The 121,896-nt window shown below is 58.4% G+C and overlaps 5 protein-coding genes across 15 annotated transcripts; 3 read left to right on the top strand and 2 right to left on the bottom strand.

Annotated features, from left to right (window-relative positions):
* Window positions 1–10,710: 10,710 nt before the first annotated feature.
* RNH1 (ribonuclease/angiogenin inhibitor 1) lies at window positions 10,711–24,437 on the top strand. 9 transcript variants are annotated; one of them, XM_008014306.3, is made up of 10 exons: window positions 10,711–10,888; window positions 16,328–16,499; window positions 18,143–18,313; window positions 18,789–18,959; window positions 19,563–19,733; window positions 19,813–19,983; window positions 20,120–20,290; window positions 20,604–20,774; window positions 23,900–24,070; window positions 24,173–24,437. In XM_008014306.3, exons 2-10 carry the CDS (start codon window positions 16,414–16,416, stop codon window positions 24,258–24,260), a joined length of 1,371 nt encoding a protein of 456 aa, XP_008012497.3. In that variant the 5' UTR covers window positions 10,711–10,888; window positions 16,328–16,413; the 3' UTR covers window positions 24,261–24,437. The 9 variants fall into 9 exon arrangements, with proteins under 9 accessions (XP_008012497.3, XP_037854665.2, XP_008014729.3 ...); XM_037998737.2 differs by having other exon boundaries at window positions 10,726–10,888; window positions 16,396–16,499; XM_008016538.3 differs by lacking the exon at window positions 10,711–10,888 and adding an exon at window positions 11,176–11,397.
* A 3,014-nt stretch (window positions 24,438–27,451) lies between these two features.
* On the bottom strand, window positions 27,452–67,458 carry PTDSS2 (phosphatidylserine synthase 2). Of its 2 annotated transcripts, XM_008011468.3 has the most exons (12): window positions 67,100–67,458; window positions 56,561–56,662; window positions 42,355–42,437; window positions 38,117–38,184; window positions 31,775–31,909; window positions 31,372–31,422; window positions 30,512–30,625; window positions 30,256–30,374; window positions 29,348–29,462; window positions 29,129–29,274; window positions 28,771–28,956; window positions 27,452–28,381 (listed from the first exon to the last, which is right to left on the bottom strand). In XM_008011468.3, exons 1-12 carry the CDS (start codon window positions 67,279–67,281, stop codon window positions 28,219–28,221), a joined length of 1,464 nt encoding a protein of 487 aa, XP_008009659.1. In that variant the 5' UTR covers window positions 67,282–67,458; the 3' UTR covers window positions 27,452–28,218. The 2 variants fall into 2 exon arrangements, with proteins under 2 accessions (XP_008009659.1, XP_072877634.1); XM_073021533.1 differs by lacking the exons at window positions 42,355–42,437; window positions 67,100–67,458 and having other exon boundaries at window positions 56,561–56,581.
* Window positions 67,459–81,923: 14,465 nt separating this feature from the next.
* Window positions 81,924–98,408, top strand: ANO9 (anoctamin 9). The gene is made up of 22 exons (XM_073021464.1): window positions 81,924–82,179; window positions 82,266–82,379; window positions 82,587–82,732; window positions 83,998–84,047; window positions 84,141–84,199; window positions 84,279–84,352; window positions 84,909–85,043; window positions 85,133–85,229; window positions 85,577–85,637; window positions 85,743–85,825; window positions 86,208–86,312; window positions 86,395–86,559; window positions 86,640–86,676; window positions 86,834–86,945; window positions 94,707–94,764; window positions 94,933–95,030; window positions 95,113–95,255; window positions 95,357–95,509; window positions 96,224–96,371; window positions 96,962–97,063; window positions 97,138–97,231; window positions 97,362–98,408. Exons 1-22 carry the CDS (start codon window positions 82,027–82,029, stop codon window positions 97,578–97,580), a joined length of 2,406 nt encoding a protein of 801 aa, XP_072877565.1. The 5' UTR covers window positions 81,924–82,026; the 3' UTR covers window positions 97,581–98,408.
* A 253-nt stretch (window positions 98,409–98,661) lies between these two features.
* SIGIRR (single Ig and TIR domain containing) lies at window positions 98,662–108,869 on the top strand. Of its 2 annotated transcripts, XM_008008893.3 has the most exons (10): window positions 98,668–99,935; window positions 104,620–104,751; window positions 105,732–105,930; window positions 106,419–106,552; window positions 106,667–106,807; window positions 107,056–107,199; window positions 107,423–107,525; window positions 107,594–107,744; window positions 108,048–108,237; window positions 108,530–108,869. In XM_008008893.3, exons 1-10 carry the CDS (start codon window positions 99,605–99,607, stop codon window positions 108,691–108,693), a joined length of 1,689 nt encoding a protein of 562 aa, XP_008007084.3. In that variant the 5' UTR covers window positions 98,668–99,604; the 3' UTR covers window positions 108,694–108,869. The 2 variants fall into 2 exon arrangements, with proteins under 2 accessions (XP_072877542.1, XP_008007084.3); XM_073021441.1 differs by lacking the exon at window positions 106,419–106,552 and having other exon boundaries at window positions 98,662–99,935; window positions 106,667–106,833.
* A 679-nt stretch (window positions 108,870–109,548) lies between these two features.
* Window positions 109,549–117,620, bottom strand: PKP3 (plakophilin 3). The gene is made up of 13 exons (XM_008007880.3): window positions 117,291–117,620; window positions 115,160–115,239; window positions 114,408–115,033; window positions 114,191–114,314; window positions 113,393–113,597; window positions 112,345–112,519; window positions 112,022–112,139; window positions 111,777–111,947; window positions 111,304–111,489; window positions 110,799–110,952; window positions 110,435–110,627; window positions 110,247–110,334; window positions 109,549–110,013 (listed from the first exon to the last, which is right to left on the bottom strand). Exons 1-13 carry the CDS (start codon window positions 117,520–117,522, stop codon window positions 109,978–109,980), a joined length of 2,388 nt encoding a protein of 795 aa, XP_008006071.1. The 5' UTR covers window positions 117,523–117,620; the 3' UTR covers window positions 109,549–109,977.
* Between the last annotated feature and the right edge of the window lie 4,276 nt (window positions 117,621–121,896).

Genomic DNA, 121,896 nt, shown 5'->3' with positions numbered 1-121,896 from the left:
ACGTGGTGGCGGGCGCCTGTCGTCCCAGCTACTCGGGAGGCTGAGGCACGAGAATGGCGGGAACCCGGGAGGCGGAGCTTGCAGTGAGCAGAGAATGTGCCACTGTACTCCAGCCTGGGCAACAGAGCGAGACTCTGTCTCAAAAGAAAAAAAAAAAGTAAAATTTAAAAAGCTTCATAAGGCTGCTGGATTCTGTCAAATGCCTTTTCTAAGTCTACTGAAATGATGATGTATTTTTGTCTTATTTAGAGACCAGGTCTCACCATGTTGCTCAGGCTGGCCTTGACCCTGAGAATCCTCCTGCTTCAGACTCCCAAAGTGCTGGGATCACAAACGTGAGCCACCATGTCCGGCCGTGTTTTTGTCTTTTAATCTGTTTATATGGTGAATTCCATTGGCTCATATTTCATGTTGAACCAGTCTTGCATTCCTGGGATAAATTTCACTGGGTCATGGTGTGCAGTTACTTATATTTGTATTGTACATGTATGTGGGCTCATGGGCCTGTGTTTCAGTGTGTGGCAATGCAGTGCACCTACAATCATCAGAATAGCTCTGGAAAAGAATAGTCAAGTGAGAGGGCGTTCTATGCCTGACTTTAAGATGTGGGTTTTTTTTTTTTTTTTTTGAGTTGGAGTCTCGTTCTGTCACTCAGGCTGGAGTGCAGTGGTGCGATCTCAGCTCACTGCAACCTCTGCCTCTGGGAATCAAGTGATTCTTGTACCTCAGCCTCCCGAGTAGCTGGGATTACAGGCGTGTACCACCATCCCCGGCTAGTTTTTGTAGTTTTGGTAGAGACGGGTTTCACCATGTTCGCCAGGCTGGTCTTGAACTCCTGGCCTCAAGTGATCCATCCGCCTCGGCCTCCCAAAGTGCTAGGATTACAGGCGTGAACCTTTGCACCTGGCCCAAGATGTGTCATAAAGGTTCAGAAATCCAGACAGTGTGGCATCGGTAATAGGATAGACAAATAGATCAGTGGAACAGAACAGAGGATCCAGAGTAGACCCTCACATATATGCTCAACTGATTTTGAAATAAGCGTAAGCAAATTCAGCAGAGAAAGGAGAATCTTAGCAACAAATGGTACTAGAACGACGGGGCTACACATATGAACGGAAGCTTCAAGCTATACATGACAGTACATATAAAAATCCATTCAAAACTTACTATTAATTTTTTTGAGATGGAGTCTCACTTTGTCGCCCAGGTTGGAGTGCAGTGGCACGATCTCGGCTCACTGCAACCTCCGTCTCCCAGGTTCAAGTGATTCTCCTGCCTCAGCCTCCTGAGTAGCTGGGATTACAGGTGCCTGCCACCACGCCTGGCTACTTTCTGTATTTTTAATAGAGACGGCGTTTCACCATGTTGGTCAGGCTTGTGTCAAACTCCTGACCTCAGGTGATCCACCCGCCTCGGCCTCCCAAAGCGCCAGGATTACAGGTGTGAGCCACTGTGCCCAGCCTCAGAACTTGTTATAAGCCAAAATGTAAGGCCTACAACTGTAACATGTGTGTAAGAATGAAAAGGAGGATGTCAGTGTGACTTAGGTTAGGGAAATGATTCTTAGGTAAACACTAAAAGCATGATGCATAAAGGAAAACCTGATCCACTGGACTTCATGGGAATGGAGGGTGTGTGCATTTTGAAAGGCTCTGAAAAGACAAGCCCGGGCTGGCGGAGGCATTAGCAAATATCCCGTCTGAGGAAGGACTCATCTCAGCATCTACGACGAGCTCCCAGGAGTCATGGGGTGCTGTGCTCTCAGCAGATGTGGGAGAGCCTCCCATCCCGTAATTCGTGTCCCCGGAGCAGCACTGCTCAAAGTCCCCTACCGATGCCCTCCTCAGCCCAGAGACCCGACCCTCCGCACATGTGCACCCACAGGCCAGGCCTTGCGGGTCTTCTTAGGACATGACCCCAACTTCAGGAGGAGGAAAAGAAGAGGAAAATCAATGAAAAGAAAAAAGAATTTACTGATGGCCCTTTCAAGTCTGTCTAATGACCCAATTTCAGGTTAAGCCAGGCAGCGGTGACGAGGCAGCCCTGTGTTCTGCCTGGTCCCGAGGGCTCCACCTCCTCCGTGGGTGAGAAGCAGCAACGAGCCGGGGAGAAAACCACCTAGCTGCATCAAACTCTGTAGTGCTGGAAGTTAGCACAGGCGGATCGGAGATATCACGGTTCAGTTCTAGACACAGCAATAACGCAAATGTCGCAATAAAGCCAGTCAGAGGGATTTTTCGGTTTTCCACTGCATATAAAAGTTATGTTGATACCACAGTGCAGTCAGGCGTGCAAACATTATGTTTACAAAACAAGGTACATGCCTCAATTTAAAATACTTTACTGACCACTCCTCACTCCCCCGCCGCAACCAGGCTCCCACCACCCTACCCTCCCTCAACACCAATAATAATAATAATAATAATAATAATAGGCTGGGCACAGTGGCTCACACCTGTAATCCCAGTGCTTTGGGAGGTCAAGTGGGCAGACTGCATGAGCTCAGGAGACCAGCCTGGGCAACATGGTGAAACCCTGTCTCTACCAAAAATACAAAAAATTAGCCGGGTGTGGGGGTGCGCACCTGTCCCAGCTACTAGGGAGGCAGAGGTGGGAGGATTGCTTCAGCCTGGGAGGCAGAGGTTGCTGTGAGCCGAGATCATGTTACTGCACTCTAGACTGGGCAACAAAGCAAGACCTCATCTCAAAAATAAAATAAAATGGCTGGGGGCGGTGGTTCACACCTGTAATCCCAGCACTTTGGGAAGCCAAGGTGGACAGATCACCCAAGGCCAGGAGTTCGAGACCAGCCTGGCCAACATGGTGAAACCCCATCTCTACTAAAAATGCAAAAAAATCAGCCGGGTGTGGTGGTACGTGCTTGTAGCCCCAGCTACTTGGGAGGCTGAGATAGGAGAATCGCTTGAACCTGGGGGGTGGAGGTTGCAGTGAGTCGAGATGGCGCCACTGCACTCCAGCCTGGGCAAGAGAGTGAGACTGTGTCTCAAAAATAAATAAATAAATACAAATTTAAAAATAAAATAAAAACTAAGATACTGATAAAAAGTGCCAACAATCATCTGAGGCTTGAGGAAGGTGGGATCTCTTTGCTGGTGAAAGGTCTTGTTCGTGGCTGTTGACTGATCAGGGTGGTGGTGGCTGAAGGCTGGGGTGGCTGTGGCAATTTCTTTCTCTTTTTTTTTTGAGATGGAGTTTCGCTCTTATGCCCAGGCTGGAATTCAATGGCATGATCTTGGCTCACTGCAACCTCCGCCTCCTGGGTTTAAGTGATTCTCCACCACGGCCAGCCGGCAATTTCTTAAAATAAGACAACAATAAAGCTGGCCACATTGAGCCTGTTCCTCTCACAAAAGATTTCTCTGTAGCACGTGATGCTGTTTGGAAGCATTTTGTCCACAGCAGACCTTCTTTCACAAGTGGAAAATCCTCTCGAACCCTATCACTGCTGTACCAGCGAAGTTTATGGAATATTGTAAATCCTTTGTTATCTCAGCAGTGTTTAGAGCATCTTCACCAGGAGCAGATTCCATCTTAAGAAAGCACTTTTCCAGGGCGCAGTGGCTCACATCTGTAATCCCAGCACCTTGGGACACCGAGGCGGGTGGTGGGCAGATCACTTGAGGCCAGGAGTTCGAGACCAGCCTTACCAACATGGTGAAACCCTGTCTCTACTACAAATACAAAAATTAGCCGGGCATGGTGACGGGTGCCTGTAGTCCCAGCTACTCGGGTGGCTGAGGCAGAATTGTTTGAACCCGGAAGGCAGAGGTTGCAGTGAGCTGAGATTGCACCACTGCACTCCAGTCTGCGTGATATTCAAACTGGAAGGGCAGAGTGAGACTGTCTCAAAAGAAAAACAAAACAGCTTGAAGCGGCAGGGTTACAGCTCCATGACGGCCCCTGCAGGCCCATAGGCAGAGTGAGCTGAGAGCAGCAGCTCAGGGCAGTTCTGCAGCCACATTTATACCCACTTTTAATTTCATGCAGATTAAGGGGCGGCTCAGGCAAAAGTTTCTAGGGAAGGGGTAGTAACTCCCACCACGCCTGGCCTGTTTTCTTTCACTTCCAGCTTGCCCTTGAATTGTTTCCTGGGCAAAGCCAGGAGCCCTCGAGAGGCTCGGCCTCACTGTGGGTCTTGCCTGGCCTCCATCAACTAGAAGGCCACGTAGCATTGAGTTAATCGACCATTACTTTAAATGGCATGGATACCACTCACATAGTGTTGAGAAAAGGAAGTCAGATACAAAAGAGAACATGCAATATAATTCCATTTATATAAAGTTCAAAATAGGCAAAGTTAGTATGAGGAATATAGAGGCTAGAAGAGTAGTGATTTTAAAGTTCTGGGCCTTTGCACACGCTGTTCTAGCTACCTAGGGTGCTGTTTCCTCGCACCATGTAAATGCAAACATACAGATCAAGTTACCTCCTGGCTGGGCGTGGTGGCTCAGTGTCATCCCAGCACTGCGGGAGGTCGAGGCAGGCAGATCACTTGAGGTCAGGAGTTTGAGACCAGCCTGGCCAACATGGTGAAACCCCATCTCTACTAAAAATACAAAAAATTAGCCAAGTGTGGTAGTGGGCACCTGTAATCCCAGCTACTCAGGAGGCTGAGGCAGGAGAATTGCTTGAACTGGGATGCAGAGGTTGCAGTGAGCTGAGATCATGCCACTGCACTTCAGCTTGGGTGACAGAGTGAGACTTCGTCTAAAAAAAAAAAAAAAGGCCGGGCGCAGTGGCTCACACCTGTACACCTGTAATCCCAGCACTTTGGGAGGCCAAGGCGGGTGGATCACAAGGTCAGGAGGTCAAGACCATCCTGGCTAACACAGTGAAACCCCGTCTCTACTAAAAACACAGAAACAAAATTAGCTGGGCCTATAGGTGGGCGCCTGCAGCCTCGGGAGGCTAAGAAGGGAGAATGGTGTGAACTGGGGAGGCGGAGCTTGCAGTGAGCTGAGATTGTACCACTGCACCCCAGCCTGGGCAACAGAGCGAGACAAACAACAAAGCACCCCAGCCTGGGCAACAAAGCAAAAACAAACAAAAAGGCTGGGCTTGGTGGCTCACGCCTATAATCCCAGTACTTTGGGAGGCCAGGGTGGGCAGATCATGAGGTCAAGAGATTGAGACCAGCCTGACCAACATGGTGAAACCCTGTCTCTACTAAAAATACAAAAATTAGCTGGGTGTGGTGGCACGCACCTGTAGTCTCAGCTACTTGGGAGGCTGAGGTGGGAGAATTGCTTGAGCCCGGGAGGCGGAGGTTTCAGTGAGCAGAGATGGCACCACTGCACTCCTGACTGGGTGACAGAGTAAGACTCCATCTCAAAAAAAAAAAAAAAGGTCACCTCCTAATTAACTGATCAAGACCTCCCACGTTCTGCCGCTGCACAGCTGTCCCCTCCAGCACCTTGTGTATGTGTGTGTGGGGGATTGGCTGGTGTTTTGAATATCTTCGGGTTCCCAGAGGTTAGCTCAGTGTTTGACAGGGCCCTGTAGGAGTGTCTAATTCTCACAGCATCTCCACGCAGGAGGGAAGGAGAGGGTCATGCCCGGGCCCTGAGAGGCGTCGTGTATCTGAGGCCCCCACATCAGCACGGATCTCTTGAAGCATACACCGTCCTGCTCACTGGTCTGCTTTCTGTCTGATTGAAATTGGTGGCTTAAGCCAAGACCTTCTCACTTGCAGTGAGGAGCCCTTATGGGGCAAAGATTTCCCCTCAGCCTGCTCTTTATGAGCTCCTTCTGCTAAACGGCAGAACTTAGCTCATGAATCAGAGGTACCCTACACTCCAAACCTTAGGAGCAGTCCGGTCACCAAAATTCAGCTGTCATTCATTGCCAGTGTAAGTTAAAGAAAAACTACCCACTACGTAACCACTCAGATATGAACCTGTAACAGCCACCAATCAAGTTGAATTCTCAAATATTTGCTACTTCATCCTCAATGTTTTCCCTTTTTTTTTTTTTTTTTTTTTGAGGCAGAGGCTCGCTCTGTTGTCCAGGCTGGAGTGCAGTGGCGCTATCTCGGCTCACTGCAAGCCCTGCCTCCTAGGCATGCCCTTCTCCTGCCTCAGCCTCCCGAGTAGCTGGGACTACAGGCGCCCGCCACCATGCCCGGCTAATTTTTTGGATTTTCAGTAGAGACGGGGTTTCACCATGTTAGCCAGGATGGTCTCGATCTCCTGACCTCGTGATCCACCCGCCTCGGCCTCCCAAAGTGCTGGGATTACAGGCGTGAGCCACCGCACCCGGCCTTTTTTTTTTTTTTGAGATGGAGTCTCACTTTGTCGCCCAGGCCGGAGTGCAGTGGCATGATCTCAGCTCACTGCAAGCTCTGCCTTCTGGGTTCATGCCATTCTCCTGCCTCAGCCTCCCTAGTAGCTGGGATTACATGCATGTGCCACCACGCCCAACTAATTTTTGTATTTTAATAGAGATGGGGTTTTACCGTGTTAGCCAGAATGGTCTCGATCTCCTGACCTCATGATCCGCCTGCCTCGGCCTCCCAGTGCTGGGATTACAGGCATGAACCACCATGCCCGGCCAATGTTTTCCCATTTCACGTGTCACTTGTGAAAGTCCAGTGTGTGCTACACTTACACTATGTGCGCTTTCTGTACATATCTCATAATTAAAAAGGCATTTTTAGACAAACATATTATTTATTTATTTATTTATTTAGAGACACTGTCTCATTCTGTCATCCAGGCTGGAGTGCAGTGGTACAGTCTCGGCTCACTGCAGCCTCCACCTTCTGGGTTCAAGTGATTCTCCTGCCTCAGCCTCCCGAGTAGCTGGGATTACAGGTGCAGGTCACCATGCCCGGCTCATTTTTTTATATTATTACTACTACTTTTTGAGACGGAGTTTTGCTCTTTGTTGCCCAGGCTGGAGTGCAATGGCGCGATCTCGGCTCACCAGAACCTCCACCTCCTGGGTTCAAGCGATTCTCGTGCCTCAGTCTCCCGAGTAGCTGGGATTACAGGCAAGTGCTACCACACCCAGCTAATTTTTGTATTATTAGTAGAGACGGGGTTTCTTCATGTTGGTCAGGCTGGTCTTGAACTCCCGACCGCAAATGATCTGCCGGCCTCAGCCTCCTAATGTGCGGGGATTACAGGTGTGAGCCACAGCGCCCAGTCATTTTTTTGTATTTTTAGTAGAGATGGGGTTTCACCATGTTGGCCAGGCTGGTCTTGAACTCCTGACCTTAAATGATCCCCCTGCCTCGGCCTCCCTGTGTGCTGGGATTACAGGCGTGAGCCACCATGCCTGGTCTGGATATTTTTATAGAAGTAGAACAGGCACAGGACTCTCCACCCAAAGTCACCCTTGGGCATCTCTCCCCGGGGTCTAACTGAGGCCTTCAGCACCATGGTGCTTTCTCTAGAATGGCATCTCATGAACACTGGGGGTCTCCTGCCTCAGCCTGCCCCTGGATTCCCTTTCATGGGGAATGTGAAAGCTCCCTCTTTAAGCTAACGTGTAGCCTGGTGGGGCTGGATGTGTGAGGGAGGGGCAGGTGAAGAAGGAAAGGGTAGCATCCCTCAGCCCTGTGTCGGGCAGGATCAGGAGGAAAGGCACATTCGAGTCGGCCAGGACCTAGGAAGCGACCAAGAGTGGTCAGCTCTGGGGCGGTATATAGAACTGGGGGCGGGAATATGTCCGTATACTCCTAATTCCACACTGGGTGAACTGGGTAAGTTAAAAAACAAGATAAAGACATAACTAGGTGAGCCAAGTAAGTTCAAAAATAAAAATGAAGTCCGGGCACGGTGGCTCACGCCTGTAATCCTAGCACTTTGGGAGGCAGAGGTGAGCGAATCACAAGGTCAGGAGATTGAGACCATTCTGGCTAACACGGTGAAACCCTGTCTCGGCCGGGCGCGGTGGCTCACGCCTGTAATCCCAGCACTTTGGGGGGCCGAGGCGGGCGGATCACAAGGTCAGGAGATCGAGACCATGGTGAAACCCCGTCTCTACTAAAAAATAGAAAAAAATTAGCCGGGCGCAGTGGCGGGCGCCTGTAGTCCCAGCTACTCGGGAGGCTGAGGCAGGAGAATGGCGTGAACCCGGTAGGCGGAGCTTGCAGTGAGCTGAGATTGCGCCACTGCACTCCAGCCTGGGCCACAGAGAGACTCCGTCTCAAAAAAAAAAAAAAAAAAAAAAAAAAGAAACCCTGTCTCTACTAAAAATACAAAAAGTTAGCCGGGCATGGTGGCGGGCACCTGTAGTACCAGCTGCTCGGTAGGCTGAGGCAGGACAATGGCATGAACCCGGGAGGCGGAGCTTGCAGTGAGCCGAGACGGTGCTACTGTACTCTAGCCTGGGAAACAGAGCAAGACTCCGTCTCAAAAAATAAATAAATAAAATAAAATAAAAATAAATAAAAATGAAGACATACCTTTCAGGGGCTGTGGCCGCACTATCCAGGAGGGAGGCCCAGCTACAGACACCGTGCTGGCTACACACTCAGCACCTATACATACCTGGGCACCTTCCCCACAGGGTGTCACAAAAGGAAGCCCAAACAGCCACTTTAAACATTTCCTTCACTCTTATGAGAATTGCCAGGAACAAATCTAAGAGGTCATGGCATACAAAAGAATGAAATGAAACCAGAACATTTTAGCAGCTTTCACAAAGATGTCATTCTTGAAGTGGTCAAGAGAACCAGTCCAGGAGTCAGGCTGGAGGCATCCTTCCAGCTTCTTGTCATGAATTTTAAACCTCACATCCAGACTCCAAAGCTTAAGAGGGTTAAAGAATCAGCTACTGGTCACCAAGCTCACGTGTGCAGGATGAGGGTCACGGCCAGGTTGGCTGCCTTCTGGCCCTGAGCTTTCTTGGGGGGGTGTGTGTGTGTGAACCACCTTCTTTTTTTGTGAGACAGTTTCTTTTTTTTTTTTTTTTCTTTTTTGAGACGGAGTTTCGCTCTTGTTGCCCAGGCTGGAGTGCAGTGGCATGATCTTGGCTCACTGCAACCTCTGCCTCCTGGGTTCAAGTGATTCTCCTGCCTCAGCCTCCGGAGTAGCTGGGATTACAGGCAAGCACCACCATGCCTGGCTAATTTTTTGTATTTTTAATAGAGATGGGGTTTTGTCATGCTAGCCAGGCTGGTCTCGAACTCCTGACCTCAGGTGATCTCCCTGCCTTGGCCTCCCAAAGCGCTGGGATTACAGGTATGAGCCACTGTGTCCGGCCAGAGTTTCATCTTGTTGCCCAGGCTGGAGTACAATGGTGTGGTCTAGCCTCAGTGCAACTCTGCCTCTCGTGTTCAAGCGATTCTCCTGCCTCAGCCTCCCGAATAGCTAGGATTACAGGTGCCCGCCACCACGCCTGGCTAATTTTTGTATTTTTAGTAAAGACAGGTTTTTACCATGTTGGCCAGGTTGGTCTTGAACTCCTGACCTCAGGTGATCCACCCTCCTCAGCCTCCCAAAGCATTGGGATTACAGATGTGAGCCACTGCGCCCGGCCAGAACCACCTTCTTTAAAGATGATCAGGCCAGTTACAGTGGCTCCTGCCAGTAATTCCAGCGCTATGGGAGGCTGAAGCAGGAGGATCACTTGAGCCCAATTCAAGACCAGCCTGGGCAACACAGGGAGACCTCTTCTCTACATAAAATAAAACAATTAGCCAGGCGTGCTGGCGCCTGTGGGCCCAGCTACTTGGGAGGCTGAGGCGGGAGGATCACTGGAGTCCAAGAGGTGGAGGCTGCAGGGAGCTGGGATCGCGCCACTGCAGTGCAACCTAAGCAGCGGAGTAAGACCTTGTCTCGAAAAAAAATACATAAAAAGGGCAGTCTGAGAAGAGGTTTAGCAAATTGCTAAAGAACAAATCTGACGTACCGTCAGTTTCCTTGCAATCTTCATCTGCCAAAATGTCAATTTTGTGAACTGGGGACTAGTCAAAAACTTAAAGTAAACCCACTTTTGTGGAGGTGCGGTCGCTTTGCGTTTCCCAGGCTACTCTGGAACTCGGCCTGCGCCCCTCAGTGCCGGGGCTCCGGGCGGCGCTCGGGTGTCAGCCGCAGAATGGACGCGGGAGCAGCTGGGTCCGCGATGAGAACACTCGGGAAGAGGCCGCAGCTCTGAAGGCCTTGCGGGCTGGGGTCCCACGAAACAAAGGTGCAGCCAATGGCCGGGACGGGCAGCGTGGATCACCGGGCCGTGGCTCCCTCGAGGGTCGCAATCTCGGCGCAAACGAGCCCCTCTGCCAAGGTCGCCTAGAGGCGCGACCCCGACATGCGGAGCCGCCCCAAGGGAGCTTCTCCCGGGTCCCTCCTGTGCCGAGGCGGCCGCTTTTTCCGGGGGCCGCGCTCCGCGCCCCAGCCAGGCCCGACTCGCGCCTGCGACTCCGCCTCCACGGCGCTGCCGCTCCGGGTCCGGCCGCCTCCTCCGAGGATTCCGAGGAATCGCCGAGAAGTGTCCGCCAGTGCGAGGCCACAGCACGCGCCCGCCAGGCACCGCCCCCAGCACCAAGCCCCGCCTACTAGGGAGACCCCGTCCTCACACGAGACCCTCTCGCCACCGCATCGAGCCTCGCCCCACCAGCCCCGCCCCTGCGCCAGGACTACACTTCGCCGAGCCCCGCCCCCGAGCCGAGCCTTGCCCACTAGGCCCCGCCCCGGCATCAAGACTGAGCCCATCAGGCCCCGCCCCTGCGCCGAGCCCCGCCCAGTAGTCCCCGCCCCGGCACCTGACCGCGCCCACCAGCCGGCTCCAACACGCCGGCGCCGCTGACTCTGGTGACTGGAGGTGTCGACACATTCAACCCGTTCTGGTGGCTCGAGAAGGAAGTCGGCTGTCTCGCTCTGGGTCTCCAGGCCCGCGACCGTCCGCCAGTCGTCCCGAGGTCAGTAGCTCCAGCGGTGCGTCAGCGTGTAGCCAGGCCTCGCCCACACCGGCCTCAGTCGGACTTTCGGAAGACGCGCGCCTAGCGCTACTGAGGCCCCTGCTGCGCGGGCGAGTGGCGCGCTCCCGCGGCGGGGCGGGGTCGGGCGGGGCAGGGGTCTGGGGCCGGCAAGGCGGGGCCGAGGTTGCGCTGGGCAGAAGCGCCGCCCGGCGGACGTGGCGCTCCCTGAAGACGTCATCGCGCCGCGAGTTCCCCTTTGGGGCGCGCCGGAAGTCCCTGCGCGGGGCGGGGGACAGTGCTGCGCTTACTTGGGTTGTTGTGGCGTGGCCGTCTTACCCCCTAGTGCCTTAGATTCCAGCGAGCTACGCATGCAATCTTGGTCCAGCCGAGCTTTCTTCCCCAAATCACGTAACCCTTGACCTTATTCCCCCAAAGAACCGGCCTCCCGGGAAGGACCGCCCTGGCGGAGAAGACTCGAACGGCTCCCACCGCCAGGCGTTGGGGGAAAGGTGGGCGGTCTCGGTCGTGTGAGGTCGGGGAGGGAGGGTCCTTCGCCCTCCATTGCGGAGCCTCGCTCTGGGGCCACCGGGAGACTGGACGCCAGGCCGCGAAGCTACCGCCTGGGGCTGCGGGGAGGAGAGCAACACAACTGGAACGGCTCTTAGGGGCCGGCGTCAGGGCTGTCCCCAGGGTTGGCGGAAATGATGAAGGGGCCCCAGGCACATCGTGTTATTGGGCGAGGTTCCAGCCACGGTGCTCACGCGCCTCGGGGGAAACCAGAGGACTTCTGCACCGTTTCCCGAGGACAGTTGGGTAGTGTTTCAGAACGGCCTTAGAACCAGGCAGGCCCCCTTCTAGGATGGTGGAAAACCTAAAGATCTGAAAACAGTCTCAAGTGTCGTCTTAGCGATTGGTCGAGTAAACCGAATACAAGCGGGAGACTGCACACGATATTGCCATTAAGAGTTACATTGGGGCCGGGCGTAGTGGCTCACCCCTGTAATCCCAGGATTTTGGGAGTGCGAGGCGGGCGGATCACCTGAGGTCAGGAGTTCAGGAACAGCCTGGCCAACGTGGTGAAACCCCGTCTCTACTAAAAATACAAAATTAGCCGGGCGTGGTGGCAGGCGCCTGTAATCCCAGCTACTTGGGAGGTTGAGGTAGGAGAATCGCTTGAACTCAGGAGGCGGAGGTTGCAGTGAGCCGAGATGATGCCACTGCACTCCAGCCTGGGTGACAAGAGTGAAACTCCGTCTCAGAAAAAAAAAAAAAAGGTTACATTTGGCTGGATGCGCTGGTGCAGCCTGTAATCCCAGCACTTAGGGAGGCCAAGGCGAGCGGATTTCTTGAGCCCGGGAGTTTGCGACCAGCCTGGCCAACATAGTGAGACCCCCGTCTCTACAAAAAAATATAAAAAATTAGCCAGTTGCGGTAGTGAACGCCTGTAGTCCCAGCTACTTGGGACGCTGAGGCAGGAGGATGGCTTGAGCCCTGGAGGAGGAGGCTGCAGTGAGCTATTTTCTCATCCCTGCTATAATGAATTTGCCATAGATAGGTTGTTTTATAGGCCTGAAGCTCAGAAGCCCAAAGTGAGTTTTAGGAGGTTAAAATCAAGGTGTTGGCAAGGGTAGTTGCTTCTGGAGGTTCCCAAGGAGAATCTGCTTTTCCAACTTCTAGAGGCCATCTTCTTCCATCTTCAAAACCTGCTGTCTCTGCATAAGAACCCTCACGATAATATGCCGGCCGCCCAGATACCCCAGGATAGCCCTCGCATCTCAATATTCCTAATATTTGCAAAGTCCCTTTTGCCACGTAAGGTAACACCACAGGTTTGAAGATTCGGATGTTGACATCTTTCAGGACCATTCTTATTTTTAAAAAGGTACTGTTGATAATAATAGTTAAAATGTAAAATATTTGAAGGGATTTATTCGGAACCAAAAATGAGTGACCGCGGCCGGTGGAGATCCTGGGAACATGTGTCCAAGGTGGTTGGGGCAGCTTGGTTTTATACGTTTTAGAGAGATGAGGCATCAGTGAAATACATTTAAGATATACATTGGTGGGCCGGGCGCAGTGGCTCAAGCCTGTAATCCCAGCACTTTGGGAGGCTGAGACGGGTGGATCACGAGGTCAGGAGATCGAGACCATCTTGGCTAACACGGTGAAACCCCGTCTCTACTAAAAAATACAAAAAACTACCCGGGCGAGGTGGCGGGCGCCTGTAGTCCCAGCTACTCGGGAGGCTGAGGCAGGAGAATGGCGTAAACCCGGGAGGCAGAGCTTGCAGTCAGCTGAGATCCGGCCACTGCACTCCAGCCTGGGTGACAGAGTGAGACTCCATCTCAAAAAAAAAAAAAAAAGATATACATTGGTTTGGTCCAGAAAGGCAGGACCAAACAAAATATTTTTGAACGTGTTTCCCGAGCTCAGGCATGAAGAACTCTTTTTTTTTTTTTTGAGACGGAGTCTTGCTCTGTCGCCCGGGCTGGAGTGCAGTGACCGGATCTCAGCTCACTGCAAGCTCTGCCTCCCGGGTTCCCGCCATTCTCCTGGCTTAGCCTCCCGAGTAGCTGGGACTACAGGCGCCCACCACCTCGCCCGGCTAGTTTTTTTTTTGTATTTTTTAGTAGAGACGGGGTTTCACCGTGTTAGCCAGGATGGTCTCGATCTCCTGACCTCGTGATCCGCCCGCCTCAGCCTCCCAAAGTGCTGGGATTACAGGCTTGAGCCACCGCGCCCGGCCAGAACTCTTGACTGATAGAAACGGAGGGTGTGTCCAAAGTTTTCAGGAGGGCCCAGCGGCTCTCCAAAACCTCTCCTCACTGCCTCGCCCATTTCGCGTCAGCCACATCAAATCATCGTCAATCTGTTCCGTCTTCTCCAGTCTGGCAGCAAAAAGGGGTGTCTCAGGTTTGCTTTATTTTAGTGTTTGGGGAATTCTTGTAATCCGGCCTGGTTGTGGGAGGAGGCAGGGGCTGCCAGAGCTGGAGGGATGGTCTGGGGGAAGGCGGGTGCAGGCGCCGGTTCCGGGAGATTAAGTGGAAAGGCTGGTTGGGGCCAGACGGTGGGAAACGGGATGCGGACGTCAGGCTTCGCCCCCGACCGAGGGGGGAGTGGGGAAGCTGGGGTAGTAACTGGAACGAGGCCCGGGGACTGAGCTGGGCACGGCTGGAGGCTCCGCCCGCCCCCGCCTGGGCGGAAGGAGCGCGAAGCGGCTCGGGCCTTGGGTCTGCGGCGGCGGCGGCGGCGGGTGAGCGTCCCGGCTGAGCGGGCGCGGGCGGGGGCAGAGAAGCAGGGGAGCCCCCCTCCGTGTTTTTCTGAGGTTCCCTCCCAGCCCTTTAGTATGCGGCAGGGTGTCCAGAACTAGCGGGTTCGAGGGACTCGACGCGGGCGGGGTCCCAGGGACCGGGAACCTTTGCGCGTCGCCTGAGCGTGGCCCGTGTCTCCCTAGAGGGTGGCCCTGCGCCCCTCGGAGGTCGTCCTGTCCACGTCCCCGTCACGTCGGAACCGAAGGACCTGAATTGGCCTCCGAACGGCCCCTCCCGTGTGGCTCCCCGGGGCGGGGGGCTCAGGCCTTGGGCGCTGCGGCGACGTCCTGCCCTAAGGTTGGGAAGGTCTGGTCTCCGGATAAGGGACCGTTAGGGCCGCTGTTCAGACCCCTGCCTTGACCAAAGCAGGCTGCCGGCTGGTGGTGGCGGGTTCCTGAATGTGCTTTAGCCCTGGCTGTGTAGGGAGCCAGGGCCTCCTCCAGTCACAGAGAAGGGCGTTTACACCCGCATTTTCATGGGGTTCTCAGTGGGATCTGTGACCCCCAGAGGTTCAGAAGGGCCTTCCTGGGATACAGCAGGGTCTGGCCAAGCCTGAGGGGTAGGGACGGGGCCACTCCCACAGCCCTAGTTCCAGATGGTCACAGGAGCGCTGGCCTCCCTGAGCCCCCACCAAGCTTTCTCAGGAGGAGGACACCCTGGGGCCACCTTTCATCTGGCTACAGAGGACACAGGAGTGTCGGGCTGGATGTGCGGAGCATGTGCAGCCTGGGCAGCCGCCTGAGGCTCTCCTTCCACCCGCCCTGCCGCCCACAGCACCTCCCGATGACTAGATTCTGGAGTCAGAGTTTGGGTGACCACACCCTGGTCGGTTTTGCTCACGTGCTTCGGGTCGGGTGGATTCAGTTCCTCCGCGTGGGGCCATGGGGTGTCACCGCCCTTTACCACTGTCCTTGCAGGCCTGGTGCCCAGGCGTGTGGACCTGAGCCCAGCCTTGCCTCTTTCCTCCTGGTTGGTACCAGGGGCCTCTTCCCTCCACTCATCCGGAGTGGACCAGCCGCCTCTGAACCAGCCCCGGGAAGAGGAGTGCCTGGCACACAGACTCAGGCAGCTGGGGGTGTCGGGGCACCAGGAGCCTCTTGAGTGGTCCGGTTGGCCGTCTTTCTGAAGGGCAGCTGGGGTTGCGTCATTTCCTGCAGTGGATCCTGCCAGCTTCCTGGGGCTTTTGGATGAGAGCCCTCTCCCCAGCCCTGCCTGCCCTTCCCCTCAGTGTGGCATCAGGGCTGCTGCTTCCAGGGAGCCCTCCTGGCCATCGAGCCTCCTCTCCAGGTTCCTGCCCTGCTGTAGTCCGCAGGCCAGTGGTTGGCAGGTGCTCAGGGAATGTATCCACCTACCGAGGTTCGGGGTGGCTGTCTCTGCCTGACCACTTCCCTTCCCCAGGCCCGGGCAGGTACCTGAGCTGTGCTCGCAGGGCTTCAGGAACCTCCTTCCATATTCAGGGCATGTGCCTGGGGAGGTTTCAGGATGTGGCAGCCGTGCCCGTCCCAGGCTGACTCTCCCAGCTTGCCTGGCAGTTTGGCCTCTGGGCTGGTGTGCCGTGGGACAGGGGATGTGCCCAGAAGGGGGCCTTGGAAGCTGGCACCCCAAGTGACTGCACCACCTGCTCTGTCTTGCTTGGGACACTGGCTGGGTCCAGGATCCTGGCATCCTGGGCGGTCTCTGGCTTTGTGGGCAGCCTGCCTGGCCTGCCCAGTCTGCCTGTCCTCAGAGTGAGACACAGGCCAAGTGCACAGACTCCCTTGCTCCCCTGCTGGGGCCTCCAGGCTCACAGACCACCCCACCCTACCCTGTCCTTGCCCAGGCAAATGAGAGGCATGGGCTTCCTGGACTGCTGCTGTCCTGCCCTCTATAAGGCAGGAGGAGGTGCCCACAGAGGCTGGGTGGCGACAGCCAGGTGGTGGGCTGGCATCTGTGTTCCCAAGCTCCACTGCCCATGGTGGCCTTTCTGGGGGTGGGTGCTGGTCCCTGCCCCCCTGCCCCACTCCCGACGTCTGCTCCAGAGACAAAGGTGGGGAAGGTGCTGAAGAGGAAGTGTTTGCTCGGGGAGAGGCTGCGGCTCCTCCTGAAACATCAGCCCTGTGGGTCCTGTTTGGACTTTTCTCGTTTGCAGAATCTCCGGCCTGTGAAACCGTGAGGGGATTTGGCCAAGACGTTCTCTTCCTTCTGCCTCCCACCCAGCCACTCTTCACCTCCGCCATGAGCCTGGACATCCAGTGTGAGCAGCTGAGTGATGCTAGGTGGGCCGAGCTCCTCCCCCTGCTCCAGCAGTGCCAAGTGGTCAGGTACGCTTGCCCTCGGGGTGGCCTTGGGGTGCTGGCAGGGGCAGGCTCGCGGGTGGCGGCTTCCTCTGAAGGGTGCACTGCTCTGGAATGCCTTGTTTATGGATGTGAAGTATGAATTCCGTGCAGCTTCCACATGCATGACATGTGATTCTTGTGCTTCTCGTCGACCGTTTAGAAATGTAAAGCCCATTCCAGGCTCATGCAGTGTGGGCCGGCACTGGCCAGTGGGTCTCTGGCTCTGGTGTCTCCGCTCGTCTCCCTCCCTTGCAGACACGAGGGCAGGACACAGCTTGGGTCCCCTCCGTGAGCCTCCGTGGGGCGCTGCCTGTCCCTGCCAAGCTGGGGGCTGGGAGTCCTTGGCCCTTGAGGTCCTCATAACCCCAGTGGCTTCACAAGCAGGACATGAGTGCCAGGGTGGGTCTCATCTTGTCTCTTTCTAGCTGGTTATTTGAAGTAGTGTCAGGTTTGCCGGGGGGTTATGAGGACTGTACGGGGCTCCCTGGTGAGGTGATCCTGTGTACCTGCGGACGCTAGCTCTGGCCCAGCACCTCCAGGCAGAGTCTGCTTTTCCGCCCTGCCCTTTTCTTCTTCCTAACTGGTCCAGGATTGCATGGCCCTCAGTCCTCTGTCTCCTTAGCCCTCTCCACGTCTGTGACTGTCCCCTCATCCCTCTGGTTCTGGTGGTCTGAGAGTCTGGCCGTGCTCCTGTAGGACGTCTTCTCTTGGGGCTTGTCTGATGGTTTCTCATGGTTGAAGTCCTGCATTTTTGGCAATAATCCTCTTCTCTGTGACGCCACTACCTTTCCTCCTGTGACCTATGAGTGCCTTCGAGAGATACTTTAAATTCCTTTTGTTTTTAGAGACAGGGCCTCGCTCTGTCACCCGAGCTGGAGTGGCTCCATCATGGCTCCATCATGGCTCATGAAGCCTTGACCTCCTGGGCTCAAGCAATCCTCCTGCCTCAGCCTCCCGAGTAGCTGGGATTACAGGCACCTGTCACCATGCCCGGCTACTTTTTGTATTTTTAGTAGAGACGGATTTCACCATGTTGGCCAGGCTGGTCTCGAACTCCTGACCTCAGGTGACGCCCGCCTCGGCCTCCCAAAGTGCTGGGATTACAGGTGTGAGCCACCACACCCGGTCTGAATTTTGCAATTTCTTTCTTTCCTCCACATTAATCAATTGTCATTCTTTTGTGAGCAAGACCTGGTTTTTTCTCTAGCTGTATTTATTCAGTTATTCATTTAATCAGGAAGGACTTGAGTGTTTATTTGTCATGTTAGAAGCTGGTGTCACTGTGTATTTGCTCCTGTGTCTGAACTACCTGCTGCGTCCTGTTCCAGGCAGTTCCCGTAGGTGTTACCTCAGACAGGTTTGATTTTTTTTCCCTAGAGACAGACCAGGAGCTTTTGTGCTTCGTGCCTCAGGGTTGGAGGTGAGGAGCACGTGAGGCCTCAGGCACATGTCTGCATACGTGCAGGCATCTTAAAACTTTCACAGAACAGTTCCCCTCTTTTTTGTTTCGTTCCTGCGATGTCCTGTGTGCCTTGCTGTCTTCTGGGCCCACTGATGGGTTGTAATCTGCGCGTGGGGTAGTGGTGGAGCCTGAGCGTGGCCCGCGTGACCCTGAGGTCTGGTTGCAGGCTGGATGACTGTGGCCTCACAGAGGCACGGTGCAGCGACATCAGCTCGGCACTGCGAGTCAACCCTGCACTGACAGAACTCAGCCTGTGCGGCAATGAGCTGGGTGATGCCGGCATGCACTGCGTGGTCCAGGGCCTGCAGAGCCCCTCCTGCAAGATCCAGAAGCTGAGGTGAGGTGGGGCCTGGCACTGCCTCTGGCCTAGTGCGGCCTGCTTTGGTAGCCCGGCAGCAGGGGACAAAGCTGCCAGGGGCCCGTGGGCAGCTGTGGGTGGGCAGGCGGTAGCAGCAGGCATTTCCAGCATCAGCCAGAGGCACACAGGCCTGGTGGCCTCACGGCGGGGGGACAGGGCCCCCCCTGCCTTGTCCCAGCCCCTGCGCCCAAGGTCTGGGCCCGCCCGCCATCCCCAGCCTTCCAGCATCACCACAGGACCCTGCTGAAGGGTGTGTCTGCAGACAAGGTTTCCCTGAGCTGAGCCACACGTGTGCCCTCCTTCACTCGGCCTGGAGACCCCAGAGCCCTGTCCAGGGAAGGAGCAGTACAGACCTACTGTCTGCGGAGCGCCGCTCCGGGTTCCAGGCTCTGGCAGGCGAAGGGTGTGGCAGTTTGGCTCAGGGGAGCCCTGCTGACGGCCAGGTATGCTCCAGCCTCCAGAACTGCTGCCTGACGGGGGCTGGCTGCGGGGTCCTGTCCAGCACGCTACGCTACCTGCCCACCCTGCAGGAGCTGCACCTCAGCGACAACCTCTTGGGGGATGCGGGCCTGCAGCTGCTCTGTGAGGGACTCCTGGACCCCCAGTGCCGCCTGGAAAAGCTGCAGTGAGTGTGTCCCCTGCCCCGGGACCCATGCTCTCCACTCCTGTCCCCCAGCCAGCCCCCTGTATAGCACATCGCCTGCCAGGAGCCGTGAGGAGGGGACTCAGGTCACAGGGTCCTTGTGGTGCTCTCCCCTCTCCATGATGCTGGGACTGGGGGGATCTGTCGTCGCCCTCCCTCCCCCTCCAGTTTCCGTTTGCAAGGCACAGCTGCCCCAGGACCTGACACTGGGAACAGACCTGGCCGTGAGTCTGGCTCCACTCACCACCTCAGTGTGTGTGGGGAGCCCGGCCACTGTGAGTTGACCACGGCCTGGCACGTGCAGGCGGCCCTGCCCTCCAGAGGCTGGTTTCTTTCTCCTGGGCCTGGTTGGGCCCCGAGGTCCGAGGTTGGGGAGGGGGTGAGGGGTTTCTGGAAGGAATGCCGGTGTCCACAGAGGCCTGGGCCTCTGGATGAGTCTGGGGGGGCCGTCAGCACTGCCACCTGATGCCTAGGCAGGAGAAGGCTGAGGGGGAGATGAGACACCAGCACCCCCCTGCACTCCCTGGCATCACACCCTTGGCTGGTGCACATTCCTGTGTGGTGCTAAGCTCGGCTACCCCCCAGGCTTGAGTATTGCAACCTCTCGGCTGCCAGCTGCGAGTCCCTGGCCTCCGTGCTCAGGGCCAAGCCGGACTTCAAGGAGCTCACGGTTAGCAACAACGACATCAATGAGGCCGGCGTCCGTGTGCTGTGCCAGGGCCTGAAGGATTCCCCCTGCCAGCTGGAGGCGCTCAAGTAGGCCCTGGGCCTTGGGGAGGTGCGGGGTGTGGGCTGGGGGGTCCCATGCTGCTTCATGCGTGACCTGCGTCCCCAGGCTGGAGAGCTGTGGTATCACGTCAAACAACTGCCGGGACCTGTGCAGCATCGTGGCCTCCAAGGCCTCGCTGCGGGAGCTGGCCCTGGGCAGCAACAAGCTGGGTGATGTGGGCATTGCAGAGCTGTGCCCAGGGCTGCTCCACCCCAGCTCCAGCCTCAGGACCCTGTGGTGAGTCACCTCCCCGAGGCCTCCTTCCTGGAGGGTAAGGGGCGGCGGGCCGTCCTCAGAGCCCTCCCCCACCCCCGGCTCACCTCAGGCCATGAGATGGCGCTGAGGAAGGTCTGGGGGGGTCCATGTCCTGCAGGATCTGGGAGTGTGGCATCACCGCCAAGGGCTGCGCGGATCTGTGCGGTGTCCTCAGGACCAAGGAGAGCCTGAAGGAGCTCAGCCTGGCCGGCAACGAGCTGGGGGACGAGGGTGCCCGGCTGCTGTGTGAGACGCTGCTGGAGCCCGGCTGCCAGCTGGAGTCACTGTGGTGAGTGCGGCTGTCGGGGCAGGGCCCTGTTGCCCAAGAGAGGGCCAGGGTGACCAAGGAGACCAGGGGAGGAGTGAGCGACTCCAGGGGAGGTGCTGGGCTCAGCTCTGACGTTCAGAATGCATGGGCCAGGGAGCAGCCTGTGGTTTGATAGTAACGGTGCTTGGGGCTGAAGACCAGGTGCCGGTGCCCACACCTTGGGAGGCTCTCAGATGTTTTTGCTCAGGTCCATGTGGGGCCTTCAGGAGAAGGGCCAGTTGCAATTGTAGGCCAGCCTGGTCCCCTGCCAGGCCTCAGTCCTGTCTGTCCACAGGGTGAAGTCCTGCAGCTTCACAGCCGCCTGCTGCTCCCACTTCAGCTCGGTGCTGACCCAGAATAAGTTTCTCCTGGAGCTGCAGATAAGCAACAACAGGCTGGGGGATGCAGGCGTGCAGGAACTCTGCAAGGGCTTGGGCCAGCCCGGCTCCGTGCTGCGGGTGCTCTGGTGAGTGTGAGAGGGACACGGGTACGCATATTTGGGAGGTCGTGCACGTGTGTGAGCACATGGGCGAGTGAGCACAAGTGTCTCTGTGAGCACGAGTGTCCGTGTGTGTGAGCACATGTGGGTGTGAGCACGTGTGTGAGCATGAGTATGAGTGTGCACATCAGTGAGGCGTATGTGAGCATGTGTGTGTGAGCATATGAGTGTGAGCATGGGTGTCTGTGAGCACATGGGCAAGAGAGCACGAGTGTCCATGAATGTGAGCATGTGTGAGCCCGAGTGTCCGTATGTGTGAACACATGGGCGAGAATGAGCAGTGTCCGTGAGTGTGAGCACGAGTGTGAGCATGAGTCCGTGAAAGCACATGGGTGAGAGTGAGCCCGAGTGTGAGCACGTGTGAGCACAAATGTCCGTTTGTGTGAGCACATGGGCGTGCGCACGAGTGTTCATGTGACCACATGGGCGAGAGTGAGCACGAGTGTCCGTGTGTGAGCACATGGGTGAGTGAGCACTAGTGTGTATGAGCATGTCAGCACATGGGCGAGAGTGAGCGAGTGTCCGTGTGTGTGAGCACGAGTGTGTGTGAGCACATGGGTGAGAGCACAAGTGAGCACGTGTGAGCATGAGTGTGTGAGCACAAGCAGGTGTGAGCACGAGTGTCCATGCGATCACGTGTGAGCATGATTGAGCACATGGGTGAGAGCGTTGTGTGAGAACATGAGTGAGCACGACTCCGTGTGTGTGAGCACGAGTGTCCGTGTATGAGCACAGGGGTGAGAGCACGTGTGTGAACACGTGTGAGCACGAGCACATGAGCGAGAGTGAGCATACGTCTGGGAGCATGTGTGAGCATGATTGAGCACATGGGCGAAGAGTGAGCAAGAGTGAGCACGAGTGTCCATGTGAGGACGTGTAAGCATGATTGTGTCAGCACATGGGCGAGAGTGAGCATGAGTGTCCGGACGTGTGTGAGAACATGAGTGTGAGCACGACTGTCCGTGTGGGAGCACATGGGCGAGAGTGACATTAGTGTGTGTGTGAGAGCACATGTCAGCACGTGTGCGTGTGCATGACTACATGGGTGAGAGCGAGCATGCATGTTCATGTGCTGGGCAAGGCAGGGTGGCGGCACCACATTTGAGTTCTCATTTTAGCTTTGGAAGAGGTCATAGTTCATGAAAGCTGAGAGCTTTATGCGGCTCTAGCCCACCTGGCCACCCTGTGGTCCATCTTCCTGGAAGCCCCGCCCACCTTCCTCCCACGGGAACCCCGCCCGGGTCAGCATGTCTTTCCGGGTCAGCATGTCTTTCCGGATTTCCTCCCGTTGTTGAAGCACGTTTTCTTGCAGCTTCCTGAGAAATGTTTCTGCAGAAGGTAATTTTTGGAGGCCTTGTGCCCCTGCTCTGCCCTTGGATCATTTAGCTGGGTATAGCGTGTGCCATCGTGCCCAGCTTTTTTTTTTTGAAACAGTCTTGCTTTGTCGCCCAGGCTGGAGTGCAGTGGCACGATCTGGGCTCACTGCAAGCTCCGCCTCCCGGGTTCATGCCATTCTCGTCTCAGTCTCCCGAGTAGCTGGGACTAGAGGCGCCCATCACCACGCCTGGCTAATTTTTTGCATTTTTAGTAGAGACAGGGTGTCACCATGGTAGCCAGGATGGTCTCAATCTCCTGCCCCGTGATCCACCTGCCTCGGCCTCCCAAAGAGCTGGGATTACAGGCGTGAGCCACCGCGCCCGGCCTAATTTTTTTATTTTTAGTAGACACAGGGTCTTACCATGTTGGGCAGGCTGGTCTTGAACTCCTGACCTCAAATGTGAGCCTGCCTCAGCCTCCCAGAGTGCTGGGATTACAGGCATGAGCCACTGTGATCTTGTGTGCATGATCTGCCTTTTCTCAGCAGTCTTTCCAGATCTTTGTCCATTCTGTTCGGGGTTCCATGTGCTTGGCCTTGATGTAGGTCTTGTTCTTTGTGCTGGATACTTGGTTCTAAGAAAATATGCCTTTGCTGATTTTTCTCTCTCTCTTTTCTTACCTTTCTTTTTGGTGTGCCCATGAGCCTGTCCTGATGTCTTGTGGACTGGCCCTCTAATTGTGCTCTCCAAATTTTCTTTCTCTTCGATGTTTTATTTTTGGGAGATGTTCTCATTTACCAGCCAGTCTACTGAATTTCCACACTCAGTGTTTTGTCTTTTGTATGCTATTTCCCGTGTGCCTCTTGCCAGGGGCTTTCCATGGGTGGCTGGTCATCCTGGGCTAGGCACCAGGTTCTGAGTGAGGCCTCGGAGCCCTGGACAGTGGGCCCTGCAGGCTGAGTCATGCTGGACAGGGGGTCCTGCAGACCGAGTCATGGCTGTGTTTCCCGAGGGCTTCCTCCTGCTGGGGATTTCCAGTTCCCTGCCAGGGGACACCATCCTGGCTGCCAGGACCTTGTGGGTGTTCCAGGTGTGGAGAGGAACCTTGGGTCCTGGTCACTGCAGACTTGTTCCCCCTGAGCCACCGCATAGGGTGGGTGTCCTGCAGCTTCCCTGGCCCCCACTTTGGAGAGGCCCAGCGCAACTCCTTGGCCTTGCTGTCCAGCCTGTGGCAGCTCCACCCCGGGAAGTGGGTGTCGGGTCTTGTTTTCTCCACCCTCTTGTCTGGCCTGTACCCTCGTTTCTCTCTGGAACCTCAAGTCTGTTGTCCACTCTGTGCCTTTCTTGGTGGTCTCCATACCCTCGTTTCCCCACAGCTGCCCCTTGGCCTCTGGCTGGCTTCTCCTCTGAAGCCCACCCAGAGGAGAGGCAAGGGGGTGGGTGTGGCTCTCTGGGTGGACGGCATCTCCCTCCTGTCCTTTCTCCTCCCTGCGGAAGGTCTCAGGTGTCAGGCTGCCATGCCCCACTTGTCTGTGTGGCCTTTATCTGTGGTGGGGAACCTGCCCAGGGCCATAGAGGGACAGTGAGACAAGCTGCCAAGGCTGAGCCTTGGGGACGGCCCCACCTGAGGGTCCTGAGTTGCTGAGCACAGGTGTCCGTCGGTCCTTGGGCTTCACGGTGTGGGCCTCCATCGCGCCCCCCCAGGCCCAGGCTGCTCGGCCGGTCATGTGGTGCCAGGCACGCCCCGTGCCCTGACCCCCACCCTGCTCCACCCAGGCTTGGCGACTGTGATATGAGTGACAGAAGCTGCAGCAGCCTTGCCGCGACCCTGTTGGCCAACCAGAGCCTGCGCGAGCTGGACCTCAGCAACAACTGCCTGGGGGACGCGGGCGTCCTGCAGCTGGTGGAGAGTGTCCGGCAGCCGAGCTGCCTCCTGGAGCAGCTAGTGTATGTGGGCGTTGGGCGGGTGGTGTGGCCAGGGCTGCCCAGGGAGGAAGGTGGGGGTTGGGGAGGACACAGGCCCATGCCTCCCTTCTGGCCTCTGTGCAGCCTGTACGACATTTACTGGTCTGAGGCGACGGAGGACCGGCTGCAGGCCCTGGAGGAGGAGAAGCCATCCCTGAGGGTCATCTCCTGAGGCGCTTCCTGCCGCTGCTCTCCCTGGACGACTGGCTTCGAGGCACCCCTGGGGCTGACCAGCCCCTGCCATGTCCTTGCCCTGCATATCCTAGGTTTGAAGAGAAACGCTCAGATCCGCTTATTTTTGCCAGTATATTTTGGACACTTTATAAACCATTAAAGCACTTTCTTGGCAGGAAAGGCTCTTGTCCTTCCTGGGGTCCCTGCGAGGTGTGCTGGCATCGGAGACGACACCACCCCACGTGGCATGGGCTTCTCTCACTGCCTAAGGGGCCTGCACCAGGGAAGCAGCCCAAGGCCCTGGCTGTGCTCAGCTGGGTCCTGTGAGCTGCACCCCCCCCACACTGGGCAGCACAGGGCAGGCCCTGCCTGGGGTGGGGATGCCCCTTGGTTCTGCCTGTGCAGGGTGACGCCTGCTGAGAGCTGCCCGTAGGCCCAGCCACTGCCACAGCTTCCACCCTGGAGCCTCAGGAGCTCCCAGCACTGCCCAGCGCAGCCTGACCTGGGGTCCTGCCTGGAGCCCAGTTCTTGCCCCAGCTTTGTCTGCAGCTCTGTGTGGGACGGTGGGGCCCACCCTCAGGGGCAGCCCATCTTGCCCACGGGTGGGCAGCTGATCAAGGTGGGCCAGCCCGGGGTGCCCTGCCCTGCCAAGCCAAGAGGGGGGATGCTTGTCAGCTTTCAAAGGTCCGATGCTGAGTCAGCAACTACAAATTCATTGCAAAGAAGCTCCCCGGCAACCCCCCTTTTTTGGACAAGGTCTCTCACTCATCCAGGTGGGAGTGCAGTGGCGCGATCTCGACTCACTGCAGCCTCGACCTCCGGGACTCAAACCGTCCTCCCACCTCAGCCTCCCAGGTAGCTGGGACTACAGGCGTGCACCCCCACACCTGGCTAATTTTTGTATTTTTTGTAGAGACAGGGTCTTGCCATGTTGCCCAGGCTGGTGTTTGGTCTTGGGTATTACTGGTGTGAGCCATCGCACCTGGCCCAATAAAGCCCTTCAAAGCGACCCAGGGGCTGGGTGCAGAGGCCGGGCACAGTGGCTCACGCCTGCCTGTAATCCCAGCACTTTGGGAGGCTGAGGTGGGTGGATCAGGTGGGGAACTCCTGAGGTTGGGAGTTCGAGACCAGCCTGGCCAACATGATGAAACCCCGTCTGTACTAGAAATACAAAATTTAGCTGGGTGTGGTGGCCATGCCTGTAATCCCAGCTACTCGGGAGGCTGAGGCACGAGAATGGCTTGAACCTGGGAGGTGGAGGTTGCAGTGAACTAAGATCACGCCAGTGCACTCCAGCAACAGAGCAAGACTCCGTCTCAAAAATACATACATACATACATATATACATACATACCTACATTAAAAAATGACCCAGGGGCCGGGCGCGGTGGCTCAAGCCTGTAATCCCAGCACTTTGGGAGGCCGAGACGGGCGGATCACGAGGTCAGAAGATCGAGACTATCCTGGCCAACACGGTGAAACCCCGTCTCTACTAAAAATACAAAAAAAAACTAGCCGGGCGAGGTGGCGGGCGCCTGTAGTCCCAGCTACTCGGGAGGCTGAGGCAGGAGAATGGCGTGAACCCGGGAGGCGGAACTTGCAGTGAGCCGAGATCCGGCCACTGCACTCCAGCCCGGGCGACAGAGCGAGACTCCGTCTCAAAAAAAAAAAAGACCCAGGATCTTAGTTTCTTAACTATGACCCCCCAGTCAGGGGAACAGGGCTCCTTGGGGACATGGGTGATGCCAGGCCTGGGGCAAGAGATGCCCAAGGTGAGTTCGGAGCATCTTGGTGTGTGGGGAACCAGAGCCCTTGGGCGCTGTCTAGGGTTGAGTTGCTGCCGGAAAGGCTCCCAGGGGCCGCCTTTGGGACACGGAGGGCGCCGGAACACAGGATTCATCGCAAGCCCCGCCTCGCCCTGCTCCTTGGGAAGAGCAGACGGTGACCACGAGCAGACCGCCACCCCCACCTGCTGTCACCCCACCGGCCGCCACCCCCACCTGCCACCACGGGCCTCAGAGCATCAGGGGGATGCAGAGCACGGGTGGAGTGACAGTGGGGTCCCACAGGAGTGAGGGAGGGGAGGGGGCCCCCACAGTGGGGAGTTCCTCCTGAGGGGTCAAAGCTGCCACCTGCAAAGAGCAGAATGCTGAGGCCCCGTGTGTCCTGCAGGACAGGGCAGGGCCGCCGGCAGAACCCTGTCGGTGCAGGGCCGCAGAGGCCAAAGCTGTGAGTGGCTGTGACTGGAAAAGGGATTTGCTGGGCACCAGGTGTGGTGGCCACACAGGACATCTTCCTGCTGAGCCCGGGAGGCTGCTCTCATGTGTGCTCCACATTACAGCCCTTGACATACAGGGGTTGAAAATTTCCCCAAAAGTAGTCAAACAAAAACACAAAGTAAAGCTGTTTAAAGCCTGGGGCCCCGAGGCAGAGCAGGGAGTGTGGGTGCATCTGGCTCCTGGAGTCCCCTCAGGCTGTGTCCAACCAGCCACCGACACCCCTTACCTCCCCCCAGCTAGGAACAGGGCTCGGGGAACCCCTTTTCTCTCCATTTGTGTTTGAAAATTTTCATGGTAAAGTTTTAAAAATAGTGGCCTGGCTGGGCACGGTGCCTCACGCCTGTAATCCCAGCACTGTGGGAGGCCGAGGCAAGTGGATCACCTGAGGTTGGGAGTTCAAGACCAGCCTAGCCAATGTGGTAAAACCCCATCTCTACTAAAAATACTAAAATTAGTCCGGAATGGTGGCAGGTACCTGTAATTCCAGCTACTTGGAGGACTGAGGCAGAATTGCTTGAACCTGGGAGGCAGAGGTTGCAGTGAACCAAAATGGTGCTACCGCACTCCAGCCTGGGTGACAGAGTAAGACTCCATCTCAAAAAAAAAGTGGCCCGAGAAGGCAGCTGCCCCTCCCCAGGAATCCTGTGTCCACTGCCCAGTGGTCGCCAGCCCTGGGACAAACGAAGTAGAGGGTGGGTGCTGGACCCTCCTGGAGCCTGGGGGAGGGGCTGCATCCGGCACCTGCTCTCTCTGGGAGGCAGGGCGGGGCGGGCGCCAAGTCTTTGCTCAGGCACAGAGGCTGAGGCTGACCCCAGTGCCTCCCGTCCTCTGTGTGGTTTTCCCCAACTGGGGACGGGCGTGAGGGCAGGCTGGGGGGCTGCACTGGACCCCAAAGCAGGACACGGGGAGCTAGGGGGAGGGCTGGAAGCCTCAGACGTTCGTTGTCACTTTATTGGTTCTCTTTGCTCGTGAAGACGACCCTCAACTTGGAGCCACAGAGGCGTCATGGCCCCAGCATCCGGGTTCCAGGCCCCCTGGAGGGGCCAGCTCAGTGATCTCTGACCCCATCCGTGTGTCCTCCGGGGTGGTCTCTGTGAAAGGAAGGCTCTGAGAAAATGGCTCAGCGTCACCGCCTGGATCCGCTGCCTCTCAGCTATGGAGTGTTTGTGGACGAACGCCCACGCGAGCTGCGGAGGTGGATGTGGAGCCAGGGTGGACTCCTCCAGGCCTCAGCGCACCCGGGGCCCACGGAGTGCAGAAAGGGTACTGTGATGTCCCTGCCCGGGCCATGCCGTGGCTGAGTGACAGGGAGCTTGGTGGGCCAGAGGCCACGGGGCTGACCAGGCAGAAAGGGGAGGGAGGACCTGGTTCCTGAGGGCCACGCTGCCCCAGAGCACACCCTTGCCACGCCAGCCAGCTCCTGGCACTGGAGAAGAGCACATGTGCACACCACAGGTGGCCATGCATGTGTACACACACATACACGTGTACACACGGAGATGAGGCTGTGCTGGGGCCTCCTCCACCCCTTGCCTTCAGCCTCGCCAGATGCACAGGAGAAAAGGAAAAGAAAACCTTGAGGGCAAGGCTGGGCACGTGGCTCCTGGTGGGACTCACACAGGAGGAGGCCACGGAGGCCTGGGCTCTGGGAGGCTCACGAGGCAGCCACGGCCCAGGTCAGTTTGGAGTTGGTGGCCCCTCGCCCTCGGCCACCCCAGGCTCCAGCAGGTCTTCGTCCAGCCCCAGCGGGTGCTGGTCCCCGTTGCCGACGGCGCTGCCCTGGTCATCCTTGCTCTGCTGCTTCTGCCGTCGGGTCTCCTTGTACCTCAAAGTGATGTCCCTGGGGGCAGGGGGCAGTGTCATCACCTGCTTCCACACCAGCCCCCACTGCAGGCCCCATGGACAGCTGGCACCTCGTCCCTGTGGAGGTCCAGGATGGGCTGGGTGGGGGCTGGGTACCCTGGCCCTGCGACAGCAGCCGTGGCTGACTGGAGCCCTGAGGAGCCTGGATCCATCAGTGCAGAGTGAAGGACCCGAGGGCTGGGTCAGGAAAGGTCCCTCCTACAGAAGCAGCCAGAGGGCTGGAGCAGGGACAGGAGCCGCCACCACCACCAAACTCCCACAGCGCCTGTGCCAAAAGACCCGGACAGCAGCCCGAAGCACAGCGCCTGCGCCAAGAGACCCGGACAGCGGCCCTCCTTCGGAACACACCCGCCCGCCCCCACTCACCGCAGGAAGAAGCGCCAGACGGTCCAGGTGAGCACCAGGACGGAGCCGAGGGTCCAGCACTGGGAGATGTAGAAGGGCAGGGACAGGGTGAGTGTGTGGGGGTCGTACTTCACCACGATGAGCAGCTCCGTGGCCGTGATGGCCGCCACCAGCCACGCCTGCGGGCCCAGCTTCTTGTGGGGCTTCCTGCAGGGGTAGCAGGCGGCTCAGCGTTCCGGGCCCCCCAGGGTCCTCCAGGAGGCCTTGCCCAGGCCCCAGCCTCCCAGGCTCTGCTCCCTGGCCCCCTGCCCCCCAGGGGTGTCTCCACCCGGCCCCCCGCCCCGGGGGTGTCTCCGCCCGGCCCCCCCGCAGCCCTCACGGGTCATCCATGAAGTCGTAGATCTCGCGCATGGCCACGCCACCCACGTTCACGAAGAAGACGAGCCGCAGGAGGACCAGGTAGTGCTCCGGGGGCATCCACAGCACAAACTTCAGGTAGAACGTGTTCAGTTCTGCCAACAGGAACTAGGGGAGGAGAAGGTGAGCACCAGCTCTGGCCCCCAGCCCGCCACGCCGTCGCCAGGCAGCCCGGCCTTACCACCAGGATGATGCCACACACGGCCAGCCAGCGACGCAGGCTGGAGGCCGGCTTCCACTCGAAGCGAACCCAGCTGTAGGGCGTGAACTGGAAGGCGATCCTCTTCATCTTGCCCCTGGGAACCACAGAGCTGGCAGCCTGAGGACGGCAGCCCACCGAACCCCACCCTGCGCCATCGGGCCACAGACTGTTCCTGGTAACCCGGCCCCACCCTGCGCCAACGGGCTAGCTCTGCTCCTGGTCACCAGCCTCGCCCTGCGCCATTGGGCTGGCTCGGCTCTCGGTCACCCGGCCCCACCCTGCGGCATTAGGTCACGGACTCTATTCCTGGTTACCCAGCTGCTGCCTGGCCGCTCTCCGAGGTCTGGCCACGCAGCCACAAGCCCTGCCTCCCCACAGCCCTCTGCTGTTCAGTCTCTTCCAGTCTGAGCAGCGGCTGCAGCGCCTCAGAGGGCGCTCCACGGCGCCATGAGCTGGCCACGTGTGCAGAGGTGTCTAGGCAGAGCCGGGGCACCCACAGGCAGGAGGGGAGACCCCCGCCCCCCATGCCTTTCCTTAGACTTTTGTATCTTTTTAAAATTCTAAAGTCATAATGACAAAGTACCAGCAACTATTTCGTAACCAAAGCAACCAGGGGAGGGAGAAGCATGGAAGGATCCCAGAGCCCCTGAGCCAGGCCGGCCGGAGACTGAGGAGCGAGGTGAGTGGGTCAGACGCCGTGGCCATGAGGGGCGGCCAGGCTCGAGTGACAACAGGTCAGAGGGGAGGTCCCGGGAGGCAAAGCCCCGCAGTCACCCCCGAGCCGCCGCTGGACAGGCCTGGTGCTCGGGGTCCGCCGGGGCACAGACGCTGAGGCTGCCTCTGGGTAACCCGCACCCAGCCCTGCCCTTGCAGCCCCCACGACGTACTTGTAGGTCGGAATGTTCCAGAGGCCCTGCCACTTGTACGTCTTCAGGGACAGCCACTCGAGGGTCTTCATGCCGCAGTAGATGCCCAGCCCGTTGCAGACAAGCACATCCATGATCCACTGCGGGGAGGGGCCAGCACTCGTCGCAGGGGTTGGGGGGTAACGGGGCCCCTGAGGAAGACCCCAGCAGGGCACAGGGGAACCGAGAATGCCCCTCAGCCTGCACCCACTGCCCCGGGGGCTCTGCCGGCACCTACGTGGTCCCACCAGCACTCGCTGAAGTTGGGCAGCTGGTGCTCCAGGCTGTACTCCAGGAACTCGAACATCACGCTGATGATCATACACATCCACCAGTCTCGGATCATCAGGGTCTGCGGGTGCCAGGGTCAACCAGAGTGTGGGGTGTGCTGCCACGCTCGGCCTTGCCCACGGGTGCACACGGCCCCCACCCCGGCTGGCAGCATTCTTGGAGTTGAGAGCACTGGCAGGACCCCCAGCGAGGTCTCAGGGTGAGTGGGGGTGGGCGGCCCCCCAGCGAGGTCTCAGGGTGAGTGTGGGGTGGGCGGCCCCCCAGCGAGGTCTCAGGGTGAGTGGGGGTGGGCGGCTCCCCAGCGAGGTCTCAGGGTGAGTGGGGGTGGGCGGCCCCCCAACGAGGTCTCAGGGTGAGTGTGGGGTGGGCGGCTGCCCCTCCAGCAGCCTCGATGCTATGACTGTCAGCAAACGAGGCAGCATGCCCACGCCCAGGGCCTGATACCAGCCTGCCGGGGTACTGGTCCCTCTGCCAAGCCAGCCGAGGCTGCCGGGTGCGCTGCAGGGTCCAGCGGGTACTGCTCTTGGCCCCCCAGGTAGCACAGGGCCCCTCAGAAGTGGGACGGGGCAGTGCCTGAGCCCAGGTGGGGCCGGGACTTCCTCCCTGCTGCCTCTCTCCACTGCCCCCACCCTGAGGACGGAGTGAGGACCCGGCCAGGGTCAGGGCTCGGCTCCAGGGCTCCAGGGAGGGTGCAGTGCGACACCCTCCCACCACACTCGGAACACCCTGAGCTCAACCCCATGGGCCCAGAGGACAGGGCAGGCCTGAGAACTGGGGCAGGGTGGCCGCGAAGAGGAGGTGCCGTACCTTCAGGTACCAGCCAAGAAAGTGCGCAGGAACGAAGCCATCCAGCTTGTCCTGTGGGCAACAGGGTGTGACCCTTGACCCTGGGGCACAGCCACCCCCACCCCCCACACTGACAGGTCAAACCCACAACTGAGCAGCACCTGCCAGACCCCGGGAAGAAGGCCAGGGACTCACGGGTGCTGCTGTGGCCTGTGGAGAGCACGTCCCTGACAGCCTAGAGAGCGGGGCCCGGTCATCGTGAGCACCACCCAAACGGACAGGGCCTCAGCACATCTCTGGGCCAGGAGGAGACCCCACACATGGGCCAAGGGGCACGGGGGGCAAGGCAGGAGCATGGCTGGTGCCTGGTCCGGCACAGGCCACACCTGGGGAGGGATCCACCTCAGGGCTCCCGGCATCTTACCCAGACGTTGTGGAAGGGGTCAGTCTTGTTGTCTGGGTCATAGATGAGGCAGTTTCCCCCATAGTCTCTCTCTGGCAGTGGGACTCCCAGCTTGGGGTCAACATACTTCAGGAACTGCCGGCCGTCCTGGACAGTCTGCAAGGCCAGTGCCCCGTCAGTGGGGCTAGAGTTAGTGGTGGCAACTTGAAATGGGAGATCATGGTTGTTTATTTTTTTATTTTTTGAGACGGAGCCTCGCTCTGTCGCCCAGGCTGGAGTGCAGTGGCGCGATCTGAGCTTGCTGCAGCCTCTACCTCCCGGGTTCCCGCCATTCTCCTGCCTCAGCCTCCCGAGTAGCTGGGACTACAGGCACCCGCCACCACACCCGGCTAATTTTTTTATTTTTGTATTTTTAGTAGAGACGGGATTTCACCGTGTTGGCCAGAATGGTCTCGATCTCCTGACCTCATGATCCGCCCGCCTCGGCCTCCCAAAGAGCTGGGATTACAGGCGTGAGCCACCGCGCCCGGCCGGGAGATCATGGTTGTAAACTGCATCTCAGTCACCCTGGAGGAGGGCAGCGCCCTGTCTCAGCAGCCCTCCCACCCCAGGGAAATCCTGGTGAGACAGCACGTGTGGAAGGAACCCCCGGCACGGCAACCCAAGTCTCCACACTGTGCTCCCCGGGGCCGGCTGGGCACAGGTGCGCTTCAGGACACGGGGGACTAGGACCACTGGACAGACAGCAGCGGGACGGGGCCCCGAGTTCCTGCTGTGTGCCCACCCCCGACCCGTCCCTACACTTGTGCTCAGGCCAACACCTTCACAGAAGTCACCCTTGTGGGACATCACTGTTTCCTCACCCAGACGCTGGCATCAGCCAGAGGCACCTCTTGGCCTTGGGGCAAGGCAGGCTCTTGGGCCTGCCCTCAGGGGAGTTTACATCATTTACAGACGTCTGAGCACACAGTGAGCTGTGGCACCCAGGACCACGCAGCCCACCCAGCACCCGGGTCTCAGTCCCTAATATTCAGGAAGGACCCGGGGCTCTTAGAGAAGGGGTTGATTCCAGGACCGGGGTAGGGAGTGGACAGGAGGAGCCTGGAGCATCCCGCAGTGCTAGGAAGTCAGGATGTGCTCAGAAAAACAAAACAAAACTCAGTGATGGCGTGTGAAAGCAATACAGAAACCAAGTGGAAACTCCCAAAGGCAAAAGAATTTGGGCACCATGATAAATACAGCAGCGCTGAAATAAATATCCACGTGTAAGACACGTATCTGTAATTCCGCACTGATATAAACAAACACGTGATGGAATACCTAACGGTAGAGAAGCAGGATCTCTCCCGCGCACAAGAGTTCCAGGTAGCGCACAGACGCACACTCCAAGGAGGGCAACGAAACTCCCCTCCCTCTGTGCAGGCTGCACCAGTGACCCCCTTGTGGAGAATGCACTACGGATTGACCGTGGAAAGCCTGACAGACACACCTCACCCGGTGGTCAAGGTCCACAGCACCACGGGTGCGTCATGGTGATGGTGCCAGTGTGTGCCTTCACCCCAGACGAATCATGAGAAAACATCAGACACATCCTCACAAACCCTGGTGCCAAAGCCAGAACAAGACATTCCAGGAAAATTAAAGGACAGTATCTCTTACAAATATGGATGCAAAAATCTCAGATAAAATGCTAGGAAAGCAAGTCCGGCAATATGTAAAAAGGCACACCCTGCGATCAAGCAGGATTTATCCCAGGAATGCAAGGTTGGTTCAGGCTAAGAAAATAAATGTAATTCATCATATTAATGAAGGGGGAAAAACAGCTATATGATCATCTCACTTGATGCAGAAAAAACACGTAATAAAACTCTTACAACCTTTCATGATAAAAACAACCAACTAGGAATATACTAGAATGTTCTCTACTTGGTAAGGGAGATCTATGAAAAACTCAGAACTCAGCCGGGCACGGTGGCTCAAGCCTGTAATCCCAGCACTTTGGGAGGCCGAGGTGGGTGGATCACGAGGTCAGGAGATCGAGACCATCCTGGCTAACACGGTGAAACCCCATCTCTACTAAAAATACAAAAAAATTAGCCGGGCGTGGTGGCAGACGCCTGTAGTCCCAGCTACTCGGGAGGCTGAGGCAGGAGAATGGCGTGAACCCAGGAGGCAGAGCTTGCAGTGAGCCGAGATAGTGCCACTGCACTCCAGCCTGGGCGACAGAGCAAGACTCCGCCTCAAAAAAAAAAAAAAAAAAAAACTCAGAACTTTCTCCACTCGGTAGGGGAGATCCAGGAAAAACTCACAGAACGTTCTCCACTCGGTAAGGGAGATCTATGAAAACTCACAGAACGTTCTCTACTTGGTAAGGGAGATCTATGAAAACTCACAGAACGTTCTCTACTTGGTAAGGGAGATCTATGAAAACTCACAGAACGTTCTCTACTCGGTAAGGGAGATCTATGAAAAACTCACAGAACGTTCTCCACTCGGTAGGGGAGATCTATGAAAACTCACAGAACGTTCTCCACTCGGTAGGGGAGATCCAGGAAAAACTCACAGAACGTTCTCCACTCGGTAGGGGAGATCCAGGAAAAACTCACAGAACGTTCTCCACTCGGTAAGGGAGATCTATGAAAACTCACAGAACGTTCTCCACTCGGTAAGGGAGATCCAGGAAAAACTCACAGAACGTTCTCCACTCGGTAGGGGAGATCCAGGAAAAACTCACAGAACGTTCTCCACTCGGTAGGGGAGATCTATGAAAACTCACAGAACGTTCTCTACTTGGTAAGGGAGATCTATGAAAAACTCACAGAACGTTCTCTACTTGGTAAGGGAGATCCAGGAAAAACTCACAGAACGTTCTCCACTCGGTAGGGGAGATCTATGAAAACTCACAGAATGTTCTCCACTCGGTAGGGGAGATCCAAGAAAAACTCACAGAACGTTCTCCACTCAGTAAGGGAGATCTATGAAAACTCATAGAACGTTCTCCACTCGGTAGGGGAGATCCAGGAAAAACTCACAGAACGTTCTCCACTCGGTAGGGGAGATCCAGGAAAAACACAGAACGTTCTCCACTCGGTAGGGGAGATCCAGGAAAAACTCACAGAACGTTCTCCACTCGGTAGGGAGATCTATGAAAACTCACAGAACGTTCTCCACTCGGTAGGGGAGATCCAGGAAAAACTCACAGAACGTTCTCCACTCGGTAGGGAGATCTATGAAAACTCACAGAACGTTCTCCACTCGGTAGGGGAGATCCAGGAAAAACACAGAACGTTCTCCACTCGGTAGGGGAGATCCAAGAAAAACTCACAGAACGTTCTCCACTCGGTAGGGGAGATCCAAGAAAAACTCACAGAACGTTCTCCACTCGGTAGGGGAGATCTAAGAAAAACTCACAGAACGTTCTCCACTCGGTAGGGGAGATCCAAGAAAAACTCACAGAATGTTCTCCACTCGGTAGGGGAGATCTATGAAAACTCACAGAACGTTCTCCACTCGGTAGGGGAGATCCAAGAAAAACTCACAGAATGTTCTCCACTCGGTAGGGGAGATCCAAGAAAAACTCACAGAACGTTCTCCACTCGGTAAGGGAGATCCAGGAAAAACTCACAGAACGTTCTCCACTCGGTAGGGGAGATCCAAGAAAAACTCACAGAACGTTTTCCACTCGGTAAGGGAGATCCAGGAAAAACTCACAGAACGTTCTCCACTCGGTAGGGGAGATCCAGGAAAAACTCACAGCTAACACACTCAGTGGGGAAAGACCGGATGCTTTTCCCCTGACATCAGGAATCAGGTAAGAATGTCCATCTGGCCAGGCACAGTGGCTCACATTTATACTCCCAGCACTTTAGGAGGCCAAGGGGGATGCATAGCTTGGGCCTAGGAGTTTGACATCAGCCTGGCCAACATGGCGAAACCTCACCTCCACAGAAAATTTAAAAATTAGTCAGGTGCGGTGGCTCACTTGAGGCCAGGAATTCTGAGACCAGCCTGGCCAACATGGTGAAACCCTGTCTCTACTAAAAATACAAAAGTTGGGTGTGGTGGCACGTGCCTGTAATCCCAGCTACTTCGGACACTGAGGCACGAGAATAGCTTGAACCTGGGAGGTGGAGGTTGCAGTGAGCCAAGATCATGCCACTGTACTCCAGGCTGGGTGATAAAGCAAGACCATGTCTCAAAAAAACAAAGCCAGGCGTGGTGGCACATGGCTGTAGTCCCAGCTACTCAGGAGGCTGAGGCAGGAAAATCACCTGAGCCTGGGAAGTTAGAGGCTGTGGAGGCCTATGATCACACAACTGTACTCTAGCCTGGGCAACAGAGCAAGACCCTGTCTCCAAAAAAAAAGAAAAAAAAAAGCCCATCCTTGCCTGTTCTAGGAAACACTGAGCTGCAGGTTCTGGCCAGCGCAGCTACACAGGAAAATAAAAGACATCTAGACTGGAAAGGAAGAAGTAAAACTCTATTTGTAGAAGACATAATCTTGAATATAGCATATTCTTAAGAATCTACCCCAAAACCCTACAACTCTTAGAGCTAATAAGTTCAGCAAGGTTGCAGGATGCAAGACCAGTCACAAAAATAAGCTACATTTCCATACACTAGTAATGAGCAATGCAAAAGTAAAATTAAAACAGTTCCACTTACAAGGGCATAAAATGAATAAGATAATTGGACGTAAATGTAATAAAGGAAGTGCAAAACTTAAACCCTGAAAACTCTAACACATTGTTGGAAGAAATTACAGACCTAAATAAACAGAAAGCCATCCCATTTTCAAGGACTGAGTTAATATTGTTAGAATGACACTACTCCCAAAAAAGATTTGCAGATTCGATGCAATCCCTATAAAAAATTCCACCTGTTCTTTCCACAGAACTGGAAAGGGTGATCCAAAAAATTCGTTTGGAAATGGAAGAGACCCAGATGATTCAAAACCATCTTGAAAAAGAACAACCTGGGTGAACTCACACTGTCCAATTTCAAATGTCACTTGAGGGATATTCCACTACATTCCTGACCAATCCACAAAACTGTCCAGGTCACCAGACACAAGGAGCCTGAGAAACTCACTGCCAAGAAAGAGGAGCCCAGGGCGGCGGGGCGGTTCACACCTGGAATCCCAGCACTTCGGGAGGCCGAGGCCGGCAGATCATTTGAGGTCAGGAGGTCAAGACCAGCCTGGCCAACACGATGAAACTAAAAATACAATAAATTAGTGGGGGGTGGTGGCAGGTGCCTGTAATTCCAGCTACTTGGGAGGCTGAGGCAGGAGGATCACTTGAACCCGGGAGGTGGAGGCTACAGTGAGCTGAGATCACACCACTGCACTCCAGCCTGGGTGACAGAGTGAGACTCTGTCTCAAAAACAGATAAATACTAAAAGAAAGAGGAGCATGGGAAGACACATGCAACCTGGATGAACCTCAGAGGCACCGTGCAGGGCGGGAAGAGGCTGCCCACTGCATGATTCCGTGTATAGGACATTCTCGGAGGCAGAAGCGATCCCTCACCAGCAGTCAGGGGTCAGGGGTCAGGGGTACGACTACCAAGGGGTAACACAAATGAATTTTGGGGCCAGTGGAATTGTTGTGTGTCCTAACTGTGTTTCTATAAGTCTACACAAATGCTAAAATTCATAGAACGTACACTACCCCAGAAAAGCCAATTCTGCCATGATGATAAAAAATCTGGTCACGCACTGATGGAGTTTTAAGACTGGGAATAGCAAAGTCCTTTGTAACCTGAAGACAGCCCCAAAATGTGTGTTTAAACTGCGTTAAACGGAACAAAGAGTATTAATAAAGTAAGCATTTGCGGCAGCAACACAGCCTGACCCAGGAATTACAAAGGAGCTGCACCTCCCACCCGCACCCTGCCCGTCTTGCGGAAGGTGGTCAGGATGGGGAAGCAGCACACACAGCCACACTGGTCAACCACAAAACAGACACAAAGACCCTGTCCCTCTGGGCGCTGGGGTCCCCTCTGAAGCCCAGATGTGCCCTGGCCACACACACGCTGGCCTGCATCGCAGGTCCCTTGCTGCTCCCTTCATGCCCAGTCCCTACCCGCACTCAGCTGTGGGCAAAGCCAGCCCGGCAGCTGCACCACTGGCCCTGCCCTCGTCTGTGCCCACACTTAGGTGTGGCCCTGCTACACGGCCACAGTCAGCCCCCCACCAGCAGATGCTCCTGGAGGCCCCCGTGGCTCGGCCTACGTTCTGAGGTCCAGCCCTGCTTCCTCCCATCACTCAAGGGCCGGATGGGCAAGGCCTCCTTTGTCACCCTGCCTGGGGCCAGACCGTCACCTAAGTTCCCAGGTATCCAACCCAGAAAAACGGCTTACCTGGAAGAGTATAAAGATGAGAAACAGCTCGTAGACCACACTCACGCAGAGCCAAAACCTCCAGTAAGCTACAAAGACAGATGACAGAAGGTGAGTGCGCCCAGCCCAGGCCTCCGAGGGCCCGCTCAGCCCCAGGCTGGCTCCTGGCTCCTTCACACCCGGTGTCTCTTCTGGGCCCCTCACAGGTCCCTGGAGAGCCTTTATAAAGCTGTAACTGAGAATTAGGCACAATTTCCCTCTAAAAAGTGAATTTTTTTCTTCATTTTTTCCATTCCAGCCCTTAAATCTTCAGCCTGTGAACTGCTGCACAGAATCAGTCAGCAAACATCCCTGTCCTGTTTACCAGTGATGCTTCTAACCTTGCACCATTAAGTCTGGAGTAGGATTCTGGTGGATATTTCTTTTTGAGATGGAGTCTCTGTCGCCCAGGCTGGAGCTCAATCTTGGTGCAACCTCTGCCTCCTGAGTGACCTCCTACCTGAGCCTCCTGAGTAGCTGGGACCACAGGTGCCTGCCACCACATCCAGCTAATTTTTTTTTTTTTTTGTAGAGATGGAGTTTTGACATGTTGCCCAGACTAGGATACTTTTTTATCATGTTAAAAAAATTTTTTAATTCCAGTATGTTAAGTTTTTGTCATGGATGAATATGAATTTTTGTTTTTCTGCATTTAAGGGGATTAATTTTTTCATGTTGATGTGATGAGTACGTTAATAGACTTCTAATGTGAAACCATCCCTCAATTCCTGACTTCCCACGGCTCCGAGCAGCTCATGGCAAGACACGCAGACGTGAGGTTTTAGGACCAAACGCAGGAGGACCCGATGTACTCAGGGGAAGACGGCTACCATGGCTCACAAAAAGCCGCCCTCCATCGGCAGGAAATACAAACGCCCTGGTGTTCTTAGGAAAAGCTGCTTAGGGAGGTCTGGGACCCAAGACAGACAGCTGAGATCACAAACTGATTCCTCATGCGCGGGCTGAGAACCTGAACACTTCCCAGTGGCCCAAGAGCTAAAGGTCGTGGTGAGACTAATTTGGGGCAGCCCTCGCCCGACACTGACTGAAGGGGACACCTTCGGAGCAGGTGCCCGGCCTGCCGGTGTTCTCTGACGCTGACTGAAGGGGACGCCTTCGGAGCAGGTGCCCAGCCTGCAGGTGCTCTCTGAGGGGACAGCTATACCCATGAAACCACAATGTTCTGAGTGGGCCACAGGTCACCACGTCCGGGGCTAACTTCCCTCCCCGCCACTGCCGAGTCAAATCTTTCTCACATTTCTCCTGTTGGGGAAGGCCCCAGATCAGAAAGGTGATCTCGGACTCCTCTCCCCACTCAGGCTTCACATGTGACCAGCACCAGGCTGCCGCCCCCGAATACCCAGCAGGTCCTTGGTCTGCATTCCTGCCTCGCTCCCCGGAGCAACTCCAGACCTCCCTGACCCCAGGGCCACCTCCAGCCCCCAGCGCTCGTTTGTCTTTCTAAACATCACACCAGAGGGGAAAGACAGACAGGCAGCCTCAGCAGCCCTGGCAACACTGTGGCTGACTCAGCCTTCGGAGGGAGCCAGGAAGAAAATACAGTTTACACAGAAGGGGTGCCCATCTCAGTGGCCCAGGACCTTCCGCCTCCCTCCGAGCTGCAGCCAACTCAAGTTTCCAAAGAAAGTGGCTCCCTCCACGGCCGGGCTGGGCTCATTTCCACTCTTCCTCATGAGGCCCAGTTGCTAATGGCTACGGCTACAGCCGCCGGACTGGGCATTCCTGGGCCAGACCCAGGGGAGTGGGAAGAAGGTGGGCAGAGCCCACAGGGACCACCTTTCTGGAGAAAGCTCTTCTCCCTGCCCCTCCCAGAGCCTCCGGTGTACAGGGACCACCTTTCTGGAGAATCCTTCTCCCTGCCCCTCCCAGAACCTCCGCTGCACAGGATTCACTTGTCCACTTCAATGTGTTGTGACTGCAGAGGGTTGAGGGCTCCCTGCCGGCCCCCAAGTTAACAAGACACGTGGAAGAAGGTGGCTCCAGGACAGGCTTCCCTGTCAGTAAATTGAAGACTGGCAAAGTAACGTGGAATTTATGCCAAGCAAACTAAACTAACAGAAGAAAGGTAGAGCAGAGCTCAAACCAAAACTGAACACCCTGGGAACTCCCAGCCCTGCCCAGCAGGAGGGGACAAGCCACAGCTCAGAGAAGCCATGGCTGGAGCTTTCAGAAGCGTCAAGACCTTCAGGCCCAGAGGCTCCACATCCCACCAGGGGACCTGCAGCCGGAGCTCCTAGACTGCACAGAGCTGAGGACCTCCCGGGAGTCTCTCCCTGTGCCGGGGCCACATGCCAGGACAAGCTGCTGCCTGCTGACCAGTCAGCCCCACTCACAGCTGCGTCCCAGCACCCAGTGATGCCGGCACCCAGGAGGGATTTGGTGCATCTCCAAGCAAGGACGGCCACTGGCTGAGCTTCCGGCAGCTCTTCTTCCCTCCAAATCCACCCAACAAACACGTAACTGCACCAGGCTTTTCACTGTGTGACAGGCAGTTTTTAGACTATCGCTGCACCTTCCACTGCTCTGCTGAGCAATCCAAACCCGTCTGAGGCAAGGCCGTCTGTGCTCAGCCGACTGGGCAGACAAGAGCCCTGGGCCCTTCCCACACAGCTGTCAGTCAGCAGAGCGGCCCACCAGGCACTCAAGGAGCCCTTTCTCAAGGCCCTGGGCAAGGAAGCGGCCAGCGAGACCAGCCTGCTTGGGTCACCGGACGGCTCCCCGCTCAGGGCCTCTGGGGATGGGGAAGCTTCACTCACCACCATGGCGCTGACCCTGGGGCAGACGCCGCTCTCCCGGGGCAGACGCCGCTCTCCTGGAGGCCAATTTTATAACACGTATCACGGGCTTAAACTGTGTGTGTCCTATAATTCGATACTTACTTCTGGGACATTTTATTAAATGAATAATCAGATATTTACACAGAGCATAGGGAAAAAATTCACCACAGCCTAGTTCATTAAAATAAAACTGGAAACTTTCTAAATATACAGTATTATGGCTTAAATAAATTGGTTAAATGTAGTACATTCAAATGACAGCTAAACAAGCAGTCATTAAAATTTCAGCTGTCAAAAAATTAGTAAGGAAATGACTAAAGTCATTTAAACCTAAATGACTAAAGTCATTTAAAAAATCAGTAAGGAAGGGCTGGGTGCAGTGGCTTACCCTGTAACCCCAGCACTTTGGGAGGTCGAGGTGGGTGGATCATGAGGTCAGGAGATTGAGACCATCCTGGCTAACACGATTGAGACCATCCTGGCTAACACGGTGAAACCCCGTCTCTACTAAAAATACAAAAAATTAGCCGGGCGAGGTGGCCGGACGCCTGTAGTCCCAGCTACTTGGGAGGCTGAGGCAGAAGAGTGATGTGAACCCGGGAGGTGGAGCTTGCAGTGAGCTGAGATCGCACCCCTGTACTCCAGCCTGGGTGACAGAGCAAGACTCTGTCTCAAAAAAAATAATAATAATAATAAGAAAATGACTGAAGTTATTGAACCTGAAGTGGGGAACGCACAAAGCCACACGTTCAGGATTCCAGTCTTTCAAGGTCCTGAATATGTCCATATACACAAACGTGAAAATTTAACAGTGGTTATTATTTGTGGGTAGTTTTATTTTTAAGTATTTTTTGTATTTTTGAAATTTCCTATAATACCTACTCCTGCTGAACCAGAAACTATGTTTCTAATTACTTCGTATGGCCACTCTGGGGAAACCACCAACCCTACAGAGGCCTGAGCCCCTCCCTGGGGTGGGACGTGGGGACAGAGCGCACTGAGACTGGGGGAAGCTCTGGCCCACGAGGGTTTGTTAGAAGTCAGGGCCATAAGGTGGGGTGGAGGCCGAGGCAGAGTGTGCTGGGCAGGGAGTGGGCAGCGCCTCACAGCCCCACCTGGAGCCCTCTGCCACCGGGTCTGTGGAAAGAGGAGGCAGAAGCAGGAAGAGAAGGGCCAGAGAGCCCTGGACAGGGAAGAGTGAAAGGGCCGGAGAAGGCCTGGAGGGACCCTTGGTGGCTGGAGGAGGAGCACACGGCCAGCTGAGAATGCCACGTCCTCGTCCACATGGGAAGTGGCCTCGGAGGCCTTGGGGAGGGCCGGGCGGAGGGGAGGACGGGACACTCACACCCAGCAGCACAGACACAGACGGCTGCTCAGAACAGAACTGCCACGGGGCACACGGAGAAGGAAATGGCAAGTTACCTGGATGAGGTCTGGAAAATGGCCCGTCTTTAGCTTGTGTGACTCCAAAACATAAGAAAACCAAAATACTGGCCACAATACCTCTGCAAATAAAGAACAAACAGCCCCTCAGTGTGTGCAGGCTTCTCCCAGGAGGGAGGTGGGAGGCTGCAGGGACCCCCAGACACCCATTGCGGAAGAGCCCCCGATGCTGGGGCGGGAGGAAGGGCCTCGGGCAGAGCTGGGCAACTCCGGGGCGGGCAAGGCCCGGACACCTCCACTACCCTGGGCCCAACATTCGCCCTCACATTTGCCGCCCGCCCAGTGGCCGGGAGCCCTTGTGCTCGGGCTGCTGGTGGTTCCCAGTGTCACATTAGGAAGACACTCGCTCTACACAGAGGCCACCAAACGCCCCCTATGTGACCATCAGCGATCACAAAGCCCACGTAGGAGGAAGGCGTCAGGAGTTATTGCCTCCCTGATCCAGCGCGCAGGACCCCCAGGAAGTGTCTCTAGAGAGTTCTTGTGTCTTTTTGGGGTCAACTCATCCAACACCAACAGGACTCCTGTGATTCAGAAGATGGAAGCATGACAGCTGTAGCTGCAACTAAAGACGCTCACGGGAAGGAGGGCGCGAGGGGCTCCTCCTCGGCAAAGCTCCTTGGGGCAGGCCTCAGCCAGAGTCTCAGTGGGTTTCACTGAGAAGCAGCTTAGGCTGGTGGATGTGCAGACACACAGCCCTGGTCACAGGCACACTGCTCACATCCGCCCCCGCATCCGACGTGTGCACCTGTTCTGTGGATGTGCTCTGTGGACCTGCTCTGTGGACCCGCTCTGTGGATGTGCTCTGCGGACCTGCTCCATGGATGTGCTCTGTGCACCCGCTCTGCGGACCTGCTCCATGGATGTGCTCTGTGCACCCGCTCTGTGGACCTGCTCCATGGATGTGCTCTGTGGACCTGCTCCGTGGACCCGCTCTGTGGATGTGCTCTGTGGACCTGCTCCATGGATGTGCTCTGTGCACCCGCTCTGTGGACCTGCTCCATGGATGTGCTCTGTGGACCTGCTCCGTGGACCCGCTCTGTGGATGTGCTCTGTGGACCTGCTCCGTGGACCCACTCTGTGCTCTGCAGGTGTTCGGATGCACCCATCCTCTCCGCTCGTGCTCAGCTCGGGGTCTGAGACCCCCTGGCCGCTGCACCACCCAGTCCCTCCCACGGCTCAGTGGTGCTGACAGTCACACCTCGGTGTGTTCGCACGCTGGGCTGCTTCTGGGTTTGGCTGCCGTGAAGGAAGCTGCTGCGCGGGGACCACAGAGACAAGCTATCTATTTTTAAGACAGCACTCTTAAAAAATACTTAATAATAGGCCGGGCGCGGTGGCTGAAGCCTGTAATCCCAGTACTTTGGGAGGCCGAGGTGGGTGGATCACAAGGTCAGGAGGTCGAGACCATCCTGGCTATCACGGTGAAACCCCGTCTCTATTAAAAAAATACAAAAAAATTAGCCGGGCATGGTGGCAGGCGCCTGTAGTCCCAGCTACTCAGGAGGCTGAGGCAGGAGAATGTCATGAACCCGGGAGGTGGAGCTTGCAGTGAGCCGAGATCGTGCCACTGCACTCCAACCTGGGCGATGAGCGAGACTCTGTTTCAAAACAAACAAACAAACAAACAAACAAAGAAACCTAATAACAACTTCAGTCCGAGAAATTCCCCTCTCCGCCTGCAGGAGTGCCTGGTCCTGAAAGTCCTGAGTGGACAGAGGCAGGTGAGGCCAAGCCCCGCCGGAGGCTTGCAGGATGGAGGAGGGAGGAGGGCACAAGGCCAGTGGCCCCTGGTGCAGCCGGGACAAGGGTCCGGTGGTTCTGGGCAGGTGCTGCTCTCCACCCAGAGCCCCAAGGGTCTCACCCTTGGCAGGACATTCATGGCCCCCCAGGTGAAACCAGAGTTTCTGACGCAGTCTCCACCCAGGCCCCAGCTCCCACACTACTGCTGTCAACCTCCAGGGACAGAAGCAGAGATGCCCTCGCTGCTGGGTTCAGCAAGGTGGGACCCGCGTCCCTGTCACAGGTGCCCCTCCCAAAGTCTCTCAGTGCTGAGGGTTGGGAGGTGTGAAAAGTACCTTCCAGGGCCCCTCGAAGCCAGACAGGCCCCACCTCAGCTATGCCTCCATGGTGCATGGAGCAGGTCGTAACATTCAGTGGAAAGACACTGAAATGATCTCCTGTCCTCCCCAGAAAAGATAAAAATGAAAACAGGAACATGGGCACTGGCCAAGGAAAGCTGCTCCTGGTGCAGGCGCATGTCATCCCAGGCCGCCATCCGCCCGACAGGCATACATCACCCCAGGCCGCCATCGGCCCAACAGGTGCGTCACCCCAGGCCGCCATCTGCCGGACAGGCGCATGTCACCCCAGGCTGGTGCTCCCCGAAACAGCCCATGGCACCCCCAACAAGGCACGCCGCCCAGAGGCCAGCTCAGACCAGATCACACAGGACTCTAACCTGGCCACACATCACATGTTTATGACAACTTTATAAGGCTAATTTGTTCATAAGAATTACTTGCTGGGTGCAGTGGTTCACACCTGTAATCCCAGCACTTTGGGAGGCTGAGGTAAGTGGATCACTAAAGGTCAGGAGTTCGAGACCAGTCTGGCCAACATGAAACTCTCGTCTCCACTAAAAATACAAGAAATTAGCTGGGTGTGGTAGCAGGCGCCTGTAATCCCAGCTACTCGGGAGGCTGAAGCAGGAGAATCACTTGAATCTGGGAGGCAGAGGTTACGGTGAGCTGAGATCAAGCCACTGCACTCCAGCCTGGGTGACAGCAAGACTCAGTTTCAAAAAAAAAAAAAAAAGAATTACTTAGGTATTTGAGAAGGTGTGTCCATTGGGTAAGAATGAGGGAAGTGCTTTAAAAGGAAAGCAAATATATTGCATTTCAAAAATAAGTTTTTAATTTTAGAATGGTTTTAAATTTACAGCATTATTGTAAAAATAGTAAAAGTTCCCATATCTCACATGCCTAGTTTTCCCATTAACATCTCACCATTAATAAGCCAGTGCTGGCTGGGCGCAGTGGCTCATGCCTGTAATCCCAGCACTTTGGGAGGCCGAGGTAGGTGGATCGCAAGGTCAGGAGTTCGAGACCAGCCTGACCAACATGGTGAAAACCCGTCTCTACTAAAAATACAAAAAATGAGCCAGGCGTGCTGGTGGGCACCTGTAATCCCAGCTACTCAGGAGGCTGAGGCAGGAGAATCACTTGAACCCGGGAGGCGGAGCTTGCAGTGAGCCAAGATCACACCACTGCGCTCCAGGCTGGGCAACAGAGCGAGACTCAGTCTCAAAAATAAATAAATAAATAAACATTAAAAAAAAAAAAAAAAAAAAAAAAGCCAGAGCTGCCACACGACTGCCGAGGCCTACGCCTCCTTTGTTCTACCTTCCCCCTCCATCCACCCCCACCAACAATCCCTTCCTCGACATCTGCTCATCCTGTCTCTTCAGGCTCCCTTAGGTAGGGACGGTTTCTCAGACTCTCCTTGTCTCTGATGACCTGGACGGTTTGGAGGAGGCCTGGTCAGGAATTCTGTGGAACGTTCCTTAGTGAGACGGTGGGCTGTGCCTCCCTGTGGCCGGGCTGGGGTCGTCAGGATTGCGAGGATCCGGCAGCAGCCTCACCATCGGCCACACTGTGAACATGACCAGTGGATGCTGACCTGACCACCGGGCCCAGGGGTGTCTGCGGGCGTCTCCACTGCAGCGTCCCTATCCCACCGCCCTCTCCGTACTGCACGCCCAGGAAGGAGGTCGCCATGCGCAGCCCGCGGCGGGGCAGGGAGGAGGAGGTCGCCATGCGCAGCCCGCGGCGGGGCAGGGAGGAGGGAGGTCGCCACGCGCCATGCACTGTGGGGCAGGGAGCTCGCCACCTCCTGGAACGGGGGCTCTACCTCATTTACTGAAAACCTTCTGCAGGGACGGTTGGTCTCTTTCCCTCTATTTATTCAATCAGTTATATCAGTATGGGCTCGTGCATGTTTATTTTATACTTTGGGTTATATTCTAATACTACTTGATTGATTTGTTGCTCTTTGGCCACTGGGAGGCTCTTTCGCTGGGACATAATCCTGTGACTGTGGGGTTTTGTTCACCGAGCTCCTCACTGTTTTTTTTTATTTGAGACGGAGTCTCGCTCAGTCGCCCAGGCTGGAGTGCAGTGGCGCGATCGGCTCACTGCAAGCTCCGCCTCCTGGGTTCCCGCCATTCTCCTGCCTCAGCCTCCCGAGTAGCTGGGACTACAGGCGCCCGCCACCACGCCCGGCTAATTTTTTGCTTTTTTTTTTTTTTTTTTTTTTAAGTAGAGACGGGGTTTCACCATGTTAGCTAGGATGGTCTCGATCTCCTGACCTCGTGATCCACCCGCCTCGGCCTCCCAAAGTCCTGTGATTACAGGCGTGAGCCACCACACCCGCCCGAGCTCCTCACTTCCTGGCACTGCCAGGATCAGCTGATCCTGAGCATTTCTTGTTCTGGTGCTGGAATCAGCCATTTCTTGTCAGTCCTGGCCCCATGGACTGGAGGGCACTAGGAACCAGGATCTGGGCCTGGGTGTGCTCACTGCTGCAAGCATAACTGGTTCTAGTCCCCCTCAGCTTGCAGAGCAACAAGATACGTGTGTATCCATTAACCATTGCACACACACTGTTTAACCATCTGTGTCTCTTCTGGGCTAAATGTGCAATAGTAATCCACCATCACAGGGGTCACTCCAGCCTCCTCCCTCTGATTAGCCAGAGACTCCCCTCCTCCTCCCTCTGATTACCCAGAGACTCCCCTCCTCCTCCCTCTGATTACCCAGAGACTCCCCTCCTCCTCCCTCTGATTACCCAGAGACTCCCCTCCTCCTCCCTCTGATTACCCAGAGACTCCCCTCCTCCTCCCTCTGATTACCCAGAGACTCCCCTCCTCCTCCCTCTGATTACCCAGAGACTCTCCTCCTCCTCCCTCTGATTACGCAGACTCCCCTCCTCCTCCCTCTGATTACCCAGAGACTCCCCTCCTCCTCCCTGATTGCCCAGAGACTCCCCTCCTCCTCCGTCTGATTACTCAGTCTCCCCTCCCACAGCCATCACACACACCACAGTGACAAGAGCTGCCACCCAGCACCTCTGTGGAGAAAAACTTTATCGACTAGAGCAGCGTCTGTGTCATTCCTTTTGCCTCTGGCCTTACAGACGCTGCTCATTTCCAAAGTTACTCAGCACCTTCCTCTGAACACCCTCCAGGAAGGTCACAGAATGCATTTGCAGTAGTTAAGATTCTCGTCCGTCGGCCTCCCCCGCTGGGACCCCCATGTCCTCAATGAATGTTTAAAATGTGCACAAGGTCGGCTCTTGTGTTGTCCAGTTCTACAGGTTCGGACAAACGCACAGTCTCGTGTACCAACCAGGACGGTGCAGCACAGAGCGGCCTCACTGCCACACGCATGCTGCGTTCTATCCACTCTCCCCTTTCCCCAGGAAACAACTGATGTTTTCACTACCACGTCACTTCACCTCTTCCAGGTCATCGAGCTGAAATCGCGGTGCGTGGCCTTCTCTCTTAGGAACGTGGATTTCAGGTTCCTCCCTGTCATCGTGGCTTGATGCTCATTTATCGTTACTATCTGTCTCTACGTCTGTCTTTCATAAATTACCCAGTCTTGGGTATTTCTTTATAGCAGTATGAAAACAGACTAATGGACCATGTTACCCAGGCTGGTCTGGAATTCCTGGCCTCAAGCAACCGTCCTGCCTCAGCCTCCCAAAATGCTGGGATTACAGGTGTGAGCCACCCTGCCCAGCCTGTTTTTCTTCTTCTTAACCTTTAAGAGTTCTTTGCGTATTTTGAATACAAGTCCTTTGTCAGATAGACGTTTTGTAAACATTTTTAACAGCTTGTGGTTCACCTTTTCATTCTCTCAACAGTGTCTTTTACGAAGCAGTTTTAATTTTTTCAAGGTCTCACTCTGGGGTCCAGGCTGGAGTGCAGTGGTGCTATCGTAGCTCACCGCAGCCTCGACCTCCTGGGTTCAAGCAATCCTCTCGCCTCAGCCTCCTGAGTACCTGGAACCACAGGCTTGTACTACCACAATTAGCCAACTTATCTCTTCCTAATTTTTAGTAGAGATGGGGGGGAGGGGTCTCATTATGTTGCCCAGGCTGGTCTTGAACTTGTGACCTCCAGCAATCCTCCTAGATTGGCCTTCCAAAGTGCTAGGATTAGGGGCATGAGCCACACACCCGGAGACAGTTTTAATAATAATGAAGTCCAGTTGATCAAGTTTTTATTTTCATGGATTGTGCTGCTGGTATTTTATTATCACCAAACCCAAGGTCACTATACTTTCTCCTGTGGTTTCTCCAAGATGTTTTATAATTAAGGCTGAGCATGAGAGCTCACATCTGTAATCCTGGCAGTTTGGGAGGCCAAAGCAGGGGTTTGAGACCAGCCTGGGCAACATAGTGAGACCTTATCTCTACAAAAAATTTTAAAAAGTAGCTGGGTGTGGTGGTGCACACCGGTAGTCTTAGCTCCTTGGGAGGCTGAGGCAGGAGGACTGCTGGAGGCCAGGAGTTGGAGGCTACAGTGAGCTATGACTGCACCACTGCACTCCAGTGTGGGTGACAGAGCAAGACCCTGTCTCAAAAACGAACAAAAAGAGAAGTTTTATAGCTTTTCATTTTACATTGAGGCTTATCTAAAATCCATTTAGAATTAATTGTCGTGAGAAGTGCAAGGCCTGTGTCCAGATCTGCACGTGGATGTCCTGTTGCTCTGGCCAGTGTTGAAAAGGCCGTCCCCTCTCCACGGAATCGCCTTTGTTCCTCTGTTAAGGATCAGTTGCCTGTAGTTGTGCGCGCCTGTTTCTGGGCTCGGTATTTTGGTGCATTTTTGACAGGAAGTCTTGAAATTGTGTAGTGTCTGTGTCCAACTTTGTTATTCTTCAGCTCTAAGAGTATATTTATATGCATTGTTTCATATGTATTACAAGTAAGGATATTTATATTTTAAGTGTATTATATTTATATATGTTATGTGTATTTTATTGAGTAAAATGTGTGAAGAGGTTTAATTTACTAAGTTTAAAATGGGATAAAAATGTAATGGGCTGGTGAGGAAAGCTGGACACTCCCCCAAGGTCACCCTGATACAGGCAGATCAGTGAACGGTACCGTGTCCACGCAGTGGAAACTCCCCAGCGAGCCACTGGTGGGCACAGCAAGGACGCCCTCCAGCGGGTAAGTCCGGGCCGGAGGAGAAACTGCGTTCACAAGGAGCAGGGGCCGGCGGCGCAGACCCCGCCCTCGCCCAGGCAGACGCACAGGCACTGCCCGAGCCGGGGTGACCCGAGCGCCGGGGAGGCACTCTGAGCACAGGGTCAGAGGAAACTTGAACAATGAACATTTTCCACACCTCCATGCAGTGGTGGGCACACAGGGGTACGAATCCGTTAAAAGTCATCAGCCGTATGCGCGAATCAGACATAGATTATAGGTCAATAAAGTTGACTCAAGAAGAACAAAACAGGGCCGGGCGCATGGCTCACGCCTGTAATTCTAGCACTTTGGGAAGCTGAGGCGGGTGGATTGTCTGAGCTAAGGAGTTCAAAACCAGCCTAGGCAACATGGTGAAACCTGTCTCTACCAAAATATAAAAAAGTTAGTGGGGCGTGGCGGTGCACGGCTATAATCCCAGCTACTCAGGAGGATGAGGCACGAGAATTGCTTGAACCTGGGAGGTGAAGGTTGCAGTGAGCCGAGATCATACCACTGCACTCCAGCCTGGGCAACAGAGCACGACTCTATCTCCCAAAAAAAAAAAAAAAAAAAAAAAAACAGGGAAAAAAGAAAACTATCCCCCAAGGTGGGGAACCTGTTAGGTGCATAAAAACAACAATGACAGCAAGCTGAAGCAAGACACACTAGCTAGTTTTATAACTTTTTACCTTTAATAACATAAATATTAACTTTAGAAAATAAGGCTGGGAGCTGCGGTGGCTCAGGCTGGTGGTTCTGGCACTCGGGGAGGCGAGGCTACACGTTCGAGGCCAACCTGGTCAATGTTGACAGAAAAAAATAATTTTTTTTCCATCCTGGCTAACACGGTGAAACCCTGTCTCCACTAAAAATACAAAAAATTATCTGGGCGTGATGGCGGGCGCCTGTAGTCCCAGCTACTCAGGAGGCTGAGGGAGGACAATCGTGTAAACCGGGAGGCGGGGCTTGCAGTGAGCCGAGATTGCACCACTGCACTCCAGCCTGGGGGACAGAGTGAGACTCCATCTCCAAAAAAATAAACAAATTAAAAAAAAAAAATAATAAGCCTAACTTCTAGAAAGTCTTTTCTTTTTCTTTTTCTTTTTTTTTTTTGAGATGGAGTCTCACTGTCAGCAGGTGCAGTGCACTGGCGCGATCTCGGCTCACTGCAAGCTTCACCTCCCGGGTCATGCGATTGTCCCGCCTCAGCCTCCCGAATAGCTGGGACTACAGGCATGAGCCACCATGCCCGGCTAATTTTTGTATTTTGAGTAGAGACAGGGTTTCACCATGTTGGTCAGGCTGGTCTCGATGTCTTGACCTCGTGATCTGCCCACCTCAGCCTCCCAAAGTGCCGGGATGACAGGCATGAGCCACTGCGCCCGGCCTAGAAGGTAGTTTCTACATAAGAAATCTACCCTTGAGGACATCAGATAATTCTCGTATTAAAAGTAAACCAGCACCCCCAGCCTCCTGGATACTCAGTGTGTGGGCACCCTGCGTGTGGGCGCCCTGTGTGTGTGGCCACCCTGTGTGTGGGCGCCCTGCGTGTGGGCGCCCTGTGCGTGTGGCCGCCCTGCGTGTGGGCGCCCTGTGTGCGTGTGGCCGCCCTGCGTGTAGGCGCCCTGTGTGCGTGTGGCCGCCCTGCGTGTGACCGCCCTGTGTGTGTGTGAGCGCCCTGTGTGTGGGCGCCCTGCGTGTGGCCGCCCTGCGTGTGGGCGCCCTGTGTGTGTGTGGGCACCCTGTGTGTGGGCGCCCTGTGTGTGTGGGCACCCTGTGTGTGGGCACCCTGTGTGTGTGTGGGCACCCTGTGTGTGGCCGCCCTGCGTGTGGCCGCCCTGTGTGTGGGCGCCCTGTGTGTGTGTGGGCACCCTGTGTGTGGGCGCCCTGTGTGTGTGTGGGCACCCTGTGTGTGGGCGCCCTGTGTGTGTGTGGGCGCCCTGTGTGTGTGTGGGCACCCTATGTGTGGGCGCCCTGTGTGTGTGTGGGCACCCTGTGTGTGGCCGCCCTGCGTGTGAGCGCCCTGCGTGTGGGCGCCCTGTGTGTGTGTGGGCGCCCTGTGTGTGTGTGGGCACCCTGTGTGTGTGTGGGCACCCTGTGTGTGGGCGCCCTGTGTGTGTGTGGGCACCCTGTGTGTGTGTGGGCACCCTGTGTGTGGGCGCCCTGTGTGTGTGTGGGCACCCTGTGTGTGGGCGCCCTGTGTGTGTGTGGGCACCCTGTGTGTGTGTGGGCACCCTGTGTGTGGGCGCCCTGTGTGTGTGTGGGCACCCTGTGTGTGTGTGGGCACCCTGTGTGTGGGCGCCCTGTGTGTGTGTGGGCACCCTGTGTGTGTGTGGGCACCCTGTGTGTGGGCACCCTGTGTGTGTGTGGGCACCCTGTGTGTGGGCACCCTGTGTGTGGGCGCCCTGTGTGTGTGTGGGCACCCTGTGTGTGGCCGCCCTGCGTGTGGCCGCCCTGCGTGTGAGCGCCCTGCGTGTGGGCGCCCTGTGTGTGTGTGGGCGCCCTGTGTGTGTGTGGGCACCCTGTGTGTGGGCGCCCTGTGTGTGTGTGGGCACCCTGTGTGTGGGCGCCCTGTGTGTGTGTGGGCACCGTGTGTGTGTGGGCGCCCTGTGTGTGGGCGCCCTGTGTGTGTGTGGGCACCCTGTGTGTGGGCGCCCTGTGTGTGTGTGGGCACCCTGTGTGTGGGCGCCCTGTGTGTGTGTGGGCACCCTGTGTGTGTGTGGGCACCCTGTGTGTGGGCGCCCTGTGTGTGTGTGGGCACCCTGTGTGTGGGCGCCCTGTGTGTGTGTGGGCACCCTGTGTGTGTGTGGGCACCCTGTGTGTGTGTGGGCACCCTGTGTGTGGGCACCCTGTGTGTGGGCGCCCTGTGTGTGTGTGGGCGCCCTGTGTGTGTGTGGGCACCCTGTGTGTGGGCACCCTGTGTGTGTGTGGGCACCCTGTGTGTGTGTGGGCACCCTGTGTGTGGGCGCCCTGTGTGTGTGTGGGCACCCTGTGTGTGGGCGCCCTGTGTGTGGGCGCCCTGTGTGTGTGTGGGCGCCCTGTGTGTGTGTGGGCACCCTGTGTGTGGGCACCCTGTGTGTGGGCGCCCTGTGTGTGTGTGGGCGCCCTGTGTGTGTGTGGGCGCCCTGTGTGTGTGTGGGCACCCTGTGTGTGGGCGCCCTGTGTGTGTGTGGGCGCCCTGTGTGTGTGTGGGCACCCTGTGTGTGGGCACCCTGTGTGTGGGCGCCCTGTGTGTGTGTGGGCACCCTGTGTGTGGCCGCCCTGCGTGTGGCCGCCCTGCGTGTGAGCGCCCTGCGTGTGGGCGCCCTGTGTGTGGCCGCCCTGTGTGTGGGCGCCCTGTGTGTGTGTGGGCACCCTGTGTGTGGGCGCCCTGTGTGTGTGGGCACCCTGTGTGTGTGTGGGCACCCTATGTGTGGGCGCCCTGTGTGTGTGTGGGCGCCCTGTGTGTGTGTGGGCACCCTGTGTGTGGGCGCCCTGTGTGTGTGTGGGCGCCCTGTGTGTGGCCGCCCTGCGTGTGTGTGGGCGCCCTGTGTGTGTGTGGGCACCCTGTGTGTGGGCGCCCTGTGTGTGTGTGGGCGCCCTGTGTGTGTGTGGGCACCCTGTGTGTGGGCGCCCTGTGTGTGTGGGCACCCTGTGTGTGGGCGCCCTGTGTGTGTGGGCACCCTGTGTGTGGGCGGGCACCCTGTGTGTGTGTGGGCACCCTATGTGTGGGCGCCCTGTGTGTGTGTGGGCACCCTGTGTGTGGCCGCCCTGCGTGTGAGCGCCCTGCGTGTGGGCGCCCCGTGTGTGGCCGCCCTGTGTGTGGGCGCCCTGTGTGTGTGTGGGCACCCTGTGTGTGGGCGCCCTGTGTGTGTGTGGGCACCCTGTGTGTGGGCGCCCTGTGTGTGTGTGGGCACCCTGTGTGTGTGTGGGCACCCTATGTGTGGGCGCCCTGTGTGTGTGTGGGCACCCTATGTGTGGGCGCCCTGTGTGTGTGTGGGCACCCTGTGTGTGGCCGCCCTGCGTGTGTCCGCCCTGCGTGTGAGCGCCCTGCGTGTGGGCACCCCGTGTGTGGCCGCCCTGTGTGTGGGCGCCCTGTGTGTGTGTGGGCACCCTGTGTGTGGGCGCCCTGTGTGTGTGTGGGCACCCTGTGTGTGGGCGCCCTGTGTGTGTGTGGGCACCCTGTGTGTGGCCGCCCTGCATGTGGTGTGTGGCTGCCCTGCGTGTGGGCGCCCTGCGTGTGTGGACTGGGTTCCTGGTGTGCAGCAGTGCGGGTCCAGGCCATGAGAATGGACTCGGGACAGGTGCACCACGGCAATTTCACTGGAAGGAGCCGCAGAGCCACGCTCAGTGCCAGGGTGACCTACAGCAGCCGAGCCTTGCAGGAAGGAGCCCGGGGCAGGTTCCAGGTGCCAGCAGCAGAGGACGGGTGGCTTCTTTTGTGCCCTCAAAGAGGGTGAGGGGGGCAGAGAATGTGAGCTGGGAGCACACACAGTGTCCCCAAAACAGAACCTCAGAGAAAAGTGCCCAGGGCCCTGTGAATTCCCGTCTCCTGGCCCCTCTCAGTGAACACACACAGGGGCTCCCTGCTGTGGAGCACAGGATGGCAGAACCCAGCCTCTCACGTCGGGGGCCACTCAGGAGAGGCCAGCGCTGGGTGAAGTGGGGGACATGCCCTCCGCTGCTGCCCCCTCAGGGGTCTAAGCTCCTGGCCCCTCTGGGTCTGGGTCACCCAGTGCTTCCCACAGGACCCAGGCCTGGGAGGGCAGGGCCTGACTTGGGGTGCTGAGGCTTTGTGATGCGCCTGGTGGGGGCCTGGTGAATGCTTTCGGGGAGCGCTCCCAAGACACCCCCTGTACTCCTGCTCTTGACAGTTCCTGCCATGTGGGACACTTGAGGTGAGACCCAGTCCTGCTTCCCAATCCACCTGCCCTGTTGTGCCCGGCAGATGCCACAGACCCTCCTAGCCAGGTGCTGATGGATGAATTCAAGAAAGACCAAGTCCTACTTGAAAGCTCCCTCTAGGCACACACGGGGCTCCTGCCCACTGCCTCGCTGCCTCCAGAGCCACAGGTCCAGGGGCCCCAGGCACGGCACATGCTGCCTCATCTATTTCTGGAGCCTAGTTACCCAGTGCACACCAGGCCTGCAGGTTCTGCACGTGACCCCTGCTGGGATTGCCTGAGAAAGGGAGGAGGAGTGAGCTGGGCCTGCAGGACGGGAGGCGCTGGCCAGGCCAGGCCCGGGAGCAAGCTGGCAGGAAAGCGGAAGGGCCGGCAAAGCTGACTGGGAGAGGGATGGCAGCGAGGTGGGAGAGAACCCACAGAGCAGGCAGCCAGGAGCTGGGCAGGGAGACCAGGACAGGAGAGGCCACCTGCGCCTCCCAGGTGAGGATGGAGGGTGAGCTCCTCTGGGGAGCAGGCCGCACAGCCCTGGGTCCAGGCACCCCAACGGCAATTTCTAACCAGAAATGCCCCACTGCCCCCAGGGAGAGGGGCTCGGTTATGAGGTCTGCTGTGCATGATTCTAAAGCATCCCGGTCGCCTACAGACAGGGCACTGGGCGTGCTTGTGTTCCAGAGCCCACAGGGCTGGTGGCAAGTCAATGGGCAAACAGGGCTACCAACGCCCGTGCAAGCGTGGCGACGTTCGTACCATGCCTACCCATCACGCCACCCGACACTCACGAAGACATCGAGACTCCTGCTTTACAAAATGAAGTGCTGGCCCGAGAGCTGTAGAGCCCACAAACCCCCGGGCTCCCGCCAACCAGAGCCGACTTGCGGCCCCAGCACCAACAGGCCTCCAATGCCTCCTTCCACCTCTGTGCCCACCCTGGTGCTGGTCTCCGGACCCTGCTCCAGCCTCCTCCCGCCATCCCACTGGAGCAAACGGGGCCCAAGCCCTGATGGTGACAGCGGCCTTGCTGGGCAGGAGGCAGCCCTGGGCAGACACACCCTGTGTGTGCGTCGGAAGAGCAATGCAAGAGGAGAGTGTCGCGGTGCAGAAAACTCAAGACTGATTTATAGGCTTGAAAACCAGCTTCTCGGCCGGGTGCGGTGGCTCAAGCCTGTAATCCCAGCACTTTGGGAGGCCGAGACGGGTGGATCACGAGGTCAGGAGATCGAGACCATCCTGGCTAACACGGTGAAACCCCGTCTCTACTAAAAAATACAAAAAACTAGCCGGGCGAGGTGGCGGCGCCTGTAGTCCCAGCTACTCGGGAGGCTGAGGCAGGAGAATGGCGTGAACCTGGGAGGCGGAGCTTGCTGTGAGCTGAGATCCAGCCACTGCACTCCAGCCTGGGCGACAGAGCAAGACTCCGTCTCAAAAAAAAAAAAAAAGGAAAACCAGCTTCTCTTCCACACACACTTCTGAGACTGGCATCAGATTCCACGGAATTCAGGCAGAGGACACACCCAACGTCTAGCCTGCCTGTGGAGATACACCTGAGAAGATGAGTTTACTCACTTCCTGACCACATAAGCAAGGTTGCAGGCTGCCGACCAGATGGTCAGCGGTCCGTGTCAGCCCCCGTCCGTGGAAGAGCCCCGCGGGCCGACGGAACCAGCATGCGGCCACCACAGGAACCTCACCCCCGGACACGTCCAAACTCAAGGGCTCAGCCCTGTAGCTGCTGCAGCTCGTTCCAGCCTCTCAACATGCAAAACTCAGGGGAAATGTGGCACAGGCTGCCGGCCACATGGAGATGACACAGACTCCTGGCTCCCAGTGACAGGCGAGGGGGCTGACCAGGAACGCCGTGCAGCACCAAGGGCAGTCCCGGGAGTCCGCGCGTCAGACACACTCAAGGGAGAGGTTGGCGGCCCCACGCAGCCCTCTGGTGAAGGCCTTCTGAGCCCCTGGCAGCCCGAGCAGCAAGGACGTACACCCACCACACAGGGGCACAGGGCAGGTTCAGAAGGCAGGACGAGATGACAGGTTACCTCTTGGTGTTGTAGGCCGTGTCCTGAGGTGTTTCCTCCAGCAGCGTCACATAGCCAAGCGTACAGGTGAGGATGAAGAGCACGGTTAAGGTGTGGGCTCGCCTGAAATCCAAAAACGCATAAGCGTGGTGTCAGAGCCTGGGCAACGTTGCTAAATACTCACGTAACAGGCCCCAAATCCTCTCTACATCAAGGAGAGGGCTTAAACTTCACGCTCCAACTCCCAGCCAGCAACTGGCTGCAAGTCCCTGGCTGGGTAACTCCGAGATGACCCAGCGTCTGCTGGCCAGTCACAGCTGAGACCAACCCCCAGGAGGCTGGACAGGAAGAGCCCCGCGTTCCCAGGGAGCTGAAGGCTGCTGCTCACAGGGCATGTGCCACACATGGCGTCCAGGGCAGGTGTCTGCTAGTAAGAGCAACTGGACACATAAACATGGTGCTCTTCACTGCGCAAGACAAGCTGAGACAACCAGTCTTTCAGTCCATGAAATAACATCTGACATTCAGTGCAGCAGCCCAAGAAACCAAGAGCTGAGAAGGGCCTGAGCAGAGGCCTGCAGAGTGACCACTGCCAGGTGGGGGAAGACGCGAGCCGTGGGTCTGCCGTCCTCTGGCCTGTCAGAGCCCAGTCGTGGGAGGAGGAGGCAGGGCACTCCCTTTGCAGTCTTGTCTTGTCCCATCGCTGGTGGAAAAGCCCACAACCAGCCCAGTACCAGAACCGGGGGCCACCGGACCCCAGCCACTGCCTGTGCCAGACACTCGCCTGAGACCCCCTCTGCACAACCACCTGCAAATGGAGGCAGAGACCCAGTTCCTCAGTTCCTACATCCACCAGAGTGTGTCCTCAGAGGATGTACCCTCCGTGCCTCAGTTTCCTCATGTCTAACCCTGTTCCTACATCCACCGGAGTGTGTCCTCAGAGGATGTACCCTCCGTGCCTCAGTTTCCTCATGTCTAACCCTGTTCCTACATCCACCGGAGTGTGTCCTCAGAGGATGTACCCTCCGTGCCTCAGTTTCCTCATGTCTAACCCTGTTCCTACATCCACCAGAGTGTGTCCTCGTGTCTAACCCAGGTCCTACATCCACCAGAGTGTGTCCTCAGAGAGATGATGCACCCCCTCCCTGCCTCAGTTTCCTCATGTCTAAATGGGGGAGCTTCTGACCTCCAAGGACATCATGAAAATTAAGTGAACAACGCACTTAAAGCATGTTGCCCAGGACTTGCCTCCATGAAACATAAACTATTTGTGCCCTAAAGAAATGAAAAGGCAAGTCACAAACTGGAAGAAGATATTCACAATACACATATCTGATAAAACTTTGTAGGTCACACATGTCTGCAGTCCCCACACTTTGGGAGGCTGAGACAGGAGGATTGCTTGAGCCCAGGCGTTCAGGACCAGACTGGGTAACACAGTGAGACCCCATCTCTATAAAAAATTAGCCGGGCATGATGAGGGCACCTGCAGTCCCAGCTACTCGCTACTCGGGAGGCGGTAGATTCGCTTGAGCCCAGGTCGAGGCTGCAGTGAACTAGGATGATCGTGCCGCTGCACTCCAGCCTGGGAGACAGAGCAAGAGCTCTCTCAAAAAAACAAAACAAAACAAAAGACTTTTTATCCAGAATTTATAAAGAACTCATACAGCTCAATAAAAAATTTAATGAAAAAATACGCAAATAATTGAACAGACACTTCACAAGGAAAACATTCAAATGGCCAATAAGCACATGACAAATGAGAAGCGTCACTGGTCACCGTGAAAGCAAATCCAAGCTACAACACAACATAAGTACACATCTGCTAGAACAGCTGAAGTTAAAAGCAGCACAACGCCAAGGGCTGGTGAGGTCTCAGAGCAAGATGCTCACGCACTGCAGGTGGGACTGCAAAAAGGCACAGAAAAGTGAGACTTACGTCCACCATCCAGCCAGCCACACACTCCCAAATGTGGACCAGAGATAGATGAAAACACAGGTCCAGTCAGACTTACATGCAGATGTTTCAGGTATAATAACCTAAAACGGGAAACAAACCAAAACTCTATCAGTGGACGAAAGGCTGTGGTCCCTCCGTACTACGGAGCACGGCTCAGCACTCAGGGGAACGTGCTGCTGGCAACGGCCTCAACGTGGACGGATCTCAAAGACACGCCACTTGGGAGGCCCAGGCCGGAGGACTGTTTTCGGCCAAGACCAGCCAGGGCAACATCGTGAACATCGTGAGCTCCCATCTCAAAAGATAAAAAAAGAGAAAGAAAAAGAGGCTACAGAAGCCAGGCACAAAAGAAACCTCCCATCTGCTGCCACCCACACACAACTCAAGGAACAGAGTTTACATCCACGAAAAGCAGACTGGAGAGAGACACGGGCCTTCTGGGTGATGGAATGTTCCCGTGAGCGTGGTTGTGGCGGCGCATGGACGTGTCACCTGAAAATGGGTGCTCCACGGAGCGCACCCGCGCCTGGATTCAGCCGGTTTCATGAAGAGCCAGGGTAGCGCTGCAGGAGTGCAGGTGGGGGCTCCAGGCTAGACCCTGGCCAGAGTCCACCTGTGTTCGGAATGCTGCCCTTTTTATCATTTTTAATCCTAATTAATCTTGCACATTCACTCCACATTAATTTTAATCCATATTAGTTGAAACAGCAGTTTGGCAAGTTGACACAAATGATTCCATTAGGATTTCGACTGGAGTGGAATTGAATTTACAAAGTAGTGTGAGGAGAACTGCTGGGTGACTAACATTTAGGATTCCCATTCATGAGACACGGACTATTTCTCCATTTATTTAGGAGTTGTTTTATGCCCACCCGGTTATGTTAAGCAGACTAGCCCTGCGGGGGAAAGAGAGATCAGACTGTTACTGTGTCTATGCAGAAAGAAGTAGACATGAGAGACTGCATTTTGTTCCGTACTAAGAACAATTCTGTAACCCGAGCCCCAGCCCTGTGCTCGCAGAGCATGTGCTGTGTTGATTCAAGGTTTAATGGATTTAGGGCTATGCAGGATGTGCTTTGTTAAAAAAGTGCTTGAAGGCAGTATGCTTGTTAAAAGTCATCACCATTCTCTAATCTCAAGTACCCAGGGACACAATGCACTGCGGAAGGAAGGCCGCAGGGACCTCTGCCCAGGAAAGCCAGGTATTGTCCGAGGTGTCTCCCCATGTGATAGCCTGAGATATGGCCTCGTGGGCAGGGAAAGACCTGACTGTCCCCCAGCCCAACACCGTAAAGGGTCTGTGCTGAGGAGGATTCGTGAGAGAGGAAGGCCTCTTTGCAATTGAGATACAGGAAGGCATCTGTCTCCTGTTGGTCCCTGGGCAATAGAATGTCTGGGTGTAAAACCTGATTGTGTGTTCTATTTACTGAGATAGGAGAAAACTGCCTTAGGGCTGGAGGTGAGTGTGCCTTAGGGCTGGAGATGAGTGTGCTAGCGGCAATGCTGCTCTTTATGCCCCAGATGTTTGTGTGTGTGCACATCAAAGCACAGCCCCTTTTCTTAACCTTGTCTATGACACAGAGACATTTGTTCACGTTTTCCTGCTGACCCTCTCCCCACTGTACCCTACTGTCCTGCCACGTCCCCCTTCCCTTCTCCGACATGGTAAAGATAATGATCAATAAATACTGAGGGAACTCAGAGACCGGTGCCTGGCGTGGGTCCTCGGGTCCTCTGTATGCTGAGCACTGGTCCCCTGGGTCCACTTTTCTTTCTCTATACTTTGTCTCTGTCTCTTTCTTTTCTCAAGTTTCTCGTTCCACCTGACGAGAAACGCCCACAGGTGTGTGTGTGGCGGGGCTGGGGGGGTGCTGGTCCCCTTCAAGCCCCAAGTGAAGAAAACAGAGAATGAATTATTCTTCTTTTTTGAGACAGGGTCTGTCTCCATCGCCTAGGCTGGAGTGAGGTGGTGTGATCTTGGCTCACTGCAACCTCCCGCTCCTGGGCTTAAGCTATCCTCCTACCTCAGCCTTCTGAGTAGCGGGGACTACAGGCGCACACCACCACACCTAGCTAATATTTTTTTTGAGACCGAATCTTGATCTGTCACCCAGGCTGGAGTGCAGTGGTACTGATCTCAGCTCACTGCAGCCTCCGCCTCCTGGGTTCAAGCAATTCTCCTGCCTCAGCCTCCTGAGTAGCTGGGACTACAGGCACGCACCACCATGCCCAGCTAATTTTTGTATTTTTAGTGGACATGGGGTTTCACCATGTTGGCCAGGCTGGAATTTTTTGTATTTTTGTACAGATGGGGTCTTGCCATGTTGGCCAGGTTGGATTTTTTTGTATTTTTCGTAGAGACGGCATCTTGCCATGTTTTCCAGGCTGGTCTCAAACTCATGAACTCAAGTGATCCACCTGCCTTGGCCTCCTAAAGTGCTAGGATTACAGGCATAAAAGTGAATTCTTCTGCCATATTTTACAATACTAGGCATTTAAGACAACCAGAGGTAAATAAAAGTTTCATTGTAACTATCAACCACCTTTTTTAAAAAATACATTTGCATTTGAGTCCTAAGCCACGAGGAGACGCAGGGCACCTCAGCCTTCCCGCGGAGCTCAGTACCGTGAGGTCCTTCAGAGACCTGCCACAATCACAGCAGAGGACCCATTTCAGAAGGCGCCGTAGACCTCCACTCCTAAGGGTGCCTGGATTTGGCGACCCAGAAACTCACTCTCCGCTCAACACTACACTTACAGAACGCGTCTTCCTGGAGACAGCCCTTTAGGGGAAACGGGCTGGGGCTCAGCTGGGGCCCAGGAGTCCCCTGTGTCCCCCGGCCTGCCCCTCCATGAGGCCCACCCTTTCCTCCACACAGGTGACATCAGATTTCGGTGCGGAGAGTAAGATGAGCCCAGTTAGGATAAGAAGAGTCAGGAGCGTTTGGGGGCAGGTGCCGTGACTCACACCTGTAATTCCAGAGTTTTGGGGGGCTGAGGCAGGGAGATCAACTGAGCCCAGGAGTTGGAGACCAGCTCGGGCAACATAGTGAGACCCTGTTTCTACCAAAAAAAAAAAAAAAAAATACCTGGGCGTGGTGGCATGTGTCTGGCCCCAGCTACTTGGGAGGAGGCAGGGTGAGGGGAGATTACTTCGGCTCAGGAGTTGGGGGCCACAGTGAGCTGAGATCACATCCCTGCACTCCAGCCTGGGTGACAGAGTGAGATCCTGTCTCAAAAAAAAAAAAAAAAAAAAAAGAATGAAAGAATAAAAGAAAGAAAGAAAAACAAACCAAAAACAACAAGCAGCGTTTAGATCACAAAGCCACTGATGTGATGACGAGCAGGAGCGCGGTGGCTCCGGCTGTGTACGTGCCCGGGCCAGGGCACCTTCACGCAGTGTGCGTGGTGCCTGCAGGCAAGTCAGGGCTGTAAGTGACACTGTGCAGGTCATACAGCAAGGCGAGCGGCAGGGCCTGGAGCCTCCTGGACACTCGGCCATCACAGCCATTCCCTGAGCCTCCATCCCAGCCGCACCCCGGAGAAGGCACAGCCTGCCTTCCTGAGCCTTCCTTCCAGTGGAGTGAGACCAATACAGGTGGGCTAAGAAACCCTACACGTTACAGAGAAAAACAAAAGAGGGATGGGAGTGATTAGGGAAGTTAAAACAACTATTTTTGTTGCAAAGCCAGGTCCCAGTAAAACCATGCCAGGAGGGCTCGTGGCCTGGGAGGCATCTCCGGAGACCACAGCAAGGAAGAAGCATGAGGAGCAAGCAGTCTCAAGCTCAGCCTCCATCCCCAGCAGTTCTGAGAAACAGGAGGGACCTCTCCAAAGGGTGCACACGGCTGAAGTGACCTTCGGAGGAGCCAGGGACAGCCTCATCCTGGGGCTTCCTGACGAGGCCCATCTTGTAAGAGGAACAAGGTCAAAGGGCTCCAGACACCCAGAACGCTGCCGAGGGCCCACAGCACAGACAGACAGGGTGTGATGTGCACGGGAGCGGGACTCTGCCTGGCTGGAGAGCAGGTGCCGGGACAGGAGCCTGCTGTGAGGGAGGCCTCCAGTGGGGAAGCTAACAGGGCCTCCACAGGACCCTGCCTTGGAACCACACGGCCGCCCCACGTGAGGGGTTCTCACTCTGGGCATAACGTCTACAAGAAAACGGGTGGAGAAGCCCCAGCCTAAGGGAGGTTAACCATGGAAGAGACGACAGCCCTGAAATCAACCTGCTCAGATGCAGAATGGGAGACCCAGAAGCTAGTTCAACCTGAGGACACTGCTCACCCCTGTTCTGCAAGAGACCAGCAGGACCCAGAGGAAACCCCTCGTCCTCTCCACGTGGGCTCAGGAAGAAGATGGGAACAACCAGGCCTCAGGGACACCCAGAATGCCACCACTCCACACACAGACCCACCGGAGGAGGCGGCTGCTGCGCTTGGCCCCACCCTGACCCTCAGACGTGCCCACACCCCAGTCAGTGTCTGCCAGACACAGCACAGGCTCCAATTCACATGCAGGATCCCAGGAATAAACGCAAAGCTTGAGGGGTGGGGCGAGCAGCCTGTGTCCCTATAGCACACAAAGACAGGATCACACGCTAACACAAGTTAAAATTAAAACTTGACTTTGGTTTTTCTTTGTGAGATGGAATCTTGCTTGCTCTGTCACCCAGGCTGGAGGGCAGTGGCGCGATCTCCGCCTCCCAGGTTCAAGCAATTCTCCTGCCTCAGCCTCATCATGCCCGGCTAATTTTTGTATTTTTAGTAGAGACTGGGTTTCACCATATTGGCCAGGCTGGTCTCAAACTCCTGACCTCCTGATCCACCCACCTCGGCCTCCCAAAGTGCTGGGATTACAGGTGGGACACTTGACTTCTGTAATATGACTTTCCATGACAGAGACCTTCCTGCGGTTTCTAAAGTGACCACCAACCCAACACTCGCTCCTTGGGTAGCCCAGGGAAACTCTGCTATTCATCAACCCTAACCCAACACCATCTTTCCATTTCCCCAAAACACAGAGATTACCTGAAATATAAAGATAACCCTCTGTCCCTTCAGGTAAATGTGCACAGTCATTGAGGGGGCCACTACGTGCCCAGCACCCTCCTGGCCCTCGGGAAGCAGAAATGGGAAGACAGAGGACCCAGCAGGAAGGGAGGCAGAGGGCAAGGGACCCAGAGAAAGGGCACAGCAGCCCTGCAGGAGGACAAGTCTCAAAGCTGCTCAAATCCAATGCTCCTGGAAAGTACGATCCGTATTAGTGAGTTCCGGTCCTTGTGCTACACACAGCATGACCTCCACACATCTTGGAAGTGACAGAGTGCTGCTCAAGATAGCACAAGACTCTAAAGGCAGACTTCTGTGTCCCTCCCAGGATGCCAGTTCTGTTCAATGGCTCCTCCCACCCCCCTGCTGTCTGGGCAGACTCCCCGGGAAGATGTGGGTCCTGTGATCAGACACAACAGAACAGAGCTGTGATAAATCCTGGGAATTCAGCCACTTCACTAGGGTGAGGGCATGGGGACAGCTGGCTCCCTGCCACGGGGAGTGGAAAAGACCCAGCTGCCTCCTTGGAGATGGCCACTCTCATGCCCACTCTCATGGTGGGCAGGAAGGCCAAGACCAAGAGGAAAACGCCAAGGAAAGGCCACGCCCAGATGGGCTGCTCAAGGCCTGTGAGAGGCTCCTGGACCGGGCACTGGCCCTCCTGGCTCTGACCAGCAAGACCAGAAAGACTTCATCTGGCTACTCGTGCTTCCACGTACAGGCAAAGCTGTGAAAGCCCCAATCCAGGACGACGGAGAAAGGCATCTTCCAGAAACCTGGGGTATCTGAAGGTCAGAGGTCACCCCACACACAAAGTCCGGGGGTCACTGAGAAGGCTCATTCGAGGCGCCCATTCCGAGACATAAACATAAAAACTCTCAGAACATCGCAGTGGTCCCCTGCGGGAGCTGATCAGCAAGTGTGGTCATCCGAAGCTGCTTCAGCGTCTTCCACGGACAGGCGACAACGTTCACAGGTACCTCGCCAGGTAAGTGTTCTCCCAAACAATTTCCAGACCACACGAGCTGCCACGTCTTCGCAAAGCGCTTCTCGGAGTCTGTGGAGCTAAACGTTTTCCTCTGGACATTCCCCACAATTGTCCTTGCTACCCTGAATGAATCTAGAGAAGAAGAGCTCAGCCTCGTGCTCTCAGCGCCAGGCGAGCCCTGAATCTAACTGCAAGCCCTACCCCTATGGCTGACAAGCAATCACAGAGAAACAAAATTCACACATGGCAGCCATCACTGGCCAGAGGAAGTGCACCCATCCTGGAAAATGAACACCCTGGCTGGGTGTGGTGGCTCACGCCTGTAATCCCAGCATTCTGGGAGGCTGAGGCGGGAGGATCACTTGAGGCCAGGAGTTCAAGACCAGCCTGGGCAACACAGGGGGACCCTGTTTCTATCGAAAATAAATACATAAAAATGAATAAAAAATAAAAAGTAAAATTATCTAAAACACAAAATTAGAGTTAGAAAAATGCCAGCACAGCACATCAGTGCAGGTGGACTCAGGAGGTCAGTGCAAGGCTCTGCAGGTAAACAGAATTCTCACCAGACAGGCATTGAGTTACCTGCCACGCGGAAGCATGAAGCTCCTGCCTCTGCACAGGGAAGGGACGAGGTGCAGGAAGAATCTGCCCCATGCGTCTCTACAGGGACAGGGTCGAGGGGAAAGCCAGAGCCAGAGCCACCCACCCAGAAGACGCAGGAAGGAGGTACCCGGACCAGCCAGCCCCATTGCACCCGCTCCTGGAGAGGCCCCCGGCCCCCTTGGCCTCCTGACAGGCAAGCCCTGCTATGCCCAGGCGTCTGTGTCCCAAATACCCCTTGTGGGCAGGGACCACTGGTCTATGCTTCTAAAGAGACTGGCACCTCCTACCTTTGAGCTGCTGCTGCTGCTTCCCTGGTACTGGGTGGGCTTGTGTGTGCCCCCTGGCTTCCGCCACACTCAGCACCCCTCCAGCCAGCACATTTTGTGCCTTCTGAAGTTCCACGCCTGTGCCAGAATCTAAGCTTCTTGTTTAGTTCCCTGCTGTGTCCCGTAGAAAGGTAACTGACACAGTAGGGGTCCCCAAAATGTGCTGAACAGCCAGATGAGAAACAAGGAGAGCCAGTCCAGTCTTGCTACAGGACCTCAGAGACTCCGGTGGTCCCCAGCTGTGCTGTGGGAGGACGGCCTGAAGGGGTGTGGCAGGGCACCTGACGGAGAGGCCTGATATCCACAGGGCCGGGAGGCCAGAGGGTCCACTGGCAGGCACCCCATCTCCTCTCCCTCCCGAGGGCCCCACAGCCACCTGGTGCATTCATCTCCCCAAAGGAGAGCTCGGATACCCTCCCTGCAACAGCAGCTGCCCACACCTCATGGAAGACCCTGCGTGGGGCCTCCTCCACCCTAACCCACTTTCCCACCACTTGGACAGTCTCTCTCCAGAGCTTCGGCTGCCAGTGACAGGCCAGGGCCGGTTCAGTCTCTGTCTGTGGTGGTGCCTTCCCCTGACATGTCCCTTACTCCTCCATCAGGCTCTCTCACCCCTCAGATTTGCCCTCCGGCCATCCCAACGCACGGTTCTCTTGGAAGCGTCCATAAACCCTTCCTTCCACTGCCGGCCGCAGGCGCCCGTCTCCCACACGCTTTCCGGGGGCTGACGCCACCTCTACTGCCCCTGTGCCCCCGGGCCTTCCACTGGATGGGAACTGGGCACCTTGCAGTCAAGAAAAGCCAAACCCTCCTCTCGCGAAGCCTGCTTTCAGGTCGACGGCTTGATCCTTCTCACAGAAGAGCATCGGCAAAGGGCCAGCCCAGGGTCGCAGCCATCAGGAGGAGGACCGGCGCCTGGAGCCTGTCTGGACACAGAGTGCCACACTCCAGCTGCTCCCGGGGGCCTCTTCCTTCTCCACCCCCATTAAAGGCAGAGTGGCGGACAGGGGGACCCCAAGGTTTAGCTGGGGCTGAGCTGTGCAGGGAGGAGGCGCTGGCCCCGCTAGGGCAACTGAGGAGAGAAACAGAGCCTTGATTCGACGAACACCGACTGCATTCCTGAAGCACGCACAACACTGCTAATCAACACGATCGCCACGTGGGGTCGGGGGCGACACACAAGATGACTTCGTGCAGCCGCAAGCACTGAGGAGCAACCACAGGCAGAATGACGGGGGGCACAGGCGAAGCTTGGGCCGCAGGACAGAGAAAGCGTTTCTGGGGAGACACTGGAGGCGAGTGGCGGGGAGGGGGTCAGGGTCAGAGGCAAGGCGGGCAGCGGTGGGGAGGGCGGCGAGAGAGACGCAAAGCGGCCGCAGGGAGGGTCTGCCCAGGGTCTCCCCCGCCTACAGCGCCGCCCTCCGCCCTCCGTCAGACCCGGCGTCGGGAGCTCGGTCCGGCCGCTCCCCGGGACCCGGGGGGCGGTGCTGCCACACCCTCGAATCCCCAGCCGCAGCCCCGGACTCCAAGACGGCGGGAGGGCGCCACCGGGGACCCCCAGGCCAGCGGTGCCGGGACCCCCAGGCCGAGGACACCCTCGCCGCCCCGCAGCCGCCCCCCGCCCCTCACCAGAAGAAGGTGTTGGTGCCGTCGTCGTAGACCTCGGATTCGGTGCTGCGGCGGCCCGCGCCCGGCCCGGTGGCTCGGCCGGCAGACGGCACGTCAGGCGGCTCCTCCAGCGAGGCCTTGCCCGCGGGCACCGGGGACTCGGGCCGCGGACCCCCGGCGTCCCTGCGCTCGCCCCTCCGCATGGCGTTTCGGCCCGGAGCCGCTCCGCCCGGCCCCTCGACCCCACGCACACCGGGTCACCGGCTAGAGGACGCACCGCCCACAGCGCGAGGAGCGCCGGGAAGGGGTCGCGGCGCTGGCCCGCGGGGTCTCAGGAGAGCGGCGCGGGGCCGGCCAGGAAAGGGTGTGCGGTGCATTGTGGGGCTTGTAGTCCGCGCAGGGCATACTGGGCCTCGTGATCCGTCGTCGCCAGTTGGACGCAGTGCTTGCTGGGAAGGATGCCGCCTGGTTGCCAGGAAACCAGAGCCTGACTGCCCTGCGGCTGAGGTCGCGGGAACCAAGCTGCGGGTGGCGCGGGTCTCGCCAAGGCCGCCAGAGCTTGGAGGTAACCACAGACATCCCCGGCGGCCTGGCCCCAGTCCCTCCACCCCGTCGCCCCTTCCTCGCGGACGGATCCCGGAGCCCAGCCCCGTACTCCTTTTGGGGCGCTTCTCGATCCTTCACCCCAAGCGATCTGGGTCATTCTTTTCCGCCGCCCGGACTGGAGTGCAATGGCGAGATCTCCGCTCACTGCAACCTCCCCTTCCCGGGTTCAAGCGATTCTCTTGTCTCAGCTTCCCGAGTAGCTGGGATTACAGGTGCCCGCCACCAGGCCCTGCTAATTTTTGTATTTTTAGTAGAGACTGGGTTTCACTATGTTGGCCAGGCTGGTCTCGAATTCCTGACCTTGTGATCTGCCACCTCGGCCTCCCAAAGTGCTGGGATTACAGGCGTGAACCACCGCGCCCAATCTGGGTCATTCTTTCGCTGGATCGCGCGAAATTGGGCAGCGAGAATGGCGCTGACACGCTGGTTTTGGTTGACCCAAATTGTTGACGTGGTACCCCGCAAAAATATTAGCTCCTGAGCCACTTTGAAAAGCAATGTGGGCCGGGCGCGGTGGCTCAAGCCTGTAATCCCAGCACTTTGGGAGGCCGAGACGGGCGGATCACGAGGTCAAGAGATCGAGACCATCCTGGCTAACACGGTGAAACCCCATCTCTACTAAAAAATACAAAAAAACTAGCCAGGCGAGGTGGCGGGCGCCTGTAGTCCCAGCTACTCGGGAGGCTGAGGCAGGAGAATGGCGTAAATCCGGGAGGCGGAGCTTGCAGTGAGCCGAGATCCGGCCACTGCACTCCAGCCTGGGCGACAGAACGAGACAAAAAAAAAAAAAAGAAAGAAAAGAAAAGAAAAGCAATGTAGCAGCTCCTCAAACATGGAAACACGTGTCCACGCCAAATTTACACACAGCGCTCACGGCTGCAGCATTTTGATAACAGCCGGCATGTTATTAGCGGTAGAGGAGCGAAGCATGCGCTTCTACAGCACGGCTGGACCTTGAAAACATTACGCTAGGCAGGCCGGGCGCGGCGGCGCACCCCTGTCATCCCAGCATTTTGGGAGGCCGAGGCGGGCAGATCACTTGAGGTGAGGAGTTCGAGACCAGCCTAGGCAAAGTGGTCTGCCTAGTGAAACCCCATCTTTACTAAAAATACAAAAATTAGCCGGGCGTTGTGGCGCAAAAATACAAAAATTAGCCGGGCGTTGTGGCGGGCGCTTGTAATCCCAGCTACTCGGGAGGCTGCGGTGGGAGAATCCCTTGAACCCGGGGGGCAGAGCTTGCAGTGAGCCGAGATTGTGCCACTGCACTCCAGCCTGGGCGACAGAGGGAGATTCCGTCTCAAAAAGAAAAGAAAAGATTAGGCTAGGTGAAAGAAGCCTGTCATAGGCGACAACGCCTTTTGTGATCTATTTGTATGAAATGTCCAGGAAATGCAAATCCAAGAAGACAGAAATTAGATGAGTTTTCACCGGGGGCTGGGGAAGGGGTAATAAGGAGCGACTACAAAGGGTAGCAGGTTTCTTTTGGGGCGATGAAAATGCTGTAAAATTGACCTCGGCTCCTATCTGTGAATGTCCTAAAAACCACTGAACTGTTCTCTCGAAACTAGTTGAACGGGTGAACTGCATGGTATGTGAAGTATATCTCATATCAACTTTATTGAAATATAACTCACATACTAAATACATAAACATATTTGCGGGGCTCCTGCACAGCCACGCCCAGCAGGGATGGGGCCTGTGACAGGACCTTCACCCCAGCTCCTGACACACAAGGCTGGGCAGTGCGGGATGCGCTGGCCCCAAGAGGCGTGCTGTTGGGCCTCCCCAGGCCTGGCCCCCTACCCCAGGCCTGGCCCCCTGCCCCAGGCCTGGTCCCCTGCCCCAGGCCCTGGCCCCGTCCAGCTGGGGTCGGCTGAGTGGCCAGAGCAGCCAGCTCCCGCCCATGCCATCTTTCCAGCAATCACCCGACAGGCCTGGTGCCCTGTGAACCATCCTTCAGGTCCCCTCCCAGACCTCTTCCCATCCCAGCCGGTGGCGCTCACATTCCAGGCGCCTCTCGGTGGTGGTGGGGTCATTTCCTGCGTATGAGTGTTCCCTCAAACTGCACAGAGAGCCCTCCTGCCGTCCCTCCGGGGTGCAGAGGCCGGGGCTGGGAGATGTACCGGCCCCACTGGGGTCCCTGGCCCCAAGGACGCTGCGCGCGAGGCGGCCTCGCAATGACTCGCAGGCCAGTGGGCTCGGGGGCGGGGCGGGGGGCGCGTGAGGGGCGGGGCCGAGGATGGGGCCTGTGGGCGGGGCCTTGGGACTCGGAGTAGCGTGAGCTGGAAGGCGGGGCGCTGCCAGACCGCTCGGCCCGGGCGCGCAGACCACGTGTTCGTTGCCCATCACTACGGAGCTCTGGTAGAATTCCCAACGCTTTGTAAATGCTAACTATTGTGATCTTTTTTTTTTTTTTTTTTTAACAGAGTCTCATTCTGTCACCCAGGCTGGAGTGCAGTGTCGCAATCTCGGCTCACTGCAACCTCCGCCTCTCGGGTTCAAGTGATTCTCCTGCCTCAGCCTCCGGAGTGGCTGAGATTAAAGGCGCACCCACCACCATGCCGGGCTGATTTTTGTATTTTTAGTGGAGGCAAGGTTTCACCAAGTTGGCCACACTGGTCTTGAACTCCTGACCTCAGGGTGATCCGCCCGCCTTGGCCTCCCAAAATGCTGGGATTACAGGCGTGAGCCACCGCGCCCGGCCAACTATTACAATCTTAACACACCCCTTGGGTTCTATTTTTGACTGTCGCTTAGAGACAAAAAAAGCTAAGGCAGAGAAAGGTTGGTGAAAGCTACACCCACCTCTTTCCAGACCCCGGAGCCTCTACTCTGAACCCCTGCACTCTACAGGGAGCTCTCTACCTGCAGTTTTGCACCTGGCGTCTCATATCTGAGTCTCACATTACCCTGTCTTCACCCCAGATGCATAAGTGCACCCCCCCCCCCCACCCAGGCATGCGTGGGCTGGCAGAGTCCATTGCAAGACATGGGCCTGAGAGGCAGGGGTGAGGCCGGAGGTTTGTGGCTCAGAGAGCACCGTAGCTTGTGTTAGGAGGCAGTGGAGCAGCTTGGAGGACTTGGTTCTTTGAAACGCCAGAGCAGCAGAACTGGGGGTCCCCCACCTGGGGAAGGGTACACGGGACAGAAGCCTTCTTCAGCTGCGGAGATGCCCACCAGAAGCCTTAGGGCGCTGGAACTTTTAAGAAAACGGTCAATTCTGGCCTTACCCAGGGACAGAGCTGGCCAGAGTCACATTTATGGTAGTAAATAGTGAATGTTGGCGAAATGCTTTCTAAAAATGCCCTTGCAAGGAAGGGAGAGGAAGCCCAGGAATTTCTAAAGTAACAATGCCTGTTATAATATTTCCCCTGGTGTGGTAAATCCATAAAGGTGAGTGGATTACAGAAAACTTACCGTGCCACGCGCACACCTGTGCCTGGGAGTTTTCTCCGGCTTGTTGGAGGAAGCGTGGACAGCAGGACTGCTCCCCAAGTCAAGAAGCTGGAACGGGTGGAAATTTAAGGCCCGGAGGTGTTGGGGAGGCAGCAGGGAGACCCAGTTGTCCCTGCAATGAAGACATGAGGGGTTTGGGTCCCCACCCCAATGCCAGCCTGGTGTGGCAGGCAAGGACAACTTCAGGTGGACCTCAAGGGCAGAGGCCCATCTGGGAGAGGGTCTCCCCTGCAGGGACCTGAGGCTGGCGGTCACCTGCCAAGCACTGTCAGCCAAGAGGCTGGAGCCAGCAGGATGCTTGAGACCAGCCCGGAGAGAATACAGGGGCAGGGGCTGCCTCTGAGCAGTGCTCTGGACGAGGCATTAGTGTCCGTGGCCACGCCCAGGAGGCTGTGGGGTGGGGGAGGACAGGTCTCTGAGGGGCCCAGAGCAAAGGTAATGACAACTGGTGCTCACACCTGCCCGAGGGATTTCACCTGGGCGCTCCCTGGCCCTCGCTGGCTTTGTCATCTGACCTCTCCACGGGTGGCTGCCATATCCCCCAGTTAAAAGGAGGCTTCAGGGATGGAGGAGCGGGCTCTGCTGCACGTTGGGCTTCAGGGGGAGGCGGTCTGGTGGACGGGGTCTTCTGAAGTGGGAGGAGGAAGGACAGAGGAGCAGGGTCCAGGGTCCACAGAGGAAGAGCAGGAGGCCTGCGGGGCCTTCGACCAAAGTCCTCTGCCAACGCAGGGCAGGGCCAACTGCCAGGACGTCCAGGTCAAACTCTTGCCTCTCAGGAGCCGCATTCAAACCCGGAAGCCAAGAGTCAGGCTGAGTGTGGGGGAAAGAAAGTTTAAAGTAAAAGACTTGAATGTGGAAATAAAGCAAATTTAATAAGACAGTTTATTAAAGTGTTACGTGTTTGTGTTAGAAAATTCAAAAACAAACATAATGAAGAAAAGCATAATACACCATCCTTCATTGACATTGTTAAGCAAATGTAAATATCAAATATCAATCTACTCTTCCCATATTTTAAGGCACCTTAGCTTAGTTTAAATAAACATTTTATACATGTTTGTGATAGGAGCATCGAACCACCATGGCGCACGTTTACCTGTGTAACAAACCTGCACGTTTTGCAGATGTATCCCAGAACTTAAAGTAAAAGAATCTTAAAAAAAATAAATTAATCTCTGCCAAGTGCAGTGGCTCAGGCCTGTTATCCCAGCACTTTGGGAGGCCGAGGCGGGCGGATCACCTGAGGCCAGGAGTTTGAGACCAGCCTGGCCAACATGGCGAAACCCTGTCTCTACAAAAAATACAAAATTAGCTGGGTGTGGTGGTACATGCCTATAATCCCAGTTACTCAGGAGGCTGAGACAGGAGAATCCCTTGAACATGGGAGGCGGAGGTTGTGGTGAGCCGAGATCGCGCCACTGCACTCCAGCCTGGGCAACAGAGCAAGACTTCGCCTCAAAAAATAATAAAAAAAAATAATAAATACATCTATTTTAATCTACAAAATTTTTTTATACGTTTGTAATCTATGTTTTTTTATTTAACAGTATAACATAAGCATTTTCCTATGTTCTCAAAAACTCCTTGAAAGTATAACTTCTAATGTCTGCTTAATCAGCATATAAATATGAATACCACGTTTTCGCTGATATTTTCTTATTGTTGAACATTAGTGGTGGTTTACAATTTTTGCTGCAAATGACATATATACATATTTTCATTACTTTGCATTTTTTTTAGAACAGTTTACAAAAAGTTAGATTAATGGACCAAAGTCTAAACAATTTTAAGGCTCTTAATACGTATTATAGTTGAATTGCCTTCTGAAAGGGCTGTACTGGTTTTCTGTCCAGATAGGACTGGGTGGGGTCCCCCTCCCTCTCCACCCTTCACTGAATGCGAGGGAACTTCCACAACGGGTGAGGCCCGAGGCCAGTGCAGCCACCGCGGTGAGCTCTCTCCCCTGAGGCTGGACGAGCTGGCTTTGCAGTCAGGACTCTGGAAGTGACTGAGGATTTCTCAGGTGATGCCCACGAAAGGTGTGGGGGGAGGAGGAACAGTTCCTGCAATGAAACTTGGAATGCTGAAAAAGTCATTGAAAAAGAGCACAGCAGCTGTGTGGACACCTGAAGTGAAGCCTGAGTAACTCACACGACCTGCCAGCAGATTGCTTTAGCACAATGACAACGTGAGCACAGAGAATCCTGGGCAGGCTGAGTTGGGGACTGGGGAGCCACACCCGTCACGGACAGTGCCCGAGCTGGGCACGTGGATCTTGCGTGTAAGTTCCTCCCACGCTCAACAAGCCTTGCAGATTCTGTTTCTGAACTAGATCGAACTTGGCAGCTGTGACTCTCTGGTGAGACTGCTGGATGGTCCCTCTCCCGCTTACCCTGCTTTCTTCCATGGGAAAAGAGCTCACATGCCCCAGACCTCCTTGCCATAGAGTGTGGTCATGTGACTAACCATGTGACGGGTGGGGGTGCCTCCTTCACCCTTTCCTCTTCCCACTGGCTGGAACGTGGATGAGGTGACCGGAGCTTGAGCAGCCGTTTTGCACCAGGTGACGGGACCGTATGTTTAGGGCAGCACAGCAACAAGCTAAAGGCATTCTGGGTCTCTGACGACTGCAGTGCGGCCATGCTAGTCCAGGACTAGCCAACTCCAGACTTTGGTTTTGTTTTAAAGACAGTCTCACTCTGTCACCCAGGTTGGAGTGCAGTGGTGTGATCTCGGCTCACCACAACCTCTGCCTCCCAGGTTCAAGCGATTCTCCTGCCTCAGCCTCCCGAGTAGCTGGGATTACAGGCGTCCACCACCACACCTGGCTAATTTTTGTATTTTTAGTAGAGACGGGGTCTCACCATGTTGGCCAGGCTGGCCTCAAACTCCTGACCTCAGGTGATCCACCCGCCTCGGCCTCCCAAAGTGCTGGGATTACAGGTGTGAGCCACCGAGCACGGCCAACTCCAGATTTCACTTACAGGAGAAATACACAGCTTGTCGAAGCCACCACCATTCTGCACACAAATCTTACTGTGTACCATTTGGATTTGCTCCATCTGAGTTCACAGGTCCTCGGCCACCACTTCACTCCCTTGTCTTTGCCAAAGTGGTAAAACTGAGGTCTCTGCTGCTGTCCCAGCCTGTCAGGAGGTCCCCCAAGGAGAAACATGGGTGGGGCCATGTTAACCCTTGGGGAAACCGGAGCCAACTGTCAGCCCTGGGCCTGAACCACAGCAGAAGGCTGCTGGGCTTGCCAGGGGGTGCTCTGGCCCCAGCGGACCTGGTGCTGTTCGGTGTGACAGCATCTGCCTGCAGAGCCCTGTCCCTGCTTCCCCAGCTTCCCAGCAGCTTTCAGAAGTGGACTCCTCGCCACACACACTGCAGACAATGCCTGCCAGCCCGCAGCCTGGGGCCCCACTCCCTGCATCCCCTCCATCCTCGGAGCACTCCACTGGACGGTCACTCTCAGGACACCTAGAGTCTGCCCAGCTGCTGCCCTCAGCCCAGGCTGCACAGAACGTGCTCAGGGCCTGGGGATGTGGGGTGGGGGATGACTCCTCCGTTGTCTACACAGCCTGGGGCCAGCCACGTGTCCCCAAGACTCCAAGGACTGCCCAGCTGGGGCCCAGAAAACAGGGACTCGGGTGGGAGAAGACAGTTTATTTGGGAGTCTGTCTCGTCCTTAGTCCTCCTTGCCCCAGTTTCTCCTCTAAGGGAATCAACACTGGACCTGTGGGGTGGGGAGGCCGTGGCCTGGGAGTGGGAGGCGGTGGCCTGGGAGGGGAAGGCCCTGGCCTGGGAGGGGGAGGCGGTAGCCTGGGCTGGGAAGGCCGTGGCCTGGCGGGGGAGGCCGTGGCCTGGGAGGGGGAGGCGGTGGCCTGGGCTGGGGAGGCCGTGGCCTGGGAGGGGGAGGCCGTGGCCTGGGAGGGGGAGGCGGTGGCCTGGGAGGGGGAGGCCGTGGCCTGGGCTGGGGAGGCCGTGGCCTGGGAGGGGGAGGTGGTGGCCTGGGCTGGGATGCTTTTGGAGGGAACATGGGGATGTGTGAGCAGGGGTGAGAGAGGCAAGGCAAGTGGGGGTGTTGGTGCCAGCTCTGTCAGGGGCTCTGTGCCATCCTGCTTCACCCTAGGACCAGGTGTCATAAGCTCCATCTCACAGTGGAAACCCCCTTCTCGAGAACTCTAGCCTAGGAATTCCCCTCCTGCCCCTCCGGCCCCTGACCTGCCATCTGGGCTCCAGGAAGGTGTCCCAGGTTCCAGGGGCTGGGGGACTCTCCTGGCCCGGACGCCAGCTCCTCCCCGACTACACCCAGGTGCAGAGGCTGCGGGACACCGGAGGAGGAGGAGGGAGGGGCGAACCCCACGCGGAAGTCAGGTAGGAACGCCTGCCACTGGCAGCTGCTCTCCTGGCCGCCAAACCCCAGCCGGAACTCCAGCCGCAGCCAGCATGCAGGTGAGTTCTGCGCTCAAAAGGGTCCACACCCGTGTGGCCCCCAGCCACGCCCACACCTGGGCCACCCAGCCCCAGCCACCGGCCGCCAGCCCCACCAGGAAGGCGCCTGTGTCCCTGCAGGCTGCCAGGTATGGTGAGGGTGAGAGCCCGGCTCAGCTAAGCTGCCTGCTGGACCCCTGGGGCACGCTGGGGGTTGGAAGTGCTGGAGGAGGGCAGTGTTCCTCCCTCTAGCTCAGGATTCTGAGGACACCAGGGCCAGGCTCTTAGCAAGTGTGTGGGACCGGGAACCTTTACCAGAGTCCTCAATACGAGATGGAGCGGGCATGTCCACCGGGGCTGGGGCTGCTGGTGAGGACCCCAGACCTTGCAGCTGGTCCCTAAGGGGGAGGGGCTGTGGGCTCCAAACGGGCTGCCCCAGAGTTGGGAGCTGCAGAGTGGCTGGCGGGCTGTGGGCTCTCTGCTCCCCAAGGAGCCCTCCCCAGGCACAGGTGGGGCCGATTGCTGCAGCTGGATTCCGATTCTGGGGGTGGGGGTGCAGAGCAGAAGGGGGCGCGGTGCAGGAGAACACAAAGGAAGACATCCTTTCTCCCCTCTGCCAGTGAAGAGGTCACCTGGGGCCAGGGGCCAACACCTGGGCGGGTCAGCACCTGGTCGGCCCAGGGAGGAGGCAGTGGTGAGGTGCAGAGTGAAACCAGACTCTCTCTCGGCCTGCCAGGGCCTCCACCCGTGGGCTGCACAGGCGGCCTCTTGCTTCACCTCTGCCCAGGGCTCTCCTCCGCCCTCCACATCCAGCTCCGACACCCTGGCTGCTCAGCCCAGCACCTGATGCCCCTTGGCCTGAGCTCAGGGTCCCCACTGCCAGCCCCTTCCTCCCATGCTGGGGGTGGAGGCGAGACTTGGGGCTGGCCAGGGATTGGGTTGGGAGAGGCAGCACCTGGTATGCCAGAGGTGAGAGCATCAGTCCTTCAAAAAGGACAGTTGTAGCCGGGCCTGGTGGCATGTGCCTGCAGTCCCAGCTACTCTGGAGGCTGAGGCAGGAGGACTGCTCGAACCCGGGCCTGGTGGCGTGTGCCTGCAGTCCCAGCTACTCTGGAGACTGAGGCAGGAGGACTGCTCGAACCCGGGCCTGGTGGCGTGTGCCTGCAGTCCCACTGGGGAAGCTGAGGCAGGAGGATGGCTTGAGCCTGGGAGTTCTGGGCTGTAGTGTGTTAGGCTGATTGGGTGTCTGCACTGAGTTCAGCATCAATATGGTGACCTCCCAGGAGCAGGGGACCACCAAGTTGCCTAAGGAGGGGTGAACCGGTCCGGGTCGGAAATGGAGCAGGTCCAAATTCCCATGGTGAACAAAAAGGACAGTTGCAGACACGGGGAGGACTTGGTAGTCCCAGCTCCAGGCTGGATCTGAGCGTGGCTTTCCTCTGCTCTAACCCCTTCCATAGCTCCCCACTGCCCCCTGCTGAAGTCCAAGCTCTCCAGTTGGCCAAGCAGCCCTCCCTGATTGGCTTCTGCCAACCTCCAGCCTCCCCTCTGGCAGCTCCCTTCTTGTCCTTTATGCTTCTGCAAAGCTGAAGTGCCAAGGACTGAGTCCCTGGACTCAGTTTCCATAGGTGCTGAGTGCTGAGTCACCAGGAGTAGTAGCTACCAAGTCGTCCTTGGAGGTGCTGAGTGCTGAGTCCCTGGGAGGTGCTGACTGCTGAGTCCCAGATACCAACTGCACCCTGATTCTCAGGGCCTGCCCACACATGTTCTTTCTCCCAGGAATTCTGCTCCCATTTTCTCACCTTCTGCCAACCTCTTACCCTAAAATGCCAAGCTCCATGCCTCCTCACCTGCCAAGTAGGCCCCTGCCCCTGCGTCCACGAACACCATGCACTGCCTGGGAGGGCTGCAGGCAGGTCACTCCGTCAGTGTCTGGGGATGGACGGGCGCATGGATGGGTGAACTGACAGATGACAGACTGGGCAGCTGGGTGGGCGGACGACTGGCTTCAGGGCCTCCAAGGAGCAGAGCCAGGTGGGGAAGGTTTGCTCAGAGGATGCGCAGGCTGGGCAGAGGCTGGGCACTCTGGCTCACAAGGTGGGCCTCTGTGTGCTTGGGACTGCGGTGGGCGCAGGAGGGGACCCTCTGTGGATGACGAAACTGAAGTTCTCAAGGGCCAGATTCCTAAAGGGCTCAGGGCGCTGGCCAAGAGGCCTGACGTGACCTCAGGAGGAGATGAGGCCCAAACACCTTCCCATGCACACCTGGGGGGACGTGCATCACGGGACCCCTGGCCAGGCCTCTCAAGAGCGGGGTGGGGTCATATCTACACAGCCGTCTCCTCTGCCTGCCCCCAGCCTGGAGGCTGGACTGGGAAGAGGAAGGATGGGCAGGACCCCCAGCTCCGTCCTCACACTCCAGCCCTTGGGAGGGAGGGTCTCCTGCGGGCTACAGTGTCTCTAGAAGCTTCCTCATTGGGAGACGGGGGCTTGCCCACTGGATGCTGGCCTATGCCCACAATGGGGGTGCCAGGGGCCCCCCACCAACTCCTTGGGGCCCTGGGTTACTGGGTGTGTCGCCTGCGAGGGCTGTGGGGCAGGAAGGACGGTGGGGCAGGAAGGACGGGGAGGACAGTGTGTGGTTCTGTCCACCTTCTTCCTGTGTCTGCACACCGCTCAGGTAACTCTGGGGGCTGGGGTGAGGGCACCCTGTTGTACAGATGAGGAAACTGAGGCCTGGGGCGTTTCGGTGGTGTCAGAGCCACGGCCTGGCCGGCTGTCCACCTGGAGCTGGCCTCCCTCTCCGGGTTTGCAGACGGCAAGGCTGGCTGAAGCTTCAGAGGTCCCAAAACTGAGTGTGTAGGGCCAGCCCCGGGCCCTGCCTTGGGAGCTGGGAGCCTGTGGGCCCACACATGGCTTCCTGGAGGTGCGGCCCATGGACTGGGGACATGGGGGTCCCAGACATCTCACTGTGGATAAACCTCTCACTGTGGATAAACCGAACAGTCTGCTTGGGTGGAAGTAGAGGTGACTTCAGGTGGTCCAGCCCCCACCTGTGAAGACCCCGAGGGCGGTGTGGAGAAGCCAGGCTCCCGTGGCTCCATAAACACAGGCCCTGGAGATGGAAGGACAGATGGACGGCCCAGTCCTGGAGGCTGGTGGCTGCGGCCCCGGGGATGGGCCGGTGGGTGTGGTTCTGTAAGCACTGGCCCTGGAGATGGATGGACAGATGGACGGCAGGTCCTGGAGGCCGGTGGGCCCAGAGTTCCGCAGCAGAGTCTCAGAGCCTGAGGCCTGTCTGGCTGTGTGTGCTGGGGGGCTCCACCTGTCTGGCTGTGTGTGCTGGGGGGCTCCACCTGTCTGGCTGTCGGGGGGGCTCCACCTGTCTGGCTGTCGGGGGGGCTCCACCTGTCTGGCTGTGTGTGCTGGGGGGCTCCACCTGTCTGGCTGTCGGGGGGGCTCCACCTGTCTGGCTGTTGGGGGGGCTCCACCTGTCTGGCTGTCGGGGGGGCTCCACCTGGCAGCCCTAGTGCTTCTGCCTGGTCTAATGGAGCAGCTAAAGGCAGCCAGGGGCTGGCACGCCCCAGGTGTGCGTGTAGCTCTGCCCCGGGTGGAGAGCTCCCTGTCAGCCCACGTCAGTGATGAGGGCTCCACACCCCACTCCCCGGGGTAGGCTGATTCGGCTGTTTCCAGAGGCGTGGGGTCATCACCCCAGGGCTGCACGATGTCTTTGGTGGGGAAGAGGTTTCTGTGCCTCATTTCTGGGGTGAAGGATGACTTCCCACCCTGACCTTTGAGAGTGATCCCCAAGGACAGTCCCTTCTCCCAGGCTTCTCTGAAAGTCCTGCCTAGTCTGGGGTCCCTGCCTCGTCCCTTCCTTCTCAGGGGTCTGGGCTTATCCTGCCTGCTTTCAGCTTTGGGCCCAGGCTGATGGGAGGGGGTCTCTAATTTCAGCATCTGCCAGAGGAGCTGGGGTTCTGGGCGGAGGAGGGACCCTCATCCTGGGTCTGAAGCCAGGCATGTGAGGGGCCATTCCCCCACAAACCCCACTGACACACTTCCCGGGCTCCTACGGAGGCAAGCCACAGAGCCAGAGCGGTGACGCCCACGTCCCCTGGGCCACCAGTCCCCTCGGGCGAGGCTGCCCTCTGCACTGAGACAGAGGTGCCTCTCCTGCCTGGGCAGGTGCCACGCCCTTCCCTGCATATCTGTCCGAGGATGGAGGTTTCTCCTCTGACCCAGGACGGGGGAGAAGTTTCAGTGTGGCATGCCACACCTGAGCGCAGGTATCTGTCCGTGGGCTGTTGGGAAGGCCAGGCAGGGAGTCAGAGGAAGGGCTGATTGAGGCAGGAAGAACTGCTGGTCTAGGACGGGGCAGAAGAGCCAGGTGAGCCCCGTGGGCCAACTAGGGCAAGAACCTCCCCACCCAGGGAGGCTGCAGTGTGGCGCTGGGCGCTGAGATGGTGTCTGCACAGCCCATTTCGCCATGACCGGGGCTTCAGACGCCTCAGAGCCCCAGGGAGGCTGCAGTGTGGCGCTGGGCACTGAGATGGTGTCTGCGGAGCCTGTCTCCCTGTGACCGGGGCGTTGGATGCCTCAGAGCAGCGCTCCCCAAACTTTTCGGCACCCGGGACCGGTTTCACAGAAGACAGTTTTTCCACAGCTGTGGGTGTGGTGGGATGGTTTTGGGATGAAACTGTCTCACCTCAGATCATCAGGCACTGGATTCTCATAAGGAGCAGCTGAGATCCCTGCATGTGCAGCTCCCAGCAGGGCTCTCGCTCCTTCGCTCCTGCGAGAGTCTGATGCCGCTGGTGATCTGACGGGAGGCGGAGCCCAGGCGGGAACAGGAACGCTCACCCCCTGCTCACCCCCTGCTCACCTCCTGCTCTCCTCGGTTCCTGACTGACCGAGGACTGATACTAGCTGTGGACCAATCCCCTGCCTGAGAGCCTCCCATTCTGGGGTTGGTTGGATGCATTTCCTGGCTTCTGTGGTTGAGACGGTAGAGAGAATGGGGAGACCTGTCCCGGAACCAGTAGCTCCTGGTGTGCGTGTGTGGGGTGGGGGCTGGAGGGCAGACCTTGACTAGGGTTACAGACTTAGCAAAACAAAATAAGAAACAGGGCCAGGCGCGGTGGCTCATGCCTGTAATCCCAGCACATTGGGAGGCCAAGGTGGGCGGATCACCTGAGGTCGGAAGTTCGAGACCAGCCTGGCCAACATGGAGAAACCCTGTCTCTACTAAAAATACAAAATTAGCCGGGTGCAGTGGTGGGCGCCTGTCATTCCAGCTACTCGGGAGGTTGAAGCAGGAGAATCGCTTGAACCCGGGAGGCGGAGGTTGCGGTGAGCCGAGATCATACCACTGCACTCCAGCCTGGGCAACAAGAGGAAAACTCGGTCTCATTAAAAAAAAAAAAAAAAAAAGAAAGAGACACCCAGTCAAGCTGAATGTCAGATAAACAACATTTTTAGTGTAGGCATGCACCATGCAATCACTGGGGCATCTATCCTATCCTATCCTACCCTACCCTACCCTATCTATACTACATCCTTCTGTTGTTTATCTGGAAATCAAGTGTGACTGGGTGGCCTCTGTTTTACCTGGCAGCCCTCAAGGGCCAACAGGCTCAAGCAGTCAAGTGAGACTTTCCGGAGGAGGCAGGTCTTGAGCTTGGCGAGGATGCAGCTGGGAGAGGGGAAGGACTCAGGTGCAGGGACTGGGTGTGATGCAGCCAGAGACGGCGTGGAGACTGCCTCAGTAATTGACAAATATCAGGGGGACGCTCTGAGGCCCTGCAAATTCCCCTCCTCCGGAAGGTTCTGCCCAGACTCTCGTGTCCCTGTGTCTGCTGGGATGTGCCTGTGGCAGTCACCCCGCGGGAGCCCTGTCCACTGTGCTCTGCAGGCACTCACCTCGCCTGCTGCAGGACCCTCCCTGTGTGAGGATGGCATGGTGTCCATCCGTCTGCCCAGCCCCCGGGACCTCATGTGAAATGGGGCCGCTGTGAGTGCCCTTGTCTGCACCTCCAGGGGTGGACGGGCTGGGCCAGGGGCTGGGAGCGTTAGATTTTAAACAGTCCAACAGGTTTCCAAACCCGTGCTCTGATACGCACAGCACCGGGAGTGTGCAGGGGTGCCTGTGGCTTCTTCCCCGTATCGGCGTCTCCTGGTCCTCTGACCTGCATTTCCCTGGCTGTTCTGGCATTCCCGTTGCCTCCCCTGTTAGCTGCTCACCATGCTCCTCTTCCGTACAATCCTGCCGGCCTCTGTGGGCTGCATCTTCCCTTTTGCATTTGCAGGAACCCTCACGTGCTTCCGTCTCCACAGTCTTGTCGGTTGTTTGCAGCAGGTCCTGGCCCTCTGGCCTGTCACCCGCCTACAGCCGACTCCTCAGGACTCTTTGCTGTTCTCGCTGTGGGGAAGGACAGTGTGTGACTATGTGGTCTGATGCAGGGACCCGCCAATGAGGGGCCTCTTGCCCCCAATCACATCCTCCTATCCCTTTCTCTGCCCCCAAACCCCCAGGGCAAAGACAGCCTCCGGATCCTGGTGGAGCCCGAAGGGGACAGCTTCCCGCTGATGGAGATCGGCACCTGTGAGGTGGGTGTCCGTGGGCCCCTCCCGGGCCCCGCCTGGCCCTGTCCTGCCCCTTCACCTGCACCTGGCTCGGTGCCTCCTCCCTGCAGGCCGAGGCCTCTGAGCAGTGGGACTATGTCCTCGTGGCCCAACATCGCGTCCAGGGAGACCCCCGGCAAGAGGAGTTCCTGGAGGAGCTCAGGAGAAAAGGCTTCCGCACCAAGGTGGGCTGGTGCCCAGCGAGGGGCAGGGGGCGTGGGGCTGGTCACGGGAGCACGGGGGGCCAGGCTTGGAGGCTGTCTCCTGGGCTGGAGGACTGGGGAGAAGCAGGGGCGTGAGAAGCGAGGAGGCTCCGTGGTCTGGGCCAGGGCTGCAGAGGTAGGAAAGGTTTGGAGGTGGAATAGAGGGTCCCGTGTGCCCCCCAGCCCCAGAGGACACAGGACCAGAAACGGGTCTTCTTTGGGATACGTGCTGACAACAGCATCTTCGACCTGTACCGCACCCTCCTCCTGGAGCCCGAGGGGCCTGCCCCCCACGCCGAGCTGGCCGCGCCGACCCCCATCCCGGTCGCCACGAGGTGAGAGGCTGGACCCAGAGCCGCGGCCAGGAGGACCCCGTGCCACCTGTGTGCTTGGTCCAGACTGGGCAGGAGACAGTGTCAGGCTCCGGGCATCGCCAAGGCAGGACAGCCGCGTGGTCTCAGGGCAGGGGCCACAGGTGTGAGACCCACCGGCTGTGTGAGCCTCAGCTTCCCCATCCCAATAAAGGATCATGGTGGTTCTCACCTCTCAGAGCGTTCTGAGGGCCCCGTGTGGCTGCCTGCGTTCCTGGGGACAGAGTCAGAGCCAGCCTTAGGGGGTGGGCAGGGTTTGCAGAGGCCCAGTGGCCCCTCCTGGACCAAGGCCAGTGTCTCTTGAAGATCCCTCCTCTCCAGGTCTGATGCCCCTTCCTGGACACTGTCCCTGGCCTCCCAGGCACAGACCCAGAGGCCCGGCAGGGACAGCCTCCTCACTCCCTCAGGCCCTGCTTCTCCCCAGTCCTCCAGCCCAGGAGGGAGCCTCCAAGCCTGGCCCTCCATGCCCCCATGACCTGCCCAGCCCTGCCCAGAGGCCCCGCAGGGCTCAGCCAGAGCCTGCTTTGTGGACTGGTCAAGGACACTCCTGGCAGTGGTCACAAGGCAGTGGAGGGGGCAGTGGAGGGCATCCGTGAACATCCGTGAACAGAGAGCTGTGGGTCTTGGGGGGTCATGAGGGGGCATCAAAGGAGGGGAGGTGGCTTGAGGGGGCGCGTGCCTGCGACGTGCCCTGGGGTGTCCAGGAGCAATGTCTCTAGGCACAGGGGGAGGCTCGGAGCCCGGCTCTGCCGTCGGACACCTAGTTGTGCTGCTTCGTGGCTGTGTGGCCTCGGGACATTCCCTTTCCTGAGCCCCAGTCTCTGCACAGACAGAACAGAACAGCTCCCAGGGTATAAGGAGGGTGTGTGCGGATAAAGGCCGGGGTGTGCTCTGGACACAAGGGGTCCGCAGGTGGGAGGTGTGGTTGGAGGTGGGGGCTGTGGTCTGGGATTCTGGGAGGGACAGGCTGGGAGGAGAGGAAGCCCCCAGCCCAGCCTCATCCTGGACACCATGGGGCAGGCCAGGCCCCGGGAGCACTTTAAGGAGGGTGCGGGGGGAGCTCCCGGGTAGGTTGTGGATTCTGGGTTCTGGTCAGGGCTGGCAGGCTGGGGGCTCTGCCAGGACAGGGAGGGGCCTGGGCCTGGCCAGACCAGAGGGCAGGTCGAGACCTGGAGGCAGGGTCCACTGTGGTCACACGGGCCCACCCTGCTCTGGCTCTTGAATCTCAGAATCCGAATCGTGAACTTCGTTGTCATGAAGACCAAGACCTCGGCTGGCGGTGAGGGCAGGGCTGGGGCACCGACGGGGCGCTGCGGGCAGCCTCCTCCCAGCACCTCACTCGCCCTGACTCGTGAGCCCCTGTGACCCACAGAGACCTTCGAGGATCTGGAAAAGGACGGGGTCTTCGAGGCCAAGTTCCCCCTGCACAAGGTGAGGAGTGGGCAGCCGGGAGAGAGCCTTGGGGTGGGACCCTGGGATGGGGGCTCTCATTCCCTGTCATCCGAGCCAGGGGGAGGGACACCTGAAGAAGACGTGGGCAGGCTGGAGACACATGTTCCGCGAGCAGCCAGTTGACGAGATCAGGTAACGCTGGCCAAAGAGATCACAGGAACCCCACGGACGCCCCCAGATACTCACGGGAGCCCCCACAGCCCCGCAGACTAACCCACACACACCACCCGGAAGTTACCACCCCCTGTGGATGCCTCCACACCACCACGGCTGCCCTCACCCGTGTAGACGCCTCCACACACCACCCAGAAGATGCCCCCGCACTGCCCACACCCCCACAGATGCCCCCATGCCCACAGATGTGCTCCCCATTCAGACTCACTGATGCCACCAAAGGAGAGACCCGCCTCCCCCACCCCTGTCCCTCCCCCACCGCCGCCTCCCCCCACCCTCGTCCCACCCCCACACCCCATCCCACCCCCACACCCCTCCCACCCCCATCCCTCCCCCACACCCCTCCCACCCCCGTCCCACCTCTACCACCCCTCCCACCCCCGTCCCTCCCACCCCTACTACCTTCCCTCACCCCCGTCCCACCCCCACGCCCCCTCCCACCCCCGTCCCTCCCCCACCACCCCCTGACAGCCACGTGCCAAGCAGAGCGGGCCTTGACTGCTGCTGCCTGCAGGAACTACTTTGGGGAAAAGGTGGCCCTGTACTTCGCCTGGCTGGGCTGGTACAACTACATGCTGGTGCCGGCCGCCCTGACAGGCCTCTTGGTCTTTCTCAGCGGATTCTCGCTGTTTGATGCCAGCCAGATCAGGTGGGCTGCAGCAGGGGCCGGGCGTGGGGGTCCGGGGTGGGCCCTGCTGCCAGGAGGAGCTGGCCCCAGCCTCATCCCTGCCCCTTCAGCAAGGAGATCTGTGAGGCCCACGACATCCTCATGTGTCCCCTCGGCGACCACAGCCGCAGGTACCAGCGGCTCTCGGAAACCTGCACTTTCGCCAAGGTTTGTCACCTCTGGGTCCACCCCAGGGCCTGCGGAAGATGGGCACAGTGCACCCACCGTGGTGGGGAGGCCAAGGCCTGGAGCCCTGCAGAGCTGCTCAGTTTCCCCAGAGGGCTGACGGGGAGGCCCAGCCCCAGCCCACCCCCGCTCTCCCCGGCTCACCCCGCTCACCCGCCCCCGCTCCCCCTCCCCGGCTCACCCATCACCCGCCCCCCCCGCTCACCCGCCCCCCTCCCCCACTCACCCACCCACAGCTCACCCGCCCCCCCCGGCTCACCCCTCCCACCGGCTCACCCGCCCTCCCCGGCTCACCCGTCTCCTCTCTGGCCCACCCATCACCCCCCCAGCTCACCCACCTCTTTGACAATGATGGCACGGTGGTGTTCGCCATCTTCATGGCTCTCTGGGGTGAGTTGCTGCGGGACGCCTCTGCGGGGCCGGGGGAAGTGCCAGCCTGAGCTCCAAGGTCCACCTGGCCTAGCGCAGTGATGCCCCTCCTTGCCCCCACCGCAGCCACGGTGTTCCTGGAGATCTGGAAGCGGCAGCGTGCCTCTGTGGTCCTGCACTGGGACCTGTACATGTGGGACGAAGACCAGGTGAGGTGGAGCTGGCAGCACAGCTGAGGCGGACCTGGGCACAGGCTGTGGGCACCTGGTGCCCTGCACGGCCTACATATGCCTGTCGTGTTTGAGGCGTATGTCCCGTGTCTGTCTCTCCACGTGTGGGGCGTGTGTCCTGTCTGTCCACCTGTGAGGCGTGTCCCGTGTCTGTCTCCCCACGTGTGGGGCGTGTGTCCCGTCTGTCCACCTGTGAGGCGTGTCCCTGTGCCCGTGTCCCCATGTGTGGGGCGTGTGTCCCGTCTGTCCACCTGTGAGGCGTGTCCCTGTGCCCGTGTCCCCACATGGGGGGCGCGTGTCCCGTCTGTCCACCTGTGAGGCGTGTCCCGTGTCTGAGGCTTGCCTGGTGCTCTCCCCCCAGGAGGAAATGGCGCTTCAGCTCATTAACTGCCCTGACTACAAGCTCCAGCCGCACCAGCACTCCTACCTGCGCAGCACCGTCATCCTCATCCTGTCCCTCATCATGGTATTCGGGGGACACCGCGGTGGGGCTGGAGACCCAGGCTGCGCACCCGCCCTGGCCCCCACCCACCACCGCCGTCCCGCAGATCTGCCTCATTATCGGCATGGCCCACATCCTGGTGGTCTACCGCGTCCTGGCCTCCGCACTCTTCAGCAGCTCGGCCCTGCCCTTCCTGGAGGATCAGGTGACCACGGCAGTGGTGGTGACCGGAGCCCTGGTGCACTATGTGACCATCAGCATCATGACCAAGGTGGGGCCGGGAGTGGGGCAGGCGCGAGCTGGGGGGTCTGCCGTGGCCCCAGTGAGCCCATTCGGTGCCCTCCTCCGCAGATCAACAAGTACGTGGCCCTGAAGCTTTGTGACTTCGGTGAGAGGACGACCCCAGGCCCTCTTGGGGGACCCGGTGGGAGGACTCAGGGCTGGGTGTTGGAGCTGTGGTCAGAGAGCAAGGGAGGGGGCCCTTCCTGCTGCCCCAGGGCCTCTCCCATGAGCAGGGAGAGAGGTAAGGGCCTGTTCTGTTCCAGAGATGCCCAGGACCCACTCAGAGCGAGAGAGCAGGTTCACCATCCGCTTCTTCACACTGCAGTTCTTCACCCATTTCTCGTCTCTCATCTATATCGCCTTCATCCTGGGCAGGTAGGGCTGGTGCCAGGCTGCCTCCAACCCAACTCACGAGGGCTTGTTCTACCACCTTTAAAGTGGCAATATCCATTCTTTTAATTTTAAAAATAATTTCTGCTGAGAGCGAGTGGAAATCCAACATAGAGACACGTGAACGAAGTCTGCAGTGAGCCCAGCTCGTAAATTCCAGGCCCTGAGGTCCATCAAGACAGTCTGGTGGCCTCCCAGGCTTCTTCATGCATTTGCAGGCACGTAACAGCACTGGCAGAAACGGCTTTGTCCTGGGAATCACGGCACCTGCTCTTTATGCTGGAAATGCACTCGGTGTCTTTCTGGGTCTGCCTGTCCCCGCACCCTCATATACACGAGAGAGACAGGGTCTCGCTGCCGCCAGGCTGGTGTCCAGTGGCACAATGTTGGCTGACTGTGTTGTAGTCTTGACCTCCTGGGTCTCATGAGTAGCTGGGATTACAGGCGTGCACCACCACACCCAGCTAATTTTAATAATTTTTGTGGAAATGGGGTCTCACCGTGTTACCCAGGCTGGTCTGGAATTCCTGGGCTCAAGCGATCCTCCCGCCTCAGGCTTGGTATTAGGATTTCAGGCGTGAGCCACTGCACCTGGCCAAAAAAAGGTGCACATTGATTGTGGAGCCAGAAAGGTTCATTTCACTAATTAGGAAGGTGAGGTGAGAGGGATGCTGGCTGCAGCTGTACTTTTTTTTTTGAGACGGAGTCTCACTCTGTCACCCAGGCTGGAGTGCAGTGGCGCAATCTCGGCTCACTGCAACCTCTGCTTCCCAGGTTCAAGCGATTCTCCTGCCTCAGCCTCCCAAGTAGCTGGGACCACAGGTGCCCACCACCACGCCTGGCTAATTTTTGTATTTTTTGTAGAGATGGAGTTTCACCGTGTTGGCCAGGCTGGTCTTGAGCTCCTGACCTCAGGTGACCCACCTGCCTTGGCCTCCCTAAGTGCTGGGATGACAGGTGTCAGCCAACACGCCTGGCCCCGTAGATGTTGGTTCTTGACCCCCATCTGTCTTGGGAAAGGCGTGCACCAAGGCTTGCTGTGGGCCATGTATCTCCTGGTGGACCTCTCACTCTGGAAGTTCCTGGGGGTGAACCCTGGTCTCCTGTCTGCAGGCAGGAGGACGCTGTCTATGTGCTGGGGCTGGGGCTGGGGTTGGGGAGGACACTGTGGGGCCTCAGTGTAATTGGTCCAACCCTGTGTGCTGAGTCCTTGGTTGTTCAAACCCTTAGTGAGCTTCTAGTCCTCCTGAGGGGGCTTTGTGGTCAGGTAGGAGGCCCAGGGACCTTCCAGCTGCGGCTGCATTCTCCGAATCAGTGCCCCCAAGCCACCGGGGTAGCCAAGTCCTGAGGCTTCCTGGGGCTCCCGGCAGGGCTGGATTGCTTCCTGAGTGTCTCCCCTGAAAGCCTGATGTCTGGAGTGGACTGCAGGCCTCTCCAGTTCCCTTCTACCTGTAAGGTGATACCTGATAGTGGGTGTCAACAGCCTGTCATTTTATTTTATTTATTTACTTTTCGAGACAGTATCTTGATCCATTGCCCCAGGCTGGGGTATAGTGGTACAATCACGGCTCACTACAGCCTCAGACTACTGGTTCAAGCAATCCCCCTGCCTCAGCCTCCTGAATAGCTGGGACTACAGGCATGTGCCACCATGCCTGGCTAATTTTTTATATTTTTTGTAGAGACGGGGTTTTGTCATGTTGCCCAGGCTGGTCTCGAACTCCTGGGTTCAGGCAATCCTCCTGCCTCGGCCTCCCCACATGCTGAGATGACAGGTGTGAGCCTCCGTGCCTGCAGTCGCCAGTTTAATTGTGACTTGGGAGTGTGCGTTTACATTAACAGAGATCCTGCTAAAGAGACCTCCAGAAAGGCCGTGTCAGCAACAAAATCACCCACAGTGTGCGAAACGTTCCATCCTGAGCCAACAGGCAAAGTCTCTTCATTTTTTAAATGTGTCTTTAAAAAAATATTGGTGAGGGGCCGGGCATGGTGGCTCAGGCCTGTCATCCCAGTACTGTTGGAGGCCGAGGTGGGCGGATCACGAGGTCAGGAGATCAAGACCATCCTGGCTAACACAGTGAAACCCCGTCTCTACCAAGGATACAAAAAATTAGGTGGGCGTGGTGGCGGGTGCCTGTAGTCCCAGCTACTTGGGAGGCTGAGGCAGAGAATGGTGTGGGCTCCGGGAAGCAGAGCTGCAGTGAGCTGAGATCGTGCCACTGAATCCAGCCTGATTGACAGAGCTAAACTCTGTCTAGGCCGGGTGCGGTGGCTCAAGCCTGTAATCCCAGCACTTTGGGAGGCCGAGACGGGCGGATCACGAGGTCAGGAGATCGAGACCATCCTGGCTAACACGGTGAAACCCCGTCTCTACTAAAAAAAATACAAAAAAAAAACTAGCCGGGCGAGGTGGCGGGCGCCTGTAGTCCCAGCTACTCGGGAGGCTGAGGCAGGAGAATGGCGTAAACCCGGGAGGCAGAGCTTGCAGTGAGCTGAGATCCGGCCACTGCACTCCAGCCTGGGCGACAGAGCCAGACTGTGTCTCAAAAAAAAAAAAAAAAAAAAAAAACAACTCTGTCTAAAAATACAAAAACTTAGCCGGGAGTGGTGGTGGGCGCCTGTAGTCCCAGCCACTGGGGAGACTGAGGCAGGAGAATGGCATGAACCTGGGAGGCAGAGCTTGCAGTGAGCTGAGATCGCACCACTGCACTCCAGCCTGGGTGACAATGAGAGACTCAGTCTCAAAAAAACCCAAAAAAACCAAAAAACTATTGGTGAGGTTTAGCATCTTTCCAGATATTTATTGACCATTGTGTTTTTTTCCTACAATTGACTGACTGTTCATATTATCTAAGCATTTTTGTTATCGTAGCACCAAGGCCAAGTTTGTTTGTTTGTTTGTTTGTTTGTTTCTTTTTCTTTCTTTCTTTCTTTCTTTCTTTTTAACTGTCAGTTTCTTAAAATCATGGTATGTTTTAGTTTGCATCATATTTATAACATTTATTATACAGCTCTTTGTTTTTCCTGGAGTTTCTTTATCTTTTTTTTTTTTTTTTTGGTCTGCCTTCCAATCCATCTGCTGGGATCCATTTCTGTGTATTACATGGAGTCCCTTTTCTTCCAGAAATCTTCTTGGGAGCCCTCCACTCTCCTGCCCAGTCCTGGGGTTTCTAGTTGCCTTTTTTTCTTGAATGCCTTTATCATATCCTCAATTTTATCCAGTCTCTCTACGGTGTACCATGTATTGCACAGACTCCCTTTTCTTCCAGAGACCTTCCTTGGGAGCCCTCCACTCTCCTACCCATGCCTGGCAGGTTGCTCTCTGGGTCTCTTTCACGGCTGTCTTCTTGGGACTTGTTTCTGTTACTTTCCTGGGTTAGGGCCACTATTTCCTGAATTCCCAAGCCACCTTCTTTCTTGGTTTTTGCTCTTTTTCACTAAAAAAAGTATATTTGGGAGGTAAACTTTCTGAATTCTTCTATGTCTAAAAATGTCTTTATTCTACCCTCGCATGTGATTGACATGGCTGGTTGTAGCAATCTAAGTTCAAAATAAATTTCCTTCTAGAACTTGAAAGGCACTGCTCTGTTGCCTTCTAACACACAAAGTGACTGGTGAGAAGTGTGTGGAAAACCTGACTTTCATTCCTTCCTAGGCCTTCTACTTTTTTCCTTCTGGAAGCTCTAGGACTTTCTCTTTAAACTGGGGACCAATGGCCGGACACAGTGGCTCATGTCTGTAATCCCAGCACTTTGGGAGGCCGAGGCAGGCGGATCACGAGGTCAGGAGATTAAGACCATCTTGGCTAACATGGTGAAACCCCATCTCTACTAAAAATACAAAAATTAGCCAGGTGTGGTGGCGGGCGCCTGTAATCCCAGCTACTCGGGAGGCTGAGGCAGGAGAATGGCGGGAACCCGGGAGGCGGAGCTTGCAGTGAGCTGAGATCGCGCCACTGCACTCCAGCCTGGGCGACAGAGTGAGACTCCGTCTCAAAAACAAACAAACAAACAAACAAAAACTGGGGACCAATACTACTTTTTTCCTTCTGGAAGCTCTAGGACCTTCTCTTTAAACTGGGGACCAATACAGGGGTGGGTTTTTCTTTATCACTGTGCTGGGCAATCGGTGAGCCCTTCCCATTGAAATCCTGTGTCCTGTCTAGGCTCCTTAAATTTTCTTCTTTTTTAAATACTTTTTTCCCTCAGGTTTGGTTTTAAAAATGTATCCTTCCGCTTTCTCTTCACGGAGCTTCTGGTCCTTGCGGGCTTGTTGACCACGCTCCTCACCTTTTTCGCCCATGCGTCCCTTCTCTGTCTCCTCCTGTAACATCTGGGGAGATTTCCTTCACTTTACCTTTTTCTCCATCCATTGATTTCTTTGTTTTACATTTAACTATTAAAGTCTTAATTTCTAAGAGTGTTTTTTGTTCCCTATTTGTTTTTTACTCACAGCATCCCATCTGTGTTTTTATTTTCTTGAGGATTTCAATTAGGTTTTCCTTCTCCCTAAGTTCTTATCTGTTCCCTGATTATCTCTTGTTTCCTAAAGGGTCCATTTTTGGTTTTTAATCATTGTCCTCCTGTTACACAGGTGGTTTCCCTCTTGTGAGTAAACCTTCGTGGGTATTCATTCATATTAAGGACCCAAGATCTGAACTGATTTTTCTCGATGGATGAGATGGGTCTTTATAATGGCTGGGACTACAGGCTCACGCCACCATGCCTGGCTAATTTTTGTATTTTTAGTAGAGACAGGGTTTCTTCATGTTGGCCAGTCTGGTCTTGAACTCCTGACCTCAAGTGATCTGCCTGCCTCAGTCTCCCAATGCTGGGATTTCAGGTGTGAGCCACTGGACCTGGCCCACAGTTGAACATATTTATTAATCTTGAGGAGTGGCATAATAGTAGCTACATCCATTGCACACTCACACATTCTATCATTAACTCATTTAATCTGCACAATAGCCCTATAGGGCACAGCTGATCTACAGATTAGATGACTGAGAATCAGAGAGGTTAAGAAACTGTCTCTAGGACACACAGCCAGTGGGTGGTGGAACAGATAAAAACCCCAAAGTCTGGCTCTAGAGCTTAGTTCTAGGCAGTGCCTCTTTGCACAGGGGGTCTCTTGGAAAACAGAGGTGAAAATGTATCTGGTTTCCCATGTTACACTACAGCAAATTTTCTTTTTGACAATACGTTCCTTTATGGTTCTATTTTTTCATGCCACTGCCCCCACCAGCCCCCACCGCACATCTCTACAAAGAATAGAATATTAGTTGGGTGTGGTGGTGTGGGCCTGTAGTCCTAGCTACTTGGGAGGCTGAGGTGGGAGGATCACTGGAGCCTGGGAGGTGGAGGCTGTAGTGAGCCATAATCTCACCATTGCACTCCAGCCTGAGTGACAGAGATCCTGTCTCAAAAAAAAAAACAAAAAAAAAAACCTTAAACGTTCAAATCCCTGACTTGTAAGGGATTTGTTTTGCTGCAAGGGGCAGAGGAGGGAAGCCTGTTTGAAATGAGGGAAGCCTGTTTGAAATGAGGGAAGCCTGTTTGAAATGCCTTCTTCATCATACCCCAAATTCCATTCTTTGCTTATATATTGTCTTTTCATGGATTCTGACAAGTCCAGGGCTAGCCTCTTGCTGTGTTGGGTATTCTTGCTTTATGCCTTACTGTAGGGTGGGGCTAGCTGCTGTCCATCACTCTTCTTTTCTACTTTTTAAATGATTATTTACGTATGTTCATTCTTTCAGATGAATGTCAGAATCATTTTGTCAAATTACCTAAAAATTCTGTGAGACTGGCTGGGCGCGGTGGCTCATGCCTGTAATCCCAGCACTTTGGGAGGCTGAAGTGGGCGGATCATGAGGTCAGGAGTTTGAGACCAACCTGGCCAGCAGGGTGAAACCTCGTCTCTACTAAACATACAGAAATTAGCCGGACGTGGTGGTGCACGCCTGTAATCCCAGCTAATCAGGAGGTTAAGGCAGGAGAATCACTTAAACCCGGGAGGCAGAGCTTGCAGTGAGCAGAGATCGCGCCATTGCCCTCCAGCCTGGGCGACAGAGCAAGACTCTATCTCAAAAAAAAAAAAAAAAAAATTCTGTGGGACTGTGGGACTGTGGGACTTGGCTTAAGATCGTAGAAGTAAAATGATACATTATTTCCAAGAAAATCACCATAACAAATGACCACAGCTTAGTGGCTTCAAACAGTCAAATTATTACCTCCCAGTTCTGCAGGCCACAAGTCCCAGATGAGTCCCACCAGCTGAAAACCAAGGGGTTAGCAGGGCTGGGCTCCTTCTGGAGGCCCCAGGGGAGAATTCGTTTTCAGCTTCTCCTTGGTGCATGGCTGCTCCTCCCCCTGCAGAGCCTGTAGTGTGGGGCTGAGTCCTTCTGACTCCTGAGTCCCTCTGGGTCCTGAGTCCTTCTGGGTCCCGAGTCCTCCTGGGTCCCGAGTCCTCCTGACTCCTGAGTCCTTCTGGGTCCTGAGTCCTCCTGGGTCCTGAGTCCTTCTGGGTCCTGAGTCCTTCTGGGTCCTGAGTCCTTCTGACTCCTGAGTCCTCCTCGGTCCTGAGTCCTTCTGGGTCCTGAGTCCTTCTGGGTCCTGAGTCCTCCTAACTCCTGAGTCCTTCTGAGTCAGGCCAACTCCCAGCTGCTCCCTGTCCCCATGGAGGGACCCTTGTGATTACACCGGGAAAACCAGATAACCCGAGATAATCTCCCCATCTTAAAGCCAGCTGATTCGCAGCCTTAATCCCATCTGCCGTGTGAGATAAAATTCCTTTGCCAGGTAAGAACGTGGTCATAGGCTCCAAGAATGAGCACGTGGATGTCTTTGTGGCCCCTCGCTCTGACTACAAATACCTCCTGCGTTTCCTTATGGAAGAACAAGGTTCTCCACGCAAGTCTTTCATGCTCCTTAGTAGTTCTATAGTTTTCTTCATGTAGGCCCCACAGATGCCTTGTGAGTTTCAGTCTCGTTATGGTATAACTGGTGCTGGTGTCTGCAGGCGACCGATGCTTTCTTGTGCCACATTTCCCTGCAGCTTTTCCCCACACAGACAGGCCAGTGCTGCCGGATGCTCACTTTGTATCCACTTGAGCACCCGATTGATTTATCCACCCAGCCTTTCAGTTGTTTTATTTTGATTTTCCAGGTATATAATCATGTTTTCTAAAAAGAGCCATTGTTTTCTTTGCAAATGTATACTATTTATACTTTATATTTCTCTTGCTGATTTGCAAGGAATTCCAGAACCGTGTTAAATACCGGTTGTCGTGAGCTACAATAGGAATGCTTTCGGATTTCACCACTGACCACGAGCCTGACTTTTGGTTTAAGATAGTTCATGTATTTCTCATATTATGGAAAGCAAGTGATTTTAAACACAAAATAACCCAATGCGCCGTTTCCAGGGGGAGAAACTGAGGCCACCTGTAACAGACAGTGTCTGGAGCACGTGTCAGAGCCTGTGGCCTCCCCTGTGTGTGTGTGTGTGTGTGTGTGTGTGCGCGCCCACATGCGGGTGCGGTTCGTCTGGGAGCCTGTGGCCTCCCCTGCATGTGTGTGTGTGTGCACGTCCACGTGTGGGTGTGGTTCGCCTGGATGTGAGCACTTGTGCCCCGCTCACCTGCAGGGCCTGCCCTGCCTGTTCTTTCCTCCCTGCTTCTGTCCTGCTGCACCCACCCTGTCCGAGGCAGGCCTGCAGTGCCCCAGACCTCCCCTTCCCCCCCAGGATCAACGGCCACCCCGGGAAGTCCACGCGCCTGGCAGGCTTGTGGAAGCTGGAAGAGGTCAGTCACCCCCAGGCTTCAGGCCACTGCTCCCCTGACCGTCCCCCAGGACCCCTCCCTGATCCCCTCCCCCGTCTGGCCCCACAGTCCCACGCCAGCAGCTGCATGGTGGACCTGCCCCCCTGCCCTCCCAGGACCCCTCCTGACCCCTCCTCTCTGGCCCCGCAGTGCCACGCCAGCGGCTGCATGATGGACCTGTTCCTGCAGATGGCCATCATCATGGGCCTGAAGCAGACACTCAGCAACTGCGCGGAATACCTGGTACCGTGAGTGCCGACCCCGCCCAGCCCCGGGAGCCCCAGGCCCCTCCGCCCCTGCGCCGTCCCCGCCACGCAGCTCTCCCCGCAGGTGGGTGAGCCACAAGTTCCGCTCTCTGCGGGCCTCCTTGGCCGGGCACCTGCCCCGGGACCCCGAGCTCAGGGACTGGCGGCGCAACTACCTTCTGAACTCTGTCAACACCTTCAGCCTGTTCGACGAGTTCATGGAGATGAGTGCGTGGGCGCTGCGGGGCGGGGGTTCGCGAGACGAATGCGGGGCGGGGGTCCACGGCCACGAGCGCGGGGCGCCGGCGAGCCTGACCCCCGCCCCGCAGTGATCCAGTACGGCTTCACCACCATCTTCGTGGCCGCCTTCCCGCTGGCGCCGCTGCTCGCGCTCTTCAGCAACCTCGTGGAGATCCGCCTCGACGCCATCAAGATGGTCTGGCTGCAGCGGCGCCTGGTGCCGCGCAAGGCCAAGGACATCGGTCAGGCCCCGCGGGTGCAGGATGGGTGGGACCCGGGCGGCCTCAGGCCTGTGGGCTTCCCGCTGGCCACGCCGGCTCCGCTGGATCTCACACCGCAGACAGCCCCCAGCCCTCCTCTGATGGCCTCGGCCTCGGATGTGGGCTGAGCCTGGGTGGGAGGGTCCCAGAGTGGGCGGGGCGGGGCGCTTTGTAGGCCCCTCCCACAAACCTTCAGGATCTCACGGAGGGGCTTGAAGTCCCCAGGCGGGACCCAGGTTCTGCCAGTGGCTGGGGCAGGAGCAGAGCAGCCGGCCTTTGTCCCAAGACTGGTCACGCTGAGACGGACAGGCAGCAGGGGAGCCACAGGGGCTGGGGCGCTGGATGTGGGGAAAGGGAGAGAGGTGTTAGGGAGGCCCCCAGTCTTGGGGCCCAGGTTACAAGGTCTTACCCTGGGGTGGGAACCCACGAGGTGGAGCGGCTTGGGGGAGAAGTTCAGGAAGATGGAGGGATGAGGGTCCTGGGTCCCTCCCTGTCCACGTCAGGGTGAGGGATGCAGGAGCGCTGAGGCCATGCTCTGCCATGGCTGGAGACTTCCTCATGAATACTGTGGCCCTAGGGCTGCAATGGGACACCATGCACAGAGACATGGCAGGCCCCTCGTTGGCCGGGGTGGGGGTGGGGGCAGAACCAGCCGAGGGAGACGAGTCAGACCGCTTGTCCACTGCTCTGGTGCAGGGACCTGGCTGCAGGTGCTGGAGACCATCGGTGTGCTGGCGGTCATTGCCAACGGGATGGTCATCGCCTTCACATCTGAGTTCATCCCCCGCGTGGTCTACAAGTACCGCTATAGCCCATGCCTGAAAGAAGCCAACTCCACCGTCGAGTAAGGCCTCACAGTGTCTGGAGACCCCGAGGGGAAACTGGCCCCACAACAGCCAAGCCCTGGGGAAACCCAGACTGTTTCTCCTGGGAATGGCTGGATCTGTCAATACCCCCTGGGGCTTTAATGAGGCTGGGGCCTGGGGGTGGCCCCTGCCCTGTGCCCACTGACTGCAGGCCCTGCGCTGGAGGTCAGGGATAACTGGCCAGGACCGCAGTTGGGGGTGAAGTTCCCAGACCTGGCTGCCTCCCGAGCAGGCCCTGCCAGAACGGCTCCCTCCCGATGTGAGGTTCTGCATGTCCTCTTCTGATTTATCCAACTCTCTGACCTGGAGGAACCACCAAGCCAGACTGGGTCCCCAGGGTCAGTCCCTGGCAGGGAAAGTGGCTGGTGATGTCCAGAGTCCCCACAGCACCCCCAAGCCCCTGGATGTGAAGATGTGCTTGGCCTGGGACCCCCGTCCCACTGGAGGCAGTCTGTGGTGTGGCCCCCACCTCACTGTTTGCTCCATAACACAAGCTAGAAGCACCCTGGGGCCTGAAGGGGCCGCCCTGGAAGACACCGCACCCCACACTCTTCTCCCCTCTCCCCAGCTGCCTCAAGGGCTACGTCAACCACAGCCTGTCTGTCTTCCACACCAAGGACTTCCAGGACCCGGATAGGATTGAGGGCTCAGAAAACGTGACTCTGTGCAGGTTTGGAACTCCCCATCCCCCAAGAATGCCCTCTGAACTCCTGACCCCTGACCTCAGGTACTTCCTTACCCCAGATACAGGGACTACCGCAATCCCCCCGATTACAACTTCTCCGAGCAGTTCTGGTTCCTCCTGGCCATCCGCCTGGCCTTCGTCATCCTCTTTGAGGTGAGCCGGAACCGGGAGAGGCCTTGGAGTGGGTCTGGGCAGTTCTCCCTCCAGCCCTCCTCCCCGGCCCGGAACCCCCAAATGCCTGCTGGCGCCTGATCCTGCCGGACCTCTCCTGTGCTGCCCCTAGCATGTGGCTTTGTGCATCAAGCTCATTGCCGCCTGGTTCGTGCCCGACGTCCCTCAGTCAGTGAAGAACAAGGTTCTGGAGGTGAAGTACCAGAGGCTGCGTGAGAAGATGTGGCATGGAAGGCAGAGGCTGGGCGGGGTAGGGGCAGGCTCTCAGCCCCCGATGCCCGCCCATCCCACCCCAACCTCCATCTTCAGTGCCAGGAGCACAGACGTGTAGGGCCAGAGCCCGTCTAGAGGCCACTAGGAGCTGAGACGGTGCCACCACCAGCACCTCCCACCAGCCCACCGCTATGCGTGTTGAGGGGTGCTGTAAGAAGGCCATGCCTATGGGGGGCCACAGGAGTCCCCTGTATGTTCAGGGCATCTGGGAGCTGCCGGCCTGTTCCACCTGCTCCGTCTTTGTGGAGGCTCTCAGGCTTGGCACAGACCTGACTTGAACTCTGGGTGATTCCAGGCACCCACAGAACTGGGAGTGGGGGGCTCCTCAGGCAGCCACAAGGCAGGAAAACTGGCGCAAGTTTCCTGGGCCTCCCTCTGACTTCTGGGCGCCAGATCCGGCCATGCCCCCATCCTGGCTATTGGGGGTAGCCTGAGCCCACCTTGCTGGCCTGTTCCCTTCAGCCAGCAGCAGCTTCTGTAATAAAATTAAACCTGTCTGTCTTGCTTTCCTGGCCTGGCTGGGTCCCGGGTGGATTATATCTGCCCTCAGGGCCAGATGGGAAACTGAGACCCAGAGTGTGGAAGGTTTGGAAGCAGGTGAGGCCGCCGCAGGCCGCCTGTCCCTTCTCCGGTTTTCTATAGGTTCCAAGGGAGGGGCGCCTATGGGAGTCTTCTCCTCCCTGCACCTGGGGTGTTGAGGGTAGCAAGAGAAGACATCGGGGTCACTTGGGGGTGAGGTGGGGGTCAAGACAGGCTTCCTGGAGGAAAGGGAAGAGTTAGGGGCGGGCGCGCAGAACCCTGAGGGCGGTGGACGCTCCGAAGAGTCCCCAAGGCTCTGGGGCTCCGGGGCTCTGCAGGTTGGCTGGGCTGGTTTGGCCACTGGCAGCGGCTCCGGGGCAGCAGTGCAGCCTCCAGCGCCAGCCTCGGGCGCAGAGCGGGACGCTGGGGTCCGCCCCCGCCCTGACTGCGGGGCGGGGCCGCACCTGCTGCCGCCGCCGGGGCTGTTGCCGCTGCGCACCTGGCTCAGGTGAGCTGCCCCGCCCCCGCCCCGCGCGAGCCCAAGTCCTGGCAGCAGGTGAGTGGCGGTCGCGATCAGACCCGCGAAGGTGAGTGGAGGTCGCTGTCCTCCCAGAGCCGCTGCAGGCCTGGAATCGGGGGCCCGGGGCGCTGCTGGTCCCTGGGCGCGGTCTCTCAGGAAGTGGCTCGGGGCCGGGGAGGTTCCCGCGTCGCCCGGAAGCCCGAGCTCGCCCGCGTCCTGGCCCCTTCCAGGCCTGGGGGAAGGGAGGAAAGTGGGCGAAGGGGGCGGGGGCCGCCCTTTCCTCTGCCGGACGTGGTCAGCGGCTTTTTGGTGACCCTCGGCGCAGAACAGAGCGTGGCGAGGAGCGCCGAGGCTCGCGGGGATCCCACCTCGGTCCCCCAAGCCGGGATCCCAGCTCGAGCCTTCCTGAGGCGCCGAGGGCGGACCAAGAGTCAGGCTGGGGCCCGAGCTCGCCGGGCGCCGGGTGGAGCTTCCGCCATCCGCGCGCCTCTGCCCGGGCCGAGCGCCCCGAGCCGCACCCCCGTGCCCGCCCCCCGCGCGCGTCCCAGTCCTCCTCCCTCCGCACCTGGAGGGTGCCCAGGGCGCATGTGGGTACGAGGTAGGGGAGCGAAACGGAGCCCCTCGGCCTGTTGCCCACGTTCCTGATTCAGGACCGGCGCAGGGGGCCCAGCGCGCGCGGGGAGCGGAGGGGCGGCCGTCCGAGCTGAGCGGGAGTCGCCCGCAGGCTGCCGGGTGCTGAGCACCGAACCCACCGGGCAGGGGCGGCCGCGCACCGAGGGCGCTGGCTGGGTCTGAGGGCGGGAGGAGCTGGCGCTTTCTAAGGACCTCAGGGTGCCCAGCAGAGTGCGGTGGGCAGTGCGAGGCGACCAGGGCCAGGCTTGGACCGAGATTCTGGGCACCTCGAAAGAGCTGTGCGGGCGAGGGTCGGAGACTGTGGGTTTTCATGCTCACCCTGGACGGTGGACTTGGGGGCTCGGGGGCGGAGGACTTTAGCAGAGAGAGGGAAGGAGGGGTTGCAAGTCACCTCAAGCCAGCCCTGAGAGATGGTGACGCCGAGACCGGTGCACAGAGCAGCCGCCCAGCCCGGGCTTCGGAGGTGGCGGCTGACCGCGGGGCCTATGCTGGAGGCCCTGCTCCCGCTTCCTGCGGGGGTGCCCTGGGCTCTGCTGTGCCTGCTTCCTGACCTGCAGTGTGGGGAGAACCTTCTCGAGGGGCTTCCAAGGGCCCACTTCAAGGAGGGGCTGGTACCAGGATCTGTGGGGGAAGGGATGCTGTCCCGTCCAGCTCTTTACGATCCTGAGCCCAAGGTCCACCATCACCCTAGGCTGAGTGCGGGGACACAGGAGGGTCCTAGCAGGGCTGAGACTCAGGCAGGTAAGTAGGTGGAGAAAGCCTGCTGCTGTGAGGCTGCCTAGCCAGGGCCAGGAGGCTGGAGGGCAGACCCTTCATGATGAAGCCCTGCCCCCATGTGGCTGAGGGCAGGGCCAGAGGCCAAAGGAGACCCTTGTCTGATTCTGTGGGCAGCACGAGCCACCGGTCACTGGGTCCCGAGTCCCAGGTCAACCTGGGGGGTGTCAGTGTGGTGACAACAGGAGATGCCGTCTGCCCCTCACCTGCTCTGAGCCAGGATCCTCAGCCACCTGTGTTTGCTCCTTATCTGGAAAAGGGGGCGCTGCCCTCCCACCCCAGCCTGAAGGGAAGGTCCGCAAGATGCCATAGCCCCTTGCAACTGCTCACCCATGCGGGGCCTGGGAGAGGGACCGGGATAGGGCTGACGAGCTCTGCCGGAGCCCCATTGTTGACTGGGAGTTTCTGAAGGTCCCCGTTCCCCGGGGTCAGAGGTCAGAGGCACACCAGAGAGCAAACCGGCTGGCCCCTTGGCTCCTGAGTGTGAGTCCCAGTGGCATCTGGGAGGCCTGCTGCACGGTGCCCAGTCCTCCTTGTGTGTGCGCAGGATGGCCCTGGCGGGGGTCTTCTGGCTGGAGGACCCCCCACCCATTACCCCCGGAACCTGCCCGTTTGAGCACCCCCCACCCCACAACACACACACACAACACACACACACAACACAAACACACACAGCACACACAACACACACACACAACACAAACACAACACCACACACACAACACCACACACACACCACACAAACACACACAGCACACACACACACACACCACACAAACACACACAACACACACACATACCCCACACACACCCACACAACACACACACCACACACACAACACACACATACAACACAAACACACACAGCACACACAACACACACACAACACACACAGCACACACAACACACACAACACAAACACAACACCACACACACACCCACACAACACACACACCACACACACAACACACACATACAACACAAACACACACAGCACACACAACACACACACACAACACACACACATACCACACACACACCTACACAACACACACACCACACACACAACATACACAACACACACACACAACACAAACACACAACACCACACACACACCACACACACACCACACACACACACAACACACACACCACACACACACCACACACATACACACAACACACACACCACACACACAACACACACACACAACACACACAACACACACACAGCACACACAACACAAACACACAACACCACACACACCACACACACACCACACACACACCCACACCACACACACACCACACACACCACACACATACACACAACACACACAACACACACACACAACACAAACACACACAGCACACACAACACACACACACAACACACACACATACACACAACACACACACACCCCACACACACACAACACACACACACAGCACACACACAACACACACACACACAACACAAACACACACACACACAGCACAGAGGAAAGTGCCGTGCCTGGGTGGGTTGGGGCGGGCCCCAGAGGAAGGAGCCGCTTGACTCAGAGCTACAGGAAGAGCCGGGGCAGGCGGGGTGAGAACCACCAACTGCCCGTCCTCCCGCCCGCCTAGGGAAGGGGTGGGTGCCTGGGTGGGGTTTAGGTTTAGGAGAGGATGTGACTGCAAGGCCAGGAAGCTACAGGAAAGTTCTGATTAAAATACACATAAACACAAGCCAGGTCCCCACCGTGCTTGGTGATGCACCCAGAGCAGCCTTGGTGCTGTGGACACTCCCTGGGACCCAGCGGAGGCGAGAGTTTGCTCCCAAAGGCACATCAATGACCAACATTTGCCCCCCGGAGGAAAGAACGGGAACCAGGTGACTCTGTACCTTCCCTGTTGCTCTCAGGGCCTGGCTGAGAGGAGGCCTGCGGTGCACAGGACCCATGCATGCATGTGTGTATGTGTGTGTGAGAGAGTGCGGGAGAGCAGGAGGCTGTGAGTGTGGCATCAGCGGCCAAGGGTGGGTGTGAGGTACAGTGTGTGTGCTGTGGGGTGCCTGTAGTCCTGGGCTCTGTGACAAGTGTCGCAATGGGTGTTGTATATACTCAGAAGGTGTGCGAGGGGTCTGTAGCCTAAGCTCTGTGCAGTGGTAACGGGAGCTGTGTGTGGTAGGAAGTGTGCTGTGTGGGAGGTGCAAGCGTGCACACAGGCTGAGACTGAAGCTCAGTGCAGGTGTGCTTGGGCAGAGGGCTGTGTGTATGTGATGTGTGCAGGGGAGGGGAGGCAGAGGAGTGGGTGCAGGGGAAGGTAGGGAGGGGAGGGGATGCAAGGAAGGGTGTGCAGGGGAGGGTGCAGGGGAAGGTGTACAGAAAAAAGGGTGCAGGGAAAGGTGGGGAGGGGAGAGGGTGTAGGGGAAGGTAGGCAGAGGAGAGGGTGCAGGGGAAGGTAGGCAGAGGAGAGGGTGAAGGGAAAGGTGGAGAGGAGAGAAGGTGCAGGGGGAGGTAGGTAGAGGAGAGGGTGCAGGGGAAGGTGTGCAGAGGAGAAGGTGCAGGGGAAGGTGCACAGAAGAGAGGGTGCAGGGAAAGGTGGGGAGGGGAGAGGGTGTAGGGGAAGGTAGGCAGAGGAGAGGATACAGGGAAAGGTGGGGAGGAGAGAAGGTGCAGGGGGAGGCAGGCAGAGGAGAGGGTGCAGGGGAGAGGGTGCAGGGGAAGATAGGCAGAGGAGAGGGTGCAGGGGAAGGTGCACAGAGGAGAGGGTGCAGGGAAAGGTGGGGAGGAGAGAAGGTGCAGGGGGAGGCAGGCAGAGGAGAGGGTGCAGGGGAGAGGGTGCAGGGGAAGGTAGGCAGAGGAGAAGGTGCAGGGGAAGGTGCACAGAGGAGAGGGTGCAGGGAAAGGTGGGGAGGGGAGAGGGTGTAGGGGAAGGTAGGCAGAGGAGAGGATACAGGGAAAGGTGGGGAGGAGAGAAGGTGCAGGGGGAGGCAGGCAGGGGAGAGGGTGCAGGGGAAGGTAGGCAGAGGAGAGGATACAGGGAAAGGTGGGGAGGAGAGAAGGTGCAGGGGGAGGCAGGCAGAGGAGAGGGTGCAGGGGAAGGTGGGCAGGGGAGAGGGTGCAGGGGAAGGTGGGCAGGGGAGAGGGTACAGGGGAGGGCACCTACTTTCTTGCTGTGCTCGTATCCTGGCAGTCTCCCCTTGACTTCCAGAAGGCTCTGAGGTTGCTTTTGGAGGGAGCACTTTGAGGTCTGAGCTTGGGGCAGTCATGGAGGCACTGCAGGAAATGCCGGGGGTTCTGCTGGGCTGGGGGTGCGTCCTCCCGCACTTGCTGTGTGGAGTTGGTGGCCTGGGAAGTATGTGTTTTAAGGACCCTCAGTGGGTGGTTCCCCTGGGTCAAAGACTTTCCTTGGACTGTCCTCCACCGCAAGGGCTTCTTCAAGGACCCCCTTGCCATCCCCCATGGCACTGCACCCCATGCCGTGTTGGTTCCCGAGGAAACGGCCAAACAGCCAGACCTGGGCCTCTGACTGTGCTTCATCCACGCAGAGGGAATAGGTGTCAGGCTAAGAGGGCTGTCCCTGCTACTGCCTCTGGGGCCTTAGCGGGGAGGAATCCTGAGGGAGCTGGGGTGCAGAACCTTAGGCTTGATCCCCACATCCCCACTTCCACTGTGTCCCTGCAGCAGAGAGAGGCGTAGACAGTCAGTGCCTGTTGGATAAACAGGGTGACCCTGTGGTACCCAGTGAGGAGAGGCCCCCAGGGCCCTGGGCTGCCAAGGAAGAGGCTCTGGGCTCCTCCTTGCAGCTACCTCACTGAGGAGCATTGGGAGACTTGAGGTGTGTGTGGCTGCTGCTATGGGCTGGGAAAGGGCCCAGGACCCGAGACCTATATCCCCACTGGGCCCCGTTCACCCTCCAGCCTCACAACCGCAGGGCGAGGCTAAGCTGAAAGTTCCCGAGGTGTTTCCCGAGGTGTTTCGAGGTGTCTGTGCTCATGTGCACTCCTGACTGCATCCAGACATGGCCAGAGCTGGGCACCCCCCACTGGCTGCATCCAGACGTGGCCAGAGCTGGGCACCCCCCACCGGCTGTATCCAGACGTGGCCAGAGCTGGGCACCCACCCCCCGGCTGCATCCAGACGTGGCCAGAGCTGGGCACCCCCCACCGGCTGTATCCAGACGTGGCCAGAGCTGGGCCCCCCCATGGTATAGGGCACATCACTCACACCCCTGCCCCAAGGCCAGGCTGTGTCTCTGGCATTGCAGCACCCCCTGCAGTGGCAGCTCCATTGAAGGGGACAGCCAGGAGTGAGGCCAACTGCCATCTCGGGAGACAGGGTCCCACCTGGTGTATGTCCACTGCACCCTGGGGTCGTCATGGTGGCCCCAGGGCCGGTGGAGGTGGTCCTGGACTTGATGGCTCCTCCCTGTGGCCCCGGGCTCCAGGAGGTGGTGCCCATTCTGGCCACATGTAAGGGGCTCAAAGAGACACCTACTGTCCTCTGAGAACTCTGCCAGCATCCATGCGGCTGCTTAAGGTGGCATCTGGTCAGGGCCAGTACTGTCTGTGGCCGGCAGTTACTGGTTAACTCATCCTGTTCCTGTTTAACTTGTTCCCTGGGGATGGCGGCAGCCTCTGACCCGTCCATGTGCCCTGTCCAGCTGACTGCAAGGACAGAGAGGAGTCCTGCCCAGCTCTTGGATCAGTCTGCTCGGCCAAGGAGCCCGGTGGAGCCGGGGGTGACCCTGGAGTCCAGCCTGCCCCGAGGAGGCCCTGGCTCAGCACCATGCCAGGTAGGCAGGTCAGAGAGGGATGAGCTTGAGTTCCCACTCCCACCACCTGCCCCTCAGGCTAGCTTCACGTTGTGCATCCTTCTTTTGTCCCAGGCGCTCTGCCTGGCCACATGCCGGGGGCACAAAGGCCCCTGCTCACCCCTCCCCCTGGGCCCTTGGCCCTGAAACCAGGGTGAGTGGTGAGGATGAGCCCTGTACCCTCTCCTGCCTCAGACCAGGCTCATGAGGTCAGTAAAACCCAGAAATACTAGGAGTGGGCACTGCTGGGGCCCACAGCAGGGGTGTGGCAGATGTGAGCTGGTAGGAGAGCATACCCTACTGAGAAGATGGCAGTCTCACTCCTGCTAGGGCTCATCACCCTGATGTAAAGATGAACAAGTTCAGGCCTCAGGTGGTGGATGGGGAGGGCTTGCCTGTGGCCAGGAGCAGAGGGCCCCAAGACCCCTGAGGCAAGAATGAGGCCAGCTGCTCCAGGCTCCCAGCTCTGCCCATCTAGGTGGAAGGTGCTGGCACACTGGGCATCTGGGTCCCCAAACCCACTGGTGCCTACACTGTCTGCAGATCCCCCAGCAGAGGCAGGCCAGGCTGAGGGGCGCAGTGCCCGGCCCCTCCTCTGAGACAGGCATCACGGTGTCACCAGGGGTGGGCAACAGGTGCATCTGGGAAATGGGGGGCTGGACTCATGTCCTGGGTGGACAAGCAGCCAGATGGGGCTTGAGTGTGGGCCTGAGGCAGCTCAACTGTGACTGGCCACTGCTCTCTGCCCCCTCAGCACAGGGTGGGTGGAACACACAGAGCCTGACCACTGCTGGGGGAAGACGTGCCAAGTGCTAAGCCTGTCCTCATGGGACTCATGGGCCGACATGGTGTGACTGCCAAGCCACACAGAGGCCTTATTTCTTCCTGCACCACGGACCACTGTGGACGTGGCAGGGCCAGGCACCCTGGCACAGCTGACCCACTGTATCCTCTCTCTTCAGGTGTCTGTGATAGGGCCCCTGACTTCCTCTCCCCGTCTGAAGACCAGGTGCTGAGGCCTGCCTTGGGCAGCTCAGTGGCTCTGAACTGCACGGCTTGGGTAGTCTCTGGGCCCCACTGCTCCCTGCCTTCAGTCCAGTGGCTGAAAGATGGGCTTCCATTGGGAAATGGGGGCCACTACAGCCTCCACGAGTACTCCTGGTAAGAGACCTGGTTATCCAGGGTCAGAGTGACCTCTCAGACATGCCAAGGGCAGTGGTCTCCCTGACCAATGCCTGGGTCTGTAACCACCTGGCCAGACATGACATGAGCAGAGTGCCTCTGTGGACCCAGACAGAGGGTCAGTGATGTCAGGGACAGACCCTCGGGTCCGCATGGCCCCTGTAGACACATACTTTGTAACTGCCCAGGGCTATGGGTGTCAGCAAAGTCTAGGGCCTGAATGAACGCTGACCATCTGGCCAAGCCTGTGATCAGAGGACCTCCAGGCCCCAGACCCAGGACTGGGACGGCTGTTCTGAAACAAATCTGCACCCCCTCCAGGTTCAGGTCACTTCTCTTGGCTTAAGGCCCAAGAACCACCCAGGAGGCCCAATTCTGCAGCCTCCCTGGGTGAACCCAGACAGGTAGCGTTCTGGGGTGTCCACTGGTATCCACGGCCAACCCTGACCCTGGCTTGGTATCCCCAGGGACAAGGCCAACTTGTCAGAGGTGCTTGTGTCCAGCGTCCTGGGGGTCAATGTGACCAGCGCTGAGGTCTACGGGGCCTTTGCCTGCTCCATCCAGAACGTCAGCTCCTCCTCCTTCACTCTTCAGAGAGCTGGTGATGGGGGTTCCCCAGGTGGAGGGTAGGAGGGGACCTAGACCTAGTGAGGCCCAGGGACCTTGAGGCTTGGGGGCTGCTGGAGGGGCAGCGGCTAAGGCAGCCCATCGGCAGGCCCTACAAGCCACGTGGCTGCGGTGCTGGCCTCCCTCCTGGTCCTGCTGGCCCTGCTGCTGGCTGCCCTGCTCTATGTCAAGTGCCGTCTCAACGTGCTGCTCTGGTACCAGGACGCGTATGGGGAGGTGGAGATGAACGGTGCGTGGGGCCCGCGTGGACGAGAGGTGGGGTCGCCACGGCCTCCCTGAGATTGTGCTGCTGAGCTCAGCTTTGGAAGCGTGGGGCGGGGAGGAGTTAGCCCCAGGGGGCTCTGTGCGGCCCGGCTGGGGTTAAAGTCCGGGGCGGGTCTGCCTCTGTGCTCGTGGGAGATGGTTAGGGGTGTTGGGGACCCCGAGGGCTGGAGTAACGCCTCAGGAGCCACCGGGATGACTGGCCGCCATCCGCAGACGGGAAGCTCTACGACGCCTACGTCTCCTACAGCGACTGCCCAGAGGACCGCAAGTTCGTGAACTTCATCCTGAAGCCGCAGCTGGAGCGGCGTCGGGGCTACAAGCTCTTCCTGGACGACCGCGACCTCCTGCCGCGCGCTGGTATCCCGGGCCCTGCCCACCCGGAGGGCCCGCCCCACTGGGCCCTGCCCCGAGGTCCCGCCCCCACAATCGGGCCCCGCCCCCAGAGGCCCCGCCCACCCCATCGCACCTGGAGCCCCGCCCCATTCCCCGCCCACCAGGAGCCCCGCCTCCACCATGAGCTCCGCCCCACCGATCAGGGCCCCGCCCCCGACCCGGACCTCCGACGCCCGCCCTCCCGCAGAGCCCTCCGCCGACCTCCTGGTGAACCTGAGCCGCTGCCGCCGCCTCATCGTGGTGCTTTCGGACGCCTTCCTGAGCCGGGCCTGGTGCAGCCACAGCTTCCGGTGGGTCCCGCGCGGGGTTGGGTGGGACCCAGCTTAGCACCCACCCCCCTGACGGTCCCGCCCCGCAGGGAGGGCCTGTGCCGGCTGCTGGAGCTCACCCGCAGACCCATCTTCATCACCTTCGAGGGCCAGAGGCGCGACCCCGCGCACCCGGCGCTCCGCCTGCTGCGCCAGCACCGCCACCTGGTGACCTTGCTGCTCTGGAGGCCTGGCTCCGTGGTGCGGAGCAGGCGTGGGGGGGCCGGGGCGAGCGGCGGTTTGGAGATGGGCGGTGCCCGGGCTCCAGGCGGGGACCCCTCCGTGGGGAGCTCTGCGGCACCACACTTTCTGAATGGGCCCTGGGGGGAGGTTCCGCTGCCTGGGACCCCGATGCGGGGAGCGGCCCTTGAGGGCCCCGGAGCCGCGGAATAGCTGTTGCAGGACGTGGAACCCACGGGCAGCCACAGGTGTGCCCTTGGGGGCCAGAACGCCAGGGGCTTCCAAAGTGTTCACACCTGCAAACCGCCCCAACCTGGCCCCCAGACTCCTTCCTCCGATTTTTGGAAAGAACTACAGCTGGCGCTGCCGCGGAAGGTGCATTACAGGCCCGTGGAAGGAGACCCCCAGACGCAGCTCCAGGACGACAAGGACCCCATGCTGATTCTTCGAGGCCGAGTCCCGGAGGGCCGGGCCCTGGACTCAGAGGTGGACCCGGACCCTGAGGGAGACCTGGGTATGCCCGCCCAGCCCCACTCTCCGACTGGAGAAGCTCAGCACAGGGCGGAGTGGGGAGAGGCACAGGGCAGAGGGCCTGGAGGGGGCCCCAGGTGGTGAGGACTGTTCCTGGCACCGAGGGCCCCTGCACGGCCTCTCTGCCCGGGAGGTGCTTGGCCCTCGGTCTGCCTGGGAACTTCCTGGGCCTCACAGGCCATCACAGCAGGGGGCGAGCAGGGGCAGCCCCTGGCAGTGGGTCTGGGCCAAGGCTGTGGGTGGCCACCTTAGGCATATCAGTTTCCCCATCCCAGGTGTCCGAGGGCCTGTCTTTGGAGAGCCATCAGCTCCACTGCACACGAGTGGGGTCTCGCTGGGAGAGGGCCGGAGCAGTGAAGTGGACGTCTCGGACCTCGGCTCGCGAAACTACAGTGCCCGCACAGACTTCTACTGCCTGGTGTCCAAGGATGATATGTAGCTCCCACCCCAGAGTGCAGGATCACAGGGACAGCGGGGGCCAGGGCTGGGGGATCGCTCCTCTGCTCAGCAGGACCACAACCCCTGCCAGCAGCCCTGGGACCCTGGGGAAAAGGCTGTGGCCTCAGGGGTGCCTCCCAGTGCCAGAAAATAAAGTCCTTTTGGATTCTGCCTGGACCTCAGTCTCCTCCCATGTGGCAGAAGGTTTCAGTTCGGCTTCCCTCTGTGGCTCTCTCAGCCCTCCACCCCTCCCTCTCTCATCCCCACCCCACAAATCACCAAATTTGCCCTCTCTCCATCCCCCTTCCTAAGCCAGCTCAGGCATGTCCCGTGCTTACAGTAGCCTCCTTGGGCCTCCCTGCCTGGTGACGTGACTGTTCCTAGACCCTTCCCATGCAGGCAGATTCTGGATGGAGCAGGCCCCTTAGAGACCTCAAGTTCTGAGCTTCACAGAAGATTTCTGTTTTAAAAATACCCACAGTGATTTCACAGATAAATGGCCTGGCACTGGGTGAGATGGATGGAGGTGTCCGAGAGCCTACTCGCCCCCAAACCTCAGGCAGCCAGTGTGAGAGCCCCTGGTCCAGGCAACTCCGGGCCCAAGGTGGGCGGAGAGGGAGTTGGGTTCTTTTACCGAATGAGTATAGCCCACGAGGCAGCCCCCCTCTTCCCACTCCGGTCACCCTCTGCTCTTGAGGCCCCCAGCTCTGCTCCATCTGTGTCTGTGGTGCACCTGCTGTCCACCCTGTCCCCTCTCGACCCTGAGGTGTCAGCTGTCCCTCTGCTGGGCTCTCCGTGTCCTGTATCCTCTGACCTTGGGAGGCTTCTGTGTGAGCCCAGGGGGTGGGTGTCCTCAGGGGCAGGGGGGTGCCTGGGGACACCTCAAGTCCCAAGATCATGCTGCCAGCCACAGGGTTGGACCAGCCATGGAAGGACACAGGGCAGTGACTGTTCATGGCCATCTTTATTCCCAGTGCTGGCTATCCCAAGATACTGCCAGGCTACGGCCAGCCCCACCTCTGCCAATGTGACTGGATCACCACCCCATACCCCAGAGCAGCCTCGAGCCCTGCCCCACCCCTGCCCTGCGGAAGCCAAGTCCCCAGCTATAAGCCCCTGCCCCTCCTGGTGGCCCAGGACTCTCAAAGGTGCACACAGGGGTCCTAGCGAGGGGCCCCTCGGTCATCAGCCTTCTCCTCCAGGCTGGGCTGCCCAGCAGCCCGGAGCTGAGTCTGTCCCTCGGATGCTGGGCCACGTCACCTTCTCCTCCTCCAGGAGGCCTCACCTATGGGCCCAGGAAGTCCTCCTTCCGGTAGCCCTTCTACAGTGGAGAGAGGCCCAAGGTCAGGGTGCATGTCTGCCCGTGCAGCCCTCTGCCCTCTGTCCCTCCTGCAGTGTGCGGGGTGTGGCCCGGACCCTTCCTCTCTGGGTCCCTGGTCTCCATTCTCCCATTGGCCTCTTCACTGTCTGCTCCACATGGGTTTCCGTGACCCTCCCCCGGCATCCCATGCCCTGCACCCGGGTCCCTGCTTGCTCTGGGCTCGGGAGACGTACCGCCCGGAAGTCACGGTGGAGCTTGTTGTACTGCCACAGGTTGGCCAGGAGGCTGGACGCTGCCCGGGAGGACTTCTCACTGTCGGGGCTGAGGGTGGAGGGGAGTCAGGAGGGGACACACAGCCAGAAAGCAGGGTGGGCTGGGAGGACCCCTGGCCAGACTGCTGAATGCCTGGGTGGGCCCCTACCTGTCCCGCTTCTTCTTGATGAAGATGAGCTTTCGGAGCCCGTCGAAGTACAGCAGGTCTCGGGCGGCCATGGGGCTGGCCACCAGCAGGTTGTTGAGCACAGCTATGATGTTGACCAGCACCTCGGCTGGGGGTGATTTCTCACCCACGCTGCCCGGCAGCTTCTCGATCAGGTGGCTCACCACCTTCGTGGCTGCGGGAGGCCGGGGGTCAGTCTACACCCCTACTCCCGGCCACCTGGGCGCCTGGGGTCCCCTGCCTCCCCCAGGGAGCTGGACTGACTCCAGTGGCCTGAAGCCCACATGTAAAGACAAAATTGATGTGTGGGCCCAGCAGGGCGGGGACAAGGGTCTGCCGGACTCACACATCTCGTCCTTGTTCCTAGCATTCCGAGACAGGTTTCGGATGAGGCCCGTCAGTGAGCGCAGCTGGTGGTGGTCCGCGGTCCGCACGCGGTCTAGCAGGGGGTTCAGGATACGCTCCTGCTCCAGGGCCAGGCGGCTCAGCACCCCCGCCCACTGTGGGGAGGGAGGGTGTGAGCTGTGACCGCAGGCCTCAGACCCTCACCTGGAGGTGTCCTGCGACAATGGTGTCGCTGCATCCTCCTGCCACCCTCAGGGGGGGCCTCTGCTTCCGCCTTTGCCCCCCAGTCGGGGACGTCATCCGCAGCCTGGATCAGGTGCCTCCCTTCAAACCCAGGGCAGAACTTCCAGTCCTCCCAGGGCCCAAGGCCTGCCCCACTGGGACACTGACCTCGGAGGCTCCGCGAGCCCCCTGCGTCCCCTGCCTCCTCCCCTCCCCTCTCCGCTGCCCTCCCCCCCACAGTATGAACCCCTGGGAGCCCCTCGGGTCTGGGTTGGGTGCCCCACCCTGCGGTCGCCTGCCGTGATGTTCTGCAGCGCCCCGGCGGCGGCCTCTGTCGTGTGCCGGTTGAGCTCGCAGCGCTGCAGCAGCCGGTTGTACAGCCCCACGATCTGGGGGCTCCACAGCCACTCGAGGCCCTTGGGGTCCTTGGACACCTCCGCGAAGGTGAGCGCATCGGCGGCGAGGGGCAGCTGCGCCGGGCGGGGAGGAGTCAGCGGGGGCGGGGAGGAGTCAGCGGGGGCGGGGAGAGCAGGGCCAGGGTGAGCGGGGCCGGGGTGAGCGGGGCTGGAGTCAGTGGGGCGCGGTGAGCGGGGCTGGAGTGAGCAGGGCCAGGGTGAGCGGGGCCGGGGTGAGCGGGGCTGGAGTCAGCGGGGCGGGGTGAGCGGGGCTGGAGTGAGCAGGGCCGGGGTCAGCGGGGCGGGGTCAGTGGGGCCGGGGTCGCAGCACACCCCCACGCCCCGCCCAGGCTGGTGCCCACCTCGCGCAGCCTCCGGCTCTGCGGCGTGAAGCAGCCCACCACCTCTCCCGGCGGCGCCCCGGCCAGGTCCCTGCGGCCGCGACCCTCCAGCCGCTGCAGCGCGGACGGGGGCATCTCGTCGTACAGGCGGTAGGACAGGTTTCGCAGCACGCACACCGCGTTCTCCACGCTCTGCGGGCAGGGGCGCGGGTCAGGGCGGCCGCCCGGGGTGCAGGCCCCCCCTGCCCCGGCACCGCGCCCCTCACCTTGTCCTCGCATTTGCCCACGTCCAAAGCGTGGTTGATGTAGGTGACCAGGGCGTCCACCAGCCCGTGGCACTCCCGCATCTTCTGGCGAGTGGCCTGAGAGGCTGAGCTGAGGTTCCTGGGGACCGAGGCGGATCAGAGCCCCCCAGGGACCCCCCATCCCAGGCCCTGTCCCATCCCATCCTGGGCCCTCGCACGCCCATCCCCCAGTGCGGGGCGTGCGGTGTGTGAGGCTGTGAAGGCCAGGCCAGGCGGAGTCCCTACAATGAACCTGCCTGCAGTCCCCACCCCACTGCCTCACTGCCCGAGGCTGGCTGGCGCACCTGAGGAAGCCGGTGGCGTTGTAGAAAATCTCCGCCTCAGAGGCGTTCTGCTGGATGAGGGGGGGACCCCCAGCCCCGGACAGGGGGCTCAACACCAGGTCAGTGAGCTGCTCCAGCGTGTCTCTGGCCAGGCGGTCCTTCAGCTGGTCACTAGATGAGAGGTTCCACAGGATCCCTGGACCACGGGTGAGGCTGCTCTCAGCGTCTGCCCTCCAACCCCCTCCGCTTTTCTGGGCATGGAGTGAGAAGGTCCCGCCTCTCCCCAGGGGCTGGCCTGGTGTTCTCTGCCTCACCCACAAGCCCTGCTGGGGAGACCCTGGGGTGGCATTTGGGGTGATAGAGCTGGGACCAAGCAAAAGGGGACAAAATGTAGGGTGTAGTGAGCAGGTCTGGTGGGGGAGGTGGCTCCAAGGAGACAAAGCCGCAGGACAGAGTGGCCAGGGGTCCAGGAAAGAGGTGGGCAGGGGAGGCCCAAGTAGAAACATGGCCAGCAAAAGGGACAAAGGGACAGAAGGGAACCAAATGGGGTGGAGGGATCAGAACAGAGGAGAGAGGACAGGCAGAGGAGGGACAGGAGGAGGGGGACAGGCAGAAAAGGGGGACAGGTGGAGGAGGGGGAACAGGTGGGAGGATAGGCGGAGGGGGCAGGTGGAGGAGGGGGACCAGGTTGGGGGGACACAGAGGGAGAACAGGAGGAGTAGGGGACAGGCAGAGGGGGTAGGTGGAGGAGGAAGGACATGGGGGGAGTGGGGGACAGGTGGAGGGGGGAAGGCAGAGGGGGGACAGGTGGAGGGGGGCAGGTGGAGGAGGGGGTAGATGGAGGACAGGTGGAGGAGGGGGCAGGTGGAGGAGGGGGTAGATGGGGGGCAGGTGGAGGAGGGGGCAGGTGGAGGAGGGGGTAGATGGGGGCAGGTGGAGGAGGGGGGTAGATGGGGGACAGGTGGAGGGGGACAGGGGGAGGGGGACAGGTGGAGGGGGGCAGGTGGAGGGGGGTAGATGGAGGAAGGACAGGTGGAGGGGGACAGGTGGAGGAGGGGACAGGCAGCACCTGTGACGTTTTTGCGAAGCTCATCATCCTGCTCCCGCAGTGTCCGCAGCAGCTCGAAGATGCCGTTCTCCTCCACCAGGGCCAGCTTGTTGTCGGCATTGTCATAGATGAGGTTGCGCATGGCACCTGTGGCGTGGCGCTGCACTTCCTGGTTGGCGTGGTTGAAGAGCTTCACCAGCCTAGGCACGGCCTGAAGGCTGCGGGCCTGCGGGCAGAGGCATATGGGGGCACACAGATGCACGTGGATAGATGCAGACTATGCACATGTGTGCAGATGTGTCCAGGTGCGTAGATGTAGATATACAGGGGATGCAGGTGTCTACAGGTGTATGGAGGTGGTGTATACGGGTGTATGGAGGTGACGCAGGTGTATACGGGTGTATGGAGGTGACGCAGGTGTATACGGGTGTATGGAGGTGACGCAGGTGTATACGGGTGTATGGAGGTGACGCAGGTGTATACGGGTGTATGGAGGTGACGCAGGTGTATACGGGTGTATGGCGGTGATGCAGGTGTATACAGGTGTATGGAGGTGACGCAGGTGTATACGGGTGTATGGAGGTGGTGTATGCGGGCGTACGGAGGTAACGCAAGTGTATGCAGATGTATACAAGTGATGCACGTGTATCCAAACTGTACCCTACTGCTCTTCCTCTGCTGAGGGGGCTCTGAACACAGTGGGGTCTGCCTGGTCAGCTTGGGGATCATGAGGGGTGGTCAGTGAGCAGAGGTCAGTGGGAGGTGGTGGGGCCCTGAGGGAGTTCACCAGGGGCAGTAGGTGGGTGGTCGGGTGGTCACCTGCTTCTTGGCTGCTGCATCGCTGTAGCACTTGTGCTGGATGTAGGCCGCTCCCAGCACCTGCAGGTTGGGGTCTGAAGCCATGAGGTACTTGACTGCTGAGGGCAGGTCAATGTCATCAAAACTGCGGAGCCAGGGGTCAAGGGTCAGGCTAACTTTGGGTTCGGGCTGGGCCTGTGGCAGAAGCCCCCTCCCCGTGCCAGGCCCAGACGCTCACCCGCTGCTGAGTCTCTGCAGGGTTCGGTGGCTACAGTAGCTGTTGAACCCACGCACGTCCGGCAGGTGGCCCGAGTCAGCCAGGCTGAGGCTGCGCACAGATGGCGCTCGGGCCACAGGCTCCAGGATGGCCCCTGGCGCTGCCCCACCTACCCCGCGGCTCCGGTGGCTGCTCTGGAATCGCTGCAGGGTCCGCATGGCAGGGGCACGGATGGTCCGGCTCGGGGAAGCCTCGACGGCCTCGGGCCAGTCCAACCCCCCTGCCCGGCTCGAGCTAGAGCTGGCCTGGCGCTCGTAGGCAAAGCCCCTGTAGGTGGAGGTGGCTGCAGGCTCCAGCTGCTCAGACACCACGCTGTAGCGGTCGTCCAGGCCCCCGGCCCCCAGCCGCAGCGAGCGCAGGGACAGTGTGTCATAGTCGGCCCGGCTGCCAACCCCACTGCGCTCGTGGAAGGACACGGGCCTGGCGGGCATGGGAGGGGTGGGCTGGGCACCGCCATACCCAGCGGCCCCAAAGGCGCTGCCCCCGTTGTGGGCGGAACTCAGCCTCCGACTGCAGCTCAGGTCTACGGCGGAGCGGGAGGACCAGGAGGCTGGGCTGTAGGCTGGCTTGGCGATGGGCCGGAAGCCCTGTGGGTCGAGAGGGGGCGGTGAGGACGTGCCTGGGCTCACCTGTGTCCAGCCCTGCCGCAGGGCCTCCCCCTCTCCGAACTGCAGAGCTCAGATCGTCCCCCTCGGGCTGGGCCCATTGCTCACCGAGGTCTTGTCCCCACTCAGGCCCTGAGAGCGAGAGCTGAAGCCAGACTGCAGGGTGTGGTACTGCCCCCTGGATGTGCCTGCGGAGAGGGACGGTGGTAGCCCAGCTCTGCCACACAGCAAAGCCCGGGCCTCCTGCCTCCTCCCCACTCCATCGCTGTTCGCAACCCCAGGAGCAGCCTCCACTCCAGGGCAGGGAGGCCAGGGGCTTCGGGGCCAGGGCCTCCCCATTCCTGCCATGGCCTGGTCTCCTCACGTGTCAGCCCTGGTGGTCCACCTTCCACAGCCCGCCCCCAGCTGTGCCTCCTCTGCCCAAGAAGGCAGATGCGCTCACCCACTGACCTCCTGGTCGCCTGGAGGAAGGTGCCAGGGACTCTGACATCAGTTCTCCAATCCCTGCCATGGTACAGCGCCCAGCCTCCTCCTCCAGGAAGCCAACCTGGCCTGCCCCGACTCACACTGACTCCTTTTGAGCCCCTCCTGTGCCCAAATCTCATCTGTGCCCAGTCACAGGAGAGTGACACTGTCTCCCTGGACCAGTATGCCCTGTTGCAGTGCTCTCTCCCACCCAGCAGAGCCCGAGGCAGGGGCCACACCCACCCCGTCCAGCCACACACACGCCAAGGGCAGCTGCGTCAGCCCGACTCCACAGTGAATGGACAGACAGGCGGGTGGGCAGAGGGTGGAGGGCGGAGGGTGGATGGAGAGACAGGCAGGAGGAGGATGGGAGGGCTGCTGTGACTGTTGGAAGGATGGACAGAGTGGTGGCCGGAGGGTGGGAGAGCCGGCAACAACGGTGGGCCCCGCAGGTGGGTGGTGAGTGGGGGGATGGTGGGGGCATGAGAAGGCCCAGCAGAGTGACCTGGCTGAGCGGCTCAGTGTGGGGTACGGGGAAGGGGGCCGTGGCCCTCCCACAGCTCTGCCCAGAGCTGGATGCTCTGTTGGGGACCCCCCCACAGCAGGGGCCCCAGACTCACCCTGGTTAATGGGGCTTCTGGGCCGGGGCTATTAACTCTCTGACGCTCGTGAGGCCCAGCCCGGAGTAGGGGCACGCCCCAGCCTGGGGACCTCACACCCACCCCCCAATTATAATCCACCCCCCTCTAATTGGCAGGGTAGCCAGGGTGGTAATTAACCCTTCCCTCACCGTCCTCCACCCCATGACCCCTGGGCACCCGACTTGGTCACCAGCAAGGCTGAGGCCCCTGGAGGAGGACCCCACAGTCCAGGGTGCCAGGCCGGCCCCTCCGCTGGGCGACCTTCACTTCCCCCCGGCCAGTAGCTGGAGACCAGTCCTGGGGGTCCCCTCTAAACACCACGATGAACTGGCATCTGGGTCCCTGGCATTCTGGGAGGTTCCTCTTACTGTCTGACCTTAATCCCTGTTGCTGTAGCTGGCGAAGGAGGAAATGACGTTCTAGAACCACTGCCCTCAGCCACAGCATCTGTGTGCTCCTGTCACTCACACTCACACGCATGCACACGCACTCGCGTGAGTGGGGCCAGGATTCCGCCACAGGTGGGTCTGGCTGGCACTGAGGGGTGCTCCTCCACCTGCTGTTCCCACAGAGAAATCTGGGTCACTCCAGCGGGGCCCTCCCCTCTAATTCCTCAGGGAGCCCCTGGTCCAGACAGGCCTGGCTTTCCTCCAGGACTTCCCCGCCCCCCCACACCTCTCCCCACTTTCCTGTTCTGCTCATTCCCATGAGGTGTGGGAGAAGCGTGGGTGTCTGGGTGTCCCTGAGACCGTGCGTGAGCCTGTGCTTCTGGGGCAGTCGCGTGTGTGTTCCGGGTTTGCCGTTGAGGGGCCTGGCCCGCCTGCCATGTGCCAGCCTTCCTTGTCATCCCCCACGGGGGAGGCTCTAGGCCGAGAACACAGGCGGGGCCCGGCCAGGCTCTGTCTCTGGAGGACCCGGGGGTCCCTGCTTGGACGGGAGCCCCACCCATGGCTTCTCCCCACGCCCGTTGGGGCGGGGTGCGTGACTCAGTGTGAGGCCTGGTGAGTCAGGAGCCAGCCTCACTGCGGCCTCTGCCCTCGCCCTACCACCTCCGCCCACAGACACCTCTCTCCGCCACCGTCGTCCCCGCCGCTGTCCCCTCCGCCCGGCACATGCCTTGCGCCTTGGCCTACCTCTGGCAGTCTCCGCCTCAGGCTCGGGCTCAGCGGCCCCGTTGTGCCGCGGCTGCTGTCCCAGCTGCAAGAGGCGGGCGCGGACCTGCTCCTGGACGCGGGCTGCCCGCAGCCGCTCGGCCTCCGGCCCCTCGGCGCCCCGGCGGTCCAGCTGCAGGTCAGAGGGCAGCGCCAGGGAGCACACACCGGCCTCGGGCTGCAGGGCCGACAGCAGGAAGTTACCATCCTGCATGGCGGCAGGTCCACCGGGCCTGGGCCTGGCGGCCACCTCCAAACCCAACTATCTTCACGTCCTGTCCCTCCAGGCCTCTCCCTGAAGTCCCCGCCCCGCCAGCCTCACCCACAGCCGCCTGGAGACAGACGCCTGCCCAGCCCTGAGCGCAGCTGGGGGCGGGGACACCTGGCCAGGTGGGAGGGAGGGGCCGCCGCCTGCTTAAGGTGGAATTTGGGCGGAAGAACAGGCCCTGCATGGCCCCAGGTCCCAGCCTGGCCTCCTGCCTCCTTTTCTCCCATCCCACGACAGGGCCACGGGGCCTGCGTCCTCCTTGTTCTCAGCCTGTAAAGGCCGGACGGGGCCCTTTGTCGTGGGGCTGGGACAGAGGGGCCCTCTGTGTCCTGAGTGTCAGGGAAGGGCAGAGGTCCTGAGGGGGCCTATGTCCTGCCACCCCCAGCATGAAGGAGAGGGTGTCCCACCCCCTGGGGGGTCTAGGGCCCTAGGTAGCTCCAAGGACCAGACAGCCTCCACGGTAGCCCAGCCTTGCTGGTGAGGCGGGGATGAGGCCTAGGAAGGGGTTGGCAGGAGACACTGTGGGGGGCCAGGGGTCAGTGCCAGGGGTCAGGACACAGGATGGAGGGACGGAGCTTTAGGGTCCAACCGGACTCCATGGAGGCCCTGGTGCGTGGAACCCAGAGAGCCCCCTCCCCACCAGGAAGCATGTGGATGGACCGGCCCTCCCCCGAGGCCTGCAGACCCTGGAACTCACCCTCAGGACCCCCTCACCCCCCACAGAGGCCTCCAAAGGGCTGACTTGGCCCTCTCTGGCTTCTGGGACCCTGGCACCACTGCTCCTGCCCCCCAGGCCCTGGGATGGGAGGCCGTTCCCAGCACATGAGTCAGGGTGCAGGGGGGCGGGGCTGCCCCAGGGGGTTGACTCAGAGGGGCCTGCACTCCTGTCAGCGCATGCCAGGCTGGGGCAGGAGCAGTGTGCGGGGAAGAACCGGGGGGTCTGGGAGAGCAGAGGCCGGGATGGAGAGGGAGCGAGGGTGGGGTGTGCGGGGAAGAACCGGGGGGTCTGGGAGAGCAGAGGCCGGGATGGAGAGGGAGCGAGGGTGGGGTGTGCGGGGAAGAACCGGGGGGTCTGGGAGAGCAGAGGCCGGGATGGAGAGGGAGCGAGGGTGGGGTGTGCGGGGAAGAACCGGGGGGTCTGGGAGAGCAGAGGCCGGGATGGAGAGGGAGCGAGGGTGGGGGTAGGGTGGCGGGGGAGGCCCAGACCAAGCAGGGCTTGTGCCCAGAAGGTCTCCTTCCAGCACCACAGCCAGTGGAGCCAGCAGGCAGGTTCTGAGGCCCTCTGGCCTCCGGGACAGGCCCCTGGTAGATGGGGGTGGGGGTGGGGATAAGCTTAGGAGGGCTGGGGGTGGGAGCTGAACATCTGTGACAACCCCTGGGCTTCTCTCACGAGCTCCTCCGACAGCCTCTGCCTCTCCCTGGACCCTGGACCCGGGCTCTGGGCTCTCCTCTAGGGCATACCCTTCCCCGCAGTGAGGGTGGATCCAGGGTTAGGAGGCAGCATCAAGGGTGAGGTCAGTGCTGAGGGAGAGGATGCTAGAGTGGGAGTTGCAAATCAGCGTCGGGGGCTAAAGGCAGAGGGGAGGGCCCACTGAAAGGACAGGCGAGGCCTGGGCTGGGCCACCAGGTGGGGTCGGGGTGGTGGGGCATGGGGGGAGACCTACCCTGCCCGTGGTCCGGATCCCGCCAGCCTCCCAGCTCATCCCAGAGGCCACTGCTGACAGCTGAGGTGTCCTGGGCTCCATCCCTGGCCCGGCGTGTGCGGGGCAGCCTCTGCGGTGGGACAGGACTGTGGGGGCCCCGGAGGGCGGGGTGGGAACGCCCAGCTCATCAGACTGGCTGATTCCCTGGGAGACAGGTTTCGTGTGGAAAAATCCTGGGAGACAAGTTTGTGCGGCACAGAGCGGGCCTGGAGGTATGTGCCTGGCATGGACTGGGCCCCGCCCTGCATCCAGGTCCACCCCAGGCCCACCTGGGGCCCTGCAGAGGCCAGGTGGGGCCGCGTGGCAGGGGAAGCCAGCCTGGAGGGCCTCTGCCGACCTTCCCTCCTCCCCTTGGCAGAGAGGGCTGCGGGTGCCCCCCAGAGCTGCGGCGCCTCCCTGAGGATGCGAGGTCCCTGCCAGGCACGGTTTTGGCAAAGCCAGGAATCTGGGGTGCACCTTCCCTCACTGCAGCCAGGCCAGAGGGATGGCCATGCCTGCTAGACCACCGCTGCAGCTTCCAGCCCCAGGCTCAGAGGAGTCTTATCTGAGCCCTGTGACCAGCCCCGAGTGTCTCGCTCTCCCTGGAGCCAGTTCCTGGCAAGGAGACCTGGACGAGGGCTTGGTGGTGCGCTTCCTGGAGTAGGTGGTGGGCTTCCTGGAGGAGGCGGTTGTCTGTGGGGCCTGGAATCTGCACGTAGCCGCAGGTCGCTCTGGGTGCACAATCAGGTTGAGAACCCGGAACGTGAGGGCCTCGAAGGGTGAGTGAGCACTGCTCTTGGATCCCAGGTGGCAGGTGGCGTGTCAATCACCTCCCAAGAGGAGGTGGAGAGGGCGCAGGAGGGCTTCGGGTGCAGTGGGCTCAGCGTGGGGGGCATGGGAGGCACTCACAGAGAAGGTGGGCTGGGCCCAGGTCGGGGGCAGAGCTGCCAGGTGCATGCCTGGAGTTGTGGGAGGGCACAGACACAAGCCTACAGGGCAGAGCCTGCCTGGGTGGAGGGGGATGGGGTGGGAGTCTTAAGGAGCCGAAGGGGGAGGATCTGGGGAGAAAGGTGTGAGGACGTTAGAAGCAAAATAATAGTCAAAACCGAATTCAGGAGTGTGCTGGTGCCCAGAGAGGCTTGGGAGGCTGCCTCAGGTCCCACCGCCTGCAGCGGCGGTGTTGGGAGTGCATTAGGGGGCCCCTTGGTGGTTGATGGACCCAGTGTGGGGGCACAGCTCACCCAGAGGCAAGCGTCCTGGCGCTTCCTGTTGGCGCTCACGCTTGCAAACCTTCCAACCTGGGCTCCAGCCAAGTCCAGCCCAGGGCCCAGCCCCTCCACGGAGCCTACCCTGCTGCCTATGGGCACCACCCCTCACCCTACGGAGTGTGGCCTCTGCCCCTGCCCCGGGCCTGTGGGTGGGCAGCTCTGAGGTCTCTGGCCTTGGTCCTTGGCATGGAAGGCAGCTGAGGGGTACGGCCCCAGTAGGCTCTTGGGGGGACACCTTTCGTCTGCACACACCCCATCCGCTGCCGCCCTGTTGGTCAGTCTGTCCATCCGTCCATTCACTTGTTCATCAGATGAGTCCCGGGCTCTTCCTTTGCCCCCGGCGCTGAGCTGTGGAAGGGCACATATGTCCGAGACGGGTGGGGCATCTCCCGGGGGCTCTCCTGGAGTCTGGCGTCAGGAGGGTGTAGGGACCCATTAAATTAGTCCCAAGTGTCCCTCACCAAATTGCAGCTACTAACAGGTGGTGACAGCTCCTCTGCTGCTTTTCTGTTATAAACTGTCCTGCTGTACCATTTGGGAGACCGGCCCTAGGTCTGGCAACCCACATCTCCAGGGACAGTCTGTCCTCCAGTGGTCCCCAAGGCAAACTGGACAGGGCCAAGGTGGCCTCCCTGTACGGTCTGGAAACCCTCCTGAAGGGCCCTCCTCCCTGCACGGCCTGGAAACCCTCCTGAAGGGCCCTCCTCCCTGCACGGTCTGGAAACCCTCCTGAAGGGCCCTCCTCCCTGCACGGTCTGGAAACCCTCCTGAAGGGCCCTCCTCCCTGCACGGTCTGGAAACCCTCCTGAAGGGCCCTCCTCCCTGGTGGTCTGGAAACGCTCCTGAAGAGCCCTGGCCCAACACATTTGCAGCAGTCACAGGTGTATCCAGGGATTCTGGGGTCCATGAGCCCACAGGGCGGCTATTAGAGCCTCTGCCTTCCCTTTCTTTCCTGGACTTCCTCCTGGTCCCCACTGCAAAAAACCGAGGTTGCCCCTCCCAGGAGGCCCCCAAAGTACCATCTGGTCCCACAGCCCATTCCCGCTGTTGCTTCCCTATTATATGTCGCCTGACATCAGGGGCTGCCTGTGCAATAAACTCATCCCCTTATCCCCTAGGACCAGCTGTTCATTGACTGAATCAGGAGACAGAGAGGCACCCTTCACCAAGGCCGCTGCCATCCCCCAGGAAGGCAGTGGGGCCAATCCCTGCTCTACCACGAACAGCCCGGTGCAATCGAGAGGCCCAGTCCCATTCCCTCATGAGCCCTCCAGCCTGGTGCAATCGAGAGGCCCAGCCCCAGTCCCTCACAAGCCCTCCAGCCCAGTGCAATTGAGAGGCCCAGCCCCAGTCCCTCACGAGCCCTCCAG

Source organism: Chlorocebus sabaeus, chromosome 1, assembly GCF_047675955.1.
Source record: "Chlorocebus sabaeus isolate Y175 chromosome 1, mChlSab1.0.hap1, whole genome shotgun sequence".
NCBI classification, from domain to species: Eukaryota; Metazoa; Chordata; class Mammalia; order Primates; family Cercopithecidae; genus Chlorocebus; species Chlorocebus sabaeus.
This window is presented reverse-complemented; position numbering and strand designations above follow the sequence as displayed.

Bases quoted from the DNA above. Each gene is read 5' to 3' on its own strand.
- RNH1 (XM_008014306.3), top strand. From the start codon at position 16,414: ATGAGCCTGGACATCCAGTGTGAGCAGCTGAGTGATGCTAGGTGGGCC. The intron at 18,314-18,788 runs GTGAGGTGGGGC...GGTATGCTCCAG, and splicing joins TGCAAGATCCAGAAGCTGAG to CCTCCAGAACTGCTGCCTGA. The intron at 20,775-23,899 runs GTGAGTGTGAGA...TGCTCCACCCAG, and splicing joins TCCGTGCTGCGGGTGCTCTG to GCTTGGCGACTGTGATATGA.
- PTDSS2 (XM_008011468.3), bottom strand. From the start codon at position 67,281: ATGCGGAGGGGCGAGCGCAGGGACGCCGGGGGTCCGCGGCCCGAGTCC. The intron at 30,626-31,371 runs GTACGGCACCTC...TGGCACCCGCAG, and splicing joins TTCTTGGCTGGTACCTGAAG to ACCCTGATGATCCGAGACTG. The intron at 28,382-28,770 runs GTGAGTGGGGGC...CCCTGCCCCCAG, and splicing joins GTCTGGCGCTTCTTCCTGCG to GGACATCACTTTGAGGTACA.
- ANO9 (XM_073021464.1), top strand. From the start codon at position 82,027: ATGCAGGGACCCGCCAATGAGGGGCCTCTTGCCCCCAATCACATCCTC. The intron at 85,044-85,132 runs GTGGGCTGCAGC...CTGCCCCTTCAG, and splicing joins TTTGATGCCAGCCAGATCAG to CAAGGAGATCTGTGAGGCCC. The intron at 85,230-85,576 runs GTTTGTCACCTC...TCACCCCCCCAG, and splicing joins AAACCTGCACTTTCGCCAAG to CTCACCCACCTCTTTGACAA.
- SIGIRR (XM_008008893.3), top strand. From the start codon at position 99,605: ATGGTGACGCCGAGACCGGTGCACAGAGCAGCCGCCCAGCCCGGGCTT. The intron at 107,200-107,422 runs GTATCCCGGGCC...GCCCTCCCGCAG, and splicing joins CGACCTCCTGCCGCGCGCTG to AGCCCTCCGCCGACCTCCTG. The intron at 107,526-107,593 runs GTGGGTCCCGCG...CCCGCCCCGCAG, and splicing joins TGGTGCAGCCACAGCTTCCG to GGAGGGCCTGTGCCGGCTGC.
- PKP3 (XM_008007880.3), bottom strand. From the start codon at position 117,522: ATGCAGGATGGTAACTTCCTGCTGTCGGCCCTGCAGCCCGAGGCCGGT. The intron at 110,953-111,303 runs GTGGGGCACCCA...CCCTCCCCACAG, and splicing joins TCACGGCAGGCGACCGCAGG to TGGGCGGGGGTGCTGAGCCG. The intron at 110,014-110,246 runs GTACGTCTCCCG...TCTCCACTGTAG, and splicing joins TCCACCGTGACTTCCGGGCG to AAGGGCTACCGGAAGGAGGA.